This window comes from Pollachius pollachius (genome assembly GCF_949987615.1).
Source record: "Pollachius pollachius genome assembly, chromosome: 7".
NCBI classification, from domain to species: Eukaryota; Metazoa; Chordata; class Actinopteri; order Gadiformes; family Gadidae; genus Pollachius; species Pollachius pollachius.
Window position 1 is genome coordinate 8,565,378 of NC_136940.1, and position 142,397 is coordinate 8,707,774.

At 43.6% G+C, this 142,397-nt stretch overlaps 11 protein-coding genes across 14 annotated transcripts in view; 5 read left to right on the forward strand and 6 right to left on the reverse strand.

Moving 5' to 3' along the window:
* The first annotated feature begins 5,935 nt into the window (after positions 1-5,935).
* LOC307077690 (pre-B-cell leukemia transcription factor 1) lies at positions 5,936-62,485 on the forward strand. Of its 2 annotated transcripts, XM_079739137.1 has the most exons (9): positions 5,936-6,126; positions 7,323-7,396; positions 49,025-49,275; positions 52,099-52,289; positions 54,458-54,593; positions 55,489-55,648; positions 56,518-56,633; positions 57,503-57,592; positions 60,547-62,485. In XM_079739137.1, exons 1-9 carry the CDS (start codon positions 5,939-5,941, stop codon positions 60,637-60,639), a joined length of 1,299 nt encoding a protein of 432 aa, XP_079595263.1. In that variant the 5' UTR covers positions 5,936-5,938; the 3' UTR covers positions 60,640-62,485. The 2 variants fall into 2 exon arrangements, with proteins under 2 accessions (XP_079595263.1, XP_079595264.1); XM_079739138.1 differs by lacking the exon at positions 56,518-56,633.
* Positions 62,486-67,340: 4,855 nt separating this feature from the next.
* Positions 67,341-70,597, reverse strand: med8 (mediator complex subunit 8). Its single transcript, XM_079739403.1, has 7 exons — positions 70,513-70,597; positions 70,149-70,270; positions 69,918-70,062; positions 69,468-69,608; positions 68,753-68,840; positions 67,711-67,896; positions 67,341-67,543 (listed from the first exon to the last, which is right to left on the reverse strand). Exons 1-7 carry the CDS (start codon positions 70,516-70,518, stop codon positions 67,473-67,475), a joined length of 759 nt encoding a protein of 252 aa, XP_079595529.1. The 5' UTR covers positions 70,519-70,597; the 3' UTR covers positions 67,341-67,472.
* A 320-nt stretch (positions 70,598-70,917) lies between these two features.
* On the reverse strand, positions 70,918-78,592 carry aldh9a1a.1 (aldehyde dehydrogenase 9 family, member A1a, tandem duplicate 1). 3 transcript variants are annotated; one of them, XM_079740432.1, is made up of 12 exons: positions 78,537-78,592; positions 78,219-78,376; positions 77,672-77,817; positions 76,659-76,788; positions 76,198-76,332; positions 75,464-75,660; positions 74,715-74,855; positions 73,920-74,108; positions 73,406-73,493; positions 72,983-73,124; positions 71,712-71,824; positions 70,918-71,181 (listed from the first exon to the last, which is right to left on the reverse strand). In XM_079740432.1, exons 2-12 carry the CDS (start codon positions 78,355-78,357, stop codon positions 71,087-71,089), a joined length of 1,515 nt encoding a protein of 504 aa, XP_079596558.1. In that variant the 5' UTR covers positions 78,358-78,376; positions 78,537-78,592; the 3' UTR covers positions 70,918-71,086. The 3 variants fall into 3 exon arrangements, with proteins under 3 accessions (XP_079596558.1, XP_079596560.1, XP_079596559.1); XM_079740434.1 differs by having other exon boundaries at positions 78,219-78,348; positions 78,537-78,566; XM_079740433.1 differs by having other exon boundaries at positions 78,219-78,368; positions 78,537-78,552.
* Positions 78,593-82,289: 3,697 nt separating this feature from the next.
* Positions 82,290-87,682, reverse strand: tmco1 (transmembrane and coiled-coil domains 1). Its single transcript, XM_079740632.1, has 7 exons — positions 87,496-87,682; positions 86,848-86,925; positions 86,682-86,741; positions 86,430-86,476; positions 86,139-86,206; positions 85,674-85,818; positions 82,290-82,776 (listed from the first exon to the last, which is right to left on the reverse strand). Exons 1-7 carry the CDS (start codon positions 87,563-87,565, stop codon positions 82,678-82,680), a joined length of 567 nt encoding a protein of 188 aa, XP_079596758.1. The 5' UTR covers positions 87,566-87,682; the 3' UTR covers positions 82,290-82,677.
* A 456-nt stretch (positions 87,683-88,138) lies between these two features.
* On the forward strand, positions 88,139-93,727 carry uck2a (uridine-cytidine kinase 2a; the record flags this gene model as incomplete). Its single annotated transcript, XM_079739990.1, has 7 exons — positions 88,139-88,243; positions 89,653-89,812; positions 92,216-92,312; positions 92,684-92,826; positions 93,215-93,312; positions 93,399-93,447; positions 93,591-93,727. 7 exons carry the CDS (start codon positions 88,139-88,141, stop codon positions 93,725-93,727), a joined length of 789 nt encoding a protein of 262 aa, XP_079596116.1.
* A 1,086-nt stretch (positions 93,728-94,813) lies between these two features.
* Positions 94,814-96,800, reverse strand: aatf (apoptosis antagonizing transcription factor). Its single transcript, XM_079739245.1, has one exon. It carries the CDS (start codon positions 96,796-96,798, stop codon positions 95,065-95,067), a length of 1,734 nt encoding a protein of 577 aa, XP_079595371.1. The 5' UTR covers positions 96,799-96,800; the 3' UTR covers positions 94,814-95,064.
* Positions 96,801-96,892: 92 nt separating this feature from the next.
* magoh (mago homolog, exon junction complex subunit) lies at positions 96,893-98,387 on the forward strand. The gene is made up of 5 exons (XM_079740300.1): positions 96,893-97,078; positions 97,362-97,420; positions 97,580-97,690; positions 97,863-97,945; positions 98,132-98,387. Exons 1-5 carry the CDS (start codon positions 96,988-96,990, stop codon positions 98,229-98,231), a joined length of 444 nt encoding a protein of 147 aa, XP_079596426.1. The 5' UTR covers positions 96,893-96,987; the 3' UTR covers positions 98,232-98,387.
* Positions 98,388-98,451: 64 nt separating this feature from the next.
* On the reverse strand, positions 98,452-102,230 carry cpt2 (carnitine palmitoyltransferase 2). The gene is made up of 5 exons (XM_079740299.1): positions 101,774-102,230; positions 101,469-101,549; positions 101,273-101,379; positions 99,538-100,842; positions 98,452-99,250 (listed from the first exon to the last, which is right to left on the reverse strand). Exons 1-5 carry the CDS (start codon positions 101,941-101,943, stop codon positions 98,922-98,924), a joined length of 1,992 nt encoding a protein of 663 aa, XP_079596425.1. The 5' UTR covers positions 101,944-102,230; the 3' UTR covers positions 98,452-98,921.
* A 1,598-nt stretch (positions 102,231-103,828) lies between these two features.
* Positions 103,829-110,634, forward strand: scp2b (sterol carrier protein 2b). Its single transcript, XM_079740155.1, has 5 exons — positions 103,829-103,936; positions 104,511-104,607; positions 106,077-106,206; positions 107,078-107,157; positions 109,917-110,634. The coding sequence occupies exons 1-5, from the start codon at positions 103,914-103,916 to the stop codon at positions 110,010-110,012; spliced, it is 426 nt and encodes a 141-aa protein (XP_079596281.1). The 5' UTR covers positions 103,829-103,913; the 3' UTR covers positions 110,013-110,634.
* Positions 110,635-113,281: 2,647 nt separating this feature from the next.
* On the forward strand, positions 113,282-126,899 carry podn (podocan). The gene is made up of 11 exons (XM_079740505.1): positions 113,282-113,375; positions 116,837-117,148; positions 117,549-117,642; positions 118,908-118,972; positions 119,701-119,810; positions 120,220-120,376; positions 121,594-121,709; positions 122,328-122,541; positions 123,075-123,518; positions 124,235-124,383; positions 125,745-126,899. The coding sequence occupies exons 2-11, from the start codon at positions 116,876-116,878 to the stop codon at positions 125,911-125,913; spliced, it is 1,791 nt and encodes a 596-aa protein (XP_079596631.1). The 5' UTR covers positions 113,282-113,375; positions 116,837-116,875; the 3' UTR covers positions 125,914-126,899.
* A 1,544-nt stretch (positions 126,900-128,443) lies between these two features.
* The window catches only part of slc1a7b (solute carrier family 1 member 7b), a gene marked incomplete at both ends in the record, with an annotated part of 24,311 nt that continues 10,357 nt past the window's right edge, over positions 128,444-142,397 (reverse strand). Inside the window, 10 exons of the mRNA XM_079740428.1 lie at positions 128,444-128,722; positions 129,359-129,458; positions 129,651-129,785; positions 132,977-133,171; positions 136,680-136,913; positions 137,367-137,466; positions 138,397-138,628; positions 139,098-139,140; positions 140,224-140,439; positions 141,188-141,267. Coding sequence (XP_079596554.1) covers positions 128,444-128,722; positions 129,359-129,458; positions 129,651-129,785; positions 132,977-133,171; positions 136,680-136,913; positions 137,367-137,466; positions 138,397-138,628; positions 139,098-139,140; positions 140,224-140,439; positions 141,188-141,267 — 1,614 coding nt within the window. The remainder of the gene's footprint in view (positions 128,723-129,358; positions 129,459-129,650; positions 129,786-132,976; positions 133,172-136,679; positions 136,914-137,366; positions 137,467-138,396; positions 138,629-139,097; positions 139,141-140,223; positions 140,440-141,187; positions 141,268-142,397) is intronic.

Below are 142,397 nucleotides of genomic sequence, written 5' to 3' on the forward strand. Positions count from 1 at the left end.
ATCTATCTATCTATCTATCTATCTATCTATCCGTCCACCCATCCATCCCTCTGTCTGTCTCTGCATTTATGTATTTGAAGCTACATGTAGCTTTAAAATCCGCTAACGTAGCGTTTAACTCAGCCTGGTCATGAATAATAATGGATGGCTTTCAGATCTGGCCGATAATACCGCCAGGTGAGCGCCGTCGCTAAGCGATACATTCAATCTTTAATGAGCGGCATGCTGGGAAACGCAGTCAAAATTTATCATCTCCTTATAAACATTTATCTACACATGTGGGCATTGACAGCGCCATAAAAACATACACTAATGGGGTGGGCCCCGAAATAAAACAGAGCACTTAACCATATTCTTGATTCAGAGGAATACTTCAGTGGCTTGTGTCCTTAACTTCCTCTGTACAGCCACCCTGGTGAGGTCGAGGGAATGACAACTGAAGCTTCATCGCAGACACCCCTCTGAGGTGGAGAGGAGAGTGCCAGGGGAGGTGCAGTAGATACTGGATTCTATCCATGGCAGGTAGAATATGATAAAACAGCCAACAGCTGTTTGGGGAGGGGGGTGCAAACATACAATAAAGGCGGAAAAAAAGTGTGTTAAAGTGAAACCAAAACAATGGAAACAAGAAATAAGAAAAGGGCCACAGTGGAGGTAAAGTCAACACGGCAGCGGTCCCTCGTTTGTCTTTCTCACAGTTTTGTAAGCGGGGGTCCCTCGCCCGGGGAAAGGAAAGGGGCATGTGAGATGCTGGCGATACACCCCCTGTGAGCAATGGGCCTGTCTCGCTCCTGAAGCGCGGTTCCTCTTTGTTCTGTGATGTATCGATCCGCGCGGGCCCCCTTTAGGTCCTCAGACGCACCATGGATTTTGCCTTCGTGTTCGCCGGCGCGACGCGGCGAACGGTAAAAAGGAGCGCTCGTTCTACCGCCGCGCTTTGGAAGGAGGTGTCTCTCTCTCTCTCTCTCTCTCTCTCTCTCGCGCTTCTCGATTTTCCACTTATCCGTAATGACTGGGTGAGGAATTATCGTCATCCGGGGACGAGTCACATTCTGGTTGTGTGGTCGCTTGTTGAAGCCACATCTTAGGGTTCCTTAGAAGAACCCCTTTAAGAACAGACTAAAGGATGACTTCATTCATACCTCTCTCTCTCACTCTCTCTCTCTCTCTCCCTCTCTCTCTCACTCTCTCTCTCTCTCGTGCTCTCTCTCGCTCCTGTGTGTCAGGAATGTATCTTACTCCAATATGAAACTGCCCCGGGGGATTGATCGCAGTGGTCTTGCTATCTCGTGTATCACAGTTCTCATGTCACACCATACATCCTCACTTCAAACCAGGTCTCTACAGGCAGGCCCACCTGCCTGTAGAGACCTGGGAACACTTATGGGGCCACATGAATTCTCACTTGTTATCTTTATTGTAATGCAATTGTATGATGGCCACCGAAAATAAACGCTAAATTATGGAAATGTTGGGGTGTAGTACCTGTTTTTAATTCTGATTGGCTCGTTGTAAAATGCTCTTTAAACACACACACCTATGAAAACCGCATTTTCAGTATTAACGGGCTGCCTGGAGGAACTATATTTCTTTGCAAAAGGATGTTTATATATTTTCGTAATTCATTTTCGCTAATTACTATATTAACCGTTTTATACACCCGTATTCAAGTCATGCCTTACAACGGCCCTTAACTGCTTTGAAATCATTGCTTAAGTACACCCCAATACCCCATTGCATTGTTCAAACTAAGAACCTGCCATGTAACCCATATGCTGCTACACCTTTCTCCTGCAGTCATAGTCATTCCACCTGCATAAGGGTTCGGACCGGCAACCCCAGGAATGGAAGTCATGAAGGAAATTGATCAGCATTATGATGATTGCATTCTTAAAGGTGAAGGAGTAGGGTTTACTGCAGCACCTTATACCCGAATATACTCCCAGTTACTCCAAGAAGCTGACACTAGAATAATAATCTGTTTCTAATCGAAATAATCTTTCTAGTGTAAATACTGAAGTGTAGGAATCAGCTACTAGGGCAGACATTTGTCTCTGATGTAGAAACATATTCTTGAATATAATTCATAGTGTAGACAGTCAATCTCTAGGGAAAACACTTTTTCTAATGTCAGATCTATGTCTAGCATAGAATATTTTTCTAGTGTAAGCTGTGATCCGGTGTCAGTCCTGTCTCTAGCCTAAACATGGAACGCATTCTGCACCTCCGGTGTGGAGTCAGTACCTCCTGTGTAGAGAGTGGACGTGTGCATGGTGAATTCCCTCCCCTGAGCAGCGCCTCTCTAGAGGACAGTGTCTGGGGTCACCTGACCCTCATGAGGATGGGGCGGGGGGGGGGGGGCGGGATTCCGTTGTCTGAGGGACGTTTTAAATTGATTACACCGAAGCACATGATATAATGGCCTTCTGCGAGCTAAGCCTGTATCGACACTGTAAGCCCAGAGCTGGAAGATCACACTGCTACAAAATACTGTAGCTTAGGCAATCACAATTATACATGCATACAATGATACAATGATACAAACACATAATATAGCATAGGCAACCTTGGTCTATTCGAGTGAGACTTTCAGTCTGTCGGCCTGCCTGTCTAACTGTCTTTCTGTCTTCCAGTCCGTCCACCAGCATGCCTTTCTGTGTCTGTCTATCTGTCTGCTCATCTTTCCGTCTGTCAGTCCACCTGTCCATATTTCTGGAAGTCTACCTGCCCCTCTGTCTGTCAGTTTGTTTACAATCTAAGTAGAACAGGGATCCTCTGTGGAACTGCAGAGGTTTCCACGGTAGACTTGGTGGAGGCTGAGACATTTTCTGTAGCTAAGAGTCCTATGCACCAATCCCGGAGTCCTGAATACCTACAGATACTTTTGTACACCAACCGTTCTCATGTGCGATAAACTAAGCAGGCTCTAGGGGCCTTATTCACCTAGCAGCCATCTTGTTTTCCAAATGTTAGCGTTTAGAACCAAGAAGGAACCAAGATAGCATCTTGGTGAATAAGGCCCAGTAAACCCCTCTTGATGGCACTTCCTGTTCCGCCTGCAATTAGCGGCCAATCAAGCAACAGTCCGCAAGCTAGTGGTTGACAATTACTGCTATTCCTGCGACTCGCTTGCCTATTCATTCAGCCGGAAAGTAGCGGAGCACACACACTTAGCATTTGTAGCGCGCAAACATGGATGGGCAGATGTTGGGTATATAGTCGTATGGAAGACAGTGAAACAGAGAACCCCTCCCCCTCAGGTATCCACATTATTCCACAACAGAGCAGATGGCGGGGAAACTTACCGCACACTATTATACATCATACATATTCTGTTCTCCATTTACATAGCGAGCGCTACACGGAGCTCCTACGGGGGGAAGAGAGAGAGAGAGAGAGAGAGAGAGAGAGAGAGAGAGAGAGAAGAGAGAGAGAGAGAGAGAGAGAGAGAGAGAGAGAGAGAGAGAGAAGGAGAGAGAGAGAGCATGGTAGCTCAGAAGATAGCGCTGCTGAAGCTTCACCTGGGAACCATGGGGAACAGTCTCAGATGTCAGTGTCACTCCACCTCAAACTCAAATATGCTAATAGCCGCGCGGAGCTATTCCGCTGAGAGCCGTCCTGGTGTGCATTTTGGATTCCGAGGAATGGGAAAGGGAAGAATTTTGGTGATTTGTAGTACGTAGTTTTGTTGTCTTTCAGGAATAACTACATTATTATTTATGAGATGGCGGGAGATACTAATTATGACTGTTGTGTTGTTTTTCATTACGTGTGTTGGTCTTTAACAATTCAACTAGATGTTGTTGAAAATTGAGAGTGAGTAAATATGTAAATGATGATTCCGCGTGTGTAATGTAGGCCCTAACTATAGGCCCCATTATATTTGATGAAATACATTATTTCAAACTGCCTAAATTGGAGTTTAATTCGAATTGAAGAGATTTTGAAGTAACATTTATATTGTGGCAATGATAATCACCATGAACAAATGGCTGCTTTTAAAAAAATAGTGTTTTTCTTTCTCATAAAGTATCTTCCTAAAATGGGAAAGGATGTCGATTTTCATATTTTAGTTTCAAAACAAACTCTCAATCTTTTCACTCAAAATGAATCACAACATCTACTGTTTACAATGAGGTGTAACATCTGTTCATCCTCACCTTCATATGTTCTAAACCCGTTATTATATCACGGCTGTTTGCGGGCACAGTAGGCTAAGGCAGATAAACGATTTACGTACATTCCTGATTATGGCTACCACGCGTATACCGGCGTCCTGTCGATAACCCTTGCATATCCAGAGAGCCCCCACCCCCTCCTAGTTTCCGCGCGGTGGCCCTCAACGGCAGGAGGAAGGAGCGGCAGAGAGGCGGCAGCCAGTCGCCCTGCGCCTGAAGGGCTCTTTTCAGCCTGGCCACACACACACTGCGCCCCTGCCGCTTGGCTGCGCGACACGGGTCACCGCCTTCCATTAGGAGCCCCCCCCCCCCCCCCCCCCCCCCCGCTCCCTCCCTTGCCAAAGCCAGCCATGCAAAGCCCCTTCAACATACCTGGGGAGAGAAACGGAGTAGGCCTACATGCGTCTACACACGTGCGCATCCCGAAGAGGGGCAGAAGACATTGCGCGTCGAATGCGTAATTGGCAATCTCGCGCAAAATAGTCAATTTCAAGTCACCTTGAAAATTAAATTATGACCTATTACATTTTTAATTAGGCCTATCATATTAATTAAATGAATATTAATCCCAGTGGTGCAAAGGAAAAAAAATCCTGGCATCAATCTCGAGACGCATTTGCGAACTAATAATTTCCAAAGATGGGAGGGGAGCAATCAATATTTCTGATTGGTGGGGCTCGGATTAGTCTATTTCTTGGCAATAGCGGACGAAATGAAATGGTCTTCGCGAGATCCGGGGGAGATCGTCCCCGGGTCAGAGGGGAGGACTGAAGCAGAACTCCCGTGTCACGCGCGGTTATTTATTCGGACCGGAGGATCAATCCATCACGGCGGCGCGTCTCGGTGCCCCGCATTAAAGCTCCCCTACCGCAACATCCCCACCTTTCCAATCCGATGATGATGTGGTTTCACGAGACTAACCTCAAGGTGGGGCTAAATGCTCTATATTCCCAATCATGTCGCGAGGAGGAGGAGAGGAGGAGGAGGAGGAGGAGGTGGAGTCAACGCGCGCGCGCTGATAATACGAGATGCTCTCCAGAAGCCACTACTGTACATGACAAAAGCGGGAGGATGTCCAATTAACTGACACTTCCAATTCTCCCTCAAAACTTGTCGTCACGTCGCGCGCGCCGTGTCAACAGATATAAAAGGCTTCGGTTCCTCTGAGGTTCTCCCGCGGACCGACCACCGCGTGACACCGGAACGGCGCACCGACACCGACACCCCGGCAACGCAGCGGCGTAGACCCACTCAAGGCAGCACTTCAGATCACATTTCACATTCAGCTAAGACCAGCTGGGAGAGAGAGAGAGAGAGAGAGAGAGAGAGAGAGAGAGAGAGAGAGAGAGAGAGAGAGAGAGAGAGGGAGAGAGGGGGGGGGGCGATAGAGAGAGATATAGAAAGAGAGGGAGAGAGAGAGAGTGAGAGAGAGAGAGAGATAGAGCGCGAGAGAGAGAGTGAGAGAGAGAGAGAGAGAGAGAGAGAGAGAGAGAGAGAGAGAGAGAGAGAGAGGGAGAGAAACAGAGTGAGAGAGAGGGAGAGAGAGAGGGAGGGTGAAAGGGCAGACTGTAGTTTCTTCCTCTGATCCTGGCCGAGCAGAGAGTGGAAGTGAGCAGCAGTGGGAGTAGTCGGGTTGCAGCGCAAGACCGCTCCGCGTCGGAATTTTTTTCGAGAAAAAAAAAAAGGATTGCAACCAAAAAACCACACAGCCGCGCGCTAAAAGGCAAGGGAGAGAAGCGGAGAGGAAGAAGAGGAGAGCGATGGACGAGCAGCCGCGGTTGATGCATTCCCACGCCGGGATAGGGATGGCAGGGCACCCCGGCCTGCCGCAGCATTTGCAGGAGGGCAACGGAGGAGCGGACGGCGACGGGAGGAAACAAGACATTGGGGACATTTTACAGCAAATCATGACCATCACAGACCAGAGTCTGGACGAGGCGCAAGCCAGGTACACCGGCGAGAGAGGCGCGCGCGTCTTGTTGTGCTCCTTTATGCGTGACTCCTAACGCAATGTTGATCATAACGATACTAATGATACTTAGAATACTAAAACTACAATAATATAAATATGAAGAATATTAATTATTATAATAATACCTCAAATAGTAGAGCTACAAAATATAATAAATACAACAAAAAAAATAGAAAAAATATAAACAGTTAACATTGGTCATATTTTAAAAAGTAGGTGCTGACATTAAACATTCAGATTGACCAAATGTACTTGTCGTTTAAAAATGTAAAACTGGTTATTAAAGGTTGTAAGACAGCACTAAGTTATTCATATTTGACTTACTTACACCTTTGGATAATGAGACAACAAGGATTCATAAAACGATCCCCTTAATATTTAAAATATCTTTCTTCTAAATATCCTACTCTGAATGGTCTGCCATAGAAGATAGACCAGGCTCTCCGATTGTGTCTGTATTATATTTAATATATGATATATTAAAATAGATGAAATGTGGATTGTGTGCAATAAGAGCCCAGAACATCACCCGCTGCTCCCAGTAATATGAAGCGTCGGACGTGCTCTGTATATTATTATCTAATGTATTTCATATTTTATATTAAGCCTCGATACCGTGGAGGGAAAAACAACAGCAATGCAACTTTCTAGAGCTAAGGCTTCTCCTAATAAAACATATTTTCAATTAAGCCACGCAATATTTCATCTGTCAGCCTTTTTAAAAAGCTAAATACTTTTTTTTATAGCCACCGTATACAATATGATAAACATTGCAGAGGCAAAAGCCACAATAACGAACATGTCATTTTATATGTTATGTGACATTAATTGTTTACATTAGTGGTATTAAGTTTCAATCAAATGTCTCAGGTAAGGTTCTTAATTAAAGATATAGAAAGGAATATTGTTTCCATATTTAAATATATAACTTTTTCTGAAAGATCTTGCAACATTTCTCTTTACCTTTATTTCCTTCATTAGCTTTATTAACACTGGTTAAGCTAGATAATTTTCACAATATTTCACAAAATAGTATTTTTTAACCTATATCAGAGAACTTCAATATCAATAATTCAGCTTTGTCTTCATTATTCAGAATATTCATTAGATCCTCATCTTCATCGTATACACATGTATGGACCATGTTTATTAAGGGGGCTTTTATTTTGCAGGAAACACGCTCTGAATTGTCACAGAATGAAGCCAGCACTTTTCAATGTCTTGTGTGAAATCAAAGAAAAGACAGGTAAGCACATTTTACTTTTTGCTCAACTTCTTTTCTATGTGGCTCATTCGTCTACCTTGTGAAAGACTTGCAATGCTCAACTCTCTACCTCAACTGGGATTTGATCCCATCAACAACAGAAGATCACTCTCAATTCCTTAATAGGAAATGAAAAATCCATCCAAAAATATTTTGCCCATTTAAAACACTTTGAGTAAATATCTGATATCATGCTGTACATAAGTTTACACATGAATAACTAAAACAGTTACTTTTCAGTTCTGTTCGCTACAATTGTGTTTCTCACCAACCTAACCCAATTAGACAAATCTCTCCAGACAAGCGATTTCCTTTCATTGTAAGCCATGTTTGTTTGAAGTTCTCCACAATAGACACGCTTAGACAATTAGCACAGTTCATACCGTCTGTGTCAACTACAGGATTCAATTTTTTTTTTGGGATGGAAAGAGAGAGAGAGGAGAGAACAAGGCAGAGAGAAAGAGAGAGAGAGAAAGAGAGAGAGAGAGAGAGAGAGAGAGAGAGAGAGAGAGAATAGGCAACATTTTGCCACATGCATGGTGAGTCCCATGCACGTGTTTCCCCCTGTGAGATGACTGTCACGGCTAGTGAATACATCTCATTCTCTTCTCCGCTCTGTCTCTCTATTAAACTAGTAGTGGGAGAGAGAGAGAGAGACAGAGAGAGGGATAGAGAGAAAGAGAGAGAGAGAGAGAAGGTAAGGTAGAGAAAGAGAGACCGAGACAGAGAGGGAGAGAGAGAGACAGAGAAAGAGAGAGGGAGAGACGTACAGAGAAGGAAAGAGAGAGAGAGAGACAGAGAGTGTGATTCAGAGAGAGTAAGAGACCAAGAAAGAGAGAGAGGTGAGGTAGAGAAAGAGAGGCCAAGACAGAGAGGGAGAGAGAGAGACAGAGAGAGAGAGAAAGAGAGGGAGAGACGTACAGAGATGGAAAAAGAGAGACAGAGACAAAGAGAGACAGAGAGAGTGTGATTATAGAGAGTAAGAGTCCAAGACAGATAGAGAGAGAGAGAGAGAGAGAGAGAGTGAGTGAGAGAGAGAGAGAGAGAGAGAGAGAGAGAGGTGCAGGTAGAGAGAGAGAGATGGAGAGAGAAAGAGAGAGAGAGACCAGAATAATTGCAATAAGAAAAATGACACGACATTGGTGGTGAGAGTCATGTCTGCACATCGTTTGTCCTCGGGACGTCTTCCAAATGGCCCGACAGAAATCACTGCTCTCTGCGTGGACAGAGTGCATCAGGGTCTAGTGTAGACTTTTTAAGGGTCTAGTGTAGACTTTATAAGGGTCTAGTGTAGACTGGAGCAGGATCTGGAGGTAGAACACATAATGGTCTAGTGTAGACTTTATAAGGGTTAAGTGTAGACTTTATAAGGGTCTAGCGTAGACTGGAGCAGGATCTGGAGGTAGAACACATAATGGTCTAGTGTAGACCAGAGTGCAATGTAAACTGCATCAAGATCTAGTGTAGACCACATCAGGATCAGGGTCTAGTTTAGACCATATTGAGGTCTGGCATGGACCACATCAAGTCAGTGTAGACTGGAGCAGGATGTGATTTAGACCAGATCAGATCTAGTGTAGACCGGATCAAGGTCTGGTGTAGAGAGTTATACACTAGTCTAGTAGGCCACATCAGTGTAAACTGGATCCCCAATGTCCACAATGTACCTTTAGACAGTTTGGAGCGAGAGGCATAACCTGTTCCTGCCCCTTAATGGCATTCATCAAAAATAAGTCACTAAAAATAAAATATTGTTGAGTCTGTTTGGAAAGAGATATGGTTGTTGCTGATAGTCAAGCAGACACCCTCTCTCTTTTGGGTGCCGAGCCCAATGCTTCAGTTTATTCAGCCAGTGCTACCGGGAGCAGTGCCCGTGATGGCTGGTTCAACCACCCCTCCATTGCTCTCTTTGTCTCTCCAGTATATTTATCTCCTTTCTCTCTCTCTATCACTTTCCCTCTCCTACTGTCCTTTTCTCTGTCTCCCTCTTACATTTCCCCCCTCATTATCTCCATCTCTTTATATATATGTGTGTATATCTCTATCTATATCTTTTTATATTTATATATTTCTCATCTCACTCTCTCTTTCTCACTCGGTCACTCTCTCTCCTTCTCTCACACACTCTTTCTCTTTCTTTGTCTCTCTCTCTCTCTCTCGCGCTCTCTCTGTCTGTTGTCTCGGTTCGTCGGCGGGGGAGTGGACACAGTTATGCCGAGTGTTTAACTCCCTGGAGTTTCCACCCCCCTCCAGAGTTCATGTAAAGTTCGCTCCGTGTTCCTCCAGTACAAAGTGACCTCTTCCTGGCTGCTCCATAAATCCAGGCTGAGGCTTACCTCTGGCTCACCGTAGAGGCCGGGTCCTGTCCTCTGCTAACGTGCTTTATGTGCTCCAGGCGTCTAATCGCTGCCCGCATGGAAACTTAACGCTCATGTCTCCAATGTTACTGTAGTTTATGCTATACTTCATTAATATATATATATATGTGTACATATGTAACATATGTGCTCCAGGCGTCTAATCGCTGCCCACATGGAAACTTAACGCTCACGTCTCCAATGTAACTGTAGTTTATGCTATTCTTCATTAATATATATATATATGTGTACATATGTAACATATGTGCTCCAGGCGTCTAATCGCTGCCCGCATGGAAACTTAATACTCACGTCTCCAATGTTACTGTAGTTTATGCTATACTTCATTAATATATATATATATGTGTACATATGTAACTTTTTTTTTTTTTTTAAGGCAGGCCTAAATGGGGCTCTTGTGTCTAATCATTTAGTCTATTCCGTAAAGTCTGCTTGGAGAAAATAAAAACTATACTGAACCCTGCCTTATGTTAAATACAATAAGAAGGACAAGTATGCGAGAGTGTTTGTGTTTGACTTTGGTAAAGTTAAACCGTAAGTTTATCTTGGCTAGCTGTTGTTGCTCTTTGAGTCATCAATGACTTACATGTCAGTTAAAATCTAGCAGGTTAACGTTTCAGCGTTTGAGATTTTAGTGTGGAACTTTTCTCGGTGAAATTATCGGCCAGTTTCATAGACAGTGCCTTAGTGTTCCTGGCTCACTAGCGTTAAGCGCAGGGATTTGGTTACGTTTTTTTTCTTATTATTCAAGTTCTCTTCATTGTGAAACTTAGCCAATTGTATTCTTACTCCCTTATATTGGGAGTCCATACAGTTTTCCATTCACTTTGGTAATATTTTAACTAATATTATGAACTGATTTTAGTTCAAACCCTATTTTTTCCATTATTTTTTCCCTGACAAGTTCATGAAATTGTCAAAGCAAATTCGTAATAGATATATCCCAGCATCCAAAGGTAAAATCATAGTCTGTACTAGGCCTACGACTAATGAATGTTTTATCTCCTTGATTTCATTACCCTGTTCTTCTGAAAACATGAGAAAACAATTCCCCTACACTAAACTTCTAGCACTATTACAAAACATAAAAACGACTTCTCCTCATTTGAAGCCCCATCATTTCCCATCCTCCTGGTATAAATACACAGCTGTTCTTCCGCTCGCTTTCTCTCCCTTCTGACTAACTATATTTATACTTCCTGTTTATACTTCTTCTCATGTCACCTGAGATACCTGCGTACCTCCGAGATGCTAGCTCCAGCTAACAAGCTCTGCTTCACACACCTTCACCCCCCTCCCCCCACCAACTGTCAAGTCTACCCTGTTGCATCTTTTAAACGGCAAACTGTGCAAAACACACACACACACACACACACACACACACACACACACACACACACACACACACACACACACACACACACACACACACACACACACACACATGAAAACCCTCAAGTCTCTTTCTTCTGTAATGACTGTGCTCCTGCTTTGTGTTTTGTTGCGTTCTCCTGGAGGAACCGTATACCTGGCACTCCCCGACCCTGTGCCGCTGGATTGTGGGACAGAATAGCTCGGCTCGTGCCTGAACTCTTGACCTGTTACTGGGTGTTTGTTCTGCCGGAGATGGCCCGCAGAAATATTATTCCGTATAAACAAACACAATGGTGTTCTGGTGCCGGGCAGGAAGGGAGAAGGAAGGAACACTTTATTTTGAAACGCAGACGTGTTTTCTTCTTCTGTTTTTTTCCCTTGACAGACACTGGTTTCTTTCTGGTCGTCTTCTATTCACACATTATTAGTAAATACACATATGCTATTATTGTATTTTTCTCCTTGCAAGTTCCTGCATGTGTTTGTGTATTCATTAGTGTATTTAGTTTATATTAATCTATCTATCTATCTATCTATCCATCTATCTATCTATCTATCTATCTATCTATCTATCTATCTATCTATCTATCTATCTATCTATCTATCTATCTATCTATCTATCTATCTATCTATCCATCCATCCATCCATCCATCCATCCATCCATCCATCCATCCATCCATCCATCCATCCATCCATCCATCCATCCATCCATCCATCCATCCATCCATCCATCTATCTATCTATCTATCTATCTATCTATCTATCTATCTATCTATCTATCTATCTATCTTTCTGTCTGTCTGTCTGTCCATCTCTCTATCCATCAATACTTTAGGAGCGCATAAAGAGGCAATAAAGTACATTTTTAAATGGTGAAAAATCCTCTTGCCTTTCCCTCCAAATGTCAGACGTCCATGTCGACATAGGTCAGAGATGTCAGGGGCGATATTATTCATTACAATTCCCTCAAAGAATGCGATTATTTTCTCTTCCACGCGTTCATCAGTGTGTTTATGATTTATGAAAAAGGCCTCCTTAGAAAAGCAAATGTCTGACAAACTGATTTTGGAAAGCGAAGCCTCGGCGACCTCTGTAAACACGTCAGCGGTGTGATAAATCTGAGGGCCGGTGTTAAACAAAACCAGCGGCCGGGGCGCGCGCCTCTCTCTCGCCGTGCTGAGCCGACGCGCTGTTTAATATTTTCCCTCCCGCCTCGACCTCAACAAAAGGACCAGCGTTCTCGCGCCGCTGTTTGAACAGTGTTGGGTTTCGCGCCCAGGGGAGCCTCCGTGCTCTAACAAACGACGTGGCGAGTGATGTAATGTTATTCTGCGGAGGGTGAAAATAGGGTGCCTTGCAGAGGGCAACCCAAGTAATCTTTGACAGCAACCAAATGAGCCAGATATGTGGTTATGGAGGGAGCAAGGGGGCAAGGGAACAAGGAGTATGAGGTGGAGTGGAGTGAGTAGGTCACAGAGAGCAGCATATACAGATTAGAGAGTAGGAGTAGGAGAAGGCCGAGGGGAGTAGGGAGCAGTAGAGTAGAAAATAGGTTGTAGGGAGGTAGGGAGTAGGGAGGGAAGATTCAGAAGGTAGGTGTAGAGAGTAAGAGCAAGTAAGGCCCAGGCTTAAGGGAGAGGGACATAGAGAGTAGGCCATGGGGATTGGGGATTAGGACATAAGCAGCAGGAAGCAGGGAATAGAGTGTGTGGAAGGAAAACAACTGCGATGGTCACATGTCAGTGGGCGGAGGCGTGTTTAGCATTGCCGTAGATGTCTTGTAATCAGTTGACGTCAACCTCCAGCTAATCACGGGGAAAGAACACATCATGTGTTCTGATGACATAGACTCACTGGGTGTATTTTCTCTGTATTCAATTCTATGTTTTGCATATATCGTTTTGATGGGCTGAATTATGTAACTATTGTTGAGGTGTGTATTTTAAGTACAGAGGCACTGTGTATTTGTACCTGCAAAGGACACAGCCGGCTTCAGTAGGTTGGGACTTACCGAGTAATATAATATAATCATATTAAAAAAAACGAAGAGATTTTTAAATGCAGACAGAGGGATTTGTTGGAGTAAGTTATGATATAGAAGTAGACTTTCATCTGTCTGTGCAAAAAGAGCTAATCTGTCTGTGTGCGTCGAGTTGATTCTTCTAGGTGTGTGTGCGTGCTCACACAGAGTGTGAGAGTGTGTTTGTGTAGCAGTTGGTGTGTTCACACACATATGTCTGAGAGTGCTTGCGTGTGTGTGTGTGTGCGTCTGGTTCTGCGTGCGGATACACATATATATATATATGACTGTGTGTATCTGAGTGTGTGCGTATGTTTGCACACACACAGCCAGAGCTCTTGTCTCCTCTCTGCTGCGTCCTGGCTGCTGGATCAGCAGCCTTTAGCGTGGAGGAGCGTCGTGGTAGCCTAGCGAGCCCCGCTGGCCGTCACAGCTGGTTCCCAAAGTCCTCCACTCCCCTCCACCCTCTGCCTTTAATCACCCGCCCTGGGAAGCCCCGCTTCCAGACTCCCCTTCCTGGTTTGGGAGGACATAGGACTATAGGAACAGAGGAATTCAAGAATCAAACTGTTGAATAAACTCCTGTGTTTTTATGTTGAATCTGGTTCGTCGTACCAGGATGGGTAAAAAAACAATGACTTATGGTGCATTCTGCGCTAATGCTATTATAAGTATTGAAAACTGTGGCTACGCTAGGCGCTCACGCTAATTGTCAGGCGCCTAATTGATACATGTTAATCATATTAAGGGGCTTAATTAGAAGAATCTTAGTATGCCGTGATTTGGTAATTAACAATGACATCACATTTACAAGGAAAGAGATCTATTTCTGTATCCACGTTGGCTTCATCTTATTATGAAAATTAAAGTCCCGTTGTTCACGTGTTCATTGACATTAATTATTTCTCCATCTATTTACGTCATTTTTTTTGGCAGTTATCATTTCTCTAATTCTTATGTGTCGAAGCTAAGTTTGCATCAAATATTATAAAGTGTAGAACATTAGCTAACACTGAACCGTTTTATTTTGAAAGCTATGAGTATCTTAACAACATTTACAGCTGTGAATTTGAGCTAATATTCTACTGTAAAGTAGAATATTAGCTCACACTGAACCGCATGTGTCTTCTGTTTTGACTCTGGTATCTTGTACATCATTGGTGTGCCTTTAAAGGGTAGCCTTGCTCCCTCTGGGCTCGGTGCCGAGGCGTTTCCTTCCCCCTTGTCTCCTTAATATGTTACGAATTTAATCAAGTCCACAGATTTGTTATGCACGTTAAATTGAACACGCAATGGCACATTCAAATGTGGTTGCCATACCAACCCCCCCAGGAGTTCATTCTCCATAATGTAGTGTTTGGAATCTCATTTCCATCCCCCCCTCCCCTCCTCCTCCTTCACCCCTCTCCCCGCCCTCCCCCCCACTGGTACCACCCAGCTCACCCCTTGGCTCCTACTTTATGGAGAGAGAGAGAGAGAGATAGAGATAGAGAGAGGATGGGAGAATGGGAGAGTAAAGGGAGAGATACAGTGTGTGAAACAGAGGAAAGACTGAGAGACAAAGAGAGAGAAAGTATAGGAGAGAAAAAAAAAAAAGCAAGAGAAGAGGCGGGGAGGCAGGTAGATAGAGAGAGTGAGAAGAGATTAGGGAGGGAAAAGGTAGAGGGTGAGACAAGGGAGAAGGAGGGAAGAAAGAGTGAGGTAGAGAAATGGGGTCGAAAACAGAAGAGAGAAATATCGAGCGAAACAGGAAAGCGACAGAGCATGAGAGGAGAGCGTTAGAAAGAAAAAAGGGGATGAAAGAGAGAGAATAAAGCAGAAAGACACCTCTCTCCACATAGTGGAAATGACACAAATTAATATACACGACTTAAAGCAGACCAAGATTAATGTCTCTCCCTCGCTAGGGCTTAGTCCTACTGTCAGTTGCCTGGCGCTCGTTGGACAAAATCAACACTAATCAACATTTATTCCACTTCTGCCCAGGGCACTTTGGAGTCTAGCGGGACCAGAACCCATAGCCCCCTTCCCCCACCCCCCCTCCCCACACACACATACAAGCCGCCGCCAGCGATCCTCGGCTGCCTTCGTCTCGCTACGCTTTTCACCTCCCATCCAGGGACTCCATACATCACGCTACTCACCACCTCCTCCGCCCCCTCCTCTTCCTCACCCACCTACTCTTGCTCACCCACCTCTCCATTCTCCTTCTCAACCGCCATCTCCTCCTCTTCAGTGGTCGGCACCTCCTCCCGCAATCCCCTCCTCTTCCTCACTACCTCCTCATTCTCCTCCTCAACCACCTGCTCCCCCTCAACCACCTTATCCTCTTCATTCACCTCCTCCCCCTCACCTCCTCCTCACCCTCACCTCCTCCTCCCCTTTCTCCTCAACCCTTGACTTCTGTTCCTGACTGACTCCTTAGCCCACCTTCTCTTCCTCAACTCCTCCTCCTCAACCCTGCGTGACCCAAACCCTACTCTACCCCTGCTCACCCCACCATATCCTCCTTCACACTTTCAGACCTCATAAGCAGAATAGATCTTTTTCATGTGCAGCTTCTGTTTAACACAGAGAAAGCCACATTACAGTGTATTTATGGCATTATGTGTGTGTGTGTATGTGCTGCATGTCTCTCCATTCATTTCAATGATGTGTAAATACACAACATGTAAATTTCTCATTTCGTAGAACGTTAAAGTGCTGCTCACTTCCTATTTTCGTCGATTTTTAGACATCTTTTCTGTTGTTCTGCCATTATGCCGAACAGAGTGTCGGCCTGAAGCCGAGCCCAACGCACCATTAGCGTTGGATTTACATGACCGTAATGATAAGCTAATATAAGCTAATATATGCAGCACTGAGGCCTGCTAATGTTGTTGTTGTTTTGATGCTACCTTTGCTAAAGCACCCCTAGAGGGATTTTAACTAAGAGAAATTAATGCCGTTAAAATTCCCCACCGAAAAAAAAAAAAGTTAGCATTACAAATATCAGGGGGACAAACAGCGACAGAACCGTGTCTTTTTTACGCACACAACCGTTGCATAAAGTTTTTACACATTGAAGCGCTTTAAAAGGATTTCTGAACCAGTTTATTCCTGATATTTGTCATCTCAAGCAGCTGATGCTGGGATTTGTCTAACTTCCTGGGTTGTGATTTTATTTTTTACCACGGATTCAGACAAGGACACCAGCAGAGATATAATAAGTAGGAAGCCATGAAACAGGATGACGGTGTCTTAATTAAACATACCATCTACAGACCTTTGAAGCAGAACTATCGGCGCTGTTATGACTGCCTGTTCAGAATAATAACCATAAAAGTTTGTACTTTAAAACCGCATTACAGATTGGACTTTATTTCTCAGACTTGATTTGTTTAATGGTCACAGATATGGTTTGAATCATGGATTTTAAGTCAAAGCCTTGATGGAAAGCATTTGCAATCTGGTCCTGGCGGATACTTTGCTCCAGCAGGAAATGGCAGTGAAACAAGTCTACATTTCTCCACCGCCTTGAAAGCCACAAAGATTCCCTAGAAATATTAAGTGTTGAGGTGCATCAGTTTGGGCCGTGAATCTGATGCCTTCAGATCTGAACCTCAGACCCTGACAGACCCAGACCGTCATTCCTTTTAAAGAATTGGCTGCAATTTTGCGATAAAGGTTTTACGGCAGTGAGTTTCCTTTGTGAGGTTTGTTAAGGTAATGCTTGAGGTAAGATTAGGGAACTCACCACGCCTTTGGCAGGATTCCTTTATGAAACCACAGGTCTAGTTATGATCTAACTTTTTAATGTCCTACATCTCGTGGCATTACATTTTTATTAAAACTCGCTATGAACAGTGCTTTGGTTGTCTTGAAGCGTTATGTAATTGTAATGAATGATGAATTAATGGTTATTATGAATGGAAATAGCCCGTAGTACTGTGAAAGCCAGAGGAGATTGGTTCCTTGTCAACCAGTGGCACAAAAAAAAACAAAGTTAAAAGAGGCAGAAAGGAGTCAAACTAGGCATGGTGTGGCTATTGTAAACAATACTCTGTCTCTGTGTGGTAACAGGACATGGCAGTGGTCACTTGCGATAATGGAACAACAGCAAGCTGCTTTGTCAGCTCTGCATCTCAGGTGCCACCGCTCCCAAAATAAACTGTCATGTACCATGTCAGGGAACCAGAGACGACGCTGAAGGAGCATCTTGCACCCCCCTCCCCTCAGTGAACAGAAACAAATGTTGGACAGAGCAATGGATTGGGGGTTAAAAGTCCTGCCCGGTACAGACCACAGCTACCTGGTGTATGTGTGTGTGTGTGTGGGTGGGTGTGTGTGTGTGGGGGGGGGGCTTAGGGTTAGGTCCCAGGTCTGATTACTCAGGTCTTGTTGCAAAACGCAGGTGCAAGAAAATGTAAAGCAAGCTGGGCATTTTTGCCACATTATTTGAACACACCTGTTTGTTTTTTATGGCATTTAAATTTAATATTTGGTTGTTAATGTGTACTGTAGACAAATCTAAATTTAAATATTTCCATTTTCGTCGACAAACACATCTGTTTCAAAGTGGCCACCGTGTGTCCCGATAGTGCTGAACTAAGATTAACGTCCAATGTTGTGTTATGTTGGGATGATTGAAGTCACAGGCTGGACAGACTTAAATGAATGGGTGTGGAAACTCTCTGGTTAAGCTCTCTGAATTTGACAGTTTCAACAGCCATTTTTTACTTGACTGTGTGATACCTATTGCTCGGGTCTAGGTTACACCTGGCCTATATTCTAGGCTAATTTCATTGTCTTTTTAGCGATTTAAAGATTTATATTTCAGTCCCTAGTAGCCCTTTGGCTAAAGGTGGCTGTTCCAGGCACTGGCATGGAAATGAAGCTACAACCTATAGAAGGAATGGGCCAGTGGCTAATCATGCAAAAGATTTGCCTGATCGTGCCAATGATTTGATTTATTGTTTAAATAAAGATGAATAAGAAGACCCAACAGCAAGCCAATTAATAGAGATTCTTTGGCCAAGCTAGTTATTTCAGTCGTAGAGATTCCAGGTTGCAAAATGTAAGAAGTTCTCTTTCGTGGCTGTTTGTGCGACAGCTATGTTGGCCAATTAGCAAAACCCAAAGGTAAGTGCACGCAATAAGTAAATTCCCCTGGATGTTTGCAGAGGCACACAATATGCCATAACTTTCAAATTTTGGTTCCTGTAAGTTTACATTCACTGTGGCTTTAATGACGGAACATTATCGAATCATGCATAAGTAATTTTCTGTGGTGTAGGGGGGAGGTGATGGGGAGGGGGGAAGGTTGGTTGGGACGTTGTGCTATAGATAAGCTAAGCTAAACACTGTGATGAATGCCTTGCGCTAGCTACCTGGCCCGAGTGTTGTGAAGAGATGGTTGTCAGTGTTTCCTCCTCGACAACGCAGATGCGATAAGGAGGTTTCAGGAGGTTTGGAGGATAGAGTAACCTTGATAAAACGCTCATCTCAGTACCGTTGATCTGTGCCATCCATCTTCATCTGATATAAAATATGCAAATGGCGGCGTAGCCGGGGAGTGGAGTACAGCGCTGCTAAATGGGCCATTTCAAATGTTCCCCCGTACCACGCTGGCTCTCAAATTCACTGTCATCTGATTGTTTGCGCGATGAAGTCTTTCTGAAATACTCTCTTCTACAGTCACAACCGGCTTTATCTCTCCTTGTTCTACATATCGCTCACCCTATCTTTCACTTTCTTACCCCCTCTAATGTGTTCTCCTTTTCCCGCCTCTTTCCCTAGTCTTCTGCCTCCATCTTCCTCCTGTACTTTACAGGTTCACACTGATAGTGTTGGAATGCTGATTTATGAAATATTAAGAACTTGTGGACAGTCTTCCAGTGTAACCTTTATTGAGAGATTATGTTTATATCTGCAGCAATTTTCGGCCTTCTTCAACAAAACAAAACAAACTAAAGAAAGTTCAAAGATAATGGTTTTGACTTGGTGTATAAAAGTATGCAATGGAGTTAACAACTTCTTACTTTTTGCAATCATCCAAAGAGCAGGCAATATAGTGAGTGATCTTTCATAATTAGCTGCCATTAACCAAATTACTTGTTAAATAAAGATAAAGATTCCATTTATATTTTCAAGACCAAGATGATCAAATACATGGTTGTAATTAGACGTTGAGCAGGGACAAAAGACAGAGTCCTCAATATAAAAAAGAGGGTTTTGATTGACGGAGGAATTGTTTTCTGATTATAGCGTTGCCGAGACGCAAGGCATTTTCAGCTTTATCCGAACACGCTCAAATTGTTGACTTCACAGGGAGAGGAGTGGGCGGAGCCAGCTGCTCTCATGCCTTTTGTTTGTTGACCCCCTGTAAAGATGAAACTGTCAATCATCTGGAGTGAGTATCAGGCCCCCAATGAGCAGCCTCCATGCTCCCACACTGACTGGGACAATGACTTCTGTCGTTGTCACACATTTCTGTTGACTTTTGTTTTATACCATACAGAGGATTTAATATTTTAATTTCGAATGCTCCCAGAAAAGGAACGCATATGATGTATAAGTATGCAGGTTTTAATTGGCCACAATGAAAATGTGTTTGAAACCAATGATCTGCCCTTATAAATGGAAAAATAACGAAACAAAACTCATCGACCAAATATATGGAAGTATAGAAAAAATATATTCCATCATATATATAATTGTATTTCTAATGCAACTGCAACTTTTGCTGTTTGTTGTTTTGCATCGGGGGGAAATCGGCTTCCCATGGTAAACACATACAGACTGCAAAATATTGATGTTCAGGATTACCTTGTTGCTATAGGAAAGGAAAGCGGAGGTAAAATGAGTTAATGAGGTATGTCCTCCTCCGCTATCCTGCGAGGTGCGGCCTCGCTCTCTCTCCGCGCTAATGATGATGTGCGGCGCAGGTAGCTGTCAGCAGACATGATTAATTAAAAGGAGAACTGGGCCAATCTGTCACACTATTTTCATTGTGGTCATACGGGGCATCCGTGTTTGATGCTGCGGTTATTTTCAACCTCATGGCAGGCGAGCAGGAGGTGCCGGGCCGCGGCGCCGGTGCCCTTGTGCTAAAGTGCACATACAGGATAAAGTTGTACATGATGGCTGGGAGAGGCCTCGGCTACTCTGGGCGCTTCTGATTGGACAGCGGGTCTCCTTGGACCGAATAACAATTAGGCGGCATGGGGGCCCAGACACGCTGGAATGACCATACAACAGGCGTGGCCTCTTGTTAGTGTTGCACTCTGTGTTGGTGCTCCTGGTCTGGTGCTGCCTGGCTCTCGTTAGTAGTGGTCCCTTCGGTATCCATGGTGGTCACCGATCCCTGTACAGAGCCGGACACCCCATGGACCTCGGGTCCAACTGAAACAGAGAGGCTGATGTCAACATCAACCCTTCACTCGGAGAGTGTGTTCACCACGCATTGGGTTGCCCAAGAATGCTGGGAAAAGAAGGGGAGGGTCATCGCTGTCCCCTGGTTGCCATGGTGATGAAGGTTGGAGCTCCATTACTAGAGGATAGGCAGTATCTTTTTAGAAGAGTCTATGTTTTCTAATCATCACTCCTAAAGCCTTGTAGGTCTACTCACTGACGAGAGACTTGCCTGAATCAAACTGAACTGATGCTCAGTGCAGGATTGGGATAACAAGTAAAGCGAGGAAAAGACTTGGATGGTGGATTCACACACACAAAAAGACCTTGCTCTCTGAACCAGCGCTGTACGATAAACAACAGAGAGAGAGAGAAAGAGAGAGAGAGAGAGAAAATAAGCGAGTGGTAGAGTGAAAGAGATAGAGCGAGAAAGGGAGAGAGAGGGAGAGGTCCATCACTTAGGCGGCAATTTTGTCCGTATTTCCCTGCTGTTCTACCTGCCATCGCATGCCATTTTTATACAAAAAAGTGACATGAAATAGTGAAAGCCACATGACTAATGCACTCCTCTCTCTCCACTCCCAGTCTCTCTCTCTCTCCTCTCGCCTCCTTCTCTTTTCTCCTCCTTCCCTCTGCAGACTCAGAGGCTGCTCTCTCAGTTTAGCATGTGCATATTATTTCTGCAGTCGTCTGAATTGATCCATGGTGAAGCCAGACATAGATTGCTGTATATTTAATGTCTTTCAGCGGGCGCATTAAGGGTGCGCTTTGAGCAAAGGGACACGAGGAGACATTAATAATTTAATTGCAGCCGTGTATCTGAATGCGAGCAGCAGAGTGCCAAGTGATGGATATTTTTAATGATATGAAGAGCAAGGCCCAGGGAGGGATCAATGACAGTGTGCACACGCCTACACACACATGCACACACATGGATCCAGACACACGCCTCAGTCCCACATGCACACAGACACACACTTAAATCAAACATACACACATTCACACGTCACACATCTACACACTCACAGGCAGACACACACACACACACACACACACACACACACACACACACACACACACACACACACACACAACCCACATACCGCACACACCCACGCACACAATGAGTCTCAATGGTTGTCTAGGGGATCAGTGCTCTAACTACTGTGCTCTAAGATGCTTCTTTATTAATCCCAGAGAGGAAATTCAGATCATTGTATTGGTTTTCTAAATGCAGTGTTTGGTGCTCTACTTAGAGTACTAGTTAGAAGACTGGGTTGGTGCTCTACCTACAGTTCTCTTACAGTGTGTTGTAGTGCTCTTAATACAGTCATCTAACAGTGTGTTTGCAGTAACTACAGTGTGCTTCGTGCTCTCATTGTGTATTTGGTGCTCTAACTAGATTACTCTTAAAGGGTGTTGGTACTCTAACTAGAGTTCTCTAACAGTGTGTCTTAGTGCTCTAACTACAGTCCTCTACCAGTGAGCCGATGCTGTTGCCGGTGATCTGAGAGGGAATGAGAGGGAGGTCTGTGGCCCCAGCGACTCCCGCCACCCCGGTCTCCGGCGGTGTCACTCCTGACAGCACACTCATGTTTATTTCATCCTGCGTTGGGTCCTGTCTCCCTCTGCCCCTTTATCCTCCCACGTCATTAAGTCTCCAAGCCAGGACCCCGCAGCACGGCCTAATGAATTCCTCAGCGGATGCTTTCTTTTTCTCTCTCTCTCTCTCTCTCTCTCTCTCTCTCTTTTACTCTCTCCCTTTCTCTCTGTCTCTCCTCACCCCCTTAGTTACCCCAGCTTGAGGTGTCAAAATAAAAGCGCCTGTGTGAGAAAGGAAGCCAGAAACAGTTTGTTTATAGAATAGTTTATCCAAACAGAATATATCGTTTATAGCCTGTATTTTATTTGTATATATATTTGATGTCCCCCGTGCTGCGTACACTTACATCAGCAACAAATATGTTATTTTTGATAAATGGTGACTGTTGAATGGAAAAGTGAATTCCTACGGTCACAAATTGACAAATGACCAAATTACCTTTAATGGAAAACAGTCAAAGACAATAAATTAAATCACCTCCCATTAGCAGCGAAACTTTAACGATCGGGAGAGAGCTGTTTGTGATGTTTTAACCCTGGTTTGATTTCCGTTCCTCCACCCGTCTACAACCCACGGTAAACGTTGAGCGTGACATCACCCGCCGCCGCTGCCTCAAGCACACTGCGTGGTTGCCGGGGCGATGCTGGCTAATTGTTGTGTATTGAGTTGTCATGCCGATCGGTGTAACAATGGCAGGCGTGGGTATCGAGCTCCGAGACGAGGCGGACGTGTTCGTGTGCGCCGTCGCTGACGTGTCACCTTCACGGCAAAACACACACATCGTGGGTTGTGTGAAATAAATACTCCTTCACTCTAAAACAGTGCTGTGCTGAAGTATTGGCTTCATAAACTACACACACAAACACACACACACGCACACGAACACACACACACACACACACGCACACACACACACACGCACACACACACACGCACACGCACACACACACAAACACAGTGCTTGGTGAGCAGTGAGCACTGTAGTAGCAGAACACTCTTCACACGTTAGAGAGCGCAGTGTTTAGAAAAGCCAATCGGCGTAATGGCATTCCTGTGGCGTTGTCGCCTCCGAGAGTATATGAAGGCTAAGTGAGGCCGGCGGCGGTGATATACGACTACAACTCCCAGGAGACATCCCTTCCGAAATGACCACAGTGTGAGTGTTGCGGCGCGCTCCCCGTCCTGCCTCCCCCGAGCCAACCCCCTCCCTCCCACCCACCACACCACCCACCACACCACCCACCACACCACCCACCACACCACCCACCACACCACCCACCACACCACCCACCACACCACCCACCACACCACCCACCACACCACCCACCACACCACCCACCCCCCCTGTCCGCCTACACCCTGTTCCTCCGCCTGCGCCAGAAGATGGAGAATGTTGTCAATCAATTCATCAGTGCGACACGGGTGGCTGAGCCGGGAGGGAGGGAGGGAGGGGGGGGGGGAGGGCGGGGTAATGGCAGTCTAGAGGAGGAGCGCCGCAAGTCGTATTGCTCTCCCACCCCCCACCTCCTCGCTGCTCTGGAGGTGCTGCTGCTGCAGTGGCTTAATGGAGTCACTGTACGGTTGTTGTTGTTGTTGTTGTTGTTGTTGTTGTTGTGTTGTTATTGTGTTGAGGTTTTTGTTGTTGTTGTTGTGTTTTTGTCAAGGGTAAAATCAGGCTCAGGATGTTTAAAAACAACAACCTGTTTACCTGGGATACATGCCAGATGTCGTCTTGATTTAATTGGTGAATTAATTGGTGGATATTTATTGAATTTCCCGTCCGGGTTGAATCAAGTTCTGATCTTATCGCACCTGATCTTGCCTATATACACGGCGTGTTTTAAAGGTTTAATTAGTTTCATGTTTTCTCCAATTCAACTGTTGACCGTGAACCCCACAGAGGCTCTGGACCCACAGGTTGAGAACCCCCATGGGTGGACACCCACTGACCATGGTGCTCTCTCTCTCTTTCCATGGCTCTCTGTTGTCTCTCTGCCTCTCTCTCTCTCTCTCTGTCCCTCCCTGTCTTCCTTTTCTCCCTCAACCCAGTGTTCAGCGTCTGGACCCGGCGTCGCCGGTGGCCCACGGCTTGTTACGCTGAGAGAAGGCGCTGCCGCGGCAGCCTGTGTTAATTACAGTTATATAAATATGCGTCGACGGGTTGCATTCTCGCATTAGAGAGAGATTTGCGGAATCGGCGCTGTAATATATTTTAATTAAGAATTAATTAAAAAATAATGGGGGCTTTTATTTTGCCTGGCAGACTGTGGCGTGGTTCCGTGGTGTTGGCATCTGCTGTGAGCTCATCAGTGGAATATTGAGCACCGAGTTCTCTGCACAGGATCTCAGGGAGCATCTCAAGGTCTCTGGAAACGAAGGAAAAAAATGCCTTTCCATCCCCCCCCCCCCCCCCCCCCCCCCACTCCCACTCCCACTCTGCTCCTCCCTCTATCTCTCCTTGCTCCTTCTATCTCTCGCTGCCCTCCTTCAATCTCTCCCGCCCCTCCCTCTATCCCTCTTTCCCTCCTCCGTCTATCTCCCCCTTCCCTCCCATTTATCCATCGCTCCCTCTCTCCTTTCCCTCTATCTCTACCTCTCTCTTTCTATCTCTCTCCCGTCCGCTCTCTCTCCCTCCCCTCCCTCTTTCTCTCCCACCGCTCCCTCTTTCTATCTCCCTCTCTCTCTTTCCCTCTCTAAAAAGAGGAGAGAAGAGATACATTTACGGTTGGAAGGAGTGGCAATGTGTGGCTTAATTAAATTTTTTCCAACTCCCACAGCCTCCTCCCTTTCTTTCTTTCTTTCTTTCTTTCTTTCTTTCTTTCTTTCTTTCTTTCTCTTTCCGTTTCCATGTCTATGTCTCTCCTTTTCTTTTATCCCTCTCTCAGTGGCATTCTGTCTATTACTATTTCTCCCACATTCTCCTCCCTTCTCTTTCTCTGTCTCCCCATCTCTCCTCCATTTCCCTCTTTCTCTCCCCAATCCCTTCCCACTCCCTTACTCTCTCTCCCCATCAACTCGAACCCCTCTCTCTCTCCCCCCTCTCTCTCCATCAACTCCCACCCCTCATCCTCTCTCCCCCTCTCTCTCTTTCTCCCATCTCTCCCAATCTCTGTTCTCTCCTCCCCCCCACACTTTGCCACTCCCTCTCTCTATCCCTTCCTCTCTCATCCCATTTCTCCCTCCCTCCCTCACCCTCCTTCTCTTTCCCTTCCCCTCCTCTCTCTCTCTCTCTCTCTCTCTCGCTCTCTCTCTCTCTTGCGTGGTGGAGCAGAGCAGCAGCCGAGTGGCTTGGAGACACGGAACACTAGTTGTGCTGGCAATTATGTTAATGGGATGCTATTAGGCCATGATTCCGAATGAGCGATCGGGGAGAGCACACAGCCCCACCGGCAGAAAAGGAAAAGAAAAAAACGATAACCGAGCGTGCTCCTTGTTGATACCGTTCCAGCAGGCTCATTTGCATAATGAACCCTCCCCACTAACGAGGGGGTGTGGCCTCTTCGCTGAACTCCATAACGAGCTGAGCTGAGTCGCAGGCTGAGGCTCCTTCGGATTCCTCCGTGCAGAAAATAAAGAATGTGACAAATGACACATAAAAAAAGCAGTTCATGGACTTTTGGGGAGGGTTGGTATTGGACTGGTAGGAAGTGCTATAACGTTTCACTTACATTTCTTGAAACATTAAAACATTAACATTATACCATTTCTGCGAATGGAAAGCATGGACACGGGGCTTTTATCCCCTGCGTGTTAAATGTATATAAACAAAATAACCTTTATACAGGAAGTGAGCTCATAAAGTATTACCAATATAGTACTTCCACTTAAAGTTCCATTCTTTCAATAGTCTGTCTTGTCAGAAATCACACCAGATAGTGTCATAGTTTCATAACACAGAAACCTCCCACCACCACCGGTTCTGCCACCTGCAGGGGTTAGTAGTCAAAGCACCATGCCCGACACCTTCAAGAGTACAGAGCCCTCACACCACCACCTGGTCCACCATCAGAACACCAGAACCCAGACCTTCCGTAACACAGATGGAGTAGCGGGCGATGGATGGGATTGGAATGGATTGGAATGATATTGTTGTCTTTAAAGGCATCCGTTGTCGCCATGTGCTGATAATATCAATCACTAACGTCATCAGGATTTATCATTAATCAGAACCCCCACCCCCATCATCAATTACCCTCCAATCCTACTCTCCACTGTCTGTCCTGATGTGTGTTCTCGAGCCCTATCCGTGGATACGCAACGATTTGATCAGAACCATCACTCGGCCCTGGGGAAGATATTAAACGCCCAGCAGAATGCTCATCGGCTCCCCTCCTTTGCTCCCCCCCCTTTTCTCCCCTCTCTTCCTCAACCTTTCATTCCCGTTTAATGAGAGCCCTTCCTAATTATTCCAGTGGCTGGAGTGCTGGGGACACGCTGCCAGTATGCTCCCCTGAGCCGGGGACGTGACTCTGATGCTGATGAAGGCGCAGGATCAATAATTTAGGATCTAGCCTTAATGGCGGTGCGAGTAGGAGAGAGGAGACCAATGCATCAGAGTCAGAGGAAGACATTTTAAAAGCAAGAGCCAGGGAACCAGAGACCAAGGAGTCTGCTTGCCCGTAGTTCGATAAGAGACGAGTAAAATGTCCCACAACGTCCATAGATTATATCACGTTCGTGGTCCTGGTCGTTCTGGGGTTTGATGCTAGCTCGCCAACTTTGTGAATTGTGTAAATAAGTGTGCTACACTAGTCCTAATCTAGCACAATACTGGTGTTATACTTGCATATTGGACTAGCGCTACACTGGTGTTTTACCAGCGTGCTCTGCTAGTACTATACTTGTGTTATACTAGTGTGTTATCGTAGCGCTACTGGTATTATACTAGTTTGGTACTAACCTAGCATGCTAAGCTAGAACTACACTGGTATTATTAGCGTTCTATGCTAGTGCACTATGAAAATGCCAGAGTTTGAAAGCTAGCGAGACACAGGAACGTCTCGCTGTGTATTGCCTTGGAAGTCAATGTAGATATAATTGACTTTGAGTCATAAATATTGATGTTATTGTACCAGTTCTGTGTGTGTGTTTGTGTTTGAGAATAATGTCCCTGAATATGGGCCTGTTCTTCGCTCCTGGTTCAGGCGATGCATACCATAATCTTTAAGTGAGGAGCACAGCCAAGCTCCCCACTCCCCTCTCCCCTAAGCTCTAGGGAAGCATCCATGCATCTTTAAGGACTCCTGCTCATGAATCAGACTCCGGGAGAGGAGTAAGCCGCCCGCAGCCTCTGCCTCAATTATTAAACACCAGGAATACGATGCTCTGTTTTAACTTCAGAACCTCGGCGGAGCAGAGAACACCAGCAAGTAGGGATGGTGGGCTTGTCAAAGCTCACCCCCACCTCTGTGTTCCCAAAGGAGGGGCGGAATAAAACACAATAAAAACACAAAGGCCATTTTCAATAGTGGATTATTATAACAATTATTTTTCTTGCTTTGGCCCCAGAAAAAACTCCATTGGGTTTTGTGAATGCTTGTATGGATTTCATATTTCAGTCCTCCTCCCCTCTTTCAAACGTCTCAGTGTCGGATGAATTACAGTTTTCCATCATCTCGAACACTGTCACTGTGATCGGGGAAAAAACGAAACAATAGAGAAACGCTGTGTGCGTTTTAACAGGGGACATATTTGCTTACAATGTTCCCTGTGAGTGATGTGAGGAGAATGCGGTCTGAACTATAATAAAATCCAAATGGTGGGAGATTGAAACATTCGTTATTGACTTGGCCTGACAAATAATTTAATTAACAGAAGACATCATCGCAGTCACTCGGCAGAAGAAGAGAGCGAGTGATGAATCTGGTAAACACGCCGCACGACCCTGCATTGTTCCCGTCATCGCTTCTAATGCGCCGGGATTTGGTTAGAACTTGGCCTCAACCCTCGGGGCCGGAGTCCCACTTGATTTGATGTCATTGTTGATTTTTTCATTAAAGTGCCAAGGAATTCTTCCAAATTTGTTTGGCTGTAGGCAGCGGCGCTCATATTAACTTGATCCATTGTCTATCTGAATTGTGGCTGTCTCTAACTGCGATTAAATATTGATATCCGTGTAAACACACATGCCATATTGAGTAGCTTATTCAGAGTCACAGTGCCTCTCTGGAGACTCGAACGAGCCGCTATTAGCTTGAAAAATAGAGCCATTGTTTCTCGACTTGCCGCTGATTTATGGCGACAAAATAAAGTGTTCTGACACCTAACTCAAATGAATGCTTAACTCATTTCCAAGCTAGCTGTCAATAGAGTTTGAATAAATCCCGCTGTGAGTGCAAAGCTAGCATGTATGGTCTGTGGGTTCGAGCTACGTCTACGTGTAGCTCTTTGCTAACACAGATGGCTACGTCGGAGTTGTTTAATATTATTTTCCTCTGGTGTAAATATTCTCCTCCTGGAAGACACAGGGTTAGCGTAGATTTATTGATCCACAGACACATCTGGATAGATTCATTCATTCCTTGAAAAGTGAAATTGGTATTAGCAATAATTTTTTATCTACATTTTAATCAACATTTCAATCAAAATACTAGATATATAAAGAGTTTATACACTTTATTAAACTATGTTGACTTAGTATTTAAATCATTACAGAGTAACTGGTTTCTTGCTGAACAGCTGGGTTACATTACAAACGTGATTAAATTGTTAGATTAGCTTTATAACTCCTACAGAATATTCCTGCCTTCACTGCACAGACCCCATACAGAGCATATACTGCTGTATAGCAGATACCCCGTGGTCTCTTTCTCTCTTTCGGTCCTCCCTCCCTCCCTCCCTCTCTCACTCCCTCCCTCCCTCCCTTGCCTTGTCTACTCTATGAATTATGATCTACCAGCTGTTTTTCTTTTCATTTTTTTCCTACCCTCTTCTCTCTGTGTCTGATAACTGGGGTCAGCGTGACATCTGTGTGAAATAGAAACATTTAACATTTCTCTGGATGTCTGCAATCTAATGTATTATAAAGGAGGAAGGGGGAAGTGTGTGCGAGTGTGTGTGTGTGTGTGTGTGTGTGTGTGTGTGTGTGCGTGTGTGTGTGTGTCTGTGAATGTTTGCATTTGTGTGCGTGTGTGCATGTGCGTCCATGTGCAGCCGTGTGTTTTTGTGTGTACGTGAATGTGTGTGCATGTGTGTGTTTGTGTGTGTGTCTACATGTATACCATAAAGTGCGTCTGGCTGGCAGCACCCTTGGGAGCAGGGAGCTGTCCCTGTCTGAGGAATGGCTGAGCTAATGTAGGGGGGAGTTAATGGGTTTATGCAACATGGAGGGGAGGAGAGGGGAGACGATGGGAGACGAGAGGGGGAGGAGAGGGAAGGATGGGGGGGAGGAGGGCAGAGGGGAGTAGAAGAGAGGAGAGAGGAGGAGAGGAGAGGGGAGGAGAGGAGGTGCTGAGAAGATTGGGAATGAGTGGTGGAGGAGAGAGGAGACGACACTGTAGGGAGAAGAAGGGAGGAGGGAGTGGAGCAGAGGGGAGGAGAAGAGAGTAGAGGGCGGCGAGAGAAGAGGAGGTGCAGAAGGAGGAGAGGAGAGGAGGGAGGAGGTGGTGGGTGTCCAGGTAGACAGGCAGGCTCAAAAGTCGTCTCCCCACTGCCTGTCGCCGGCTCTAAGGTCCACTCCGAGGGCAGCTTCCTCCAGGCTATTTCAAGAGCTGGTGTTTTTTCTGGTGGCCGGGGGGTTGCACTTTGAACATAAGCAGGGCAGCCCATCCTCTGTAACCTCTGTCTCTAATACCTGTCTCCTATAACCCTATTCTATGAGTATTCTATTTAAACTCTATTCTATTTCTCCCAGGACACTCTACTTCCTTTATTCATTTATTCATCTGTTCTTTGTCTCTATCCTATGTCTCTATTATATGGGTATTCTGTTACTCTAGTGTATTTATCATATGACTCGATAATGTAAAATAATTGTTTGTTGATATTCTATTGTTATTGCTGTTGTTTGTATATATTCTCTGTCTCTAGTCTCTTATTATCTCCTATACCATTCATTTAACCAGGACACTTTCTGCTGTATTTTGTGTCTCTATTATCTGTCTCTCTCCTATAAGTCTATCCTCTATCCGTCTCTATGTGTTTTCATCTAACTGGGTGTTAAAATGTTGGATTCTCTACACACTATAGTGTTTTTCTGTGTTTGTTCTACGAGCGACTCGTAAATACCCATCACTCCATGTAGCACTCTCTGAGGTCACACGCCCCTCTAGAGGTCATAGACACCTAGCAAGCATCCCAACATTTCTGTTGTCTTGGGAACAAACATTTGTCCTTAAAAATGATCTATGCCAAAGTCACACATTACTGACATCACACACATGCACACACACGCACACACACACACACACACACACACACACACACACACACACACACTCACACACACTCACAAAATCACACAAAGACACACACTCACAGACACTCACACAAACACACACACTCACACCCAATGGTTTTCACAAGCTGATATAAAATAATGTGTGTTACCTTAAAACCATTTCTGGGGCAGCCAGATCACACCGTGAGATGAGTCTCTAAGGACCAATAAAAATGACAGTTAAGATGGCCAATTATTACCCTGTCGGCCATTTTGTACGTGTTTTATAGACGATTCTGTGATATAAAACTTTATTGGCTAAAATAACGAGGGACAAAGAGTTGTATGGTTTATGCTGGCTATAGTTACAGGTCCTCCACGACATTTAAACAGTTAATGGACAGGAGTCGGAAATCTGCGGGAAACTCTATAAAAATCAAGGATTTATTAGTCTCTGTGCCCTTTACTATGGCGGCAGCGCTGTAAAATATGACGTATAGACACAGCTGTCATCAGTCTGAGCTAATGCACTGCTACTGCTGCTAATCCACAGCTAACGCGGTGCGCTGCACAGAGGTGACCAGACAGTAACAAGGGGAACATGATATCTATCAATATCAATACCAAAGAAGAAGTGACATGTGAATCATGGGCTGTCAATCATAGCCTCTCTCTATTTAGACAGGGACATGTCGTTCTACCTTTCTCACGTACATGAAAAATGCCCATTGATAGACATGTATCTATTAATATATACTGTACATTTTTTACATTATATTATATTTTTTTGATTGCCATTTAGCTGAAGCTTTTCCCGCAAGTAACTTTTGTATATATTTATATTTATGTATATATTTTCTTTTTATATATATATACAGTATATATCAAATATATACAGTATAATCACTCCATTATTATTATTATCCTCCTCCTATTATATCATTCCATATCACATCCTGTTATGACTGCAGCTGATGATCCACAAGGGCAGCGGATCAGTGGATGTCTTTGCAGCCCCGTGTGGAGACGCAGCCTCTCTTTCCCCAGGCAGGTGAGCAGTTTCTGCTCCACGAGAGCAGAATGTAAAGGCAGGGTGCGCGGCAGGGTAGGGAAACCAAAGCAGGATGTCAATAAGACCTGAATGTTTTATGAAGGAGGAGGAGGAGGAGGAGGAGGACATTAGATCACTGCAGCTGACAGGAGGAGATGCTTGCACCTCCTCATAGGAAGAGACGCGGGCGGGCGAATGGTCTAAACATGTACAGGCTCCCCCTCAATCCTCATTAACCCGAACCACCGATACCTCCCATGATGCACTGCTGCCCCCGCCAACGCTGATTTTAACACAGAGAAGATTTTGCCTGCATTGTTTCTAGAAATATACTTAATTAAATTGCTGTCGGAGATCTGATATTGTATGTTTGATGTGTGTTCTCGAACAGTGATTAGTATGGCAGGGGTTTTGAATACTGGTTTGATTACTTTTGGAGTGTGTGACTCTTAAGGTACTAGATTGTCAATACCGCAATACACAACACGCATAGTTTTGTCTCAGACAGTACACACACACAAACACACACACACACACACAAACACACACACACACACACGCAGGCACACACTCATCACACTTGACACGTACTCAGTAAACTGATTCTTGAAGACAGTCAGAGATGTTTTAGTTGGAGAGAGAAAGAGAGGAATGGGGGAGGGACATAGATGGGGAGGTTTTTGTTTGAGAGAGAGAGAGAGGTAGATAAAGCAAGAGAGAGGTATAGTGAGCGAGAGAGGAAAAGAAAGGTAGAGAGAAGCAGATGTAGAGACAGAAAGAGAGAGAGAGATTGAATCAGAGCCGTGAGCTGCTTTTGTTTACAGGGGCCGGTCTGGGGGTGTTTGAGGTATTGATTGGAGACGGAGCGCTTCGCACAACTTCTGCCTACGAGCTCAGAGCTCAGACAGCCAGGGAGCTGGCCGTGTGGAGGAGAGGAGGAAAGACTTTCCTCTCTTCTCCTTTTCACATGAAATAGAGCGTGGGGAACTCACTGACTCTAATGATTCAAAATAATCTGACGTGTGATCGCATCACCAACAAAAACAAAGAAATACACCACGTGAGAGAGAGAGGTAGAGACTGAGAGACAACGGGAGAGAGAGAGAGAGAGAGAGAGAGAAAGATACAGAGATACAGAGAAAGAGGGGGGGTAATAATTCAAACAGGAAACATATATTCAACAGTTTTTGTACATTTGACGCACCCCCTCCTCTCTTCCTCTCTCCTCCACCACATCTCATACACCTCCTCTCCTCCATCTTTTTCTCATCTCTCCTTATCCCCTCTCCTCTCACCTCCTCCCCACTCCTCTCTTCTCCTCACCTCCACCTCCTCTCCTCCACCTCTTCTCCTCCTGCTCCTCCCCCCTATTCCTCACCTCCTCCCCTCTCCTTCACCTCCTCTCCTCTACTCCAGCTCCACCTCTCCCCTCTGCTTCTCCACCTCTCCCCTCTCCTTTACCTCCTCCCCTCTACTCCAGCTCCTCCTCTCCCCTCTTCTCCTCACCTACTCCCTTCTCCTGCACCTTGACACCCCCTCAATGAATGGGGAGACATCAGAGCTGCTCTTTTTGAATGCTGGATGTTGGCTGTCGGCTGCGTGTGTGTGTGTGTTGGTGAGAGTGTGTGTGTGTGTGTGTGTGTGTGTGTGTGTGTGTGTGTGTTTTTGTGTGTGTGTGTGTGTGTGTGTGTGTGTGTGTGTGTGTGTGTGTGTCCATCCACAATAAAAGGCTTCCTTTATGACCCGGTCCTCTCTCTCTGTAGGATGCTCTGGTGGCTATCATTGCAATTAAAAGCAAGTGTCCATCAGGGCGGTGTGGGCTCTGTGCAGCCCATATGTTTGGGTGCTGATAGAGGCTGGATTACTCTGTTCGGAGCACAGATAACAGGCTGTTTATAACCTTGGCAGGGCCGGGGGCCTAATCTGGCAGCAGCATATTTCCCCTCGCTGGCCGATAACGGGCTGTTAGCGACTTTATCAGCCGGCAGATAGAAGGCTGGCTAGGGAGACGGGCGCACAGTGCGGCCCAATCTGGCAACACACACATATACGCACACACAAACACATGCTGCGTGGTTGTGTGTGGGTTGGTGTATTTATAGAAGGCTTGTCACACCCACACGCGCGTGCATGCACACGCAGCATAAGCGCACACACATTTCCACGTATGCATGTAAGCACACATTCACACATGCAGACATAGTCAAACACATCCACAGACATGCACACAGATACACACACACACACACATATATATACACACATATGCATGTGTGTATGGATATATAGACACATACGAACATGCATTTGTGCAAATAATGCATGCACACATACACAAACACACTCACAAACATATGCATGCACCCACACATCCGCAGACATCTGCATCCACACACACAGACAAACGCACACATATACACACACATGCACCACCACATCTACAACCATTTGCACGCACACGCACACCCCCCGCCGCCCCACACACACACACACACACACACACACACACACACACACACACACACACAAACACACACACACACAGAGACACTCACACAAACACACACACTCACACCCAATTGTTTACACAAGCTGATATAAAATAATGTGTGTTACCTTAAAACCATTTCTGGGGCACATTAATTTACACTCACATAAATCCACATGTGCAAATCATGAATGCAAATACACACAAATTCCAACATGTACACACAAATGCATGCAGTAATGCAAGCGCACACACACTCACACAATTGCACCAGCACCAGCAAGAGAAATCAATTTCTACATCTGCCTCGCAAGGACCAGGAGACAAATTAAAAGAACAATGACCTCATTCATCATTATGGGATGCCAGGCCGCAGCACAAAGCAACAGAGACAAGACTAAGACTGCAGGAGACAGAAGCTATTCTCTGCTGCACCAACCACCTCATCCCAACACTTTACAAGACTCTGTAACCCATTATGTGCAGCCTAGAACCAATTAACCCACCGTGTAAAGGACACCGGGACCATTCAAATGCTTGTATGTCTGATCCATAACCTCCATAATATCCCTCAAATCGCTGACGTTTTCTCAATAGGTAGTAGCAGCAGTGACTTTTATGAATGTCTTTGAGAGTTTATTTCCAGTTCCTGTTCTTGGGGTGGGTGAAGAGCAGCTATTCTATCCCTCGTCATCTTAATGGGCCCGTCTCTGGCTCAATTAGAGAGTGTGCACTGTTCACTTAATTGCCATGCTATGAAAAATGCCACTTTTTTTGTTGTTGTCGCTTCAAGCCACTCTCAGGCTCCCTTCCTCTCAGACTCCCCGATGTGGCGGGTACCCTTTGTTCAGAAAAATTGCTTCCTCGCAATCAACAGATTGCTTGGCTGTACTTAGATGGTAAATACAGGTAGACCAGAGCATTAGCATAGCATTATTCAGACGCATGTCAACCTTGAGGCGTCTGGCGTCTAAACCTCCCTGTGAAGGGGAACTGGTGCTCCACGTTCCGAGCAACCGGCTGGGGTTCAGAGCGCTAAGAAGGACAGAAGGGAGCTGCCGTAATTGGTCAAAGGCTAGGAAGTTGAAGTGAACGCTTTTGCGGCTTTATTTATATATATGTTGTATTTGAAACAAAAAACGACATACTTGTTTGCAAAGAATTGCAGTTATAATGTAGTCATGCATGAGACACTTTAACTCAAAATGCACTGAATACACAGATATGTCATGAAGGAGCAGATATGGGGTAGACAGTGAATACAGAGACAGGAATTTAAGGAGAAGGTCAGTGAAGGTCAGTGAATACTTACAAGGAGCAGGTAGAGGTTAGACAGTGAATACAGAGCAGGTCAGGGTTAGAAAGTGAATACAGAGACAGGACAATAAGGAGCAGTAGGAGTATAGACAGTGAATACAGAGAGAGGTCATTAAGGAGTAGAAAGAGTTTTGTCAGTGAATACAGAGATGTGTCATTGAAGAGCCAGTAGGGGTTTAGACATCGTATTCCCTTTAGAAAACATAGAATGAAAAAGAGGGTCAGAAAATAGCTTCTCTGCAAGGTGACTTGGTGGCCGATCCTGTATTTACTGTCTCACCAGAATGCACATGCCAGGTCTGTGCACGTGCCAGGTCAGTGCATGTGCCACGTCCTTGCATAGGAGCTAGCTAGCCGGGAATGAGCATCAACTGGGTCAGATCAGTTCCCTTATCAAGACACAACGCTAATACAACCTTGTGCTGTGAATGGAACAGCCTACTCAATAAAGTTGGCCAAAAAAATTACAAAGAAAGAAATATTATGACCAAAACAAAGTATGAGGTCTAGTGAGGCACAGTATTGTGAAACTAAGTAGTTCATTGGATAAATGTAAATTAACCTCATTAACAATCATTCTCGTGAAGGTGTGAATTGAAGCCTGGCCATTTTTCTGTCTTCTTTCTGCAGGTTGGATGATGTTTTGTACAGTGGCTCAGCACAGTCACAAGACTCTTCTCGAGACTCTTCTCTCGTACCAAATATCTTTATCTATTTTTATGTATGTCACTCTAAAACTCTTTCTCCTTCTCTTTCTTTATTTATCTCTCACCCCTTTTCTTTCTTTATCCCCTCAATCTGTTTTTCTCTCTCTATCTCTCTTTCTCCTCTGTTTCCAAATTTCTCTACCTCCTTTTTTTGTTTATCTCTCTCTCTCAAACCCCAATCTCTCTTAATGTCTATCTTTAGCCTCTGTTTCTCTCTCTCTCTCTCTCTCTCTCTCTGGGTTTCACTATCTCTCTCCCTTGCCATATCTCCGTCTCTCTCTCTCTCTGACCTCTCCTATGGCTCCGCCCCCTTTTCCATCTTACCCGTCCGTTGATTGACAGCAGGGGTGATCCCTGACCCACATTTGCATGTGCTCTGTGACCCAGATAGAACCTCGCCATAATGAGCCACTCGGACGCGCTCCGATCTCCAGTCACTACTTGTGTCGGGTTTCTGACTCCCAGGGAAGCGGAGAGGGGTGTGGGCTGGGGGTGGTTTTGGAGGGTCAGTCATTCGGAGGAGGGGTGGTGTTTAGCTGTGTTACTGTTGTTTTTGTGTCCCCGGGGGGTTCTGGGGGCCCCGAGGGGGGGCCGGGCAGAGATCATTTCGTAGGAGCGTCCCCGCGGGCTCATGTGATCCGCCTAATCAAGGACCGGCGGGACTCGACCAATCCCAGGAGGGAATCAACAGCAACTGAATTATTAGAATCCCGATTGTAATCTTATTTATGGGCCGTAAATGGACCCTTTTTTCTCCTCTGTTCAGTGTATAAGCGTAGCTTATTTAGTTGATCGGAATATACAGAGAAGATACACCGACCGTGGGAGCACAGTGTTGTGTGTGGTAATTGGACCGGTAGAGCACAAGTGACTGTGACCACGTCTGTTTCTGCCTCCTCCCTCAGGAACAGGAGGAACTAAGTTAGCGTTAGCGCTAGCGATGGCAGCGCCTCGTACACAAATAGCAAAGGACATGTGTGGGACCACAGTGTGGAGTGGACACTATCTCCTGCTTTCAAGGCATGTCTCCTTCCTGTGTTAGCAGCTCACTGATGAACACAGTGATGGTGTTAGCCTGGTACAAGCCCCTTGCCGCTGGAGAAATGGCTTATTGAAGTGCATCGTTGAATGGTAAACTACATACAAACTGCTGCCGTTTCTCGGACATAATGAATGCCAGATCGCAGTGTTGGGCACAATACAGTTCAAGAGACAATGTATCATACACACCTAAGACAGCTTTGATAAGTTTAATGGGTGAAAGTGATGAGACTGCGAGGAACCAGACTGAAATGGAGATCTTTTATTTTGGAGGAATGAATGAGACAGGCTTGTTAATTTCCCCCCTTGGCAACACATTCCGAATGATGTGATGTCACAACAACAGAGGCTCCTCCCCTATCTATTGCCAGGGCTGGATACACCTTCCAACTGGCGTTTCGCTCCCTCTGAAATGAAAAGAATGGCGCAAAAATGCTATTATTATTTTCCCGGCTAAACAAGAGCATTCCCAGAGGGGTCATGTGATGTTTTAATGAGAGTCGAAGGGAGCGGCACCGGGGCTCCACTCTGACGACTCGGCGCTTCCTTAAACTGCCAAGTAAGAGGAGCCATTAATAATTCAGCTCATTAAAAGTGTGTAATTAATGTAGAGCCCAGGTTTCGGGGAGGGGTCGGCTCTCTCCAGGGCTAGAGACACACATCTCCGGGGGGGAGGTGGGGGCGGCTAGGGATGGTAGACCCCCACTGGTAGCAGAACCAGCCCTCACCCCCCCCCCACACACACACACACACACACACACCCCACCCCCCTCCACCTCTCCTGTGGGTAAAGATTGAGCGAGAGGCACTCAGTACTGGCTATGACATCATCAAGGAGTATCACCCAAATCAGCAGTTGGTACCCGGAGAGAGACGTCCATTCTTTTGGGGTGTGTGTTGATTGTGTGTCCTCATGAGGAGGATGTGTGTTTGTGTGGTTACGTGTGTTTGTGGTCATTTATTGGTAATTGGTTATCCGTTCTTTGTTTGTGTTTGAACCAACCTAGTTCAAACTGTACAGAGATAGATACACAAAGTATGTTTCCTGTTCTTTCCTCCTAAGTTAAATTTGTTACCTGCAAATTCGAAGATACTCAGCACGTGTTATCTTATGTCGTAGCATGAGTCTCAGCTTTAATACCCTGCATTAGTTTAGCATGTGGGTGCTAGCATCTCAGGTGTGCGCAGGTACGCCCACTGCCACTCAAGAAGTCAGAACGTAGCCGCCGTCACCACTCACAAGCTCCCAGCTGCTCCAGATGTGGCTTAATTTACTGCGACTTGGCTAATCATGGTGATTAAGGATTAATTACTGTTAATCACTTCTACACAAACTGGCTGGCAGTGGGAGGGCCGCGTGCTGAACGCCTCGCCCACGCACAGCCAGATGGATGGCGTGGAGCAGAACCACCGATCGGGGGCCGGTTCGTTAGGAACACGACTGTTTTGTAGCGTTTCTCGGGGAAAACAGAATCCCACCACTCAAACTTAAGGTAATCCCCCGATCCGATCTTTTGAGCTGGCAGAATTATTTGAACCGGAATAACAATATTTCATATTTAGAGATAAATATATATTGCATTTATAAATAAGCCTACTCAAAGACATGACTTAACAAGAAGGACAGAAAGTACAAAAATGCAAAAAAAACAAGCAACGCCAATAAAAAAGTTACATTTAACTTTTTACGCCACTTTAACCACGCTTGGTGAGTCCCAGCAATCCTACAGAGAAAAATCCATTTATGACGCGTAAATATTATGACTGCAAGGAAAATCGCAAAGAACAAGTGTCTAGTGTGCTCTGGGTGGGTCGGATGGAGTCGCCGGTGGTGCCCACAGCCAAAGAGACATTTAGTGTTGTTGTGTGACTCGGCTACTTAAGGAGATTGAGTGTGAAGAGGAGGAATGGGAGGAAGCACGACCACCACTGCTGAGTTCCACTAACGCGGTCTGACAGGGGAACCGCACAGACATCAGGGGGTCCTCCATTAGGCACGACAACAAAGACTCTGAGGAGCGCTGTGCACACATCCCCTCTGCACCCTGTTGGGCTCAGGGTGGCAGGGTGGTCATCTTCCCTGGCTGGCCTGGTTTCCGCCGCGCCACACGCTCCTCTGCCCTCCTGAAGGAATGGCTTTAATAAGGTGGAGCACATCCAGGCGAATGTAGATGACATGGCAGCCTCAGTCAACACACAAGCCCCCCGGGCGATGGATGGCCCCAGTCTGCTGGGTGCTACTGGACTACAGCCAGCTAGCCTTAGACCCTCTCTGCTGGGTGCTACTGAACTACAGCTAGCTAGCCTAAGCAACGGTCTGCTTGGTGCTACTAGACTACAGCTAGCTAGCCTTAGCACCGGTCTGCTTGGTGCTACTGGACTACAGCTAGCTAGCCTTAGCACCGGTCTGCTTGGTGCTACTGGAATACAGCTACCTAGCCTTAACACTGGTCTGCTTGGTGCTACTGGACTACAGCTAGCTAGCCTTAGCACCGGCCTAACCCTGGTGGTTGCTACTAGACTGTAGCAAGCGAGCTAGTTATTGCCCAAGTGTTCTGGAAGCGATTGGAACTAGCTATAGCTGGACCACAGCTAGCTAGCTATAGCCACTCAATTCTGCTTGATAGCCGACTAGCTAATTCAAAAGGGCCACAGAGGATGATTGTCCGGAGGCCCCTAGCGCCGCAACAGCCCTATATGCTGAGGGATGAGTAGAAGAAGTGTTGTAGCATAGCCGGAGATAGCCGTTGGGCACTTGTCTCAGACTGTGGTATGTAAAGTACCGCCTGGGCCTCGTTGCAACGCTGTCGCTCTCAATTGAGAGTTGACATTTATATTGGATTACACCCGTATATCTCAGGCCTATGTCTTACATCGCTACGCAGCGTCGCACTGACAACCGCGCTTTGGGGAATTATGAAGGGGGAGGAAGTGACCGAGAGCTGCAAAGCTTCTCCATGAAGCATAAAGAGCACCCACACGTTGATATGTTATACCATACTATGTAATACTGAATTACATTCTGAATTGGTGGTGCTTTCTTCGGAAACAATGTCAGTATGAAATGTGTGAGCATTTTCCGGGAAAACTGCAACGATGGTAAAAGAAAACGGTGGAATAACTGTCAAACCCAAAGTTTATAATCCTACAATCTCATAAAAAAATTAATAATAAAATAAGGAACAGAGTATGCATTTTAGCAGTTCTGTAAAATAAATAGTTGAAACAACCTATGGTATACGTCAAATACTGAGCATCCCTAAAAGAAACCTGAATCACCCATTTACATTCCTCCTACATTTCCTAATCCCAAAATATATTCCTGATTTACTCTGAAATACATTATAGCACATTCAGGAAGGGAGACACTCTGAATGGCATTTCACATTGTCGTGTGTGTGGGCGTATGCGTGTGTGTGTGTCCATGTGTGTGTGTGTGTGTGCGTGCGCTGCTCCCTGCTCTTTTAAGCTGCTGGTCTGAGAACACGAAGCCACTACAACATGTTTAATCCAAGAGCTGTCATCTCCAGACCAGTGGCCTGTCAGCGGCTCACGGGCCCGGGGTCTCATCCTCTTAATTGACTGGTTATCTGCTTATCAATTCAGTCCCCTCCCCTTATCTCCTCTCAAGATATATTATACATTCTCATATGGTTTATTGCATGGTATCGTTTTTTTATTTTTTATTTATATTTTTTACTCATCAATAGTTATGACAAAAAATACCAATTCAATTTATATTTGGTTTGATATAAAAATTTGATATAAAATAGAGATCCCTTTATAAATATTTACTTCTGTACGGGTATTGCAATGAAGGCAATACATTTGGGTTTGATTTGATATACAAATGCGACTAAAAGCTGATATCGGTCCACAGATACAATAAAATATACATTTCAATGAGGCCTGCAATGACCAATAAAGATAATAATTATCAATATTTTGATTATTGTAAATTAAAATGTTATGTATAACATTTGCATAAAATATAACATAAGCATAAAATAAGTACAGAATGATTTGCCAATGCTTTCTCAAATCCCAAATTATGCTCATCTTCATCTAATCAGTGAACTGTCTACAAAATGTTTGGTTGTTTTTGTGGTTGTCTAGAATTTACAGTCTTCAGGGGAGAGAGGGGGGGAGAGTGGGGGAGAGAGTGGGGGGGAGAGGAGGGGGAAGAACCAAACGAGGGAGGACTTAAGGCTAGCGGGATTTAACGGTTTGATGGCTGTCGTGGTTCTCCTGGTGTGCGTTGGTGCTCTTTCCATCCCAGTACACCCGCGACTGTATAATGAATTATGCCGATGTAAAATTAGCATGTAGCTGTCGCTTTAGCTCTGGTGCCGCGATCATGACAGGACCACCGTAGAGAGGGAGAGAGAGAGAGGGAGGGAGGGAGAGAGAGAGAGAGAGAGAGAGAGAGAGAGAGAGAGGGAGATCGAGAGACAGAGAGAGTTAGAGCGAGAGACAAAGAGAGAGATAGAGAGAGAGAGAGATAGGGAGGGCGAGAGACAGAGAGCTAGACAGAGTGAGAGAGAGAGAGAGAGAGAGAGAGAGGAGGGGGGTCTGTGTCTTTGGCGTGATTTATTAACTGCTAAAGCCACAATGAAGTGTGCCCACTCAAGCACCAATGCAAACAAATAGGACCAGTGCTGTCAATGTATATCCAAGCAGACAGGCCGACCACAACCTGACCGGAGCGGGTTAATTATGCAAGAGCATTTGGCGTCCGTCAGCCGCGGCACTCACTTCTGATAGTACGCATACCGGAGATTCATAACACATTGATATTGGCTGAATATCCTATGAGGAGACTGTAGAAATGTGTGTGCGTGCCATGCATTCGATACGCTTTATGCATCTTTTTTTTTAACAGCGGGAACATAGATCTCTGTTCTCAGTAGATTTTCTTGCAGGATGTAGTATTTGTAGTATAAAGTATTTGAGAATGTCTTTACGTAGGCCCAATATGTCTATGTGTGTGTGTTTGTATGTGTGCACATGCGTGGGTGCGTGTGTGGGTGTGTGCTTATATATTGGTTGATGTGTGTGTGTGTGTGTGTGTGTGTGTGTGTGTGTGTGCGCACGCTCGTATTTTTGTAAATGCTTGGGTGCGTGTGTTTTTGTCTGTGTGCTTGTATGTGGGCAGTTGGTGTGGGCTTATATGTGCAATTGTGTGAATGTGTGCGAAAGCGAGGGTATGTGTGATGTTTGTGTGTGTGTGTGTGTGTGTGTGTGTGTGTGGTTTGTGTACGTTATTGCACATGTCAGCAGAAATGATAATTGCTAGCTTTTACTCATATTAATTTGCGACTCTATAAAACGAACAAAACAAATAAATAAATAAATACATGTGGAATTGCCATCACAACCTGGCTTCAAGTCAGGGGCCTGAATAAAAATTTGATAGCAAATTATAAAGTGAATAAGAATGTCAATATTTGGTAGATGCCCTAATCCATAGCATCTTAAATAATGTGAGCACATACAGTTCTTAGCATGGCTGACCCCAGTGGGAATGGAACTCCTAACCCTTGCGTTAATGCATTGATCTACCAGTCAAATTAGGGTTAGGGCTGCAATAGGGTTACTTTTCAATGGGGGTTATGGCCTGTTAGGGTTAGTGTCAGGGTTAATTTTTTAGTGTAAGTGATGGCCTGTACTGTTGGGGTCAATGTCAGGGTTAGGGTTGGGGTTAGTTTTCAGTGGGGGTTGTGGCCTGCACTGTTTCTGAGTAGAATTCGGGACTTCAGTTTTCAGCTGCGGTCGCTGTCTCTGGTTTGGCTGTCACCAGCGTCGAAGGCCCCTGGTCCCTGACATCACATTTTGGGTCACATTACAACCCTCCCCCCAGCACAACCCCCCGCACATGATCAAATCCACGACATACTGAGACCCCCCACTGTGGAGGAGCCCCCAGTGTACGGAGCAAAATACCGGCCTCGTCTTTCAGACATCAAGGAGGACGTGGCGTTGGGGGCATGGGGATTGTTTGATCATATATCTGTCCAAATCTGACAGCCTGGACCAACATCTTTAATTAAAGATCAGGTCCACCCTTCCTCCTCCCCTCCCCACCTTCCTCACCCACCTCCTCCTCAAACATTAAAAGAGAAAAAGAAAATCCATGCATGGCCAAGACGTGTTGTCATGCCAACACTGCCGTCCAAATGCCACGGATATGTAGACTGGGATTACATGCGGTGATGGAGTCTGACAGCCCTGTATTTGCCTGCATTAATCTGATAGGATAGGGGGTTCTGGACGGCCCGGCTCACGGGATATAACTGGTTTAGAGTTTGTTTTGTTGTGTGAAAGTATGGCAGGGAATCCATCCGAAGCGGAAACTGTTAATCCTGCAAATCTTTGATGCGCTCCCAAATATAGTTGGTGACTCACAGGATATATTTAGAAATAGCTGTCTTTGTGATTGCTTTTAATTATTTATTATTGGGTTTTATGGTTTTGGTAAAGGACAATTTGAGAAGTTTGATGAATATTTACCGCAGCTTTTTAAATCGTAAACGATCCAATTCCACCTCAAGGCAACATTTAGTAACTAACAAGTCGCTGCTATGTTTTGTTGTTGGAGTGGAAAAATCCTATGAAAATATAGATTGTATAAACAGTTAAACGGGTTAAACCTTCATCTTTCCCAAACCCGATTGGCCTGGACTTTTATTAAATATCGATTCGATTTGTTAAAGGCCAGGAACTGTTCGGTTGGACGAATGTCATGTTTGATTCTACTTTACAGTTTGTTGTCGTTGGGTGACATTTTGTTTACATCGAGTACAAAGTACAAAGTACCACACAACAAATCGCTCAGTCACTCCGGATTCGATCAAGACAGTGACTGAGCGATTGTGAACACTTTGTTCTTTGTTTTCTTATATACACAGTCACACACAAAACCACACACACACACACACACCAATACACACACCACGACAAGAGTGTTTTGTTGATAAAGGAAGGCTATGAGACCTAGCTGTGTAGTAGACCTAGTGTATAGTGCACGAGAGAAGTGCACGGGTGCAGTGCATGACAGCAGTGCACGTACGGTATACAGCATTTTCTGACAGCAACACACTCTATTTGAAATACCACCTGGAGGAAGCCAGCATCCATTAAAGAGAGAGAGAGAGGGAAGGAGAGAGAGGGAAAGGAGAGAGAGGGAGAAGGAGAGGGAGATGGGAAGACAGATGAATAAAGAGGGAAGCAGAACAGAGAGAGAGGGGTAAAGAGAGGGAAGGAGAGTAGGACAATGAAGCAAGAGAGAATAGAAGGGATAGAGAGAGAGAGACGGAAGAAGAGGCAGATAGCAAGGAGAGGCAATGTGTGAAAAATGGAGGGACAGATAGAAAAAGATAGACAGAGAGGATAAAGAGAAAGCCGGAGAGATGAAGAGATGGTGCAATAGTGATACAGATAGAAAGAGAAAAATAGACAGAGGAGATGAAGAGAGAGAGAGAGAAAGAGAGAGGAGAGATATAGACAGACAGGGAATGAAGAGAATGCTAGAAAACGAGTGAGCCAGAGAGAAAAGAGTTGGAAGATAAGGAGAGAACTAGAGAGAGATAGACAGAGAGGAGAGACAGAGGAGATGCATAGAGACAGAGGAGAGATAGACAGGCAGAAAGGAAATTATTAGAAAGCTAGAAAAAGAAAGAAAGAATAAAGGTGGCAAAAGGGGAAATGAGGACAGAGCAAGATAGATAGACAGAGAGAGATAGAGAGGAGAGAGACAGAGAGGAGAGAGACAGAAAGAGAGGAGATGAAGAGAGAGACAGATATAGAGACAGAGAGAAGATGAAGAGGGAAACAGAAAGGAGACAGTCCGGGAGATGAAGAGATTAACAGAGATAGACAGACAGAGATGAAGAGAGACAGAAACCGAGGCTATGAAGAGAGACAGAGAGGAGATGAAGAGAGAGACAGAGAGTTAGGCAGAGGAAATTAAGAGCGAGACGGAGAGGAGAGACATACCGAGAGGAGATGAAGAGAGACGGAGAGGAGATGAAGAGAGAGACAGAGAGCAGAGGGGGGGGGGGGGGGGTAGTGAGCAGAGAGGGATGAAATCACACACACAGATAATTGTTTATCCCTGTGAGGAGCGAGTCTGACTGCGGGTGGCTAAATAAGTGAAGCCCCTCGGCCGGTCGGGGAGGGGAGACCGACAGACTCAGGGCTCCCCAACATTAGGATGAATCAATTACAGCGCCATTACCACCGCTAACGCGACCCTAGCTGAGTTCTCTAATTACAACCCTCCTCCCCTTCCTCCTCTTATTAATGTCATTTGTTTAAGATAATCCACTCGCTGGTTTTAATTATGTGCTTTAGGTCAACCGCGGGATAAACACACCACAGTGGGTTTCCAACAAGCCCTCCCGCTGAAACATCCCATTATTTGTTTGGTTTTTTTAGGCACCAGGCGTTGCGGGGAAGCGAACCGACTAAATTCGCAAACGAGAGCTCCACTTGACCGTGTCCAATCTGTCTTTTTATTCTTGGGGACTCGCGGTGTCTACTGTATACTCTTTCACTTTGTAATTGGTAAGGGACCGTCAGAGTAGTTTGATAAATGTTTACCACATCTTTTTAAGTGTCTTTAAGTACCTAAAAAAGTCCCACATAAATAATGTATTCTTATATATATTACCTCAAAGTAAAATTAACTAACTAACTTGCTGACAAGTTGGATCGTGTTTAGGGACAATAGGGAGTTCAACTCCCAGCAGAAAAGGTTGTGAGTTTGATCCCTGACCAGCCTCAGTCTATCTCTCTAAGCATTGTTGGGCCTGAACCCTTACCTGTCTCTATTGACAACAGACTGCATACATATCACAGTAAATACATCTTCTCCATAACAGAATCTACAGCCAGCTTGAATGGGACGAGTCTGCTTCCCCTGGCCTGTTGGTCGAGAAGCACAAGCGAAAGAAGTGTTAGAGTGTAGTCGATTTTACCAGCAGCGACCGTGTTTGGCTTGTTTTGGTGCTCAGGGGACAGTGTGTGAGACTATGTGTGTTGTGTGTGTGTGTAGTACTTGTGCGCGAACGTGGGTGTGCAGTGTGTGTGTGTGTGTGTGTACTATGTGGGTGTGTGCCTACGTGTATGTGTGTGGTGTGTGTGGGTACGTGTTTGCGAATGTGTGAGCACAGTGTGTGTTTGTGTTTGTGCGTGTTTGTGTATGTGTGTGCGTGTGGGTGTGTGTGACAGTGTGCTGTCACTGAGGGATGACAATACACCTCCAACATGGCGGCCTGCTTTGTTCCCTCCTGGTCTCCGCTGACAGATGCTCCCCAAGACAGCTGGATCAGCAACAAAAACAAAATGGTGCAGGGTTTTTTAAGGAGATGTAGGTTACACGCCGTAATGTGCGCCTAAATCTCTCTCGTCTCACTGGTTTGAGGGTTGAAGCGGAGAGACGGGTATAAGAAAGACTTATTTGGGTATTATGAGGATTCTACATTAGCCCTAAAAAAGTTTTATTTTTTTTGGACGTTCCAAACAAAATGTGGAATTGAACGCTGAAGGAGTAGGAGCTTGGATTAAGCCTACTAATGTGTTTAACTTCATCGCCTCTGTGGTTATTTTTTTCCTTTTGCCGAGTTTCTCCCCCGAAAGTTAGTTTGATGTTTTTTCTGTTTCATTTGATCTGCGCAGAGATCTTCCAAGAAGCGAGTCTCTGGCCCGGACATCTGTTCCCTTCAGATGAGCGATGTCCGAGCGCTTGGAGCCAAGTTAAATAAACACTTTGAGAACGTCAAGCCGGGACTTGGCAGCGGGCAATCTAATCGCTCTGCGGACGTCGGGAATTTTTATGTTCCGTTTTCATTTGACAGACCAGACGTTTTACGAGTCCGGGAGAAAAGAGGAAAAATAGGACGGAGCTCTCTGCCCGAAACATCTGAGGGCCACGGGTCCTCCCTGAACCCTGTGTGCTGGCCGTCCTGAAGTGCCGTTAGTCATTATGGAGTGGCAGCACAGCGGCCCCACCCTACTACCCACCACCCCCGACCCCCTAACACACCCCCCCTCCCGTTCCAAACCCCCATTCAACGGAGACCCCAACGATCATCTGGATGGATCGAGACGTGAACAGAACATGCATCGCCTCAGTCTCCTCCCACTCAAACTAAATGCCATAAACATATTACGTAACTTCCGTTTTTTGAACCACACACGAGCAGGCCACTGCTTGCTTTTACGAGTGTTCGCTCGCTTCTGAAGCTCAGGGTAAGCAGCTGAAAAGGACTCACCAGGAGGGAGGGAGCCATTTGAAGCCGGTGGGGTGATAACAGTGCACACTTATTTGAACACATACTTCAGCACGCTGCAGATGAGGCAGCGGGCGTAGAAGGCGACTGAGAAGAAGACAAGGCTATAGTGAACTCTAAAGGACAAACCCATGAGAGCCAATGTGGAAAAAATGGTTGGATGATAATTGCGTTTGATTGTAATAACCCATGCCGGGGTTAGAGTTAGTGTAATGGCTAAGGGTGATGGTTCATTTGGAAGAGATACACGGGAGTAGATACACAAGGAACCATATGTTCACTTCGAAAGACCTCATTTTGCAAAAGAAAAAAAATACCAGAAACACACATTTCTGCTTTGAATTAAAATACTGGTGGGCTTCCAGATCTGGTGAGTGGTTTGGACTAAAAGGTCTTGTATGTAATAACAAAGAGAGAGATGAAAAAACGGGGGTCGTGGTGGGGTAAGGGTTAGAGAAAAGGGATTTTCCCTTCAACTCAATCCATACATGAATAGAGTTGATGGCGTCTGCGTAATGAGACAGGATGTTTGTACAGGTCTGAATGCCCCCCCCACCACACACACACACACACACACACACACACACACTCAATCTACCTCCCGTCGTGAATTTGACCTGAACCCCTCACCTCTCACTCGCTGCATTTGCATTTGCGAACACTTTAGTGGACGCGTCCTTCCTCGTGGTCTTGCAGCCGGCTCCATTCTCATCACATTGACCGCCCCCCTCCCCCCTCCAAGCCCGGACAGCAGTCTAGGGTTAATGCACCAAGCGCTTCCATTGTCTCTGAATTAATCAGGTTCTCAACCTGCCTGTCCCTTCTCATTCCACGCCGCGGACACGCGTGACGAGTGGTTTTAAATGGCAGCCGAGGCAAATAAAACCGCCCCGAAAGTCGCAAAGTCATAAGCTAAACGACTGTGACGCTGTGAAGTAGTCCTACATGGCAGCGCCCGGGTGGTTTTGATGCACTTGTCTCCTCCGCGATCAATTTGGTGTTTCTTTTTCTTTTTTCCATTCGTGTAGAAGATAGTGATCGTAAATGAAATGGATAAGTCGTCTCCGTGATGAAGGGAAGGATCTAATCCTGTACATTTTAAGACCCATGAAAATGGAAGGTTGGACCTCGATTGGGATTCAGAATGGCAAGGGAGCCCTCTATTGGCGAGAAGAGGCAATGCATGGTTTTCATTCGCGTGTGTTCAGTTCTGTTGACACAAATCTTCTCGTCGGGCGAGCAGTAGGATATTGCTAAAATTGCATATTTAAATAAAAACTGAACAGCTATGGCTGATTCAAATATTATGAATTGATATGATCACAGAAATATGCAACACAAACATAAGACAACAAAAGGGAACCTGGAATGTTAACATACCTTTGACAGGAAGAAGTATTAATTATAGTGTTCTTGTGGTTTCCTGCTGTGGCAGCCAAGCACAGCGCAGCCGACTCACCCCCCCCCCCCCCCCCCCCCCCCCCCTTGACCCTGATCTTGACCTATGAACCTTTCTCCCCGATCATAACCGCTGACCTCTTCTTCTTCTCCCCCCCCCCCCCCCCGTAGTGCTGAGTATCCGTGGAGCGCAGGAGGAGGAGCCTCCAGATGCCCAGCTCATGCGATTGGACAACATGCTGCTGGCGGAGGGCGTGTCCGGCCCGGAGAAAGGGGGCGGGTCTGCGGCGGCGGCGGCGGCGGCGGCGGCGGCAGGGGGCGGCGGTGCTGGGGCGGATAACTCTGCAGAACACTCAGACTACCGCGCCAAGCTGTCCCAGATCAGACAGATCTACCACACAGAGCTGGAGAAATACGAGCAGGTACGCACGCTGAGAAGTACACACACACACACACACACACACACACACGCACACAGATATATACACACACAAATGCAGTGGATTATGTGAACTACACACAGAGTAGATGACATGTATTACATACATAATGGATTACGTGAACTACACACACACACACTCCATTACATGTACAAAATTACATCACAGTCTGTAACAGTAGAGTCCACATGATAATCTATTTTAGGTGGTTAACAGTATGGATCAATAGATTGTATAAAACCAAAAGATACTATAACAGTACATAACAGGACATTGGAGTATAGATCAGTAAAACTATATAAAATTAGAGAATATAACAATATCTATCCATATAACAATAACATCAGCTTAACAAGGGAGTCTTATACGGCATACAGGTGCCACACAATAGATAGAATATAGAAAGCTACACTATATAAAAGTTTATCAAACTAGAGATTGCAACAGAAATGTCGGTAACAAAAAAACACTAATACTTAACATGAACTAGAGATGGGTGATTTAAGTGAATATTTCAGATTGAAGAGGCAGCGATCCACGGAGTGGAGGCACATTTGGGAAATAATCATCAGCCTTCGAGCTAAGCACACGTTCTCTCAGTGACACCAATCTAATAATGTCAGGAAATTGGATCACTTTACTTTAATGAAACCTTTAATAATTTGACAACTCAGCATTTAAATGTAATTATGATATTACGATCGGGTAATGTAGGATCATATCTCGCCTAAGATCACAGCATCTATGTAATATCATTTTATTGCCCAGCTCTGACGTTTACCAAAGCATGCCCCGCATGGCGTAGCGATAATTGCAGTCCCATTCAGAAATTCACCTACCCAGAGAATGGCTTTAGGCCTATCGCCCAATCAGATTAATCTCCAACTATCACGACGCCACCATTGTATTATTGTTCTTATATGTGTTGATGTTATGAGTACAGTATTCACAGTTGTATTCTTTCAACTGTAAAAACAAACAAATAAGCAAATTAGAATCTACAGCACCAGTTCAGATCACAAGAGTGACATCATTTCAGTCTTTCTGCAATTCTACCAGAGGTGGAACTTCCTGGTCCAGAAAATAAAAGTCCTCTCTGGTATTTTGAGTCCACCACATAGGTTCGCTAATTAGCAGCTAATGAGTGAAATCCTCTGGCCCTATGCAGAGGTGCGTCAAAAACATGGAACAGGACTTTTATTTTGTGAACAGGGAATTTGTGCGTCTCTGGATTTCTACCTTATTTCTACATGTCTTTTATGCATGTTCTTTTTGCATTGGCAGTTATTCCCTACTCCCCCCATATATCCCCAACTATCTACCACATCAATAAATCAACCAGTAAGTGCAATTTAAATGCATACTGTTATGCCTGTTGACTAACCAATGTACACACAGTCCAAACATTAAATCGCAGTTGTGAACCCCATTCTCTGTAAAAAATTAAAAAATAAATAATCCCAGATATGTTCTGCTTATCTTTCAATCCTGCCTGGGCTGTTTACGACTGCACAGACAAGCGTTAGAGTCCCCAGATCAGGCCTTCCTCAGATGGATTAGCCGAAATGGTGTGAATGTATACACTGTACTCAGGCGTCTGGTTTTACAGTGTAGGGCGAGTGAAAGGCACACATAATGCACCATGTCTGTTTATACCAACTTCCTGTTGCCAAACAAATGTCATCAGAATATGACTTCTGTAAGGGTCTGTGTGCATTTTATTTAAAAAAAAAAAATGTCACTGAGACGGAGCAGTGAGTTAGAAGTTCCTGTTCCGACTTGATTTACATCAACCTGAGGTGTTCCAGAAGATTCCTTCTGGATCCTCCTCCAGTTTTCTTGGAATCTGGAAGGAATCTAAACTTAGTGTGGATGGATGGCAACCCAGTGTCGACTCGAAGTAATGTACCAGAATTATTGGTAGTATAGTAGTATAGTAGTTGGAACCCCTTCAGAGGTTGCCACTAGGAATCTAGGACATACTGATTTTTAAAATTGAATTATTAGGAGGAATTCACATTGGGACTTGATCCTCTGATTCACGACGTCTGTGACTTTAGAAATGCAGACAGACAGAAGGACAGGCATGCAGAAAGACAGAGAGACAGACAGAGACAGACAAACTCAGACGCAACATGACACGAACAAGTATAGCGGCAGAGATAGAGTCACATAGACGCTCAGGAAATACGACACTGAGAGAGAGCGGAAGAGATTTACGTCCCATGTCAAACAGGAGGAGGAGGAATAGGGTGGTGGTGGGGGGGGTCGTCTCTTGGGCTGACTTCCATGGTGGAGCGTGCACGTGTGAGAAGAGAGGAGCTGTCAGTGGCTCCTCTCCACACAGTGCCACATCACCACTCGTGTTAGATATGAAAAACATCAGAGTTTATATCCCCTACTGGCTGCTGCATAACACCACACAGACAAAGACACACACACAGACACATGCACACACACACACACACACACACACACACACACACACACACACACACACACACACACACACACACACACACACACACACACACCCAGCGCCCCAGTTCAAGTCCTCATTCTTCCTCTTTAACTACCACAAGCCCACCACAACAATTCACTCTTCAGTGTGCATGCAGATGTAGGTCATTAATAAAAAATAATGTTGAATGGCTAAAAAATGTGATGTATTCAGTGCAATTCTTTCTTGTTTTTTGTGTGTGTTCTGTGTGTGTTCTGTGTGTGTGCGTGTATGTTTGCCTATGTGTGTGTGTGTGTGTGTGTGTGTGTGTGTGTGCGCGTGTGTGTGTGTGTTTGTCGGAGCAGGCGTGCAACGAGTTCACGACGCACGTGATGAACCTGCTGCGGGAGCAGTCGCGCACGCGGCCCATCTCGCCCAAGGAGATCGAGCGCATGGTGGGCATCATCCACCGCAAGTTCAGCTCCATCCAGATGCAGCTCAAACAGAGCACGTGCGAAGCTGTCATGATCCTGCGCTCGCGCTTCCTGGACGCCAGGTGGGTGGTTGGCGGAAACACTGTTAGACGTTATCTGCTCGTCATTTAGCACAGGATTAGACGGGGAAAAGACGTCTGAGTATGAGACCCAATAATGCAGTTAAGCATCGCTAACCAGAAGCCCCCCCCCCTCTGAAAAATGTGATTAGCTGCCATAGTGCCAGTAAATGAACTCTGTGAAGTTATAGTATAGTAATGGTGTAGTTCCTGTGTGAACATTCACTGCACTGCTGTGCAAAGGCAAAGCGGTGTTGTGGTCTGTTCAGGTTTAGGTTCAGTTTTGGAATTGGGTCGCAGATGGTTTGGATTAGGTTTTTGGTTTAAGATTGTTAAATTCAGGAATTAGGCTAAAGGTTTAGAAAAGGTGTTAGGTTTCGGATGGTTAAGTTAAGGTATGAGGTAAGAGATGGAAATGGTTGATAACATTACATTTATAAAAACAAATGTAATGTGAAGTTTATGTGCAAGGTTACAGATGTTTAGTTCAGGTAAGGGTCTTGTGTGGTCAAGGCTTTGCTGGAAAGCTATGTGTGTCTACTACCTACATTTAAAATACCTTAATTTCAAAATGAATCACCGATGGAGAGCACTTATCCTGCTGTTAACACGTCATAGCCCGTATCGACCTCATAATGCACCCCTTATATAACACACAGAACTCTTTAACATACCGCACCATTCATCTTCCTGTGTGAAGCCAAGGACGCACATTTTGACCCAACTAGTACAGCGCGATGCTCCCATGCAAACCCATCCTCTCTCTCCCCCCCCCCCTCTCTCTCTCTCTCTCTCTCTCTCTCTCCCTCTCTCTCTCTCTCTCTCTCTCTCCCTCTCTCCCTCTCTCTCACTCTCTCCCTCTCTCTCTCTCTCTCTCTCTCCCTCTCTCTCTCTCTCCCTCTCTCTCTCTCTCTCTCTCTCCCTCTCTCCCTCTCTCCCTCTCTTTCTCCCTCTGCTTGCGAAGCTAAACGTCTGTCTTCCACTTTAATGTAATCACTTGTTCCCTGCGAATGCATGCTTCTGGATTTGCATACATTTCTCAGAGGATAAGTCGCAGCCAGAGACTCGAGTCGGTGGCAGAACATTTAAATGAGGCCGACTGTCTGTTACAAAGCCCCCCCTCTCCCTCCCTATCTATTCTCTTGCAAATGACTGTGCTGGTGCAGCGAGTGGAGGGGAGCTGGGAAGGAGAGAAGGGGAGAAGGAGAGAGGGGAGAGGGGAGAGGGGAGAGGGGAGAAGGGAGAGGGTTGGGTATTCTGACTGGATGAGAGGCAGCAGCAGGGCTGATTAATGTACGGTCGGCTCCAGGATCACGCTGTGAGCATTTACATATTCTCAGGCAAGCGCTCGGGAGAGGGAGAGGGAGAGAGTGGGACAGAGGGAGAGAGAGAGAGAGAGAGAGAGAGAGAGAGAGAGGGAGAGAGAGAGACAGAGAGATAGAGGGAGAGAGGGAGAGAGAGAGTGGGGAGACTTCTGGGAGATTTCTGCACAAATCTGCTCCGCGGTTTAGAAAGAGCAATGTCGCAGGGGTGTTTTTGACAGGGGTTTCCCTCCAGCTTATGTAAAGCCAGGGCTGAGATGTGGCCCTGTGTGTATGCACACACACATACACACACACACACACACACACACACGACCCGAGGGGCTGCAGGAGATGGAGGGGTCAGGGCTCTCGTGGGCAGCCACACATTCATCATTAATGTGTTTTTTGTGTATCTAAATACTGTTTTTGTTCGGTTTCTGTTGGGGCAGATTTTTGGACCTCTTTTGACAACTACAACTACTAATACTACTACTTATACTATAATGCTACTGCTTCTGCTGCTACTGCCGCTGGCTCTACTGCTGCTGCTACTGCTACTGCTACTACTAGTGCTATACTACGACTGCTACTGCTTCTACTGCTAACACTACCACTACTACTGCTATACTTCTACTGCTCTTAATGCTACAGCTACTACTACAACTACTACTACTACTACTACTACAATCAACTTACATTTGTTTGAAACTTTGTTCCACAGCGATTGCCACCCAAATATTACAGGATTAACTAATGCTTATATCTGTGATTTTTATTTGTTTAGTTGCAATTCCCTGTATTCTAATCAAAAGAAAAAAAAGGCCATTGAACTCCCACACTAAATGCTTAACTCTGTTCTCTTTGCAGGCGGAAAAGAAGAAACTTCAACAAGCAGGCGACGGAGATCTTGAACGAGTACTTCTACTCACATCTGAGCAACCCCTACCCCAGCGAGGAGGCCAAGGAGGAGCTAGCCAAGAAGTGCTCCATCACCGTCTCCCAGGTACGTGTCAAGAACAACGCCATGGGAACTGTCCCTCTACACATTGCAACACAGTGACGCAGTTTTACTTCAAGATGGATAGGTCGAGAGGGGCCTTGCCATCCCTGCTAAGGTAAACAGCAGGTTTCTGTTAGTGGTTGTGATGTTAGTGAGCAGTGGTTTATGTTAGCGTTGAACAAGTTAGTGAGCAGTGGTTTGTGTTACTTGTGGCGATGTTAGTGAGTAGTGGTTTGTGTTAGCGTTGACCATCTTAGTGAGCAGTGGTTGGCGTAAGCGGTGACTATGTTAGTGAACAGTGGTTTGTGTTAGTGGTGGCTATGTTTGTGAGCAATGGTTTGTGTTAGTGGTTGCTATGTTAGTAAACAGTGGTAGGTGTTAACGATGCTGATGTTAGCATGCATGAAAGGAAAATCCTTTGAGGATGCAATATTGCCATACATCTGGAGCGCAGCACAAGGTCCCGGGTGATTTGTAGGTCTGTCTGTTTATGGGTCGTAATAAAGGGACATGTTTACCTACTCTGAGCACGGGGAACCGGGAAGGAAGGATTGATTCGGTTTGTGCTTTAATGTTGTTTATCATTAGCGCAGAGATTACGCCCGTAGCTTCATCTAGCGGTCCATTAGTGGTAATGGGCGTTAGCGGATGTTGACTGATTGGTGCTAGCGTGAGCTCTGCTGATAGCCGCAGTCATAGGGACATGATGAGAGCGTTATTGCTAATCATTGCGTTGCGCCGCTAATGTGGATTCACAGCACCAGACTGTGTCAGCCCTTCTGTCTGTCAAGACCGTTATCTAAAGTCTGAGCTAATACCTTAAAACAAGGGCATGTGTGTGGATATTTCGAGTAGAAATTAAACAGTTTTCTGTTTATTCTATTGTCTATATACTCAGGTGTCCAACTGGTTCGGAAATAAAAGAATCCGGTACAAGAAAAACATTGGGAAGTTCCAGGAAGAGGCTAACATGTATGCAGCGAGGACTGCAGTGAACGCGGCCAACGTTTCTTCGCATGGGAGCCAAGCGAACTCCCCCGCTACTCCAAACTCTGCAGGTAAGACCGAGGACCTTTTACACTTAGAAACACCCGGACGTCTACCTGAAGCACTGTATCATTGCCATTAAAGGGGACCCAAACACTTACATTGGAACCGCAGGACAAGCTATCCGTACATTGAAACAAGGGTCTTGACATGCTACGCCACCTATGGTAACTGGCATCGACAGCCACCAATTTAAGACATTTATGGATAGGAGCCTGTGTTGGGTGTCATTCACCTGAAGCCATTTCAACTTCCTGCTCACTTTTACTGCAACTTTTCTTCCTTGTCCAAATTGTTCAAAGGAAACTATTTGCATATTTTGTTAACCCTCCACCAAGCCATAAAGATCTAGCATCACTTTCTGCTTCGGTTGACTGAAATCAAATCCTCTTATTTCAGCTGTTTCTCAACTTCTCATACTGTACCTTGTGAAGAAATATATTTGTGCCAAATTCTGCTAACATTACATCATCGTATTCTTGGAGCTGCAGATCTGTTTCCTTGTATGGTGATTGGTATTCTTAATGCGCTGGCTGGTCATCTATCGGCTCTGGGTGAACTGTAGACGGCTATAGGGATAGTCTGCATGGGGAGTTGAAACACATCACTAAATACATAGTGGAATGCGTAGAATGAACTCTACCAGTTTAGCTAGAATAGGATGTGTGTTTCAGGCAACGGTAAGAAAGAAAGGTAGCGTTTAGCGACGTGCTTCAAATAACTGTGTAGACTCTCTTGCTCTCTCTCTCACCTTGCAAGCCGCTAACCTGCTAGCTAACCTGCTAGCTGACCTCTGCATGTGGCTATGCTTTAAAACTGCTGCCTGCTTGCTCTCTTTCCTCCCTGTGACGCCCGTTGCTTCCTCCTCTTCTCCTTCCAGGTTCTGCCGGCTCTTTTAACATGTCAAACTCCGGGGACTTGTTCATGAGTGTGCAGTCCCTCAATGGGGACTCTGGGTACCAGGGAGCTCAGGTGGGAGCCAACGTTCAGTCACAGGTGAGGAGACCGGGATCACCAGAGCAGGAACAGGCTGGGTCTCACCTGGCTAGTGTGTGCTGCGTAACGCAACACACAGTGTCCTAGTTGTAGTTAAAAGAAACAAGGGGGGCAGACTTCTTGAAGCAAGAATGGCTGGGTTCAAACAGTGACTTCAATTAAAGAAACGCATGTTAGGGTACTTACTTAAGCATGCGATGGTACCTAACATCTTGAAGTACTTAGTACTCAACATGTTTGGGGATGTAGCATGTATAGTACTTGACATTTCAAAGTACTTGGCATGTTAGTGAACAGATCAATAACATAAAAAATGCTTTCCCCCCGCATGTCCAATATTCATTTAGTTCACTACTTCAAATAAATAAGCTCAGTCAAGTGAAGACATGTGTATGTATACTGTATGTATAATCAAAGTTACAGTCTCAAATGGCTTTGCAGTCCACATTATACAAATCCCTCTATCCCCTAAAAAAACTCCAACGGACAAGGAAATCTCCCAAAATCCAGAGAGAAGAAACCTTGAGAAGAAACACAGAAGAGTTCCTTCCTTCAAGGAATTGTTAGAAGTGCAATCAATGTTGAATGGGCAGACATATAAATGATAGCATAAACAAGCCACTAAACAAAGGCTAAGTAAGTTATTGGTGAACCGACTAAGCAAGCAACCAGAATCTATGGCCAAAGGATTTCTTTAGACAGCGAACATCTTGTGCTCTGACCTCTGCAGGGTTGTAGTACGTGATGTCATAAGTGAGGCGTAGCATTTCCTTGTATCCTCTTTTTCTTTGTCTTTCATTTTCGCTTTTCTCGCCTTGACCCTGTGTTGTTGTTGTTGTTGTTTTTTGTTGTTTGGGGGTGCGTTTCAGGTGGATACTCTTCGCCATGTTATCAACCAGACAGGCGGATACAGTGAGGGGCTGGCGGGAACCCAGATGTACAGTCCGCAGGGCATCAACGTAAGGACCCACACACACACAAACAAAACCAAAGCTCAAATCTTTGGGCTACAGCTACCAATTATTTCCAAGCCATGGGGCTCAGAGTGACACTCAGCGGGACACTTGTCTGCACTGCGTGGCCACCTAGTTGATTGCTTCCGTATCGGTCATGCCATTGGGCAACAAACGCACACACACACACACACACACACACACACACACACACACACACACACACACACACACACACACACACACACACCATGTGTGCACACAAATGCCTTTACACTCACCCACACACACACAGAGACAGACATACAGACACACACACACACACACACACACACACACACATGTATACACACATATACACACAAACACACACACACACACACACACATGTCTGTCGTGTTGCATCTTGTCTGGAGTAGCACCTGCAGCCATAAGGGGCCGCGGTGCAAACAGGTGACACTTCCTGTTTCCTGTTTTGAAAAGCCCTCCGACCACCTAACCTCCGTGGACACACACAAAAACACACACACCCCCCAGTGGCCCCAAGGTCACTGCACGAAGGCCCTAGACAAAAGACGAGCTTGTGGCTATGGGAAGCATAGTTTGTGTGTGTGTGTGTGTGTCTGTTTGTCTGAGCCAGCCAGTGTATGTTTGTGTGTGTATGCATATGTGTGTATGCATATGCGTGTGTGTGTGTGTATGCGTATCTACTTTAGGTGTATGCCTTCTGTATGTGTGTCTGAGTGTGTATACTATCTACTTTATGTGTGTTTGCGTATGTATCTACTGTAGGTTTATGTGTAGGTATCTACTGTAAATATGTATGTATTACTGTATGTGTGTGTGAGTGTGTGTGTGTGTGTACAGAGGGGGGTCAGGGGTGTGTTGGGGTGGGGGTGGGGGATGGGGGGGGGGGTCGTAGCTAGCGGCTGTTAGCAGCAGGACAATCGGCAGCGACAAGCCGCGCGGCGCGGGGGGAAATCGATCAGACAGACCCAGGGAGAGGCGGGTGCAGACGCGGGACAGCTATCCAATCGCATCCCTCCGATCACCCGCCCCTCGCTCTAATGGCCCTGACAGCGAGCCGGGGCGAGCGAGCACGGCAGCACAGTCCCTCTCTCTCTCTCCCGCGCGCCCTCGTCGCGGCTCAGCGGCCGTATGCTAATGAGACGGATTGTCTCCCAGGATAAAAAAAAAAAAGATAAAAAACATGGCGGAGTGTTGAAACGGCACTCGCTGGCAGCGTGAAGCACAGCCAGCTCGTCCGGGTAGGACTGCTGGGAGTGTTCAGGTCATGTTTCACACACACACTCATATACACACAGACACACACACACACACATATATAAAACACACACAAACACACACATACAAACATACACACACATTACACACACCACCGAGGCACGCTCTCTCCGCACGCCCATTCGACCACGACTCACAGCGACACAGTTCACTGTTTTATTCACTTTTTAACCTAAAAAGGTCCGGACTGGATAATGTAGGAGCTAGGTGGTGGACTCCAGAGGTCTGGTTAGAACGGATAATGTGAACTGTTTAAGGCTTTGCCTTTTATTAATAGTTATATTAAAATATATATTAATGCATATTATAAGTATTATTTATAATAATTCTTCTTATTAATGTTATTATTATTATAATTATTTTAAGAATACATTCCTTGTTTTTAGATCCGCCTGTCAATAATATTAATCAAAATGTTCATAATTCATCCTTGATTATTTGTTTTGATTCAGGTTTAAATATGTATGATTGTTCATAAGGATTGATAATTGCACAAAAGAGGGGAAATTATTAGAATAAATATTTCAGAAGAAACAGTACCAAATATTCTGTCTCAAATAAATTCCCTTACAATTGCTTTTAATTTAACATTCCTTAATAGGCTGTAAATTAACAGATTCCAGTGGTTTCAAAATGACATTGCAACTTCTGTAAAACCTTCCAGAACCTTTAGAATATCCAGTCTTCTGTTGACGATCGCACAATGGCTGTTTCCGAAACAGGCTTCACAATAAAATACCATCAAGTACATTCCTAAATTATGAAATCTACTGATGGTATAAAAAGTAGTTTTCCATTACTGGAAGAGGAATATAATATCTCCCAATGCATTATATTTTATTATATTATATCACAATGTTGTCTCATGTAGCTTCAGGAATATGATTTTGTAATAATGTTGATATATATATATATATATATTTCTTACAACCGTATATTAAGGTGGAATCCTATTCTACGTCATATAAATAAACCTTTGTGGAGCTATGGTATACTACAAATAGTAGTCTGTGACTGCAATTAAATTAATTTCAGCTTGATTTATTTGAGTGAATAATACTACTAATAATAACAATAATAATCTGTCTTTTTTATCTGCATTGTACTATACAATAATAAATGTGATATGACTCTTGGGATTACCTCCGATGCAGATCAGCCCTAAGGCCGGTATTAACTGCTGGGAAATCTCCAAGTCAACTGTCGTATCATGTAGCATGGCTAGCTAACGCGCTCTCTCACTCCCCCGGGACCTAATGGCTCCTGGATGTCGTTCTATCAATGATCTTTTATCGGAAGAGCTAGCCAGACAGGCAGCAAGTTCAAACTGGGTTGGAATGTACTTGAATACTTGTACTGTTATTAATTGTACATTTCAAACTATTTTTACGTTACAGGAGTAATTCTATATTGGGGAGGGGAAACTACTTAATTAGTTTCCTCCTCTGGACCTTCCCAAAATTGTTTAATGATTGTACTTGAACTATGGAAGTACGGTTTAATTGTACTATTATATCGGGGTATTATAAAGCACACATCTCTGAGGAGCTAGAGAGTGTAGGATACTTGAATATTAAAGTACAAAAAAAAAGTCTATGAACGTAGATGGCCAATAATTCCTGTTCCTGTCTCGTCCTGTGTGTTTCTCTCTTCAGGCGAATGGCGGATGGCAGGACGCGGCCACGCCCTCCTCTGTGACATCACCGACGGAAGGACCTGGAAGCGTTCACTCAGACACCTCCAACTGATCCCAGCCCTCCTCATCCCATCTTCTTAACCTCACCCTCTCCCCCCTCCCCCGAGTCCGGACTGATGAAGGTGGCGTATGTGAATTCACAGCAGCAAACCTCTGGGGGCTTGGAATCTTCTAGAACAATGTGGTCATGCCATTACAAACTAAATATTTTTTTTCTCGGCCGTCTCCTCCACGTTAAGGGTTTTGTACAGTTTCCTCATTGCCACGACGACCCCTCGACATCGCCATCTTTTTATTGGTCCAATCGCGTTACGTCTCGCCCTCTGAGAACCAATAGCAGTACACCGGCCCCAAACCCACCCTGGATCTCACACTACCTCGATTGGAAAAAAGCAGAACCAACACGCTTGATCATTTTAAATACTTCAAAATCAACTTTTCTTTTTTTTATTTAATATACTGAAATCAATAATACCTACACATAAGTTTAAGGGTGTATCTATAATTTTTCATTTAGTTTTTACACCACCATATGTTTGTCCGTCGTGCCAAAGTTGACCTGGAGGTGTTTTTTGATAAAGTTATGTTGTGTACTCTGGTTACTTGTACTTATTTAAGGTAACATTTTGTTTTAGCTGTGAAAACAGTAGTATCTTTATATCCAAACTTCAGCATTTATTTGATATATTTGTATTCCAAAAGATGTACAACGAGTGGTGGCATAAATCATTTTATATTTTATTTCTAGTGTACTTTATTATCGGCTTTATTATCCCAGTAAATATACAACTTTTTCTTTTGGTTCTGTAATTGTATTTTTTGCATCGCAAGCATAACAACTTTAGCGAGTTTAGAAAAAGGATTGACTCGATACACTCAACAAATGACCAAATTTAAACCCATCCTAAAGCACAATAAAGTGTGTATTGTTTCAACGTAACTGTGTTTGCTGAAAAGGAACAACTGAGTGGAATACTATCATCAAGAATATACATAATAGTACTCATATACGGAGCAATAATGTACATATACTACAGTACCAACTCTTTGTCCGTGTGCATTACTGCGATCAATACTTTAGCCAAATACTGCTGGTAACCAAATCCATATGTGGGCAAAATACTAGGTTGGGTTTTTCATTTGACCCATGTCAGGTTTTGGGAAACGGCGTCATAGGAGTCTAGCTCATAGCATGTCTTCTAAAAAATGTTTAATTTTGGTATTCTTTTGGTGCTGAAATTCAAACGGGGTTGTCCTTTATTTTGTTTTTTATAATAAGACATTCATGGAAAAACCTGTCAAAATGTAAATTTGAGATGTGTGAGCTTGGGCTGTGTGTACAGTATAGTATTCGGTATGACACATATACATCATCACAACTATGTGTCCTACAGATAGCCAACACATACCATACTTTGATACCAAAAAAAAAGAAATGACTTGGATTTGTACGACCTACACGTTGTCACGTCAGCTCACCAGACCTGTGGATTTGTGAAGGATTTAAGCGTTTATAAAGTACTAGAGAGTATCCACAGAAATTCTCTGTTTCCCTGCACTGAAGGCCAACAAGAAGTAGCAGGTCTGACAGGAAGTAGAGAGAGAGACTCTGATCGCACACAGACTCAGACGCTGTTTGGATATATTTTTATGCCTCTGAGTTGTAAATGACTTGTCATCTCTTTTTCTTCATTTCGCTCTTCTGTCGCTTGGTGACGGGACCGGGTTTTATTTTGTATGCCAACATATGTCGACTAGCCCTGGGAATGCGCTATATATATTTGTAGATATGCACCTTTACTCTTGATTTACATGACATTTTCAATTTGGACCGTATTCAGTTTTTTAAAACTATATAGCAGCCAAATGTTTTACCGACAAATAAACAGTAGTCCCTGTCTCTTGATCCTGTTTTTAACATGAACACACACACACACACACACACACACACACACACACACACACACACACACACACACACACACACACACACATACATACAGACACACACCCACACAGTCTTAATTGTTACTGTCCTAATAGTTACTGGTGTGCTCAAAAGGTTTAACATTGCCCTGTGAAATGTTTTGGTATGCTTCGTTTTAATTGAAATCCCCTCAAATAATTACAAAAAAACCCAGAAACGATTCAAAACTGATACAATCCAGAGGTCAGAATGTCAGACTAGCCTCACTATTTTTAATGATGGGTGAAAACGATTATGTTTTTTTCATGGACGCTGTTGGGCGATGAGGTGGGGATTATTGATTCTAAATCGACTGTATTCATTCTGATTATTCAGAATTCAATTATTGGTTTACCTACCTATTGATTAGTTCATGCACTATAGTAATGATTTGAACTCATCTGTCACATGATGAAATAATGAGACCTTTCCAAAATGGCTGACCTTTCACATCGCCTGTCAAATCAAATATGGAAGCTTCATGTAATGTCGCTTTTAGTTTTTCTAAATAAAAGTAAAATAGGACCTTTAAAAAAAGGAGAAAGTACAATTTGTAAAACATTAAATGTTTTATTTGTTGCATGTCTTTTGTTCTTCAATAAAATAACGTACTACGGTGTATTGAATGTTACTTACGTTTTTTATAAGGAAAAGAGTGAATTTTTTGGACCCTTTTTTTTCTTGGCGATTTGATCTTTTATCTCTACATCTGTACATAGGTATCACATACAGTTCTTGTCTTTTTGATTCCAACTTGTTTTTTCCTGTGGAGGAGAATTAGTTGAAAAGGTGTTTTAAGGTTAAAAGGTGTCTTCATTTCTACTGGCGATGAATATTCCAAATAAACCGTTTCTTTTGTTGCATATGTTGCCGTTTTTGTCTTTGTTTATGAGCTCTAGCTCATATTTGACCTTGAACTCATTTGTATAGTACATTTTACCTTAAACTGTTAAGAAACTACTTCTAAAATAACTTTTGAACGGTGCCCATATTCAAATAACTCATTCAAAGTTTTTCTATAAAAGTGGTGTGTTTCCTCCTCTGGGCCTGTGGGTTGTTGGGGTCAAGTTAAGGAAAAAGCTTACACATTGCTAGGCTACACATGGTAGCGCCTCATACCCCTGGAGAACATCGCACATCCTCACACTTTAACCCAACACCCCATAGCCTATAGTCCGGGCCCGCGTTCGCTCTGAGCTAATGTAGCGTTAGCAGCTTAAGTAGCGTCGGAGCTACTCGTAGGTGTGAAGGGGACATTTTCACAGTTTGTCATTTTTCACTTTTACTTTCGCTAACACGGTGAAGGCTCTGTGCTTCAGGCCGACAGAAATGCTTCTCCTCCCCCCACCCACGCTCTCAACACCCCCAATCCACCCCCCTCCCCCCCACCCTGCGTCACCACCCCTGCCTCCCTCGGAGGCATGGCTAATGTGTCGTGGTTTCCACAAAGAGGCGGAATGTACACTTATCTCTCTCCTCCAGATAAACGAGACGCGAAGTGTGATTCTACCCCCAGCCCCACCGCCAATTCTCCATCTCATCCGTTTTCTGCCCCTTACACTGAGACTGGGGGGACATAAGTAATAGTAGGCCTAGTAGTAATTGCAATATATTGAAGTCTTACAGCGGTGTTGTGGTGTGGATGGGAGAAGGTCTAGTATAAGTAGTAGTAGATATAGACTCATGTTGCAGTATTCAGCAGTAGTGCTAATAAACAGTAGGAGGAGAATTTAAATATATATTTCTTACTGCTATTATAAGTGTTCCTTCAAAAGTAAAGGTTACAATGACATTTCGTAACCTATAGTTTCAATCGATGCTAACATTTAAAATGTGAAAAGTCAATTATAGTAATAGCAATAAATACATTTGGAAAAGCAGATATGGTTTTACTATTCTGGGGTTGGATTCAATATTTTCTTTGGATTGTTTATTAATGTAAAACACGTATCCTTCGTTATTGAAACTAAAGCATCTGTGCTTCGGATAATTGTGACCGTTTAGCCAAATAGCAGTTGACAAATAGCTAAGACAGCAAATCGATCCCCCTACCGGTTAAGTAGCACATGGCACATGAGAATGTATAAAATCGTTATAAAATACATTATGAAAATGATCTAAATCCACCTCGGCAGATGAGTCTCAGGGAAAGTCACATTATATCAATGACAATAATAAGGATCACAACAAAGTATAGGTCTACATCACTTAGGAAGCAGGAGGCGCATCGGCCACCCCTGCCTGCCGGCGCAATTACGCACGTGGCACTGCATCTCACTGCATCCCAAACACGCCTGGAGGAGAGGATATAGCGACCCGAAGACGTCTTGTGAAGGTCTTGGGGGCACGAGATAATTAGTCCTCAAGTTCAACTCGCTGAAGAAACCACGGACCTCCTCCATGCTCAAGAACATGTAGTGCATTCTGATGCGCATTTGTTAGCAAGAAATTGTATGACGCCACTGGCTGACTATTTTGTGTTTGTTGTTAATGTCGCAGTTGATCAAAAATATAGTTTTTATAATTTGTATCGGTAAAAAAAAAGGTGGTGAAAAAAGTAAGTCCTTTTAATTCGACACTGTTGTGGGTGTGTAGGATACAGATTTCAAATTTGGAACTGGTTCAGATTGGCAAAGAGCTGCACGTCGTTGGAATGACTCGGTTGTCCGTCGCCTCACCACCACCCACCACAGATCTGCAATGAATTCCTCTAATCAAAAGTTCCACAAAGCTGACACCCTATACGCCATCGCTGCTTTTAATATTTATTTATTAAGGTCTAGGAAATTATGTTTGCCAAAAACATGTTGTCGAACATTGTGGGAGTTTGGGTTTAGTTCGTTCTTCTATGCGCGCCCGAAGCTCCTATTCGTCTTAAAAATTGGCCTCAATGTGCAATTTTATATGGAATACATCCACCTCGAAACTTAACATTTTTAAAATGACATGAAACAATGTCCAATAATGTCTTGATGTGTTGCCAGTGCCCTGCACGTCGCAGCTAGTGTGATTTATTCCCTATATGAAGATTTGACTGCTGGGTATTGCTGGCTTGTGTCCCCTGCTAAAGGCTCTTAATGTCATTTAGGAGGCAGCTGTCGGCTCGCGTTTCCCTGTTATCTAACCTGCAGCCTAACCGAGATGTCTGCCACATGCACCACATGCCCCGATCTCACACACACACACACACACACACACACACACACACACACACACACACACACACACGCACACACACACACACGCACGCACGCACGCACCATTACACATCCGTGGTGCTTATGAATGGAAATGTGCATTAAAACGGAAGGTGGCTTGGTAAATTATGTGTATAAATTGTTGCCTGAGTCCACAGGCTCTATACGACAGTGCAACAAGACTGACCCCTGATGGTGTGTCCGTTTAAGCTGCTGTAGACGTCCAGCTATTAAGATGTCATGTCAATAATAAATATCCGCAAAAGGTGAGGTGAACATTGAGGATAATAACTTCATTAGGCTGTATAGGCCTATATATTATATTTGATTGAAGAGTAAGCCTGCTTTTCTAAATAGATAGGCCTATATTAAATACCAAAACATATAAGAAATCCAGGCTAAAAGTGATTTGTTCCAGCCTATTAATTTTACGATTGGTCTCCTCTTTGTCCATACACACAATTTTGGGAAAAGTTTTCATGAACTCGTATTTCGTATTCGTTTTTAATTCGTTTTTTTTATACGCTGCACATCTCAGAGAATGAAGGTACAAACCACCCAAAAAAAAGTAATGCGTGCCATCCCATGATCGTCCAAAAACTCAACTAGGGGCCTACTCATTGTCAGGGGCTCTAAGGGAAGAATACGTCTATATTGTCCGTTACAGGACGGTTTCTAGTTAGAAATGTCATCGCTGCTGAATGCAGGGCGACCTCGCCCATCTTTGAGCCGTCTTAGCAGCGACGGCGACACGTCTGGCGCGGCCGGGGACAGAGGGCGTATGTAGGTCAGCCCCGGTCCCGCCGCGTCCCGTGAACGCACGGCGGTCGACGTCCTTTTGCCGTCACGGCGGCGGCTCAGCGGGACAGGGATTGGAGTGGACAGACGCGAGAGCAGGGAGAACCCCCCTACTCACACGTCAGCATCAAGTCCCCCCTCTTGTATATTAAACACTTTGACATTATCAGGCCAGCCACGGCGATGTCCACACACATTACCCTCACACCACCCCTCTTGTTACTCTCTGCATAAAGAGCAGGATATAGCGGAGTATACAGGACCAGTGACACATGGTCCTATCCGATAACAGTAAACACAACACAAGGAAACACGTGAGCCTAATGGACCACCTCCTATTAATATCATATTGGTTTTAGTAATACAATTGAATAATCAAATTCAATTGTCAAGAGTATTAATGCACAATAAATACGATTTACGTTTTGTTTAGAATACACATTAGTCCATTGGCATGGTTGCAATTTGCAAGCAAGGTCTTTTCAGCCTTTGAAAATAAGTATATTTTATGTCACCTGTTTGCAAGTGCAATGGCTTTTGAATATCACAACATACCGAAATGATTTGCGGTTACCTTTACCTTTAACTGTAAAGGTTGCAAAATCGAATGTCTTAAAACGTGGATTATGATTCCATTAAGATTGGAAAATCACTACAGAAAAGACACTACATACTGTCCAAGGATGCCAAGAGCAGCAATCAGTTGAAACGTGGGATTTTACCACCACCTAGTGGCCGATTAACCACAACACAAACGTGTGATTTTAAACGCAAGAACGATCGTTTGGGTGTAAATATTTATTATGTAACAGAAATATCAGGCATATAAAAAGAAACAATATTGATATTCCTTTTTGTGGTAGGGTACAGGAAGCAGAGTAACTATGAGTGACTAGTTGTAAGGAGTAGTTGAAAAATAGCTTCTCAGCGGTTGTATGGATGCATAGAGCCGGAGGCTGACTTGATGTTGGTCTTTATGCTGCTTGGCATCTTCCCTGTAAGTCATGGAAAAAAAACCTACATTGAGCTTTTTTATTCTACAAATAGTATAAAAAGAGATACAGTATATCACAGAGTATATTGGTATATCTATAGTCACAATTGGGGAGCTGAAATGTAAAACGCTGACAGTTCAGTATGTTAAACGTGACCACGACGATACCTGGTTGTCCTGACGCCCCACCGATGGTGACCTGCTGCAGGGTGGGGCCTCCACCCATCATGGGTCCCTGTCCAGGGGCTCCTGGGCCCGGGGGCCGGCACTTGGAGAGGCCCTTCCCGAACGCCACGGCCCCCACCAACGCCAGGGTGTCGGCAGGGTTGAAAGAGGGCTTGCTCTGCCGTATCGCTGAAAGAAGAGGTGGAGGAGTAAGGTCACGGTTATAATGGTCTTAAAAAGGCTGATGGGTGGGTTCTCTCAAGGTTCAAAGATGTGTGGAGGGCAGTGTAGTGGTGGCTAGGGTGTTCGACGCCAAGCTGAAAAGGTACTTGGTTCGATCCCCCAGGGTACACCAACTAACCTATAGGCGTACTTCAGCAAGACGCACCCTAAAATCTACCTCCTCCTCAATGTCTCTCTACCGTTTAACCCCTAACGGTTCATTAATGACCGGTCTCTGTGAAGTATAACCCTAACCCCTACCCCTAGTCTTACCCTAACCCCTACCGTCTCCTTAATCACATGTATCTGTACTGTCGAACCCCTACGTGCCTCTTAAAGGGGACATATCATACCACCAGGTGTGAGTGTGATTAGCCATTACAAGCCGTTTTCAAAATGTGCAGCATTGTGACATCACAGGTGGGCGTGTCCATCTAGATGTGTGACGGATAGATGGACACGCCAACCTGTGATGACACAATGCTGCACATTTTCAAACCTGCTTGTAATGGTTAATCACACTCACACCTGGTGGTATGATATGTCCCCTTTAAGGACATGCATCTGTACTGTTTATACCCTACCTGTTTATTCATGTCATGTATCTGTACTGTTTAACCCCCATCTGCTACAAATCCTTGTAAGTCACGTCTTCTCTCAGTGTACTGTACCATTGATATCTCAAAAGATACTGTAATAAGACATAAGAGATAAGACATAACAGAGGAACTATGAGCCATATTAAGCTGGAAGGGATCCGGTGTATGATTTAAACCATTCTTGTTCGTAAACAGACCACCAAAGATGGCAGCTCTGTGTTTACCTGAACTCTCGGGGTCGCGGTCTTCCCGCGGGTTGTTCAGCTTCTCCAGCAGATTGGAGCACAGCTTGTTGAGGGTCTGAATCTGTTTCTAATGAGCAGCACACAAAAACAAAGGTTAACACCAACCATCATATAACTGTTCAGAACAAATGATACACCAAACAGCTGCTGCAGTAGCTACGTCGATGCAACTTCAATGCCCTTTGCTAGCTTAGACGGTCCTGTGTCTGATAATTCTTTAGAATGTGAAGAAGATGTTTGGTACTAATTAAAGGGTAATTCCGGTGTAAAATGGATTTGGGATATATTTTGTATGAATATATATATATATTTTTTGTTTTTGTTTGTATTTCCATTTTACACCAGAATTACCCTTTAACATAGGCGTTAACGTCCTTAACAAGTCCATCTCCGATTTGCTTTAAGTGCTTTTTGTTTCACTGTCTGACATAAATGAACCAGAAAGTATGAAAGAAAGAGCCACCCTGAAACATTTTCTGGACAGGAATCCCAGGCATACAGCAAAAGCCTCTGTGGGCTATGCCGGCTACAAAGAGACCCAAGGTGTACCTAGTACCTATTCAATGCAGTGAAATTATAACTTGGGGTAGACAATAGGTTTATTTCAATATTTCCTTTTCATGGGATTAATAAACTACCATTTTATTTGACATTTGTTGAGCTCAAAACAAAGTCAGGACGCGTTGATCCTTACCTGGGCCGCCTCTGGGCCGAGCCGAGCCGCCTCAGCACTGAGCTGCTTCTCCATCTCCTCCACCTCCGGGTCCGGCTTCGTCCGCAAGTGGTCCGGGACGATCTCATGACTGAACACCGGCACCCGCTGCTCTGTTAGTTTCTGTGGGGACAGGCAACCATGAGGAAATTAAAGAGTAGAGGAGTTAGTGGTACTTTATTCATCCCAGGTTGTTTGTCACAGCAGAAAGGACAGAACAGGACTAGATAGATTCAACACTTTATTAATGCTTAGAAATTAAAGATGCAAGGCATGAATTAATTAAAACACTAACAATATTAATTTAAATAGCACCTTTCAAGAGCTATACAATGTACAGCCAAAAAAACAGCTGTGCATTAAGTAAAGCAAAAAACATTCTGTATGTGCAGTGCAATGCATGGATGAAAACAGTTTAGAGTATTTCCTTACAGCCAGCTCATCGTCCCGGTCAGGAGACAGCTCCAGCGGGATGATGACCTGGTTACGAAACGAGGGCGTCTTCTCGTTCCTGAGCAGCTTGTTGATGGTGTTCAGCTGCCCGGAGACTAAAGCGAAGTTGTCCAGGACAGACGGCCTGTGATACGGATTAGATTAGACGTTTGCTTGGTTTTATTGTAGGGGCAGCAAGCTAGAGAATGGACAGTATGAACGAGATTTTACCATGCCAGTCTCTCAAATTCGTTTTCCAACTTGTAGATGAAGTTGTGGAGAGCGTTTTTGAGATGTGCGACACGAGAAATCAGCAAATCCACGGACGCCTCCAGTTGCTTCTCCTCTCGCTGCTTTTGAATCAACATTCAAGACATATATGAACGGAAAAGTGCGAACAAATCTTGATATTAAATCGTTAAAAGCAACACAAACGAACTGCAATTTTGATCTGAATGGAAGGCGACGTTTATAAAGGAATTGGGGTTCGAGCATTCACAACAAATTCAAGGATTTTAAGCAAGTTTCAGAAATACAATTTACATGTTTCAATCAATATCAGATAGTTGATATCTTTATGAATTTGTTAACTTACCTGCATTTTTAAAAACGACAGCTAAACAAAATTTCAGCAGTCATATGAGACACGGATTTATAGCTGTGCTTCCTGTAAGTACCGGTCTACATCCGGTTGAGGATTTTCACACTAATGGTGTGTGCACCTGCTGTATAAATATTAGATATTTTAGTTTAACGCTATTTAACTTTACATCCGTTTTATGTTTTTTGGACATTTATGTGATTTTTCTATTTTCCATATATTTCTATATCTTAAGTAGATCTATTTACATCTGGATTAATCAAGAAATCGGAATCTGTCCAGATGTGACTTTGAAACATGCATAAATATTGGAATCTACGTGCAGTGTACCCTATCAATAAAATTGCTTCAAGTATTATGAATTGATTGTGTTCACCAATACAAAAAAGACAACAAAGAGTCAACAGATTTATCTTTATTCACATTGCTGCTGCAACTCTTTCGGTCAGCTCTTTTGTGACCAGCTCAAGGGACGCAGTATTTTCATAGGGCTAGCGGCGTGCGTTTGTCGAAATTATGCCATAAAGTGATACAGTGATGGAAAAACAGTAATTGAGAGAAGAAGTGTCTAAAACAGGCTGTCGACGTCGCCCATCTCCACTATCACAGTTTTCAGCTGGGAGTAGTAATCCACCGTCGCCTGGCCGTTCTCCCTGCCAAAGCCTGCCAGAACACCGCAGTATAAGTACTATGGAGTACTACAGTAGGATCAGTACTAAACAATGTGTCAAATACTACAATGAGATCAGTAATACACATTGTGAAGCACGACAGTAGGATCAGTAATATAATTAGACCAGTGAAGTACTACAGGAGGATCGGTACTACATATGGTCAAGTACTATCAGTAAAGTACTATGAGTTCAGTACTACAAATGGTACGCATACATTTATATTATACATTCATATATACATTGTGAGGTACTACAGTAGTATTTATACCAACCATGGTGAAGTCCTAGGAGTTGGATCAGTACATCACCTGGTAAAGTTACTTTACTGTACAGTTGCTAGGGTCTAGTATAATGCTATGTTAAAAGAACATCCTATTCACTGAAGCAAAACATGGTATTGAACAACAAGCTAATACTAGAGAATCAGACTGCGCTTTTATTTTGACGAACACCAACGTGTAACAAATACAAACAAAACTGTTTGACTGGCAGGGTTCCTACTGGAGGGGAGGGTCTCACCTGACATCTTGTACCCCCCAAAGGGCACCTCCACGGGGGAAATGCTGTAGGTGTTGATGTAGCAGGTTCCAGCCTCCAGGTTGGCAGCCACACGATGAGCGCGGGAGATGTCCCTGTTGGGTGCAAACAGACCCGGCCTCTCATGACTACACATCACAAATGGGTTGAGACAACAGCTTACAGAAGGAACATGATGTCACAGAGATGGATCTTAAGAGGCGGGTTAGACTCTGCCTAGCGGTCCATTCGGAGCTCTCCATTTGGATACACACCACACCAGAAATGTGTATGTATATCCAAATTGCATAGTCGAAAGAATGAATGCTATGCCAAACATACTTTAGGGATGATATCATTGTGTAATAGCACAGCATTACACAATGAAGAAGGAAAAAGCATGAGACATATAGTGACTCAGAAGTAGGGGTAAAATGGGAGCACCGCTCTTGTGCAACAAATCGAACGTTGCAACCGTTTCCACAGTTCTTTCGCCAATCGGTTAATCATCAACCTCCTGAGTCCTCCTGAAGGTCAGTGGGGCTGGCTGTATGTGAATATTAAAATATGATATTGTCAGGCGTTCAGGAGTTAACACCTGGCAGACTGAAAAACAGACAGAAAGACAGACAGACGAACAGATTGGGGAAAACGCTGGAGGGCTGCAAAGTGTTTTTTGCAGCCAAAGGAATGCAGTTATAGCCTCCGGTTAGCGCGAAGAAGACAAGCAGAGGATAAGGCCCAGTCCACATGGAGCCGAAACGGGGGAAAACGATCTGGTTTCGTTTTATGCGGTTCAGGAATATCTCCGTAAAGATGGAGTCATTGCGAAACAGCATAGATCTGTAGAAACAATGTAGTACACCTTCCAGGCCCATCAGGGGCGCTGCTTCTGCTACAGAAATCCAGAGAAGAAGAGGCGAGCATGCGCATAAAGGCTGCCCGTTGTTTACAAAGACGCCGCGGGCTTAAGAGTCATTGGCTAGAGGGTCGAGGGGTGGGGCGATGACGTCATGGTTTGCGGTTTCAGGCGTCCACACGAATCCTAACACGAAACCGCATAGGTCCGGATAGATTTGGAACCACCTCCGAGGGTGGTTTCAAATCTATGCGTTTTCGGGCAGCGGATTCGCCGGCTTCGTCTGGACGGAAGGCCGAACCGCACAAGACTTATGCGGTTTCGCCAAAAAAAACGGCTTTGTGTGGACGGGGCCTAAATCCATCGGTCTGTTGTCGGATTGAGTGTCTTTGAGCGGTCCAAATGACGGTCTGACCTGGTGAAGACTCCGGAGGCTAGGCCAAATGTTGTGTTGTTGGCCCTCTGCAGGACTTCCTCCTCAGTGTCGAAGGGCAGAACAGACATCACAGGGCCAAAGATCTCCTCCTTCACGCAGGTCATGTCGTCCCTGCAGTTATCTTCACGTTGGGGGAGAAGACGAAAAACTGTTTTACACTCCGCCCAAGTGTTGTTTCAGGGAAAATAACAAAACATATTCCAATAATAGTAATTCTATTTCGTCCTAGCAGTCATTTTGTCACTGAATGTTGGTAAGGAGCAGGTAGTGTTTAGGGCGTCTTGATCAAGCATGCCCACGGGTAGGCTGTAGACATTGGGATTTGTACCCCAAACCTTTCTGCTTGGAGTCGAACAACCTAACCACTAGTCTATCCACTAAATATTATGTTGAAGAACAGACCAAGAACACAGGGGGACATGAAGTAGCCGTTCTTCAGTTTGGGGTCACTGGGGGTAAACGGTTCTCCGCCACAAAGAACCCTCGCTCCCTGCAACAAAGTAGAAGAGATATCATTTATTGATTTATTAACAGCATCAAGAGGTGCTGTACTGGAATGAGCCAGTTCACAATCAGATCAGATAAGGATTGCACAAGTCTTGGGAGAGCACCAGTAAACATTGACTTCTGTGATTAATCCAACGATGAATCGCTCTGCCACAAAACTTTGTTGTCTAATTCCCTCCACATCTCTGACTAGCTTCTGTTGTTCTAAAATGCCTTGAAGGTAGTTTAGAAATGTGTTTGTATTGTATCAATGTATTCTACTGTATTGTATCAATATCTGTAATGATCCTAACGCATCTGATAATCTGAGTTTAACCAATCTAATAATCTCAACAGATCAATTAAAACACATCTGACAAACTGAGATCAACTGATGGATCTAAAACAACATCTCACAGTCTCATCACACCTCTTTCTTGGCCTGTGTGATGAAGCCCAGGACCTTGTCCAGCTGGGGCTTGCTGATAAGACCCCCCATGCGGGTCTCGGTCAGCAGGGGGTCTCCCACGACGATGGCCTTGGTCCTTTTCACCACCTCCTCCAGGAACTGGGGCATGATCTCCCGCTGAACAAACACCCGGGTTCCATTGGTGCAAACCTGTTTCACCAAGGATCAGATTGAAAAGTTGATTGACAGGTCCAAATCCTTTAAGGAGTGCTAGATGCATTTATCTACAAAGCACCCTAGTAGAACACAAAACAGATTGAGGGTGGGCGTTTACCCAGCAGAGCACCTTAGAAAAGGTCTGCTCTGAAGCATAGCCATGGGTCTGGCTGTATAGTTTGTCATTCTACTAGTGGCAGGCTGGGCTGACTAAACATTAACTTACTGCACTTTCTGCTAAACTCTATCACCAGATAAATGAACAATAGAATACCTCAGTCTGGTCACTAACATGCCATCTCGAAGGTCAAACATTAAGATTGAATTAGTTTAAGGCCCTAAGGAAGACTTTAATTGTTCCTTTAAAGCTAGTGTAGCATAAATACCTACGCATAAAACCTCTTCAAAACCAACACAACAAAACAGCACCAAATGGCTATCAGATCTCAAAAAACAGGAGAATAGTGAGATAATTCTCAATACTCGATCAGTAAAACTTCCTTTACCACACACTTCTAACCTCAAGCTACCTACAGTGTCTTCAGATTTATGTGAAGCCCAGTTCCTTCCAGGCCCCGAAACTACTGGACTACATCCTACCTGGCCCTGGGTCAGAAAGTTGGCCATCAGCGCCCCCCGGACAGCGTTCTCCAGCTCACAGTCCTTGAAGATCAGGAGTGGAGACTTTCCCCCCAACTCCAGGGTCACATGCTTCACCGTCTTGGCTGACATTTCCATGACCTGGGGAGATCCAACGACAAACACATCCACTGACTGTCACCAAGGTCCAGACTACTCTTCTGAATCAGTTACCTGAACACAGTTTCAAACTTCTTCCATTCCACAACATTTTGATACCAGCATCAAACCAAAAGGTTTTGATCCCTGGTTTGAAAAGATATGGGGTTAAGGCAGACCTCATTATTAAGATAGTAGGGCTGGGCGATTAATCAAATTTTGATCGCGATTTCGATTTTGGCGTCAAACAATCACAAAATTAACATAATCAAGTTTTTTTTTGTTTTTTTTAATGTTTTATAGAAAGGGCGGAACAGCTTGATACATATCTGTACATCATTTTAGATTGGAACATTTTCTTTTTGACCATTTTGTGTATTTTTTGAAGGCGAAATTTCAAAGTTCTCAGTTACAAAAAATAAATCTGAGAGACATGCTAAATAAATACATGTTTTCAAATTAAAAAAATAATCGTTTGAAAAATCGTGATTACGATTTTTCCCATAATCGAGCAGCCCTATAAGAAAGCAGACGAAATTTAACAAAGATTCCCCCAAGATTCTTACTGAACTTTCTGCTAAACTCTCTATAAAAGGTGCGCAGCTGCGTACCTTTTTGCCGGTAGGCACGCTGCCGGTGAAGGACACCTTGGCCACGTTGGGGTGGTGGCACAGCAGGCTGCCGGTCTCCGCTCCGCCCTGAACCACGTTCACCAGGCCCACGGGGACCCCTGCCTCGTGGAAGATCTCTGCTAGGATCACTCCCGTCACAGGGGTCATGGGGGAGGGCTTGAAGACCACGGCATTGCCTTTTGGTGGATGGTTGCGTGGGACGGGGGGATGCATAGTGAATGAGAAGGAGAAGATACAAGTCCATATACATCCCACTGCAATACAAACTCTACACCTTCTTCCACCCAGATAGTGACTTGTGTTGTGTCATGTCTATATGTATTGAGGTATAGATGGACTTTGACTGTCGTTGTCTTGTTTTCTAATGATTCTGGTTGTTCAAATGTGCGTGTTGAATCCGGTGAAGTGGTAGCACTGTGAGAGCGTCCTGATCTCTGAGATCCTATTCCGTTTCTCTGTGCAGATCAGTCTGGCTTTGAGCCTGTTGAAAGCCTCTTCCAAAAAATAACGAAATGATGGGACCAACCAGCACTAGCGGGGAAGTATGATAAAACAAAACAAAGCTCAGGGGAGAGCTTCTTTTCACGGAGCGACGAATTATGTCGAATCTCAAAACAAAGAAAGAGCAGGAAAAAACCTGACCAAATAGGACTCAAGCCTCAACACAAAAATAAGAAATAAATAAAATAACACACAAACAAACACAGACTGACCACAAGCGAGAGCTGGGGCACACTTCCAGGCAGCGATCATGAAGGGGTAGTTCCAGGCCAGGATCCCCGCGCACACACCCAAGGGCTCCCTCCTGGTGTAGGCAAACGCCCCCCCAGGGAGCTGGATGTGCTGGCCTACAAACACACACACACACACACACACACACACACACACACAAGTTATAGGAGGTGTCTTATTTTATACCATGTATAGCTGTAGTTACAGGTTCTACTAATAGGGTTAGGTTATAGTTCAAGATTTGGGTTATATTAGAATATGCTTCTAAGTTAGGGTAATTGGTATATATGGAGCTCTAGGATAGGTTCTGGGTGAAGATATAGTTCTAGGTTAGGATTCTGGTATATATATGTAGCTCTAGGTTAGGTTTGTGGTATAGATGCAGTTCTAGGTTAGGGAAATGGGATAGATGCAGTTCTAGGTGAGGGTTCTAGGTAGTCACCTGACAGCGTCGGGGCCAGCCCAGCGTAGTACTCGATGCACTGCCAGGCAGCGTCGATATCACACTCGGCTTCGGTGATGGTCTTGCCGTTGTTGATTACCTCCAGCTTCGCAATGTTGTCTCGTCTCTCCTGCCGGCGAAAGAAGAGAATGGAAGGTTACGGCAATACAGGCAGTGCAATTAAATGCGACCCATTTTCAAAAGATGGAGTTTAAGAGTTCATGATCCTATCTTGTGTTTATAAAGAAGACATGCCTTCACCGATGACCCACCCTTCCATCACACGTGGAAAACTGTGAAGAACTGTAGCTATTGGCACATGCCTCAACCCATTTGTGTAAATGTTTTGATGAGACTCAACACTTGATTGACTGCTGTAGCAAACTGTACCTATTGATGTGTATTTCTTGTATGATAAAGTCTTTAATTATTGTATGAGGCCATATCGTCCTACACATCGTCCTACAAGGAGGTACCCAGAGAAGCCACCTAGGTTGTGTACCTTGGTGGCTTTTCTGGGCACCTCCAAAGGCAAAGGACGGAGGGTGGTGATGATAAAGCCAGTTTATTTTATGTTTTGTAGGACGATACATTGCCTGTGGCTCCATGTTGCCGTGGAGGAGATCTCTCCTAGAGTTTGTGTGGTGATGGCTGCTTTAGCCCGGGTCCATTAATGGCTCAATGTGCACCATGTGTGCAGCGAGAGTCCCATCATTCAGACTCAGCCAGCGGAGGCTGCTTAAACCAGCCATCATCCACACACACCTCCACACAGGGCCTTATGGGAAACTATTATTGGTGTAGAGCATTTGTTATGGAAGTATGATTATAAAAGTCCTCTCCTATAGAAGTACTGAATGGCCCCTCACATGACAACATAATGAGGAAATAGCCCCCCCGGCAAATATCCTCTCGGCAGAAGTACTTCCTCCCCCTGCTCTTGTACTTTCTCCTATCCCTGCTCTTGTGACATCACGGGTCCTGCAGGGTCAGTTGAAAACAAAAAGCTTTACCCTGATGATGCGGGCGGCCTCCAGCATGACTCGGGACCTCTCAATGCCAGCCATCTTGCTCCACTTCAGATAGGCGGCCTGGGCGCTCTGCACGGCCTGGTCCACCTCCTCAGCCCCACACGGAACCATCTGGCACAACACCCGCCCTGCAATGGCACAGCAGGAAGATCAGAGACGTCTTTCGCAGCTATCAAGAGCAAAAAGGCTGAATCAACTCTCATTGTATAATTGATGAATTCATACATCAACTTTTAAATTCCATTTTTTAATCCATACAATGAATTAAAAACCTATGCTGTGTTGTGTCAGGTGAGACCTGACACAACAATTACGTGATATAAATCACGAAACTGGCAAAATATTAATAACACAAGGATTTATTAAAACTCACTAATCATCAAAACTTTGTTTTACTTTTTTGAAGTGCACCTTTTTGATTTCAGAGTGGCATATCCTTTTAAAATCTTATTTTTTTTCATGAGATCTCCCTGGGAAAATATTTCCAGATTCACTGAACTAAAAAGATTTGTAACCACTGCCCCCCTACCAGTTGCAGGTTCGAACACGGGTTCTGACATGGCACCATTTTTGCACTTGATCCGACGGCCACCCCAGTAGTTGAGGTCGTCTGTGACCACGACGGATCCGGTGGATGCACTGCGCATTGAGTCAACAAGCTGGGCCATTTTGTTTTGGGCTAAATAACTTCATCAAGGGGAGAGCAGAATAGATAACACAAGATACATACTTTTGCACAAATGGTTGCGCCAAACATAGGTATACAACGGAATTTAGCTGCAAATGTTATCATAGTGTCATAATATCAGACGACAGTGCAATTAAAAGTGTACAAATAAATACATACCAATTGTGCAACTTGACCTATCAGCCACAACCCGATCCGCTAAAAGAGGGACTGCAATGTTAAACTGCTTTATACAGACGCGCACCGACACTCCTACTATTAAGCCCCGCCCTTGCATCTGTCATAACCCTACGATTGAATCTACAGCAGGATTACTGTTTTCAATTTAGGAAAATTGGATTATTATCTCAATACAGCACACGCGGTACACAACCGTGGTGAAGATAGTTTAATATTGGATATTCGAACGATATTCGGATATTCATTTCCTATGGGAAAATTGTTTTTTGCTCAATAGATTCTGAGTTATGGGACCCAGACACCCCAGACCAATGCAGACCTGTCCTGCTTCGTCGTACTAACAAGACACACCTAATTTAAAAAAACATATTTTGCACCTCCTATTCTATTTGAATTTTTAAAAAATCCCATTCATTTATATGGAAAATGGCTTTTTGCTCAATAGCTTCCGAGTTGTGGGACCTAGACACCCCAGACCAATGCAGACCTTTCCTGCTATGTGGTATTAACAAGACACACCTCACTAAAAAAATCATATTTTGCACCTCCTATTTTATTAAAATATTTTAAGAATCCCATTCATTTCCTATGGAAAATGGCTTTTTGCTCAATAGCTTCGATGTTATGGGACCCTAATACCCCAGACCAATGCAGAACTATTCTGATATACTAATCAAACACACCTTAATATTAGTTTTCCCACTTCAATTTTATTCATTTTCTAAAGATAAATGCAGAGCCTTTCTGGTATATGTGTATTTGGTTAATTTATTCATTAATTGTACTCTTTTGCACCTACTATTTCATTTAAAATATTTAAATAGCACCCTTCTTCCAGATATCAGAAAACAGATTTTTGCTTTACCTTCCACCAGGGCACCAGCAGAAGCATTGGAATGGAACAGTATTGTTTCATTCAGCATTTTGTTGCTGTTTTTCATTGACCATTTCATAATGTGAACTTACCCAAAGAACATTTACACAAAAAAAAAGGGGCTACACAAGCCCGGAACTGTGCCTACGCTGGATTGAACAAAAAGCCATTTTCAATAGTAAATTAATGGTTTGTCTTTAAAGAGGCACTATGAAAACATTAAAGTAAAATAGGAGGTGCAAAACCAGTTGCCTTGCAGTGTCCCAACTCGGGACACTTGGGGGGAGAGAGGAGAGTGATGGGGTGTATTAAGTCAATGGTAGACTACAGACTTCATATAATATTGACATCCCATACACCATTGGAAAGCTGTGAGGCTCAGGATTCCAAAGGGACTCAGCATTCCATGTCAAACTGTTTGTGTGAGTTACAATGCCCCCCCCCCCCCCAACACTGTGCTCCTCCACCTACTAGTCCTCGTACCTTTAGGAACATGCTGACACAGAATGTAGGGTATTAAAATGTCAGTAAGAGTCCATATGAAACATTAACGACATATGAAGGAAGAAGGCAACAATTTGCAAATAGTATTATAACAAATAATATATAAATCTTTGTTTGAGATGGTTGGGTTATGAAAATCATAAAACAGACTATACAGAAATTACAGAAAAAATACATATTTGTATGGTTATATCTGTTTTCTATAGCAGAACCTTTGACATGCAATCAAAGCAGTTGTCAGGAATCCACAGATTACCATTCATTTAAGACTTAACTTGTGCTTGTGCTCAGGTTCTTATTTGATTACAGTATGGATTTTTTCTCTATCTTTTCTCTATCTTCAAAAATACAATAAGAAAAATGGACATACTTTTAAATTTACATGTGTCAACATTTCGTTTATCATTCCTTACGGATCTACTTTGACATAGTCATATGGGGCTAGGGCTCAGTTGTATTTCTAAGATCACAACTATTCTATAATACCCATATTACCAAAATGTTTGTAAATGCCAGGAAGAGAAGAACAACATGCATACCTCTGTCACTCTGTTACTGTACTAGTCACAGTTATTGTGTCTGTTATATGCTGATCTACAGAGTCTCAGCTTTCCAAAGAGCCCATGCACTTGATTATGAGTATGTGAGAGCAGTGCAATATAATAGAGAAGTCAAGTCAAGTCAAGTCAGGTTTATTTATACAGCATTTATTTAACGCAATTTTAAATTGACCCAAACATCACAAAATAAAAGAAAAAATATATAGAAGATAATAAAATACGTATAATTAAATAAAAGTGAAAATAAATGAATGAATAGAATAGATAAGAATTGATGTCAAAAAGTATTATGATGGACTGAATATGATTATTGACTCGGTGAAAATACTAATACTAGGCTGATGACACTGGTGATGCAGTTGATAAAATAAAGATCAAACAAAGACAATGTGAGGTGGGGGTGGGGTAGGGGGTGAATGAATAATGCTGATGAAGGAAATAGAATAAAATAAACAACCAAATGGAAATTATTGTTATGTTAAAGGCCAGGGGAAAAAGATAGGTCTTTAAATTAGACTTAAAACTACTGATAGTGGAGGAGGATTTTATATAGGGAAGTTATTCCAGAGGCGGGGGGCAGCAAAGATAGCCTAGTTGCTGAGAGGAAGATCCAAGAGGCCTATACACAGTAAGGACTTAGTAGGTCGCTTAAATAATGGGGTGCCAACCCATTAAGGGCTTTAAAAACAAAAGGCAAAACTTGAAAATCCATTCTAAATTTGTTTGACAGTAGGCGCATTGCAATTTTGGGAAAATGGCCTGCAAGACATATAGTGTGGTGTGTCTTATTAGTGCTGCTCAGCAGAGCAGATTGACATTGGTCTGGGGTGTCTGGGTCTCATAACTTGGAAGCTATTGAGCAATAAGCCATTTTCCAAAGTAAATGAATGGGATTTTTAAAAAATGTAAATAAAATAGGAGGTGCAAAATATGAATTTTTAGTGAGGTGTGTCTTGTTATTACCACATAGCTGGACAGGTCTGCATTGTCTGGGGTGTCTGGGTCCCATAACTCTGAAGCTATTGAGCAAAAAGCAATTTTCCATAGGAAATGATTATCCGAATATCTGTCGAATATCCAACATCAAACTAACTTCACCACGGTAAATACACAAGTGTCCAGAGGAGAAGGGTGGCGGTCGGACAGATTTGTGCCTGCATACTTATGGCTTCTGGACATCCGCTGCAATTTCCTGAGGGTGTTATTGAGTACCCAATATCGCTGCTGGACATGGCTTAATAGTTGGCTTCCTAACCTTATAGACACACTCCTCTATAAGAGGTAGAGGGTACAAGTATGTAGGGCAGTGGGGCTCTGAAAGTTTGCTGTGGTTTAATAACCAAAAGACACAGGTAAGTACAACTTGGGAACAAGGTTTTTCAGTGTTTCCCGGCATATACTGGACCTCAGACTCAGCCCAATTCTTCCCTTCCGGTGACACCCAGTGACCCCCACATTTATATGCTCAGCTAGTTCTAGACAGGGTTGTTATTCAGAGGATAATGGCAAGCCACGGCACATCTCACGCTCTACCAGAACAGTAATTGTCAATCTGGCACACTCACCCAGCTTACGGTGCACATATCAGATGAGGGAATTCCTTTAAACTATCTTAGTAAAATGTCCAGAAACTATATATACAAATATATAACGCATTAATTTACCAATGGCAAATGTGCTTTTCCTTGATACTGTTGTCTGAACGGAAGCAAAACATAAGTCAAGGTCTACCATCACAATAAATATTCATTAAACAAAAACAAATCAAATACGACTTAGATCAAAAAAGCATCATAAAGTGTATCAATAAAACTTTATTACCTTCTTATAAACAACAATTGACTGTAATACTGTTGTATGAAAATTATGATAATTCATCTTCAGAGCAGATAAACAAAACAGCATCAGCCATGTCACTTAAAAAAACAACATCTAAATCATTATTATTCAACATCTCTGTGGAAAGAAATCTAAAAAAATATTAAATAAAACAAGTTATTAGACCAAAAATATGACCATGACCAGCGACACCGGGTGAAGGTTAAATTCCACGCAGTGCATTATAACCCGGTTGGGAGATCCACCCGGCAGTTTGTCACCGCTGCGGCGGAGACAAAGACACGCATGTATTGAGGAGCGTGTGAAAACCGCCAGCTGTTGTTGTCGTTGTCGTTTTGGTTGTTTATGAGAACTTGGCCGCCTGTGGAGGAGGTCCCAGGAAGCCGCCAGCCTGCTTGGTGGCAGCTCTGGATGGAGCCAAGCCCAGCATCTTCTGAATGTTCTAGAAAAAAAATAAATAAAAGTATTTAGATACATGTAACACTCAATCTTGGGTTAGGGGTTGGTTTTTACAGAGACACAAGAGCTTATTAAAAGAGAGAAAAAGCTGATTCACTACTTTTGAACATAATGGGACAGAAAAAGCTTGACCGTGGGCAGACTGGAATGCATGGGGATGAACAGAGGGCTGGTTTTAATATCGAGCGATCAATAAGCAATCCATTTTCATGATAACAAAGACAAATGTATTTAAAAATGAATGAATCCATCAATTCAATTCAATTTTATTTGTATAGCCCTTAATCACCATTACAGGGTAATGTCCTCATTTCAGAGTACATTACCTTTTCATTCAGTAATTTGCAATTATATTGTAGTAGTAAGGGTGTAACGGTACACGTATTTGTACCGAACCGTCATGGTACAGGCACTTCGGAGAAGTTACAGAGGTGTACCACAGTACGCAAATGTGGCGTACATAGCGTAAATATGGCTAATGTAAAGGCTTGTTTTGCGATGCAGAATTTAAAACTTGAAGTCGGAGTTCCCCCCAGACCATTTAGCCAAAGTATACGACTCTGTAATCCGACTCCGTAACAAGGAGACCCCTCAGCAGCTCTTCGTTGGGATGTCGGATACGCGATGCAATTCGCCGATCTATCTTATATGTTGACTACAAACCATGTAAGCAGTGCTGTAAATAAACATCCAAAGCTTGGGATGTCGGATACGCGATGCAATTCGCCGATCTATCTTATATGTTGACTACAAACCATGTAAGCAGTGCTGTAAATAAACATCCAAAGCTTTTCAAATCTTTTTTGGTGTTTTATTGGTCCTTAAGGTGTAAAGTAAACAATGTACAATGTCAAACCGGAAAAGTCATTCCGGAATTTGTTAGAGGACCAATCACAGCCCTTGCCGTCTCCGTTGCGTCGACCAATAGGTCCATGCCGTCGACGGATAGTTAAAAAATATTGGATGCTCTCCGGCTATAGAGAGGGCTCTCCGTGTCTACGTACAGCACTTTAACATGCACACGCTAGGGATGGGCAACAATCGTCGAATAGTCGGAGTCACATAGAATATCGAAAAATGAATGTGACTATCGTTATTTATTACTAGGGCCCGACCGATTCATCGGCCTGCCGATTTAATCGGCCGATTATAGCCTTTTTGAAAATAATCAACATCTGCCAAAAGACGCCGATTACAACCGATTTTTTTATTTTTTTTTTAAAATGTTATTGCGCTTAGTATCCAGCAGCGTGCGCTCCTACTCCATTCTACTTAAGAAAGGCTCTCAGTCTCACCCACCGCACTTATTTTTGGACACAACACCCGAGCGCATGTAGCTTGAATGTGCTGAGCTCATTAGATAAACCGAGCAGAGTTTCCCCCCACGGTAAGTTTATAACTAGTTTGTGTAATGAACAATTGGTCCTTTTAAACGTGTAGGTCATGCTTAAAAAAAGGAAAAGTACACCTAACCCCCCACTACCCTTCAAATACAGTAAAGCTAACCTAGCCTTGCTAACTAGCAACTTTAGCCGGGGTAAAAAAGAGGAGATTGAATTTTACCGTACAACATGAAAACACGCTCGCTCAGGCAGCTGCGCGCTCACCTCACCAATGTACACAAGACGCGTTGTTTGAGCATGTTGTGCCAGACCATACTGCTCAGTGCGCACGTGTTAGTCACTGCTCACGAGCGCAGCACATTGGGAGGTACAGATGTCAGATAAGACTCATAGCAAGGTTTGGGACTACTTCACCAAGGGGCCTACTGGTGAAGCAGTTTGTAATGCTTTTTTTAATTTTTTTTTATAATCGGCCGATTAAATCGTTATCGTAATTTTTCTCTGAAAATAATCGGCATCGGCATCGGCACTCAAAAATCAATATCGGTCGGGCCCTATTTATTACACGGCTCTTCTCAATGCTGTTGAACGCTCCGTTGACTTGCATGGGCCTTTACAACTTCCGGTGGTGAATAGCGTCCTCGGTTGCTAAGCGACGTCAACGTCTTTGACAGACTATTTCTCTTCTGATCAACACTACGAATGCTGGTAAAAAATAAATTGTAAAAAGACACACAGTGTGAAGTAATTTTTTTGACGTGTCTAGTTCACCGTCATGCAGGCTGTGTTCAGTAAAATAAATAAATAAATAAATAAATAGCGATCCATTTTTGGCGCATGTAGGTCCATTTGCCTAAGCCCACGTTGAAATAATTTTGATGTTGAATGTTGATGGCGCAGTTGTTGAAATAAACAGATTGATTTCATACAAATCATAAAAGCCTCACCCTGTGTCATTGTGTGTGCGTGTATCCGAGGTGCGTGCGTGCGTGGGGGGTTCTTGATTGACCGATTTTCGAATATTATTTGACTACTTCTCAGCGAATATCGAATAGTATTTTTGCCAGAAATGCACATCCCTAGCACACGCATTTGAAAATGCACCATCAAGGTGTTACCATCACTGTTGCTGTGGAAAAAAAAACGAGCTGTGCAAACCCAGCTCACGACACTATTTCAACAACCCGTCTGGGAATTCAGAAATGCAAATGCCATAACCAAGATTATTGGTGTCTCCGTTGTTGACAAACAAGCAGTTTTTTTAAATTTTCCCCTTAACTATGAACCGTACCGTACCGTGACTTAAAAACCGAGGCACGTACCGAACCGTGACTTTTGTGTACCGTTACACCCCTATGTAATAGCCAAACAAATTACATTCTATCCACTCAGCAAGTTTCTAAATAAACAATTGGACAGAGTACAGAGCCTCAGGCCATCAATACACAATTGTTTCAAGTCCATATTAGAAATAAAATCCTAAAGGAGTCTTCTGTATTGAATATTGGTTTGAATTTAGGTTTTCCTTCCCGGTTACCTGTCTGATAGACATGGTGCAGAGGATGTAGAGGAAGATGAAGGAACAGTCGGTGAAGTCCTCCCCCAGAAGGTTGCGATGGGACAGGCCTTGGATGTAGGAGATGGGGGTGAAGGGCAGTTTGGCCACAACCCTTCCGTCAAAGCTAAACACAACAGAACAATAAGACATTGTTACAAACCAGATAGAAAGTACCAACCCGGAGGGAAAGTAGACAACTATCTCTAGAACTCCACGTCTATTACTTACTTTCCATGTTTACTTTTAAAATTCTTTATGATACATGTTAACATCTTTATATGTAACAAAAGCTTTGTAGGAGAACATAATGATCAAGTCATGTTACAGCTAAAAAATGAACAAAACACTATTTTCATTGATTATTCATTTTTTTCTTTAGAAAAAACAAAAAATATAGTTTTAACTAAATTATAATTCATATTTTTATAGGTGACCAAGACTCACATAGAGTTGAACATGCCCATCAATGCAGTGAAGCAGAAGCCGATGGCGAACATGGATTTCATGCGAACCTGGAAAAAATTCATTGATTTCGGTACAAAATGGTTAATCTCTGGGTGCACAAAAAGCCACCCTCAATACCCATGTTATCATATGGAGCCTATAGACCTTAACAATTCCACACAGAGGTGTAAGGCCTATGATACTAGATTGTACAGAATATACTATTGTTTCATATAAAAGAAATAAGCGTGTCAATTTCCAAACATATCATTATAAAAGATAATATCTTACCATGGACAAGTCTCTATTGTTGTTCTTCAGTTTCTCCTCTTGTCTCTCTGTATAATAAATTCAGCAAGACAAAGCTCTTGAAAATTTAATTTCAAGAAATATACACCCCCATCTTCACTTGTTTACAACACAAGATTGTTGAATGATAAACACATTAGCTAGTTGATGTTATGTGATAATATGTCAGCTGCTGTTTATAAAAGATTTAAAGAAAAATGTATTAGAAAGGATGATGAATATTATAATTCTTACCAATTTTTTTCTTCTGCTGACGTCCAGCAGACTCTGTGATGGTCTCCTTTTTCTTCTCAACTGAAGGACACATTTTACATCAATCCAAACATTAACAATGTTCTCAGGACAACACATTTGATTAATCAGCCATGTTTTACGATATAAAACCAAAACAGGCACTCACGTTTCTTGCTTTGCTTCTCGACCTCTGCCTTCAGCCGCTTGTACTTCTCAGTGCGATAAACCAAAACCCATGTAATACCTGAAGAAAGCAGGCAAGGAATATAGGATAGGTTATATTTTTCTGACATTTTTAAACAAAGTGTCTTCCAATACCCTGTTCACGTACTTAGTATGGGTTGCCGCAATAGGAATCGAACCCCTTAACACTGCAAGTGTCAATGCCTTGCTCAACCAGTTCGGTTACTCGTCTCGAAATACATGGATATCGTATTTAAATGTGATTAACACAATGCGATGATCTAGACTTGACCATGACACCACAACACAGCCATTCATCTGATTATTACGCACAATTTACATTATTCGTTTAATTTAAAACGTTTCAAAGCAAAAAAAATGAATAGATCTCTCCCAGCATAATTTTCTCCAGAGACGAGGTCAGTAAAAAGCATATATAATCGTGTTAGATCCTACTAGCCAGCAATGGTAGCTATTACAATAACCGTTAGCCATCAATGTCAACGAATGTATGAATAAAATCCAGGTAAATTCATTCAAATATCCAGATTATTTTTAAATCAATGCTTATCGTGTCAAACCATTAACCGGGGATTATAGGGTTGTGGGGGTCCACTTGTCCCTTCGTTACCTTCGGCAAGCAGTGCTGTGCAGACAGAGATGAACACGATGAGGATGGTGTCCGCGAACATTGTGCTCATGATTTTCCGTCCAATACACTGAATGAAACCACTGAGATATAAATCAAGAGATTATGTTAAATAGAAAAATCCTCGACACATTACACCGAGCACAGCAGTTTCGGTAAGCACAGTCAGCCTTCCTGAAAGGTCAAAGGGCCTTCTAATACTTCCGGTTCGATCTGGATCTGTTCCATCCGGTGACATAAAGTATAAATGTTGGACATATTCATCCTATTCATAATATGGTAATAATGACACAAAAATGATAGAAACAATTCAATAATAATGAATAATAATAATTAATGTTTAGAATATTGTATTGTCTATTTGAATATACTACGATCGTCTCTCTCTCTCTCTCACACACACACACACACACACGGCGTGTGTAAATCAAAGCTTTTTAAACATACTTCTGCCAGCAATCATCATCACCACCACCCAAAGCAGTCATAACATCACCACGATCATCATCAGTGTCGTCATCTTCATCATTATCCTCGTCATCATCATCATCCTCCTCAACAAGGAGCGAATCCAGCGGCCAGCACCTTCAGTAAGCTGTCAGTGGATGCGCGCTGTAGATGCAGCATGGCAGGGGACGACGAAACAAAGCCGGATGACCAAACCTCGAATGATCAGAACAATCGGCAACCTTTTCTAATCGGTGTCGCTGGAGGAACTGCCAGTGGCAAGGTTTGCATTATGCAACATTTACAGTCATGTTTTCTGTTTATTCCTTCCAACACTTAAAGATTAGAATATACTCATATAGCAGGGCTGTGTCTATCGCGTAGTAAAAATAGGATTGAACCATTGAAATGCATTATAGATGGTTTGGGTGGCCTGTGTTACATCACACTCATGTCGTCAGAGGGTTCATGATGACATAAAGCTTTTTGAACTGCTGATTCAGATGTGGTCGATTGCTTATGGATTTAGGCCAGGGGTAAAGACGCTGAGGATGAAATGTAATCCGATTCTTGACAACCACTACATTCAGGCTGCCTGACCTTTTAGTATGTCGTTTTGACATTGGTATCCGAATAATGTATGTCACTTTCTCAAAACATGATTCCGAAACGGTTTTGTTTAAAGATGAGTAATCATTGTCCTTACTTGATTAAGATAAATGGTGTCTGCTGTGCTATGCGACACTCGTATGTTAACCGTTCAGATGTATTGTCTTATAAATATAAAGGGAAGGTCTGTTTGGTGTCTACAGACTGGTCCACAATGCGGCCATTACGTGGTGCTGCTATGGACTTCTTGAAGATTCTATCATTCATTGTTAGGATTAGATTATAATACAAAATATAGTGCTATTATCAGCGATTTTCTCTCTAACTATATAATTTGCCCCATAAAAAAATAATAAAGAAGGACATTTAAAGACTCCAGAATCCACTTGTCTCCCATTTCTTATTCAAATTTTTGGGGAGTTAGAAATATTTTCCTAACATTTCTGCATAAAATAAAACTAGCAATCGCTGTCAATTGAGGGTAACATGTTGTCTTTTTTTTTTTAAATATATATCTTGTTTAAATTTGTCCTAATTGTATCAGTCTTGTTCAGTAGCAGGGAACTAAAGTGGGCTGCGTACCTCGTCGTGTTTTGAATTCAGATGGTACGCACCAGATGGGAAAGTGGGAGAGCATCTCTCTCGCGGTTTTGGACTTCCTGGTTCCCAACCGTTCATTAAGACACCTGTTATTTTTTTCATCGTTTACCCCTCCACTGTTGCAGTCTGTATGTTTTGTAGTGTATATGGATTTCCTTTGTGACATATCATTTATAGAATGAAAAACCTTTTCTGTCAAATCATTCCAAAGCATGGCATACTATAGCCTCAATCGTGGTATGCCCAAATTCCATTTTAAAAGAACAGATTGAAAGTCTAGTGACCTATTCCCTTTGAGCACTTGAACAATGGAAAGTAGTATACTTTGATTATGCAGGGGCTGCATTCATCCTTCTGCAACAACCCGTTCCTTAATGATATGCGTCTTCATTCACTATTCGTTGCTTTGAATATTAGCCCAATAGCCATTTATTCATCAATCACCACTTGAGCAATGCATGTTTGTTTTCCCCCTGGCTACAGTCGTCGGTGTGCAGTAAGATCATGGAGCTTCTTGGGCAGAACAAGATCGACCACCACCATAGGCAGGTGGTGATCCTCAGCCTGGACAGCTTCTACAGGGTGCTCACCCCTGAGCAGAAAGCCAGAGCTCTGAAGGGACAGTTCAACTTCGACCATCCAGGTATATGTATAGCCCTCGCTCCGGGGTCAGGGTTAGGGATACTCTTTGATTTGATGTTGGTCAGTTATGAAGGGGTCAATTCTTGGACATGAGTGTTTTGTAATATTGTGATGTACATGTTGTCCTGTCATTGATGACTGTTCAGATGTTTCTCCTTGAAAATGACTGAATGACTGTATAATGCCAAACCAGAAAATATCAATAACGTATTGATATTTTGCCTTGTCGAGTCCAGGAACAATGGGTCGAAAGGGGAAAGCAATGGTTAGCGCCTCTACTATACTGTTTGTTGTCCTGTGGTGTCTAGGCTGCATTAAGCTAGTTCGGCTTAACTCCTGTGATGACGGAGACCACTTTGGTTTAAACCACTTTTGGTTTAGTGCGGTATTCTGATCAAGCCCCAATCACAGCGAGTTCTACCAGCATCCAATGCGGAAGTGACAAACATTGCAGTAGCACCGGGTGGCCACTACGAGGTGGTACCAAACGTGAGCAATTCTTCGTTGACTCACTTGTTGAACAGGCCATTTTCACAGTCTTATTAAACCTATTTACAGCCTGGTCCAAAAAAACATTCTAGTCAGTATGTTTAGTTCATATCTCCATGACAACACTGAGGGGGTGAATTATTTTTTAGCAGGCTAGTTTTTATTTTATTGGATTTTAAAATGTATGAATAATTCGGGGCGCGGCCTCTTGAGTGACAGCTAGCCGCTGACTCTCACCTCTGCTCCGACGCTAGGATTAGCATGCTATCTCCGTCATATTGACCTCGACTGCGTTCATTCCTATTGTTCATTCCGGTGCCAAGATGCCTAGCTCTGCGGTCAACTGTACCAACCGATCGTTTAAAAACTAACGAGCAACGAGATAATTCGGTGTACGTCACCTAGATGGGCGTACCCCCCTTCCCCCGACGTCACATCAATGCCCAATGCAATTTTTTGGTTAGAGGAAATGAGGCGGAGGCAAACTATGACAAGATGGCGACGCTCATGAGAATAGACCTCTGAAGAATAAGTCCCGCCTCCGAGGCTCTTGGTTCCATGTTTAAATGTCTATTGAAAATAACGTGGGGGTTTTGAATGATCGTACGTGACAAACTGTAGGTAGCGAAGAAGTAAAAGCTGCTCAGGTTTTGAACTACACACTTTTTCCATCTAGATTCCACTTGGGTTTTGGATTGTCGGGGCCATTAAAGTAGTTAACTATTATGAAGAAGCATTATGCTAACGCGGATCTGCGCCGACTTAGGACGTCACGACTCTCCCAGTCAAGGTTGCATAGCAAAGGCAATGTTTCATAGGTTGTCTTCATCGAAATGGCACCAGAGCCCGCCTACGGAGGAGGTGGCACTGTCACACCAAAATTGTACCGGGGTCGAAAATTGTACCGGCTACTACGCGTTCAAAACATTACGTCATCGTTCGACGCGATTGTCCTCTGTCAGGCAGGTTTCAAAAAACATTCGCGCTCATGTTGCCAAAGACGAAATAACATAATACAGATAACACTTTTTTTTACTTTATATTTATATTGTATTGAATTTAGCTAGTAAACTGATTGTTTAAAGTGTATCATAGTCTAGCTAGCTTGTGTTAATACACTCAGTTTACTAGCTAAATGCGATTAAACAATTACATACAATACATATATAAAGTTAGCAACGCTAATAAATATCATTTGTAAAATAAATGTTATCTGTTTAATGTTATTTCGTCTTGTGTCGCTCAATGAATGAGCGCGAATGTTCATGAACCTTCCTACGTCATCGTTCGACGCGATGTACGTTGCGTTCGACGCGATAGGCGGTACAATTTTCGCCCCCGGTACAATTTTGGTGTGACAGCACCAACGCTGCTCATCCATTCACGCGTGAAATGACGATCATGTTAGGTTGTGAATGGTTGCAAGCATAACAAGTATGACTATGAAGTCTGCGCAGATCAGAAATAGCTCCTGGTTAGCATTAATAATAGTTAACTACTTTAACGGCCCCGACAATCCAAAACCCAATTGGAATCTAGATGGAAAAAGTGTGTAGTCCAAAACCTGAGCAGCTTTTACTTCTTCGACACATAAAGAGTTTGTCTCGTACAATCATTCAAAACATTCATGTTATTTTCCATAGACATTTAAACATGGAACCAAGAGCCTCGGAGGCTGGACTTATTCTTCAGAGGTCTATTGGATGCAGTTTGAAGGGACAGCATTACGTGCGTCTGCCGCGTCTAACGCCCCTAATGCGCCGCTTTAACGCGTGTAACGCGTCTAAACCAATGGTTCCCTATGCAAAAATGCCAATATTCGACGCCCCTAACGCAAGTAACGCGTTTGGTGTGGCCGTACCTTTAGGCTTGGTACTGCTTGTCATCGTTCTTCTTCACCCTCTGTCTTCCTCAGATGCGTTCGATAATGACCTCATCATCTCCACCTTGTGGGACATCTTGGAGGGCAAAATAGTGCAGCTTCCAGTGTACGATTTCGTCATCCATTCCAGGTGGGCTTTTCTTTAATTTCATCATGACGTGTTTTTTTGTGTTGGCACAGAATCCTTTTTTGTACATTATTTGGAGATTGGTCTTTCGTTCCGTCCAGTGGGTTCTAATAAAAAAATAAAAAATAACCAATAACAGAAATGTCATCCAGGCTCCCGGGGAGAAAGGTGCTTATCCCTAGACAATCCTTAATAATTGTGAGAAAAAAAAATGCAGTTTGCAGAAAGATTTATGCAAAAGATTTATGTGAAATGTATGAGTTACTGATATGTTCAGGCGTTTCCAAGACGAGAACAAAGAAAATGTCCCCTGCCTTGTAAAAATCTTTCATTCTGTGAAAAAGTAACAAATTGCTTATGCGTGTTGAGTGCAGGAAAGAGGAGACTGTGACGGTGTACCCAGCAGATGTGGTGCTTTGTGAGGGCATTCTAATGTTCTATGCTCAGGAGATCCGGGACATGTTCCAAATGAAGCTGTTCGTCGACACAGACGCTGATACCAGACTGTCACGCAGAGGTGAGCAACAAACCACCTCACGTTGTAGGGACAACAATCATTAAAGAAATATAGTTTTAGTCTACTTTTATGATTCTGCACAGTAGGTCCTGTCTCAACTGGTAGAACATGGCATTAAGTAGGATTCAAACTCCTACCTCTGGTACTAGTATTATTGGCTTGACCTATGTGAGTAATGTATTGTCTCATTGGATTAAACGTTCACTAAATCATATACCTGAAGTATGGCTATCGTATACCTTGTTCTGTAGGGCTACACTTGCCATATTGGTTTCAAATATTGTGCAGCCTCAGTTTCAAATAATAAAAATGTGTTGTAGGAATGTTGCAATAGTTGAATTTTACTACTCTAACATGTATTGTTCCACCTTTTCTTGTGGCCACCTAGTGCTTCGGGATATCTGTGAACGAGGACGGGACTTGGAGAGTGTGCTCAGCCAGTACATCATGTTCGTCAAACCTGCCTTTGAGGAGTTCTGCCTACCGGTGAATAGCCCGGCCTGTCAAGCCTAGTTTCACCTTTCTATGAATGTACTGAACAAATAACATTAACTTTCGTGTCCTCTGTCTAGACCAAGAAATACGCTGACGTCATCATACCCAGAGGCGCTGACAACCTCGGTTAGCTTAATTTCTTCGACTCACTGGAATGGAAATAACGATATGATTGAATATGGCCTAAAATAATCATACATGTTATAAAGGAATAAGTTGTCTTAAATCCAAATCGATTAATTCTGATGAATGTTCTTCTCATGATACAGTTGCCATAAACCTAATAGTTCAACACATCCAGGACATCCTCAATGGGGGTTTAAACAAGAAGAACAACGGCTGCCTGGAGGACTATGGATTGACTCAGAACCTGCAAAACACTGAGCCCAGCAGTCGCCCCCATTGACCACAATGCATTCTTCAACGGGAAGGGCTTGATGCAAAATAAAGAACCTCTTTTGCTATGGTCCCTTTCTTGCCTGACTAAGGAAGATGAAAAAGGGAACGCGCGTCTTATTTTGATATTATTTTCTAAACTACCTTATGTGACTGCCTTGAATGGTTGAGCCGAGTCTTAAAATAGTCTTGGTCTAAGACTGGGCTCAACCACTTTATAGTAATAGTCTTGCTCTCAAAGAAGCGTAACAAGTGTTGGCCAGTGATATACGATCCTAAAATTTCAAAGGAAAATGCAATGTAGTTTAGTGCCGTCTGAATTTCAGGGCCTTATGAGATGAAGATCTGCAAATAATTATCAATGCAAGCTTACCAAGCACAGGACAGCTCTTACATGTTTTTAAATTCAGTTGTGTCTATTTGTTATTTAACATCCTACAAAGAAATCACACTTCAAATTCATCCTGTTTAGTATGATAAAACACCAAAGAAAGAACATGAATCACCAATTTTGTCATGAATTTCAATACTTTGATTAACATTATTTATGGTGGTATTCCAAGATGTGCATCTGATGTGACAAAGGGCCGTTGCCTCTGGTCTAATAAAGTTACCTCCTTGTGTTATGTTTAACAGTATGGGATAAAGTCCTCAGGCTACAAATACATAAAGTAATGTTTAAATTAATGAGCGAATGTTTTTCTAACTGTTTAACTTGAACCATGTTATGCCGCATAAGCCAGATAAAGGATGCCTGTTTTGAGATGTTTTGCTTTCTGTACAGTTTTGTTCATTTCTCAGGTAATAAATCTATTTTTCGGTCTTGTGAATGGCCTCATGTCTCAATAGTACATGATTTGAATGTGAACCCCAAAGTAGACTCTTATACGTTGGTTTTGACCCCCTTTCCCTATTTTATACAGTTATATTTAGGGTAACTACATATTATAAACTATAGAATTTAAGATTTCTTAATTATCCCTACATTTATTTCCTATCAATTGTGTATATAATGGTTAAATATTTTGCAGTGATACACATGGCAACAGAAAGTCATTGTCATAATCCATAGAGACTTTATGGTAGAAAAACAAGAACACAGATATTGGGGTTTTAAAAGGCCACTATAAAGTTATACAGATATTTTGCTTATACACATTAAAGAAACGTTGCTAACCAAAGACACGGCTCATCTGCAAAGCAATGGACTTTATACACTCCCATTCCCTCATAATCAAATCCATACAAAACATTAATCTTCGGTCCCAAGAATATGAACCATAATAGTCCAGGTAGACGCCTCGAGCGGATGCCAGGGCACGAAGGCCTCATCGACAATGACCTCCTTCAAATGACGCCCACCTGGGACCCCTCCAGCGGTGAGTTTTTGCCAAACAGGCAGCGGAACAGCTCGGTCCTGGCCTCGTCGTTCATCGGGCTGTGGTCGACCGGGGCCATGAAGTTCACCAACTTGCTGTGGATGGTGAAGCGCACCTTTCGCCCCTTGCTGGCCTTGGTGTCCACGCGCTTCTTGATCTTGCTGCGCAGCTTCTGGATGGCTAGCCACTGCCGGCCCATGGCCACCTGATCGTTGGGGTCGGCGGCACTTGTCTTGCGCTCGATCAGCTCCCTGAGGAGCTGGTGGTAGAAGTCGTCGTCGTCAAAGATGTCCTCGTCCAGGTCCTTGAGGTGCCGGTTGGCCTTCATCATCTGCTCGTCCGCGGGCTCCTCTTCTTCTCTATCCTCAAGGGTTGCGGCCGGCTCTTCGGGGGGCGCGGCGGACGACGTGTCCTTCTTCCCAAGGACCCTGTACTCGGTGCGGCGGGTCTGGGTTCTCCTCAGCAGCCTCTCCTTGTCCAGGAGCACCTGCTCCACCTGGGTGACGATGTTGCGCTCGAAGGCGCCGAAGCCCTTGCTGCTCTTGCCCATGGTCAGCCTGGTCTTGTCGTGCCACTTCTGCAGCGTGCCGTTGCAGTAGGGCTGGAAGTCAGCGAAGCGTTTGGCCATGAAGGCCGGGTACTGTCCCACATCCAGCTTACGCTTCATGGCACCGGATCCAGCCGCCGGTTCCACCTCCATCACCTCGCTGAGCTCGTCGTCGCTATTGGCCAGGGCTCCATAGCTGTGCCCCAGGGAGATGGGCCTAGTGTCGGGGTTCTGGTGCAGCAGCTGGTCCTGCAGCTCCAGTAGAGACCGCTGGAGAGCCTTCAGGGCTTTGTGGCTGTTCTTCAGCGCCCCAGCAAACTCTGCACCACCCTGCTTTTTAAACTCTGGGAACGTCAGCGGTTGTGGAAGCTGATTGGCCGTGGCGAGAGCCTTCTGGATCTTGATTCGTCCTTCCAGCAGTTGGTCCCACAGAATGAGCTGACTCTTTACTGCTTTGCCCTTCTCCACTTCCTCGTCCACCTTCTCCTTAGAGAAGGTCTTGACTGTGCCCTGGTCTTCATCCTCGTCTTCAGTCCCCTCTTCAGAGTCATCATCATCATCTTCTTCCTCTCCATCATCATCATCATCATCGCTCCCATCGTCATCATCACTCGCTCCCAGATCGTCCATCCCTTCTGTTAACTTGTGCAAGTCAACACCCTCAGCACAAACGAAGTCTGGACGTTTCTTGTTAGACACAGGGGTTTTGACCGTACCATTTGGTTTCCCTATCAGCTGCTCTTCTTGCGTCTCCCTTTCACCCTCAGATGCAATATCATCACACTCGTCGGATTCGATCTCTTCGTCGTCGTCGTCATCATCATCATCGTCGTCGTCCTCCCCTTTCGTTTCGGACAGATCGTCTTCTTCCTCGTCACCATCTCCTTCTTCATCAGATTGACCCATCTCCTTAAGCAGTTGTTTACGAGATACTGCCTGTCCCACGTATCGGCGATCGGTCTCAGCCAGCAGAGACGTGTTGTGCTTTCGCAGATTGCTAAGGCCAAACCCATCTTCGTGATCTTCGTGATCGTCTTCGTCAAACCTGTCATCCACTTGTGCTTTCGTCTCGTCGTCCTGGTCGTTCTCGGGGTCTGCGAATTTTGGTAAAGGGTTTAACAATTCCTCAAGCTGCTGGGAAACCGAACCAGCCATCTTTCAACTTTGACCACACGTGTGTGTGCGCGAAACTGATGCCGACGTCATTACTGGGCGACGGACACCGCCGCTCCACTCTACGCATGCGCAGGAAGTGCAGCGCGGTGGTGAAGTAGGATTGTGCTAGCCCCTTGTGTTTCTTTCAATCGGAACGTTTACAAAATACAGATATACTGAAGACTTAAGATGTCCACGAGTGACTTCTATTTGAGATATTATGTCGGGCACAAGGGGAAATTTGGACACGAATTCTTAGAGTTTGAGTTCCGACCTGACGGTGAGTTGTGAGGCTCCGGTGTGTTACTGTAGGCCGCATTGGAACCCAATGGCTACCGCGCCAATGTTACATTTCTGTTCCAGCTTTGTTTAAAAATGCCAAATATGTCCTGCTCGGAACTCAAGACAAATGCATTTGATTGCTTTGCGAATCAAATATCGTTTTGCATGTCTCGCATGGTCTGTGTACTGATTGTTTCCCCTAACTAGTAGTTGTGTTTGCTGTTTGAATGGGTCGGTCATATTGTCGCAAACAAGTTTTAACGCCGAATTTTGTACTACAGGAAAACTGAGATATGCAAACAACAGCAACTACAAGAACGACGTCATGATCCGAAAAGAGGTATTGATTTTATTTTCATTAACTATTGTGATTTGTTTTGTGGATATTTGATAAGTTTCTCATGTTTGTGTGGCCTGTAAAACGATGCATTTACATCCGCAAAGACCCGTTTTTCTTAAAGCAATTCCACTGAACCTCATTCCCTGTTGACTGTTTTAGGCCTATGTACACAAGAGTGTGATGGAGGAACTCAAAAGGATCATCGACGACAGTGAAATAACCAAGGAAGACGACGCGCTTTGGCCACCACCTGATAGAGTCGGAAGACAGGTTCGATACTCAAAGCTTAGTACCTGTTGCAAATCATCATAAAATCACAAGTTTAGGTCCAAAATGAGTTATTTATATTCATTGATTGATGGTCCATCAATAACAAAACATGGCAGATGGCTGTTAAGTGAATTTCGGTCGATGAAGCTCAACTCTTTCTCCATTTCCACAGGAGTTGGAGATAGTCATTGGAGATGAACACATTTCCTTCACAACATCAAAAATCGGCTCCTTGATTGACGTAAACCAGTCTAAGTAAGTACACCTATCAAATGGTTAATCTGCCTAGGAAAACGTATATAGATGTACCATAAAATCGGGATGAAAAAGCAGATTTGAAGAACCTTGTTCGGAGGCCTGGTTGTAGTCTTCTGCTTTGGTGACGTATTGCCTGGTTGATGACCAACGTTTCTAAAACCTCCATCTTCCTATCTTGTGCAGAGATCCAGAGGGTCTCCGTGTCTTCTACTACCTGGTCCAGGACCTGAAATGTCTTGTCTTCAGTCTAATCGGCCTACACTTCAAAATCAAGCCCATCTAAAATGATTCCCATTTACTTTCGAATTTCTTTAATGTTAATCCTGTTGTACGTACAGCTTTTGTACATTTTTTTTTGTTGATGAAGCCTTTTATTTTGATTTCTCTGAACGACCTTTTGAACAACTGTCGTTGTTCCGGTTTATAGAAATGTCCTTTGTTGTCAAATACATTTGGTAAATAAACAAACTTTTACAAAATAAAATTACTTTATTTCTGCACATTTTAGAAAAGCACACAGCTTTTAAGGAAGTATGTACCTGTGACATGGTGAGCTTTATATGGAAATATAGCATAGAATCTGAATGGCGGTAACTCGCATTTGTTTCCCTAACTAAGGCTCAATACACTAGCCATACCATGTCAAACTAGTCAAGTATGGTCAATGTTAACAATATTTACGTTTCACTAAGGCTTTTATGGTTTCTAGTATTTCAATGCATGACTTGTCAGAAGCTAAAGTCATACGTTTACAGTAAGCCACTTATGAATATGCTATTAAGTTGTAAATTTAGTCAATTAATTTTACAGTAACTTAAAGTATATTTAAATAAATATTACCATAGCAGACCCAAAAAATTGAATCTCATACTTCAACCTGTTTAAAATCCCCCCCCCCCCCATTTTTCACAATCACTGCATCGTTTGTCCCCTTATTCTAAATCATCAAGAAGCTGATGCTAAAGCAGCCATTTTAGTTGATGGGCTTCCCCTCCAACACAGTGAAGATGTCCTCTAGAGACTTGTCGACACACCGCAGGAACTCATGGACGTCGCGGGATGGGTAGCTGGAAACGTTGCAGCCGATCCAGTCGTCATGGACACCATAGCCTACGCCGAAGCCGTCTGGGACGACCGGGGCGAAGCCGCCCAGGCTGACGGCCGGGCTGGTGAGGGTGCTGGTGGACAGGACGTTGTGGTTGATGGCCGCGTACGCCGGGTCCTTGTATAAGTCGTGGAGGGCCTGCCCTTTAGTGTTGGCCAGATAGCGCATAGCGAAGAGGTGGCGGTCGAAACCCTGACCTGGAGAAGGGGAAGGAACTGTAAGCTTGACTAGAAGACTAGAGTGAAGAAGATATCAAACCTCCATACCTAAAATTACAAAATAATTTGATTAAATCTTTAATTAGTTTCACCTTTACCCCTAACTAAAAAAAATATTGTTTAAGTAGTATAAACAACTAAAACCGATATTTTTGAAAAAAGATATTTTAAAGTGCCACTCATAAAATCAACTGTTTTACTATGGGTTGTATTTTATAATGATTCTATACATCACCCTCTGTTTTGAGATGTATAATATAACTCACCCATGGCGGCCTCCCTGGTGAGCTGCCCGTGGTATTTGGAGCACTCCTTCAGCATCTCCACCAGCTGATCCACGCTGTGCTCCCCTGGCCGCTGGACGAAGGCCTCGGCGCAGCGCTTGGTGTGTACCGTGGCCGGGCGGATGGTCTCGGTGCGTCCATGCTTGAAGGCGGCCGTGCTGCAGGACTCGTACGTTGCCACCGTGTGGCCATACTGCCGCAGGAAGCCCATCTGAAACGCCAGCTGGGCCACAGCATCAGGGCTCAGCTTCTGCTTCTTCAGCTGCTCTTTCCCGCCCTTTTTGAACTCCAAGGCGTCGATGGTGAGCTTGGACACGGCAGCGTCAAAGTTCTCCTTGGCGGTGTCGATGCCGGCGCGCAGCGCGTCATCGAGGTGGAAATGGAGCCTGCGCACGGCGGCCGCTGAGTCCGCGCCGGTGGGGGCGGAGCCCGGGTGTACCAGCGGCTTCTCCGTGGTGTCCTTGAAGATCTCGTTCTGGAAGCGCAGCACGGCCACGCCGTCGCCCCACGAATGCTCGAAGTTAATGGCGGTCTGGCCGTCCCGGGCCAGCACCACTGAGAAGGACTTGTCGTACCAGCGGTTGCAGCCATCGCCGTGCAACATGTTGTGGGAGGTGTGGATGTGGTCACGCATGTCCTCGTCGTCGAGACACAGGCAGAACAGCGCGCTGTCCACCTCATGCAGTGTCTCGCCGTTGCCCGCGGCGACTAGCTTGTCCCTCAGCCCCGCCCACACGTCCCGGTTCTCGCTGGTCAGCACCCCAAGAGGGTGGCCCGCGGCCGGACTCTCGTCCGCCAAGATGTAGTTCAGGTGGGACTGGATCTCGGCAGGCTTCACCATGTTGCCGTCGGGGTCGACCACATCGAACGAGTACATGTTGCCCTTCCGCATCACCAGCAGATGCCGCCCCTTTGCGTCTGTGAATAGCTCGTCCCGGCCCTGCTTAGGCACGCGGGTGGAGTTGAAGAGGCGGAAGTACTGGGACATGTCCAGGGGATAGGCGTTCACCATGTAGGCTCCGTACCAGGACAGTGAGGAAGGCACCCAGCGGATCAGCCTCTTGAAGCCGTCCGTGTCGCTCTTGGACGGGTTGAGGTGGAAAACCTCGGGGGCCAGGACCCCCGCCCGCAGGGTCTTCATGAAGCGCACGGCCGAGCACACCACGTTGGTGGCGCGGACCAGCTGGTCGTTGTACTCGGCTCGGGGGTCCGGGTTGAAGGACATGAAGGGGTTGAAGTTCAGCACCACAGACTCCCGGGCCGAGAGGTACATGTCGAACCATGGTGCTGGAGGATAGGATGGAAGTGGATGAGGCAGGGTAAGGATAAGGATTTATGCCCCTAAGCTACAAGGTTCTTGGATCATTCCCCAATGTCTGCTGTCTAAACACAGGCATCCCTCAGGAAAGATGCCCCTACCGGCTTATTAATGAAATGTGTCACTTTACTAAAGGACTTATACTGTGTCATAATTTAGCAGGCTTTAATCTTAAGTGACATAAAATGCATTTCAGATACATGTCATTATGTAGCATGTAATCTAAAGGTATCTTTGCTCAAGGAACAAAGTAATTGGATTGAACCCAGTAGCGTTAAGCTAACCGCAAAACTATTGTGGTTAGATAAAACTGTGGAAACATAGGGATACATTTATGTACATCCGTATAGTCAACAGAGAATCTGACTCCCAATGAAGGTCCCCTGCATTGCCTCTCACCTGAGATGTAGCTGGTGTGCTTGTTGCTCTTGTCCTGGGCCACGAGTTCTTCATGCAAGGTCTTCCCTGTCGTACTCTGAAAATCCTTGGCCAAGTTCTCAGTGGACCTGGAATCACATAGAAACCATATGAATAAATCATTTTAGGTTAAGTTACATTATTATTTCTTGAAACAAATATATTCCAGTGCATTCACCTGAATTGGTCATCGTCCAACAGTGGTTTCTGAGCCGCTAAATATCTTCTGATGGTATCTTCTAGTTTGGGAACAGGTAGCCTAAAAAAAAACATGATATGGAGTAAATCCCAAAAGTGCAACTGTTCTCATTGGGTGTAGCACCGCCATCTTGTGTTTACATCACGTCCAAGCACCAATCAGCTGTGCACTTTCACCTACATTCAATCATTCACGTCAGTCTATCCGGGTCCCCTTCTCTAGAGAATAGAGAACTTTCTGTGAAAAAAACGAGATTTAAAATGGGCTTTAAAATAGGTACTTACCTAGGCAGACTCTTTTGGTAATGCATTGAGGGTACAATGCTTTTGTGAAGGTACTCTGCAGAAGAGTCCTGTTTGAAGCGTCTCTGAGTCAAGGACGCGGCTCTAGGAGACATTAGCCTGCCCGTGTGTCTGACAGAGGCACTGAACTGCAGGGAAAGCAGGTTCGCCATGGCTTTGTCTGATAAGCACGTTTGTATCTTCGTTCAGCAAGGTACGCGGCTATGTCAATGTAGAATGACAGTAGCACTGCTGGCTACCTGTCTCCTGGCTGCCTTATGTCTATCGTGCGAATATGAAAGCGATGTTAACGTGATCAAATACGGTCTTCCAGTTCATTGACAGGGGAAGACACTTACCTATTATGTCATACACTCATTGAAAAATGTGTGTCTTGCAAATATACAAACAAGTGGTGTACACGCGGTCAATTTTACGTGAACCTCAATGCAACTAAGAATGAAATCCTAAACAGGAAGTGGACGGTAATGACTGAACACGTGACCATACGGTACGCCTTCTAGCAGGAACTGTGATCTATCGAGTGCCTCGCATCGCCTTCCTCCGCGTAGTTTTAACAGTTAAAACTGTTTAAAATAGCCCTAAGATATTAAAACCAGCAAATCACATGTATTAATAAATAATAAAATATAAAAAAACACATTATTATTGTTATTTGTTTTATCATTAGTAGGCCTAGTTGTAATCGTAGTAGTAGTAGAAGCAGCAATGTTTGTATGGATTATTTTTTAATGTGTTAATCCACTAAAATGATATTCTGTTTGGTTGTTGTCACGCTTCGCGATATCCCTTACTTTAGTCACGACCTGCGTGCGCAAAAAGCTGATCCTGCTGTTTTGGCTCTAAATCCTCATTAAATCGAGAGAAAAGCCACTGACTGGCGAGGTCACGGTTGAATGATGGATTTATGTTTTTTACATGGAGCAATTTGATTCAATATAATAGCAGGCCTATTCATCTATGAAGGTACTCACAATTAAAACATTCTCAAATATTAAACTAGATTATAAATAATAGGCATATGGAACGAATACAATATTGTATGTTAGAGATGTCAGAATGAAAGGTAACAATTAAAACAGCTTGCCAGGAGAGGGCGGTGTTGTGGTCCTAATTAGTGACAAGCGATTTATGTACATCACTTCAAGCGCATCCATTACCACTACCACAACCACCGCAACCATCCAATCTACCATCAGGACTGACCTTACCATAAACACCATCACCTTCATCACCTCCATCTTTGCCACTTTTTTTTTTAAATCATGGATTCATGACAGCAACACATCCCGAGCATATGATATGTCTCATTGCCCTGCTGCCATTCAGAGAGAGGGGAGAAAGGTTAAAGGGCAAACCAGGCGCGTTTGGAAACAGCTTCCTCCCCATGCATTTAACTCCTCCACCGTAAACGGATGACAGGTCAGCACCTCCATTAAAAGCGAGTGATTGGCCATTGTTTGCCTCCAATGAGAACAACAATGCTGCTACATGGCATTGTTCGCATTTGGTGCGTTTTTGTATGTGTTTTAGCGTCGAATAATAAACCAACAAAATCAGGGAAAAACTTTAATAATTAATAGGCTACTGCAACAATTTGCACCTGATTGTATTTGTATTATTGTATTAAATTATGTTGTGAATATTGGCTTTTATATCTAATACAAAAAATATATAATAATGTGAGCCGTTAGGCAACATAGCGTTCAATGACGTGCAGGAAAGGGAATAATACGATTTTCTGTCAAACGTTAATAAAATGAAATCAACGTATTACAAAATATTAAGACAACTGAATTGAAATATATCTTCTTCAACGACAAGTCTTGACAATAAAAACTAATAGACAGTTATTGAATACATGAATATCGTGGATTGCTTTAATTCTCTTTAAACATAATGAAACGTTAAAATACATTACAAGAACAAAATATATAATACTTTATCTGCAGTTAATACATCAGATCAGTGCATCTGCAATTGATACGTTTAGTCTGGAGATCAGTGGCGCTCTGGTGTCGATTGTTTTATAAAACAAGGAAGTCTGACACGCCATAGCCGCGACTACTCTGCAGACTGCTCCTTCATTTGATTCTTACAGACTGTTGGAAGTTCAGTGAAAATGCCACAAGTACACAGCCCTAGGTGAGTTTTGGTTCAAAATATGTAATCACATTTCTGATCGCCTGATCGACCTGTCCTTGGTTATGACGAGAAGGACGTCATCGGCTTCTTCACCCAGGCCCAGTTTAAATTCAGGATACACATTATATATATGTATACAAGTAGGCCTATACAGTACCTGTAAACCTAAAGTTTATCTACAGACTGTATGTAAAATGCATACTACGCGTGACAATTGAAAGGGTCATTCTCTTGTGCATGTAAATGTTTGTAGAATGTGTTATAATCAGTGGAGACGTCCACTGTCACAAGCGCCGGGCATTGACATTACAGGTCACTGGCAATACATCGATACCGATAATGCTAAATATAATAATGGTAACATTTTTGGAAGCAATGCAAGTACTGACTTGGGTATTGGTCTGTCAACAGATGAAAAGAACCAACATTTAGTTTGTTCAAACTAAAGGCCCATTTTTCTTTTTTCTTGAGAAGTCATTGACATTGTTACCCTGCTACACGTGTCTGTACCTTTGCCCCCCCCCCTGTACCAATGTCTTTGGACCTTGTGTTGTTGGGCTTGTCTCTGTAACAGACGGAATATCCACGCCGTGTTCACCAGCGCCAGTGATGGACTGGAGGGCTTCAAGTCGCATGCAGTGTTCCAGGAGGTCAACAAGAAGCTGCAGGAGGTGATGTTGTGCAGAGTTCATTACTGATAGGTTCCACCAGAGACATCACCCTGGCCTGCCTTTGGTTACCTGGGCTCAAAGACAGTGGTTGAAACTAAAAGGCTTAATTCCCATGGTTTGGGGATATTGTAATAACGGTGGTTTAAGTTTAGGATTAGTTTGCAATGTTTAAGTTTTAGGTCAGAGATTGATGATCTGCATCATCATGGTTGAGTTTAAGTAGTATATATGATAGGATAAGGATTATTTCTAAAGAGTGGTGAATTTTAAACACAGCAGTAGTGCAAGATTGATTGAGCTGTGCAAGTTGCAACAGGAGTCTGACTTTACTGAAATGTTGAATTTTTATATATTGTTTTCAACACACGATACTTAAAAGTCTTGTCTGGTATAGTTAAGATTCTCAGGGACTTTGTTTTATAATGCTAAACGAATAAAATGTTTAGGTTTGTCTTTCTTGAATAGGACTATCTCTAAGTTGCAGTGCTGATATAAATTATATCAATGATATAATAAGAATTTCTCTTGTGGAGAACGGACATCTTAACATTGCCCTTCAGATTGTGTTGACAATGCCAGCCAAGCATGTTGTTATAGATATTCTGCTGTTTCGATAACAGTCGCCAAGGTTTTGGCTTGAATGAAGAATGTTTAATAATTGAATAGTATAATAATAATGATGTGTTTTGTTTTGACCTGTTGAGATGTACTGGCATGAATTATATATTTTATGGGGTAATGTATTGGAGGATTGAAGGATTGCATCCAGTCTTAAATCTCAGGCACAATCAGAGGCAGCAGATAAATCTCAACACATTAGTATTGCAGAGATTTACTCAAAAACATGATTAAATCGAGTTTTGCCATTAAAGGACAATTACGGTATTTTGAACATTGAGCCCCCTTTCTGGTTTGTCTACGATAAAATAGAGTGGTTGACACCGACATTTTGACTATTGGTCCTTTCTTGGCTCATTTCGAATCACCCCTGCCTGCTTCACAATGGCTGGCTACGGGCATACACAAACCGGTCCTTAAAACAACCCTAAACGTTCGTTTTCAGAAATGTGCAACTCACCGATTTCTGTTGAAAGACTCATGCTCATTGACCGGAAACGGAAAGGGGGGCTAGTTGTAGTCTTTTCGCTCCGTTCTAGCCCTACTGTTGAGACGGAGAACAGAGCAAAAAGACTACAACCAGCCCCCCTTTCCGTTTCTGTCAATGAGCAATGAGTCTTCCAACCGAAATCAATGGATTTACAAATCAGTGCTTGGTTAAAACATTGCTCTGGGTAAATATTTGTATCAAATCATTTATAAAAATATGAGTATACTTTTGATAATGCAAAGTCGAAGACACTCTTGTATAATCATTATATGTCTATCAAAATTTCAGTTTAGTGTAAACAAGGTTTTAGTCAATTCATTAATTTTGTTTGTCTCCTCTCCCCCCTGTGTTGACCGGACAGGATGGAGCAAGTTTTGTCAAAAAGATCGGAGGTGTGTTTGCCTTTAAAGTAAAAGATGGGCCTGATGGGAAGGAGGGCACCTGGTATGTGGATGTGAAGAACGGAACCGGCTGTGTCCACAACGACACGGGTAAGAGAGATGGAATCCACCCCAGGACATGTGTCCAAATCCCTTCTGAATACTCGTTAGTAATTTAAGCAGATGCTGTAGTCTAAAGCGTCTGCCAGAGAATATTCACATTCGCGGGAGTCTGGGCTTGAATCAAACTCTGTATTTTTTGTGTGGGAGTCGAACACTTACACTCCACGTTTCATTTGAATTAATTAGCAACACGCGATTTTGTTGTGAGAATACCTTTCTTTGGTATCAGATTCTACTTATTCTATCTTGTCATATAGTGGTAACAGGTATGGGCTAAACAGTGACTATACACATAGATGTCATTAATAAACAGATAGGGGCTTAGGGGTCTTCCTCAGGGATAATCTGGCTGGGGAAACTGGGGGATTGATCCAGGTATATTTCTGATCAACACCATAGCCAATAGTTATTACTGCTTCATTGGCATTACTTTTATAATGTGCAATAATTGGTATTGTACATGACATTTATTTTTCGACTTATCATGATACTCAGATAAGCAGTATAAATGAATGATGTTGAGAAGATATGCCCTTAAAATGGTCAAATAAGAGGTCTGAAACGTTGGTGGGAAGCAAAGTTTTAGTCCAATACCATTCTCTAAATTTCCATAAAACTTGAAAGAAATGTCAGAAGCACTGTATCGATACCATGAGAAATTACCAATGATTATTGCCCAGCCCTAGAGGAAACTGTACTCAAGCCTGATGTTTAGTTTTGACATTTTATGCAGTACAAGACAGGTGATGACAGTGTTGTCAGCCTTTTTCTCTAAGCTTGACCCAGTTATATGGCTTTGCTGTTTCTTTGGCAAGAACCATCAGGGCTGGGTTGACCCTGTCTCTCTGTTGCCCTCCAGCTAAGAAGGCAGACTGCACCATTGCAATGTCTGATACCGACCTTCTGGCCCTGATGACGGGGAAGATGAACGCCCAGTCTGTGAGTTCTGTTCCTGAATATCTAACTAGTTTGATTTTAAGATGTATATCTGTATATCAGTAAAACATAATTTATTTCTTCTGAGCAAAAGTAAATGGGTCTGGTTTCTATTTTTCATGATTCATATGAGGATTGGATGGATTTATGAGGATTTAGGCAGAACACAATCGAAATATTAAAAATGTTTTTTATTGAAATTGTAAAACAGGGACACTGTAATGGCAAACCTATAACCTAGTACTAGGGAATAATTGCAATTAAAAAAGATTTTTTCTTTTGGAGTTGTGACCCGGTTTAGGTACTTCCAAAATAATGTCTACAACAGGATCGAAGTGATGAGGGTTTTTGATGGATTTAGGGATTATATTTAGTTAATTAGTCATTAGATGTATAACTATAGGTTATAGTGGTAGCAGTTGATGTTGATATCCTTCTCCGATATGTGGTTAAGTTTGAGTACACATACATAACGGGATAGTGTGTGTGGATTTGTGGAGCTCTGTGTTTTTCATCGAATGATGTTCGCGTCCGAGAGAGGGTTAAGCTTCTAGGACACTTACATTATGACACCCCGGTGTGTGTGTGTGTGTGTGAAGATATATGGAGTTCCTGGCCATCGTGGGGATAACACACCCCACTCACTCCCTACAAATCTTAAAAGACATGTTCTTCCTATTGCCGTTGTCCATACTGGGCTACTCTAGAACCATTGTGTTGCAACATGGTGGACTCCACTCCCTATGTAGATATTAAGGGCTAAAACTAAGGATTTTAGGAACCAAAACATTTTAATTTCATGAGATTATACAATAATCAAAATATACTTATGAATGTTATATTCTATTTCTGCCTAGTCTGTTGTGCTCTATGCTACTTAATTCTACACACTGGACCTTTTTAAGTGTTTTTGATGACGTAGCATAGCATTGCAGTGGTCAAAAAACATATAGACTTTCCGCCAATCTCAATCCACAACTTCCAATTGATCCCATCTACCATTGTGAGAGATATCTACCCTTGTGAGAGGTGTATGCTGCTCTTAAAAAAAAGATAGTACAATATGGCTAGAAGAGATTTGGGAATATTTTGACTCATGTTTTCTCCATACCGTGAGCTGCTGAGTCCGTTTATTCTGGAATCCGGCCCAAAAAAGAAAGAAAAAATATATTTGAGTCAAATTCTCCTGCGTGTGTCTCTGGTGCAGATGCATCTGAAGTCAGCTGATGCTTTCTCCTCTAGAGCTCCTTGTAAAGTCTCAAACCGGGCATGTATAACAGTTACAATTGCGGTACAATAAAATCCATTTATTTTCAAACCTTCTTTCTCACTCAAAAGTATTTGCATGTGGTCTCTTAAGCTTAATGTATTTGGTCATAAATGACTAATCTCATGACCACAAAATGTTGTTTGGGTGTGAAGGGTGACCTTGTGGATTTGGATTTGAACGTAAATATAACAGCGTTTGTGTGTCCGTTAGATAGTTGGATGTTTAAGCAAATGGGTTAGACGGGGAAAAAAGTGGACCTACAACTTTTCTTGTGGTCTCCTGGCCTTGTTTCATTTGAGTAAATAATTGTGCGGAAACCTTTAGTGATCACTCATTGCATGTGATCAAAGGCATGCCTGCTGTCAGAGCAAATGAACAATGTGTCAGGGGACAGTGTGTTTAAATCGGGCCACCCAGCTGTAAGGCCTAATGATCAATGTTGTGCAGACTGCCCACCCACTTCACAAACAGTGTATCACTGTCATGAAAACATCTTTGTTTTTGGTTGTGGTTCCACCGCTTCTTGCAGTATCTTTTTGAGTTCAGTCATTTCAGTCGTTTGTTCTTCTTTTGGTGAAACTATTTCATCCACTGTCTAGATAGCGGGAAACAACCGTCCGTTCAACATCAGTGTCAGCCATCTTTCTTGTTGTTGAAAATACCTCTATGGCACTCCTCTTCACAGTCATTGTTATTATCCCACCTCATATATGATCAACCGTGGTGATTGTTCGGTCTATTTCTTACCGGGCAGAAATCTTTCTGTATGAGATGGGAGCCAGACCTTATCTGCAGAGCAAATTAAACAATAGCTTGCGAGATTCATTTGGTTCCCAGGCTAACATTGTCTTAGATTGTCTTATGGTCATTCCAAACCACAGCTGACAACCCAGTATGGAGTCTAACCCTCAGCACCAGTAAACAAAAACACTCATTCTGTTTCTCACTTAATAAGTCAGAAGGGGAGGGTTCAGATCTCCAAGGTTTGTGGCTTATATTTCATTTTCCAACACTTTGGTGGAAAATGATGTATTTTGGTTTATGCTTGCCAAATTCCTTTAAGAGTAGGAGCGCCCTGTGTGTCTGGAGTTGATCTCTACTCTTAACTGTAAACCATCCTCACGGAGCTGGTTTATCCGAAAGTTTTCAGAGATCCAGTGATGCAGAATATATTAGCATGTTAGCGTACTAGCCATTGGCATGACAGCGACCTAGCCGTTGGCTTGTACATTATCAGCAATCAGTGTGCTAATGGTAATTATAAAGGGGTCTGAAGTCAGCATTTGAAGACTGAAAAAGTAAATACTGGATTGTAGATCAAATATATATCGATGTGTCAATCTTCTCAGTTTTTTTAATTTAATGAAAAAATGTAAATGCATGAATTATTTTACAGCACAAAATATATATTTGCAGGCCCTTAAGAAATACCTCCACAGGTGTGTGTGGGGAAACCCTGGGGTAGTTGAATGACTGTTTGTTCTTTTTGCAGGCATTCTTCCAGGGCAAGCTGAAGATCACTGGGAACATGGGCCTGGCCATGAAGCTCCAGTCCCTGCAGCTCAAACCGGGACAGGCCAAGCTGTAGAGTGGTGGAGTTCACCTCCAGTCTGCTCCACCAGGAGAGCCACCATGCACATCAAACATCCAGGAAACGTCACAACACTGCACTGGCTGTGGTCTTTCACTTCTTCTTAACAACAACACACACGGTTCCTCTGGTCCAGCAGGTCTCCTTGTTGAGTTCCTACCTGTCTTTAAGAATGTGGGAGATGTGGAGGGATGGATCCGAAGTCCTCCTGAGTCTTTATCCTACCTGGCCATTCCCACACATGACTAGATACTTATGTAGATGTTTCCAACATATGAGATACACTAAAAGTTTGGTTATTTCTTTAATTTCTCTCTAGGGCTTGAATCTGTGACTTGTTTGTAGATATGATCATGTCGTCTGAACATCATCGCTATGGTTGTGTGTGTTTCTGTTTTTGTGGGGTCAATTTTTCTGCAATCCTTTTAGAATTAATTTAATCTAAGTGCCTGTTCTCACACCTGTAGATTTTCTTGGGGTATATTTATTAATTTGATGATGATTTCAACTCTTTGTAACCTGTTAGAAAATACGGATTACCCCATTAATTCTGCTCTGTCTTTTTGCCTTTTAGGGATTTCTACTAAATACTTTGTTTAAATAAATACAATTTCTAATGGCAGAATTGTAATGAAGTTCTTTTGAAATGTGTGAAATTTGCTGTGAATTTAGATATTCTACATATTTTTTAACATTTCTTCTACTATGCCTAATTTGGGGCCAAACTCGAATGAATCTTCAGCCACTGAATCCAAGGCTTTTTGATAAAAAAAAACGTGCTTGTCCCCAACAAGCACGACTTTTCAAGAACTTTAACTTTTTTTTACCTCATCCCAAATCCTAATGGTCATCCTGGCCCCTTTTGATTGTTTCAAAAGGTTAGGGGTTCCTGTCTGTTGTTGGACTTTAGATTGGCCAACTGTAGCTATAAAGCGTTCTAAAAACATCCCGCTGATTCCAGCTGTCGACAGCGGTGATATGTATGAAGGTATTATTGGAGCAAAAGTCTTTAGCACCTGTAACTGCAGATGTTGTATGCATACACTAAAGTCACAGCAGCAGATTCAAGCAGTTGTATCGATGGACTTGTGCTCGCTCATTAAAATGCTCATTGAACATAGCGACCTATATAATTTCATTTGTGAGGAAATATTTCACAGATGTGCAACTTCTGATACATTAGTTTCCATTTGGGTTTACAAATGCACAACTTTTGTGCATGTTCTCAGATTATGAAACACGGGTGTGTGAATGTGTTTTGCACCAATTGCGCTTCAATGATTGTAGCAAAAGTGTCATTTGCATGACTCTTTGAAGTTGTGATGCACAGGATAGGATTTGTGCACCTGTAACACAGACTTGTGAACTCGTAGACCCTATTTAGTGTTTACAATGGTAGAAAAAATATTTACGACATCAGATGTACTGTTACACATTTGTGACTTTAGAGTACACATGCTAAATAAATATTTAGGACTTCAAATTTACTGTTACACATTTGTGACTTTAGTGTACGCATACAAAATCTGCAGTTACAGGTGCGAAGACTTTTGCTACAATAATACCTTCATAGATATGGTGTGACTCGCATCTCTGGCTCAGTGTGTCGGCTTTTCAGATGGCCTTCCAGAAGGAATCCAGCCCTGATGACAGGCTTCCAGACTGCCACGCAGTAGTTTTTGCAATCTTTTTTTTGTTCCGTTACTGGAAGAGAAAAAAGACTGAAAGAAACGCCAATTTGCTAACAAGCTCTGAGCTACTTTCCGGACCTGTAACTGGTTCTCATTTCTCTGGCCACTTGCACCATCTCATCACAATGGCTGAGGTTGTTAGTTGGTGTGTCTCTCTCTTTCTCTCTCTCCCTCTCTCACTGCCTCTTACGCTGAGAACATTCAAAACATGCAAAGCATACATAAATAGGATGAGCTATTAAAAAGATGAGAGCTCAAGTGTGAGAAAAGCTCCCCACTGCTTCAAAGACATCAAATTCTGAAACCCTAGACACCTTCCGTAGCAGACTGAGAACCTTGCCTGTTCAGACATCTTGGCCCCCTGAAAAAATACATTTCAAATAACCTATCTCATGTCTCTAAAATAGAGCACTTGAAGCAATTTGCTTATTTGATCAATTTAATGTACTTGCATGATTTATGGGTAGTATCTTCATGGTTGAATGCACATATTGTAAGTTGCTTTGAACTTAAACGTCAGCCTTATTAAATGTGGTATAATATCATTTTTAAATAGCGGCACAACAAAAAAGGAACACAGTGTGCAGAGAGTTATACAATTCCATCACAAGGTTAGGGGTGATACTGATAACAGAGATGAAAACATTAAGTAAGGTCTTCAAAAGCTTTGCTATAAACAAACTAATTTAATAAATAATAATTAGGTTATTATTATTCCAATTCACTATATATGTATTTATTTATGTATTATATCTAAGTTATAGTTTTTGTGGGGGGATGGCCTGTAACACAATAAGGTAATCTCCAGACCAGGAGTTCAGTGACATATTGTATTAACTCAGCACTGCATTCAAGGTGGGAGGTAGGCTTTGATAAAAAAACAAAATAAAATAATGTTGCAATGTGTGAGACATTAGGTCACATCCTGTTGCTCCTATTTTGCTGTCCCTCTCTCCTCTTCCTCCTCTTCCTCCTTGAAATATTTGTCTGGCCTTTTCCCCAAAATCTAACCAGTTGGCGCAGACTGATGCTAAACTATTTGCCATTTGGCATTAGCCAGGTCAAACCAGAACCAAACTGTGGTTTCAGTTGAAGGAAGAAATTCCCCTGACCATCAGAATAACATTGAACACAACATTCAAGTGTTGTAATTCAACAGCTCTATGGTTTCAAAGCATTTGAGAGGACAAACTGCAATCGGCTGAACCAATTGGTTGAGCTGGTAAAGCCAGGAGAGGATTCCAGAGGGAAAGTTCTGGACCCGTATTGAGTATAAATAAACCAATCACTACTACACCAAATTATTGCAGTTCCATACTCAGAGTGGAAAAACCAAACCCCAAGGGGGAAAAAAATAACACAGGGAAAAAAAGTTGAGAATTCAGGCCTTTGGCTTCCATTCAGGGCCAAGCTTTCTCTCTCTCTCTCTCTCTCTCTCTCTCTCTCTCTCTCTCTCTCTCTCTCTCTCTCTCTCTCTCTCTCTCTCTCTCTCTCTCTCTCTCTCTCTCTCTCTCTCTCTCTCCTCTCTCTTGCTTTCCTTTCTCTTTCCGAACCTCCCTCTCCCACTCCCACTGTCTTCCACATCTGGATGGTGTCTGTATCCTGCAATGGGACAGTCTACGTTGGGACAGTAGCCTCCACGATACCGGATCTCAGCAAAAACGTTACTGTAAGTCAACAAAATGCTAATAATACTAATTGAAGCAATAATATGAATACTTCTAACAATGATGCTGCTGTTTGACTTGGTGACTCAGTCTATAGTATGTAGGGAGTGAGCGTAAATATACCAGAAGTCCTCTGTGACATTCTTATGTGTAGAATGCGTTTGGCATGGTAGATTTCAGTGGGATGTTTTTGTGTGTGTGTGTGTGTGTGTGTGTGTGTGTGTGTGCGTGTGTGTGTGTGTGTGTGTGTGTGTGTTATGGTTAGTAAGGGTTCCAGCGTGACATAAAGAAATGGGTAAATTTGCAGAACAGACCTCTGTAAGTTATTACAGAGGCTTGCTGTGTGGCATCTCATGGAATTTATTGGGATACACTGAAACAATTGTTGTTTTTAAAAAGGATTGCATGCAATCACACACACACACACACACACAAACATGCACACACACACACACACACACACACACAGACACACACACGCACACACGCAAACATATACATACACTCCTGTGTATGTCGGTAAGAATTATCTTGCATTTGTATTGCATATTGTGTATGTGCTTGTGCATGCCTGCACCTGTGTTTGCCTATTTGAGTCTAGACACATATTCTGAACGGAAGCCTCATGGTCTTCTGTTTACCTGAAGGCTGTGACTCCTGGTTGATAAAACATATGTGGTATTTCTATAAGGTGGACATTGTTATACGAATACAAAGCAGTGTGGGACTGCCTTCTTAGCATGGATGGCCGTAGTGTGCATGAAGCACCTTACCCTGGCAGGTTTATCGCCTTGCTCTGCCAATGGGAATCTAAAATGACTGAAGTGAAGTGAAGTTGAGGTTTAGAGTTTAGAGTGACTCCGGGTGAAGTGACTCCCGGTTAGAGTGACTCCGGGTGAAGTGACTCCCGGTTAGAGTGACTCCGGGTGAAGTGACTCCTGGTTAGAGTGATTCATGGTTCATTTGACCCCTGGTGGAACTGACTTCTGGACTCCTGGACTGCTGGTTCATTTGACCCGTAGTTGATTGGTTGATTGATTGAAATTCTTTATTGACACATGTACAAAGGTAAGACTACAAATGTACATCAGATCAAAAGGATAACACAAAAAAGCCCATTGGCTTATTTCCATTGTGGTCCCTTGGTAGTGTAAGCAGGTATATAGGTGTATGTAAGTGTGTATGTTAAAGGTAATGTACATGACATAAAATATGACATTCCAATCATACATTCACAATTCTTATAAACATACATTTTCATCTACAAAAGAGACACCACAATAAATAACCCTATGTCTGTCTGCTGCTCGGTTGTTGAACTTATCCTAGGTTCAAGTGACTCCGTATTTTTTCATGGCTGCTTATAGGTGACCTCGGTGAGAGAGGAAGTCAACAGATGTCTTAGATGGCGGAGAGGCTTTTAGAGGTTTGCTGTGAGTGCTTACTGAGTGCCTGTGGGATATTTCCATCAATACTAAGAGCGATGTGGAGAGAGGGCAATTCTGGTTCCATGTTACAGTTTTTCTCGATTGTATACACATAAAAAATGGAACTATGCACACAATTCTGAAAACTTGAAGCTCATGTATCAATTACAAGATTCCAGACTGCTAAACTCTAAGCGCAATTCCACTGTTTTCACATTTTTGCTAAACTCTACGCACAAATCTCATCATTTAGCACACTTGGTTCACCTGGATCACACTGGCCTTCAAAACGCAACAACTAATTACCAATAAGTCTAACTCACTTCTCACCTGTTCAAACTCAACTGGCAAAACCCTTCAATCATGTGTCAGAGCATTAAAGAGGACTCGGTGAGCTCTACTGTGTTGTAGATATGGTCCTTTGGCCTGATCAGGATTGGAGGGGGAATACACACTGATTTACATGTAGATCTGTTTCACCTCATTTATATTCTTATTTTTATTTTTTGTTGGCCTACGAAAAGCTTTTTATGCAGCCAGTTCAGCTGAACATTTTACTGTATTACAGTACTTGTACTTGCAAGTACTGTAATACAGTACTTTTCTAACTGTAGTGTTTTTCATTTTACTTATCAGTGCAATTATAGTACTGTACTGTAATTTACCAAAATAGGTAACATTGGTGTATTGTCAGATCAATGTTGCAGCATCAACTATAGGTTTACAGTATGACTCTGGGAAGCTGGGATTGTGAGTTTAGCCCATTGGAGCTCATTGGATATACAAATATGCATTGTATCCTATTCTGATACGATTGTGTCAATGCAATATTTATATGATATATTCACAGTATTGTATTACAATATGGCAACAGTTTTTATACTATATGTACCACCTAATTGCAACTTTAAAAAAGAGGGCTACTTCTAAACAATTTTATACATTGGAATATGTAACATGGCCTCATAAAGGCAAAACATATGTAAATACAATTTTTATGGAAGTGTTATGAATTGATCACACCAGTGTTTAATTGATGCTCTCTTAATTTGATAGCTGTGTTTACTGGTTGGTGGAAAAAAAATCAGTTTTGAGAAGAATTTGTGTGTTTTGACAAAATGATTAACTCTTCTCAGGTTTGTTTTTAGAGTTTTGAGAAATTGAGCTATAGTTTCAGAAAACGTGTTTAAATGATTGAGAAAAACTGTAATCAGAAAACTGTTCTCACTTCCCCAATGGATCTTCATCCATTAATCAGAGGAAACATATTATTCAGGTTTTTATTTAACACTTAATGCTTAAATGCTTAAACACACACACACAAACACACACAAACACACACATGAACATACACATGCACACACAAATTCTGAGTGGCAAGAGGTAGTGCTGATGGTTGCTGATGGAACCATTCGCCACGACCCTCCGTTTACCCAAGAACCGGTACTCACTTCTCAGCTTCTGGATTATCTGGAAGAACTGTTAAAAGTAAAGTCACTGTGGGTAACATTTCAACTAGCCCGTAGCTTAAAATAACGTGGATATACTGTATCTCCCTCTCTCCCAAGGCTGTGATCGATAGCGCTTTAAATAATGCTATCAATTAAATCCCTTCCTATAACTGATGCACTCTACAAATAGAAAATGCTATTCGATTGTCTTGTTTGCATGAATCTTAGCATTGACACTTACAGAACCCCTCCCACTCACGCCACCCAGCAAGCCAGCCTACGCTTGTTTGTTTTACACAGTTGCAAAGCCAAGTAGGGTGGACTGAACACTTTCACTGAGTTATTGAGAGAGTCAAACAGTAAATATCTTGTGTTAAAGTACTTTAAATATCAGGAATAACTGTTTTAAAGCTTGACGGTTCCCATAAACCTATCAACAGTTTATTCAATTATGAACCATCTGTTCAAAGGAGCTGAAGGAACTGTAGAATAAACGGGGGTGTTGTTGTGTGTCTGCATGCATCTAGAGCAGAAATAAACCAAAATTATATGTTCAGTGTTTTATCTTCCATGTTCTCTTCTCAGCTTACTGTGCAGTAGTGTTAGATCTGAACCCACCAGGACATGTTGGGCGGGCCAAAAAGCTCACTCCTGCGAGCCCTGAGCGTTCTGCTCTTGGCCTGGGCCTTGGTTGGGGGCCAGGCCCTTCTGCCAGAGGAAGAGGAGGAGATGGAGGAGGTGTTTGAGGAGGAGGAAGAGGAGTCGGTTGCTGTGGAGACAGCGGTGGTCTGTCCGCCAGAGTGCAGCTGCAGGGATGGGGTTGTGGACTGCGCGGGGGTTGACCTCACCATGTTCCCCGAAGAGATACCTGTGAACACGCGGCAACTCTCCCTACAGGTCTCTCTCTCTCTCTCTCTCTCTCCCTACCTCTGTATGTGTGTGTGTGTGTGTGTGTGTGTGTGTGTGTGTGTTTGTGTTAACCTGTCTCTCTTTTTAAGTTTTTACCTGTCTGTCTGTGTCTCTCTCTCCCTCTGTCTTTTTATATACCTCTCTTGTCCTCTGTGTACCCCTCGTTCTGTGTCTGTCTATGTGTCTGTGTGTCATACTGCATCTCCCTGTCTCTCTCCATCTTCCTCTACAGATGCCTCCCTCTCTCCCTCTCTCCATCTCTCCTTCTCTCCCCGTCTCTCTCTCCCAGTGTGTGTCTCTCTCCTCCTCCTGCATATCCTAATGTAATGTTGTTGTCGCTGTTGTCATGTGGTGATGTGTTTGTTGTCTGTTGGCGTCCCGGGAACAGAACAACCAAATCGAGGTGGTGACGGTGGATCACCTGTCCAGTCTGCATCGTCTGGAGACCCTCAACCTGCAGAACAACTGGCTCAGCACAGAGGGTAACTACCCCATACCGTACCTACACAGGGTAACTACCCCATACCGTACCTACACAGGCTAACTACCCCATAGCATACCCACAAAGGGTCACTACCCCATACCGTACCCACACAGGGTAACTACCCCATACCGTACCCACAAGGGTCACTACCCCATACCGTACCTACACAGGGTAACTACCCCATACCGTACCCACACAGGGTAACTACCCCATACCGTACCCACAAGGGTCACTACCCCATACCGTACCTACACAGGGTAACTACCCCATACCGTACCCACATTTTATTGGCAAATGATAATATACAGAATTATAATGCCTCATCAATGTTATTTTCAAGAAATATCCAACCTTATTTCATAATAGTAGTAAATAAGGATGAAATATAGATCCAGACAATTAAGGGTTGTTAATCAAGGTCTAAATGTGAGATGAGAGTCCATCTAAACATTTGCTGTTTATTTCTGGTCAATAATTGCAATATTCCTTGCTGAAGGGTGTACACTATGCCTGTGGTGGTAAGTTATACTTTATTCAAACCTTTATTAAAACAACACAAATATAATATTAGATCTGAAGAGTTTGAGTATGTTGAGTGGCCAGAGCTGGAGAAGCATTTTCAAACACCCTCCACTTCCAACCACTATTCATTCACTGGTACTCACTTGTGTCTACTAATCTGTTTGTGTGTGTGTGTGTGTGTGTGTGTGTGTGTGTGTGTGTGTGTGTGTGTGTGTGTGTGTGTGTGTGTGTGTGTGTGTGTGTGTGTGTGTGTGTGTGTGTGTGTGTGTGTGTGTGCGTGCTTGGTGTGTGTATACATAGTGTGTAATCTTGAGTGTTGTCTATTTTTAAATATGTACATTTAAATATACACCCTCTTGGTTCTGTACAGTAACCAAACCCTGTGTCCCACATAACCCTTTTTTCCCAAGATCCCTCTTACTCCATCACCCATCAGCCCTTTCACCCTGAAGGGGCTGATGGGTAATGTAGTTTTCATGTAGCATAGAGCAAATTAAAAAACACATCATCAAAACTACATAATCAATCATTCCTTCCAAGGCGCCCTGAGGGGTTGGCTGGGGGATGTAGTTTACATATTGTATTGAACAAATATAAAACTACATCATCAAAACGATATCATCCGTCATCCCGTCCAAGGTAACTCTGAAGGGACTGAAGGATGATGTTGTTTCAATTTGCCAGGTACTAACCCCTGGGTCAGTCACAATGCAGCTATTCTCAGAAAGGTGTGTTCCTCAGGTCTGGAAGACGAAGGATTTGAAGTTCTGGAGCAGCTGGCATATTTATACTTGGCAAACAACCGCGTGAGTCATCCACCAGAACACTCGCTTCCCTCCCAGTATGTGAAGGAACATGGAGGAACACACACACACACACACACACACACACACACACACACACACACACACACACACACACACACACACACACACACACACTGTTTAACACATGTATGCGTTAAGTGATGTTATTAAATACCCTCCATTATCAACACTGGTTCCCTTGAATACATTTAATTAGGATTCAGAAGGTTCAGAATGAATAGGTGTGGTTTTAAGTGCTCACTGAGGAGCCGTTGTTATATCCCATGAATTACTTTATAGACGAGAGAAAGAGATAGCCACGGTAACACTCAAGTCAAGTGCACAGACTCATAGAAACAACAACAAAACAAAGCCATCGCAAAAGGACTCTTGAGTTAAGAGACCTTAGTTCCGGTTTGTGAGAGCGACCGGTCGGGATGAAGGGAGAGAGGTCACCGTCTGTCATTGCTAAAGTTTTCTCTGTAAACAATGTGCTCAGTGGAAAAGACTGACGTGCTCCGCTTCATGTCCAAGAGAAACAGAGCAGCGCTAGCCTGTTCTGCCAAAAACATGGAGACCAAGCCAAGAGACACGTTGTTAATGAAGGACTGCATACACGCTGTCCGTGTCTCACACACGCTCACTCCCTCCTGTCTGTCCCCTCTCTCCCTCCTCACACACCCCCTTTCTCTCCCTCGCCCGCCCTCCCTCTCCCTTGCTCTTGGCAGCTCACCTTGGCTCCTAGGCATCTGCCTCGTTCCCTGGTGAGCGCAGACTTTGCAGCCAATCAGCTCACTAAGATTTACCCATACACGTTTGGCGACAAACCCAGCCTCAAGTAAGAGAGGGTGTGTGTGTGTGTGTGTGTGTGTGTGTGTGTATGGCTGTCTGTCTGTGTGTGTGACCTGATCTCAATTACCGAAGAAGTATGTGTTAGAATATAATTTAGTGTTTCTTACATTTGTGTGAGTGTGTGTGCTCGCAATGACAGCAAAATGTATGCGTGTGTGTTTCAAACACATCTCACAATTATAGCAGCGGTCTATTTAGGCATGGTTTGTATGTGTGTGTGATTGTGTGTCTGTGTGTGTGTGTGTGTGTGTGTGTGTGTGTGTGTGTGTGTGTGTGTGTGTGTGTGTGCGCGCACGTGTCTTAATGGGTGCGTGTTCAGGCTATATATGTGTGTATATGGTGTGCGGCAGTGTGTGGATCCACATCCAGGAGCCCACTAACCACCTCCTCTCCAGGTCAGTGTATCTCCACAACAATAAGCTGTCGGACGCCGGCCTCCCTGACATCATGTTCAACGGCTCGGCCAGCCTGGAAATCCTCATCATGTCCAGCAACTTCCTTCACCTGGTGCCGAGCAACCTGCCCTCCTCCCTCCACCGCCTGCACCTCAAGGTGCCCACCCCTACCATGAAGATCTTTTACGGTCCTACCCCCTCTTATTATTTTATAAATAAGAAAAGAAAATAAATATTCAGTTTGAATCAATCATGTGTCTATGATGTTCAGCTCTTAGGTTAAAAAGAAATCAAAGCTTTTGGACGAAAAAATAGCAAAATATTGGAACAAATGAACCAAAACCATCAAACAAGAAATAGCAAAACATTTCTTGTTTGATGGTTTGGGTTAATCTGTTCCAATACATCCTTCTTCGTCTGCATGTCTTGATTGATGCTAGCACTTTGAGTCACATAAGGGGTCTCTTTCATTTTGAACTGGCGTTGTTTTTTGTTAATTCTGTTGCTGGTTAGATAATGTGAAAAGTAAATCCAGTTCTGTTTTAGGGATTTTTATGTTCATTCAAATATGTTAATAGAATTATTATTATAGTTATTTTAAAAGGGGTTGGTAGGTTCTGCTACTGGGAGGCCCTCTGGTAAATCAAGATCACTATGTAATATTAATTAATGTGTGTATGCAGCAAACATTTGGAATAGATCATTTCAATGTACTCCTTCATATTAAAGGTGTATAATTTAATTTTAAGGGAAATGACAGCTAGCAAATTTGAATAAAAATGCAACAAATGTATAGACAGAAACATAACCCATTAAAAAACAGATTGTTGTGGACTCAAAATGTTAACTGTACCGGTATTAGTCAATGCACATCAGATCATGAGGAAAATTCAATCTAAAGTAAAAATACAAAGTATTTCAGATTCCCTAGCTCTCATATTGACATAGTTCTCAACTAGCTGATACACTTTAACGGCATAATGAAATTCCCGAGATTCCGTTATGGCTTTTGGTTTTGGTGTGGGTCGATTTTGGGAAAACATTTTCAGTGGCTCCATCTGGCCAACCCTTTCAAAAGGGTCTGCGATCACACTGGCTCTAGGCTCCCCGTGAACACACTTCAGTTCAGTTTCAGTAAGCGGAGGATAGGAGGGTTGCATCAATGTTTCAGCCATGCGTCAGCCCGTTGACCGGCTAACCATATCAGCCAATCAGTAATAACCAATAACCAATAATATGCACGCAATAGCATGCACCAGCATGTGTTTAACCTAGAGAATAATCGAATGCAAACCAATGTACAAGTGCTCCTTGTTCCCTGGTCCATCTTCTCATGGTGCTAACGTGTGATTGTTGTGATGATGTGGTTGCCAGAGCAACAAGCTGGAGAAGATTCCTCCTGGAGCCTTTCACAATCTGACCAACCTCCGGGAGCTTTACCTGCAGGATAACCTGCTGAGCAATGACGGCATGGACAACCTCACCTTCAGGTGAACAAACACACACATGAACGCACTCCTACACACACTTAAATGTACACCTACACACACATGAACGCACACTTATACTTATTTTGTAATTAATTGTGGTGTGATTGGATTCTGGTTAAATCAATCATCTTTGAAGTTAATTTTAGACACACACAATCACATAGCTGCAATCTAATTATATTGCAACTCAAATTGCAACTCAAATTTACTTTAAACTATATCTCATGCAAGCAGTCATAGATGCCTTGCTCATTTGAAACCTCAGAAACTAACCTAGCCATGATGCGAATGGTTCACACACTGGTTCACACACACTGGTACACACACTGATTTGATGCCGGGCATCGAACCAGCATTCGCTTCAGTTTCCATCTGATGATTTTCGAGCATTAGTGCATATCAACTCAACACGTTGTCTCATTCAAGCTTACTCAAGAAAACTATGAAGACAATGTTTCTGTTTACTCACTTTTTCAAATAAAAAAAAAGGTTCTCTCGACTGTACAGCTGTCGTGTATTTAGCGTTTCTTCACCAAGACGTCACAAATAAATCCCATCCGTCAAAGCTCACCAGCAGTCTCCGTGCGATGGTGCCGGGTGGGTCTGTGTGTTTCCCAGCCAGCTGAGCAGTCTGGAGTGTCTGGACCTGTCCAACAACAACCTGAGCGTGGTGCCCTCGGGGCTCCCTCGCAGTCTGGTGCTGCTCCACCTGGAGAAGAACGCCATCCGTGAGATCCCCAAGGACGCGCTGGCCTCCGTCAAAAACCTGGAGTACCTGCTGCTTCACAACAACCAGCTGCGCTCCCGTTCCATTCACCCTATGGCCTTCCAGGTACCTCCGACACCGACACCGCCATCACCACAGTCACCAACACCACCACCACCACCATCACCATCACCACCACCACCACAACCACCACCATCACCACCACATGCGCAAACACAACCACCACCACCAATACCACCACCAGCACTACCATCAGCAGCACCAGCACCACCATCAGGGCCACCACCACCACGACCACCATCACCACCGTCACCACTACAACAAACACAAACACAAACACAACCACCACAACCACCACCACCACCACCATCACTGCATCTTTCACGCCCGCACATGTTTGACCAGGCATGTTTTAACAGCAAATTAATACAAAACTCCATCCTGACTGTTGGTTAGTCTGTTATTCGGATACATCAGAAGGGTTATCAGAAGTTTTTACTGCTGGGTAGTTGCCTTGAGTTCATGGTTCTTCTATGGGAATTGTCTTTGAGCATTGCTCCAACTTTGAAAGCATTACATTAAAATAGAGGTGTATGTACAGTACATGAAACCACTCGTTTGTTGGATCTTCTCTCCAGGGTCTGAAGAAGCTGCACACCCTGCACATGTACAACAACCTGCTGGAGCGCGTTCCCAGGGGCCTCCCACGGCGCGCAAAGAGCCTCATGATCCTGCACAACGCCATCTCCGAGATCGGCCGCAACGACCTGATTTTGCTCTACACGCTGATAGAGCTCAACCTCAGCTACAACCGGCTGACCAACAGCAAGCTGAACCGGGACGCCTTCCGTAAGCTGCGGCTGCTGGAGACGCTGGACCTGTCGGGCAACGCGCTCCAGGCGGTGCCACTGGGCCTGCCCCGCAGCCTGCAGGTGCTCCGGATCAAGGACAACAGGCTGAGCTCCGTGCCCGACGGGGCCCTGGCCGGCCTGGCCAAGCTGAAGGAGATCAACCTGAGCGACAACCAGCTGAAGCTCAACTCGGTCTACCAGGGAGCGTGGATGGAGCTCAGCTCGCTGACGGTGAGGATGGAGTGACATGGCATTGGATGATTTTTACTCTGGTGGTCTTTTGCTATTGAGATATTAGGTCAAAAGGGAATAATTGAAATATAACTTACAGGGAATGTTTGAACAGACTCTAGTGGTCGAGGTGGTTTGACAGCAAGCCGGTGGTTGGGTTGGGTGTCTGTATTGTCCTCAGTTCACGGGTTCTACCTGACTAGGTGTCCTTGAGTAAGATTACCCCTACCCCTAACTGCTTCTTCATGACTTATCTATTATCCAGGTAACCGCTTTGGATGAAAGTGTCTGCTCAATGACATTGGGCATCATTTAGCAGACACTGGGTTGCGAGGGCCTAGAGGCATTGGGATTAAACCCAGGGCATTTTGGTTGGCTGGGATTCAAACTCTGAGACTGTCCTTCTCCATATACATGCTAGAAGTCTTCAAGCTAGGTTATCGTCTTGGATAAGAGAGTACTGAGTCATATGCGTATTGTGAAAAAACCTGGAAAAACGCCACCAAACGCTTGAGGCACACCTGTGACCAATGGTGGTCAAATGATCGGCAGAAATTGTGATTTTAAACAACGCGTGTATGTCGGTAAAGAATGAGGACAGGGCGGTTCCGACACATTTCCAAGTACAACAAGACCATGCACATGAACAAGCTCTTGATGGGCTGGGTGCCAGAGACAGAGTCCTGCGTTGAGGGTGAGTGTCTTCATCGTTTCAGACGTTGGATCTGTCAGGGAACCTGCTGTCCCACATCCCGTCTGACCTGCCTGAGTCCCTGGAGTACCTCCACCTGGCCAGCAACCGCATCTCCACTGTCCCCCCCTCCGCCTTCCAGGGAACCCCCAACCTGAAGGGCATCTTCCTCCGGTAAGAACCAGGGAGGATGAACTCCCAATGCATCCACACGGAGAGACACACAGACACATGCAAACACACATGCACAGAAACACACACACACACACACACACACACACGCACATGCATACGTACACACATTTATGCAAGCAGACCGACACACACACGGATAGAAAACCAACGAATACAAACATAACAACGCAAACAAATCATTCACCATATTTTCAGAAAGTCTGACATTTGATGGTGTTGAAAAGTTTAACAAAGGTACAAACACATTTCCTTCACTGCTCCAGACTTAGTTATATGACATCAAACTCTTATAGAGGTTTTTTTTTTACACTGGACCTGTCCTTAAAAGGTCTACCAATTTAAGAAAACACTGAACGGTTTCATGAAGATCAGGGTGTTTATGGTGTCGGTGGGACAGTGAGACAGATCTCTCGGAGGACTCCATTTTGTGTGTTGGACGGTTTGTTTAGTCTGGCCCAGCTGCAGTCAGCCAATCAGCTGCAGCCAGCCAATCAGCAGCAGCCAGCCAATCAGCTGCCTCCTGTTCCTCATCTTCAACCGAACAGCTGCATTGTGTGCTCCGGGAGGCTGGGCTGGCTGGTGTTGATGATCTTCAGAGGATTATCTCTGAGGCTATGTCTCCTTTGTTCTCTAAAGTTGCTTTGCAGACATCTGCTAAAGTTTAGCAATTAATTTCGTTGCTTTCATATTTCTCTCTGATTTTATCAGTAATGGGACAGATGTACCGATGGTTGACTGTATTGTTTTGAGTGTTCTGTGAATTCCTCTGTCCTCCGTGAAACTTAATATAAAATAAATAAAATCATAACACAGACAATTCTCTCTCCCTCTCTCTCTTTCGCTCTCGCTCTCACTCTCTCTCTCTCATCTCAGTTCTTACACTCTCTGTATGATGTGGTTAAGGTAAATCCTTTGCTATGGTGTTTGTAAAAATGACGAAGTTTGTAAAAATGTACGAAGGTTTCAAAAGCTACTTCATTGTCAGTGTTGAATTTTTACAAGGAATTATCAGCAAAGTTTGATGTTTTAAACTATAAAGCTTTCATAATTGAAACAAAGGCTATGTTCACATGGGATAAAAAGTCTAGATTCTACAACTGTTGGTGAATTTTGATATTTACTATCTAGATTTCAAAACTCATCTGTTTACGCATAAAGGCGCACCCTGCTCTCCTTATCAGCCTGTTTACACCGAGGGGCGTTTCACCAGAGATATTCGCTTGGCATCCGCACACAAGTCCAGGTTATAGATTTGTACAAAATCAATGGTTTCATCCATTTCAGAGAATGGGCACAACACTATATCCCTCCCAGTTCTAACTCCTGCTCTCTCCCCCCAGGTCTAACCGTCTGTCGGTGGACTCTGTGAGCGAGAGCGCCTTGGCCTTCCTGACCCAGCTGCAAGTGCTGGACCTGGGTCGAGACAGCCCCGAATTCCCCCCCTTCAGACCCGGGGACGGGCTCCAGGAGAAGGAGGAAGGAATGGAGGAAGAGGAGGAGACCTTCTAGATCCTTGTTAACAAACAATATGTCTTTCTATCAAGTCATGATAGAAGGGGAAGAGAAGATGAGAAGTTAATGGAGATGGTGATGTTTCCTTGGACTTCCAATGCGTCTTATTCACCTTGCGGCCTCATTGGTTCTAAACTCTAAGTGGCTGGGGAACTGAAGCCTGACATTAGAAGAAGTCTACCCTTAGCTCGAAATGATTCCTAATTTCCCTCTGAATCTTAATTATCCTAATCATCTTTTCGTTTGAAAGTTCACTATTGTGAGAATCAAGCTTGCATCTCTCTTTTTCTTTCATATGATTTATCAGCTGGTATGAAATTATAATTTACCAAATCAAAAATGTCAACATAAACGTAAATATATATAAATACCCGCTAGTCAATTTATTTTCCCACCAAGCCAGTGTTTAGAACCAAAATGGCCATAAATGCCATACACAGGTGGCAGGTTATTCAGGTGCGTTGTTCTGAAGCGATCGACACATCCCTGGTGCCGGATACCGGATGAAACTGTTATTTCTGTTCCTGTGGTGACGTGCAGGGCTGCACCAAAGTGCCACTGCATTTATTTACTGCTTATTTTATCGTTGCAACGTTCATCTAATACATGATTCCATTTCATGTGATTTAACCAAAAGCAGTTATTTTACCAAGTACAATGTGAAGCTGTCCATATGATGTGGACCTTGTGAAAGGAATCTGGACTTCAAATTTGAATCTTTGGAAATGGGGAGATCGATACGAGAGGTTGAGAGCTCAACCTCCACATTCATACCTCTGTCCACTCCACACACACACAATGAGGAGAAGAAATCGATGAAACGTCATTATCCGGTATTGGCAGTTCAAGTAAGCTCCTGGTGGTTCCCATTGAGACATCTCTAAATGCGTTTTTGCCTTTACAATTTGCTGCTAATTCTGTGTGTTCCATCAGTTTGCTATGAAATAAAGATACCCAAGATATTTTTCTACGAGGTCTAGTGTTCCTGCTATTAGATGGATAGAATAGAGTTATGTTGTCAACATCAATTACAACTGTGCTCGCCTTCTTACGCCAAAAGCAATAAATTATTTCACTCGTAAAATTCTGTGTTGTGTCTCTATAAAAGGTACACAATTAGCCATATACATAAAAACCAAATAGCTCACTTTGAACTATTTTATTCTGTAAAAATGTTTCTGATACAAACAATTTATAGATTTATCCATCTGGCAGTTAATCCACAATTACTACAATGTTTTTTTGTTTACATTTTTACAAAGGTTATTTTTTAAATGGTTTTACATCTCAATAAGGGCTTATTCATGTTTTACTAGAAAACCATTCTTGTATTAACTCTTTTTTAACTTAGTAGTTAATAGTTGAACCTGGATTATATAGACACATTTCCCGTAAATATAAATAGATAATAATATTAGTACGGTAATTGTTACGAATGTAAGCCAATAGATAGTTAAAGACTCACTAGATACTAAGTTAAGAGTTACATGGTAGAAACATGGCCAAATATGGACAACACAAGACTGAGTTAAGTAAAAATAAATAAAAATTGTTCAAGTGAAAGAAAGGAAAATACCACTTACATGAAGTTGCTGCGTCAAAGATTTAAAAATAATTAAATCAGTTTCAGATACGACACTGCTCCTGTTCATTATCATTATCTTTACAACCATCATTATCATAATCATTAAAATCCTTATAACATCCTCTTGAACTATTAATACTATCAATTAATTGTAATGTTCATCATGGTTATCTTAATCAGCATAATCATCTTCCTCATCACCTCCACCACCATCTACTTCCATCAATTTACAATGTTCATCATGATTATCTTCATCTCCACAATAACCATCTCCTACTTTCATTTAATATTAATATTCATAGTGATCATCCTCATTGTTATCTTCATACTATCTCCATTCTGGCACCACCAGCGTGTTAAGGCGATATTGAACAAGATTAAACGCAACTTGATTGGCTCCGGATTCAGTGGTGTGAAAACATATCTCAAATTGACAATGGTACACAGTGAAATCATATAAAATTCATGACACAGTTGCGATTGATTGAAGCTTATAAAACTGTCCAGTAGAAACCAATCAAGCGATGCAGATATTTAGTTATGTACTAAATATCTGATTTCTCAAGGACTTTGCACAACACAGTTATTTTGTTCCCTAGGAGAGAGTGTTCTGACCTCTGACCTCTGGGTGCCAGTGGACCCCACGATGTGTGGACCAATCCAAAGAGGAATCTGAGGTCAGTGCTTTCTTGGAAACATTCAACTCCGATATAATGTCGGTTGGCCTTGCGGGCCAGGAGGCCTTGAGGACAAAAGAAAAATCCATTCCATTCACCGTTTTGAAGAATAAATACCGAGAAATCTGCGATGCCTTGTCCATTGGCAACTGGCACCCAGTAAAATAAACATTACGTTCCAAGCCCTCACATGAAGACCTCAAGGTTCCTTGCTTGTCCTGGAGTCCTCTCAGAGAGCGTTCTCTTTGACCACGCACACAATGCGTTATACGTTGGTCTCAATGCCGTTCATGTCGATGGCGCAGTGCTCCTTGTGGTGGTCCTTGTTTTTCCCATGTCTTGGCGGTAAGGGGGGTTTCCTCCTGTGGGGATGGACCGGCGCGGGGCGAACTCCCTCCTCCAGCTGCACCAGCCGAGCCACGTCCGGGGGCAGCAGCTCCGACTTGAGTCCCAGGGCAGAGGCGCGGTAGTTGCCATTGTTGTTCTGGCAGTTGATCTGTGGGGAGCCGCTCAACATGGGCTTGGTTTCGCACATCAATGGTACCTGCGCGAGCCAATCAGCACGCAGACAGACAGACAGACAGACAGACAGATGGACAGACAGATAGACAGGATGGAAGGAAGAATTGGATACATGATTTGCAAAACGCTCATCCACAATTAATTTTGAAATCAGTATTAAATGCTACTTCAGCTTGAAACCTCCTTATAACTTGAAAGTTAAATTACATTTAGTATATTCAGGTGCCATCTTTGACGTTTTTATCCGGAAGAAGATAGTGTTGGAAGCCATTTCCATCCATCTCCCAATCTCTCTCCCAATGCACTCAGGGAGAATCAAACCCCAACATCAGCGTTCGATGACTCCTTCTCCTGGTAAGACAGCTGCTGCTATTGCTTGCATTATATTTGTAATGGCTGATAGGGTTACCCAGTCACCGGCTGCACAATGCACTAATGCAATGCACCTGTCCTCCGCTAATTGAAACTGAATCGAACTGGGGAGCAAGCAGCTCTGCAGCTCCCGAATGAGATTTGCCTGTACTTTGAGAACCTTAATTCTGAATAGTTGTACTAATTTGCCTTAGTGGCTAACAATGTCATACAATCATGGGGTTCCTGGGTGGAACCCCCCCACTGTGTAGCAGTGTGCTGTCGGAAAACCTGGTGATAGACTTACCCCATCCCCCTCCTTGATGAAGTCCTTCCTGCAGATGTGTGCCATGATGCCTGTGGCCAGGGCATCCCCCATGACGTTCACCATGGTACGGAACCGGTCACTGGAGAGATTTCATTAAGAACTATTAACCAACTTATAAATGTTAATCCGCTATTAACAGATGAAAAACATCAGTACTTATGCCCAATTTTGAGCTACCTTTAGATACTTTAAGGTACTTTACTCTAATAATTCCACATTGTTTGATTCCAATGTGAGCTTTTAACCATGAGAATAGAAATGTTACACTCACAGCGCCCAATCAACAGCAATGATGAGGGTGATGTCGTCAGTTGGCAAGCCGACGGAGGTTAGCACTATCACCATTGTGACCAGCCCTGCTTGTGGAATGCCAGCTGCGCCGATGCTAGCTGCTGTGGCCGTGATGCTAGGGGGACGGGCAGAAACATGAGCCAAGGTGGACCAGAATGAAATCCTTCATAGAGAAAAATTCCCTGGATGGATTGACGCGTGGATGGCCACGTTTTATTCTTGAGAAAAACTAGTTCTAGTTAAGATATGTTTTTGGAGGTATTAACTGCATTAGACAAGTGACATAGTGCAAAGCATTGGCACTATCACTCCTCCAATCAGGCAATTTCCCAAAAGCCTTGAAAACTAAAGTTATTAAACCCCTTTTAAAAAATGCGGAGCCTAGATGCCTCCATTATTAACAACTACAGACCAATATCAAATCTACCATCCATAAGTAAAATCATTGAGAAAGTTGTCCTTGAGCAACTTAATCACTTCCTGGCATCAGCTGGTTGCAATTACACCTTCCAATCTGGATTTTGACCTAGACCACCCTTATTAAAGTTGTAAACGACATCTGTCTTAACACAGACTCTGGCAAAATCTCAATACTAATGCTACTATACCTCAGTGCTGCATTCAACATTTTGTAGACCATACAATACTTTTGGACAGATTATAAAAATGGGTGGGGCTTTCAGGCACAGTCTTAAATTTGTTTAGGTCCTACCTGCAAGAAAGGAGCTACTTTGTTTCCATTGGCAACTTTGTATCAGAACCAAATGTGGAGTTCCACAAGGTTCAATCTAAGGACCGTCTTTATTCAACATCTACAAGCTCCTACTAGGGCAAATCATGCAAAATAACAACATTGACCATCATTGCTCTGCCGATGACACGCAAATCAATGTAGTGCTATCACCAAATTACTATCAGCCCATAGATCTGCTGTGCCAGTGCATTGAGCAAGTCAAAGACAGAAGTCAAAGACAGACGTACAACCATTGAATGTTGTACGTCCTGGCACTTGTACATTGCACTTATTCAAGGTACTTAATTGTGTAGCATCTACAGTAGCTGCTATCGCTGCTTTACACAGGGAATGGGTTAGCCTAGCGATTGCAATGCTTGCACTTGGTTCTATGAACGTCTTTACTGTACCGACAGCGATATATTGTTTCACTTCTTATGACAAATGTACTTATTGTAACAAATGCACTTATTGTAAGTCGCTTTGGATAAAAGCGTCTGCTAAATGCCCTAAATCTAAATCTAAATCTAGATGTGCCAAAATTTCCTTCAACTATATTAGGACAAAACCGAGATAATTGTATTTGGTGCTAAAACAGAAAGGCTTAAAGTAAACAGTGTTTCCCCTAGATGTTTTGTAGCAGTGAGGCTGTGAGTTGGTAACCTAGCAACGCTTGGGGGGGTGCGGGGGCATGTAATGAAAAATAACTCTTTAAAACGTTACTTCTGGTGAGATTGTTTTGGGAAAAATGTACAGATTGAGCGTCCAAATATGAAATAACAAACAACAGAGTCGAGGTATCTGCTGAGACCAGATCATTGTGCAAGTGTACCTTGAACTTGGAAGAATTTATTTATTTTTCTGCACAATTTCTTTTTTGCACATTTCTTTTTCAATCCAGCATCAGCGGTGTGCTGCTACTGAATGCATATAGGGGAAACACTGAAATAAACCAACACCTTAATTCTCTGTGCCTGAAAACCTCACTCAAAGCCAGAAATCTAGTGGTTATCATGGATTCAGATTTTTATTTCGTTAACAACATCAAATCAGTTACAAAATCTGGCCTTTTATCACCTTAAAAACTAAGCAAGACTGAGAGGGCTCAAGTCCACCCAAGACATTCAAAAACGTGTACATGCCTTCATCACTAGTAAGGTCGATTACTGCAATGGTCTCCTCAAAGGTCTACCAAAGAAACCACTAAGGCAACTACAGGTTGTTCAGAACAAAGTTCTAACAAAGACCAAAAAATATGAACATATTCAACTAATTCTTGAATTGTTACATTTTCTCCCTGTTTGTCAGATAATTGATTTTAAAATCATGCTGCTGTCGTATAAATCCCAACATGGTTTAGGGCCAGAGAATATAACTGATATGCTTCTACTACATAAGCCTCTAGACCACTAAGAGATTCTGAGACCAATCTATTAATTATCCCGAGAGTAAACACGAAACATGGAAAAGCCGGATTTAGGTACTATGCAACAAATAGCTGAAATAAACTCCCTGAGGATTTAAGACTTGCCCAAACTCTGACCACTTTTAAAACAAGACTGAAGACTTTTATGTTTGCTTTAGATTTCTTCTAAATCTTAAATACATACATTTTTTTGGGCTTTGCCTTTGTTTTCTTTCGTTTAATTGTATTATTTTATTTTATGACAATGTTTCTATGTGAAGTACTTTGAATCTGCCTCGTGTATGAAAAGTGCTATATTAATAAAGTTGCCTTGCCTTGCCTGAATCATGGACACAGACAAACTGTAAGTATCGACGCAAACACACCGTAACCATGGACACAAACACGCGCAACCAGAACCAAAAATACACCTCAAGGTGAACACCACCATGGGTACAAACCCATCTTGAACATGGTCGCAAACACACCGTAACAATGGAAACAAATACACTGTAACCATTGGCACAAAAACACCTCTACCTGAAAACAAACACACATTACAATCGACACAAACACAGCATAACCATGGATGAACAAACACTGTCTGTCTGCTTCTCCAGCCCATCAGTCATTCAGTCAATCAGTCAGCCAGTCAGTTTAGCTACAGCTGTAATATGTATTATAAATCTATGTGTGCACATAAACCCCGCCCAGCGTAGGAAGTGTGCGGGAGCAGCATGCGGTCTGCTGATGGCGTGACTGAAAGACATGTTGTTGTTTTATTGAGGTCACAGAGCACTTTCAATAGAGAGATTAATGGACGGTCAGCCCCCTGTTTGGTCTGTTGTGGAGCACTGAAGGTCATAACCCAATACATGCAGCAGATGAACGTCCTTCCCCTGAGCTCTGGGACCATTCTCAGGGGTGCTGGTGGATGGGGGGCGAGGGGGGCGTGGTTCACAATTTATATAATTTCATCTGTTGAAAAATCTCATCTGCGACATAGTTCGGAGGCAAAAAAAAAGCCACCATAAATCCTCATCATATCTTTAGTCTGTTAATAGGCTTTGAGCTCAGATGGGACGGGCCTCACATCAGCCCACCCCCCCCCAACCCACCCAGAGCCCACCAACCACGGCTAGGGATGGGTAATCTACTCATGACCGACCTGATGGTGATGATCTGACCAAAGTCTAGTTCGTAGTTGTTGACCTGGGCGATGAAGATGGCCGCCACGGCCTCGTACAGCGCGGTGCCGTCCATGTTGATGGTGGCGCCCACGGGCAACACGAAGCGGATGATGCGCCGGTCGATGTGGTTGTTCTCCAACAGGCACTTGAAGGTGATAGGCAGCGTGGCGGAGCTGGGGATAGACACCAGTAGTTTATAGTGACACTGATGTGTTTATAGGAGCAGGCATTGATCATATTCCATTGGATTCTCACCATTCTCCCATTAGAGTAAATATGTCAAGTATCCAAAAGGAAGTCAGTATGTCAGTGTAAATCATTGTTTTCAAAATACAATAAAATAAATAAAAAACATGTTGACCAATCTGTATGTTTGATTCCAAAATCGACTCTGCTCTCTACTTTTGATTGTATGCTTCTGAAAATGCCTAAATTACTAAAAGACCAAAGGACTAAGGGCCCTATCTTGCACTCAGCGCAATTTACTTTCTACACGAGGCATGTATCGTTGCTAGTTTGCACCCGGCGCAAAGCTGATTTTCCCCTACAGCAAACTCACGCCTCTACACTTGCATTAGACCTTGTCTAAATGCCCTAGTGGATAGCACAGTTGGTGTTGCTATTTCGACGTGACTAGGCAGGTCGGAACTGCAACATAAGCTTACACACACGTAGGCTATACACAGCAAAAACATACAAACAATTAGCCTAATTGAAATATTATGATGTCAAGGATTGTTCATATGTGTGAAAGTGCAGAGAAATAGCATGTGGATTGTGGAAACATTTTTTTTCAAAAGGGGCTGCATGAATGCACAATGTAGTGGGCTATGCCATGCATTCAAATAATAATAATAACAACAATAAAACTTGTTCTATAACAAACAACCAAAACAAAATCTCGTTTTAGGGTAAATGATAACGTTGGTTAAATTATTTAGGAAAGAACAGCTGATACAGCGGTAATAAGTTCTACTTTTAAATCGATGCATCTGCAAACACCGTACTGCAAACACATATTTTTTTTACACAGACATCGTGTACAAGCCCATAACTTTTTAGGGTTGATGAGTATTTGACCACGAGTGAGTGTTTAAAGGTCCCATGGCACAAAAATCTCACTTTATGAGGTTTTCTAACATAAATATGAGTTCCCCTAGCCTGCCTATGGTCCCCCAGTGGCTAAAACTTGCGTTCGGTGTAAAACGAGCACTAGGTGTTTTGCTCGCCTTTGAAAAAACGGAGGCTCAAGCGCGCTGATTTGGAATGTGGTCCCATGTGTTGTCATAAAGGATCTAAGCTCCTCCCTATTCTCTGCCTTGCCCGCCCAGAGAATTTGACCCGCCAATGAGACACGACCGTGCGAGCGCCACGTGTGTGTGTGTGATTACACACACTGTAATACAAGTGTTTGCTGTTGGTTTTATGGCGCATAACACGTCGGTTCTTTGACGTCTCTTGTATTTCCAAAACAAGACTGAAGTTGGGGTTATCTCAGCCATGGTTGAGAAGGAATTGGGGGAAAGGAACTTTGGCTTTGACTCCCTGAAGTACATGAACTACGACATGCTGCCTGCCGCCGGTTGCCGCGAGGCACCACCGCCGCGAAGTACCACCGCCTGGCAGCAGGCAGCCGGCAGCCGGCAGCGGGCAGCGGGCAGCAGGCAGTGCGCGGTTGCAGTCTGCTTCAGATTGATGTGGAAGTGCAAGAACCAGAGACGGCGGAGAACCCGACAAACTTGTTTGTGATTCATAATATCGTCTGGAGGCGCATACAGCTTTTGGCCGTGATAATATGTTTTATATGATATAGATATCTATGGATTATATGATATTATTTAGATATAGAGCTCCGGGACTGTAACTTAAGTGTTGTACACTTCCTTGTTATTTGGATAACCGTTCTGCTGTTGGTGTTATGGCGCATAACACGTTGGACTCTCGTCTCTGGTATTTCCACAACGAGACTCTTAGTGGGGGTTATCTCAGCCATGGTTGAGAATGAATTGGGGGGAAAGGAACTTTGGCTTTGACTCCCTGAAGTACATGAACCACGACATGGAGGAGAAAGGGATTGTTGGCCGCGAATGCCTCCCCCTTGAGCCCCGCTTCCCGCTGCTGAGGGACCACCGCCTCGGCGCTGCAGGAGGTGGTGGTGCCTCAGCGCTGACCACTGCTGAGGCTCCGGCGGGAGACAATCGCGGTCAACAATTGCAGGCAACAATCCCTTTCTCCTCTATGTTGTGGTTCAGTCTACTGCAGATTGATGTGGACGTGGAAGAACCAGAGATGTCGGAGAACCCGACGCGGTCGTTTGAGATTCATAATATCGTCTGGAGGCTCATATATGTATATCATAATATGATATTATTTAGATATAGAGCTCCAGGACTCCCGTGTGTTCTAGAATATTTACAGAACACGGCTAAAGGCTATGTGCGCCTCACCATTGCGATACATCCACTGTAAACAGAGCGCATGGTTCCGTGGCTGCAAGCTGCTCAGGGCCACAACCCCACCCTCCTCCTTGACCCGCCTCGCTCCTCCTCATTTGCAGTAAAGCTACAGACACCGAAACGGTGCATTTGGGGAAAGCTCAATGTGCGACTGGCTCATAGTGGCTGTAATTTGCACCACGGCTGAATTTCAGCAACGTCTTTAAATACTGTGTTTGGGGCCTACTAATATCTATATTAAAGCATCCATAAAGTAGCATGCCATGGGACCTTTAAAAGATGCGGGTGTTCGCACCCATCTGTTTAAACACACGCAAACTAAACACGTAACGCATAATACAGTCCATGGCAATGTATATTAATGGGGGTACACATGCATATTTTGAACACAAGTTGATAACAATAATGTATACAATACTGGTAACAAACGATGTTTGTTAATGTATTGCCGCATATCAATAAATAGACCCACAGTTGCAGCCACAGGACCGCATATCCTAAATGTGTTAAGTTTCCTTTGCCAACATTTACATAACGGCTCAGTGTTTCTGAAGTTGTAGAAGAAAACGCTATTCCATGTGTGAATTAGGCCATATTATTTGGCCATAAACTGAGCCATTTGAAGTTTGAAATTCATGTGGTCATGCATCTGTCTCAGCGGAGACTACAAACGCGCTGTCAAAATATCAACTTGTCAGGTTGAAATGCACTGATGGCTCTTAAAGAGGATGGGAGATGACACTCTTATTGGTTTATTGCATATTACGCACAAAACACACAAACGGGTATTCAGACCAACCCATTTTAGATTTGCGTCGGGCGCAAGAGTAATTTATCTGCTGGTATAATAGCAACAGCACCAGAGATCCACCCACAAAGCTGCTTGCGTTTCACGCTTCTCACTTGCGTTTCAGACCGTTAAAATACGGTCCTAAATGTGAATGTTAAAGTAAATGTGAATTTGGGTGTGAATGTGAACCTGAATGTGGGTGTGAATGTGGATTTGGTTGTGAATGTGGATTTGGGTGTGAATGTGATTTGGGTGTGAATGTGGATGTGGATGTGAATGTGGATTTGGTTGTGAATGTGGATTTGGGTGTGAATGTGATTTGGGTGGGAATGTGGATGTGGATGTGAATGTGGATTTGGTTGTGAATGTGGATTTGGGTGTGAATGTGATTTGGGAGTGAATGTGGATGTGGATGTGGGTGTGAATGTGAATGACCTGGAGGAGGTGGCGAGGGCAATCAGCAGCGCCTGCAGGATTCCTCGTATGTAGACGATGGGGCTCTTCTTGGTGATGAAGAAGTACATGGCTGGCAGGATGAAGAGGCCGTGCAGGACCAGACCAAACACCACTGTAATTGCGTAGAAGCCCAGCTTCTTCCCCATTGCTGATGGATCACTCATCTCCAGGATCTTGCCCGCCACCAGGAACACGATGCCAAACGGGAAGTACCTGTTAAGCAGGAGGCGGAATTGCTTAATGAGTGATCAATCGGCAGTGTCACTCGTCAGTGACGAAAACAAACACGGCACACAACATATGAGTGGAATAAGTCTGTCATAGCTTTTACTTCCCGTAGTCTGTATGGTAAGTTAAAGTTTAACCCGAACGATTTCAGCCACGATCAGAAGGAATACCGATGAGGTGGTGCTGTTTCTAAGATTAAATGATTATATTTGGTCACTCTTCAAAGGGTCCCAATGATTGTAGTTGATTGATCAACTACAGTCCATCAGGGAGGGGATCTATTTATCCGACATGCCCACTTGTGATGTCATCTAACCAGTAGACAGAGTTTGAGATTGCTTGTTGATGACTTGGTGCTAGCCCTTTTCCAAAAGCAATCAAGCGAAGTCTTGAGAGATACTTCATTATACTGTAGAAGAGAGATGCTTGTTGCTTTACCAGATGACGATGGCGACAATTTTCAGGACAGCCTCATTCAAGCTCTGGCAGAAGTTAACCAGAGCAGTGCCGTTGGGGCCCATCCGCCCGAGCATGATACCTGGGCAAACACACACACACAAGGGGGGTCAGGACAGTGTCGTGTGCAGTGTAGCTCAGGGTGTTTGTCTGTCCACTAAAGGGGCCTGGGTTCCATCCCTGCAATGTCCACAACCTTTGGCAAGATGCCATGACCCCTGCCTTCCCCTTAACGACAGTAAACTTGTTGTACCGTAAATTGTTGCTAAATGGCTTGAAAAGCAATACTTCCAATTAGAAATCTATCATAAGCATCATAATCTAGGTACCACAATACATGGGAATGAGACAATGTAGATATGGTGGAAGGACGTCTTGTAATGGTGTTAGAAGGATGTTATTGTCATGGTTTTAGAAGGATGATATCATCATGGTGCTACAATGACGTCATCGTCACGGTGTCAGAAAGATGTTGTAGTCATGGTATTAGAAGGACATTATCATCATGGACAACGTCATCGTCATGGTGTTAGAAGGACTATATTGTCATGGACAACGTCATCGTCATGGTGTTAGAAGGACTATATTGTCATGGACAACGTCATCGTCATGGTGTTAGAAGGATGTTATCGTCATGGGCAACGTCATCGTCAAGGTGGAATGAGGACGTTATCGTCATGGCCAATGTCATCGTCACGTTGGATGAAAGACGTTGTCGTCATGGACAACATCATCAACATGGTGTTAGAAGGTCGTTGTTGTCAGAGACAACGTCATCGTCATGGTGTTAGAAGGATGTTATCGTTGGACAACGTCATCATCATAATGTTAGAAGGACTTCATCGTCATAGACTACATCATCGTCACGGTGGAATGAGGACGTTATTGTCATGGACAACGTCATCGTCATTGTGTTAGAAGGACGTTGCTGTCAGAGACCACGTCATCGTCATGGTGGATGAAGGACTTGACCCATGGTTGAATAAAGAGGTTATGGTGGTGGTTATCTCACCCATGGTGGATGAGAAGATGACTATCCCGAGGACGTTCATGCCATCGCTGTTCCCTGGCCGGGTGCGCACCAGCACGTCTGGGGGCGGGGTCAGGTCCAGAGCAAAGTTCTGGATGTCGGTTCCGTTGTCGTCCTGGATACCGTAGATGAGGGCCCGCCGCGTGCTAGACTCTGATAGGCTCTGGCTCACGGTGGGCTTCGGTTTCATAGTGATCTCGGTACTCGTTCGATACTGTTGTTGCCGGGGAAACAAACAAGCAAACATGAGGGGTTATTCAAACATGTGGGACGATTCGTTCAATTGTTCATGCTTCAACCTAGAACCCAAGTGTTATTGTTGCGTTTGGAGCTGAGTTTGGTGCGTACACTAACCCTAATCGGACAGACAGTGAACAAAAACAGAATACTCGGGTACATGCCTAATAATCGATTTTAGTATATGCTACACGTGAACCTCCTAAAATGGCGCAATTTGATTGGTTTGCTATCTCCGGATATTGGGCAATATCCCATGATTGAGATCTCAAACTCGGGATATTTTTTTCATCGCGTGACGGTTGTCTCGTCACGCTAATAAAAACTAATAAACCGCTAAACCGCAAACCGCAAATACAGCTAATAAAAACAAATAAATCCTTAAGTAATACATGTTATGGTGTTTTTATGCTTCCAAAGTTCCATGTGGAACGGGGGTCTCTCACCTGTTGAAACGTGGCCTGGACCAAGTTGGAGGGGAACATGTTGCTGTAGAGCACAACAAGGGAAAGATGAAGGTTAATTGTGCTGTGCTAAAAAAACACATGAGCCGGAGAATAACAGGCACGTGAAGATGTGAAGATTCTTGGACCACAAATGGTGCCTGATTGAGGCCAGAGGTGGATTTGCAGTACTTTGTGTACACTCACTCACAGGATGTTTCATAGTTGTGCTACAAGCAATGTATTTTGAAGGCTAATTCCCCATTGAGAAAAATAGGTATATATTTAAATCCATCTCCAATGAAAGCTTATTGAAGTGAGCAAGCTGGCGCCTGGATAGCCTTAAATATGATAAGCTCGTACAAATGACGTCGTTTACGAGAGACATGCCATTCCAGGAAAATCAAGCATCTTGATCAAAGATGTTTACAGAGCACAATGTGTCTGACAGCATGGCGTGAAACCCACTGAGGACGGAGACCTTCTGTCCACTGGAGCCCTGAACCCCCTAGGCCGCGAGTCCACTCATATCTAAGTAATCATTACTGTATTTAATCAGCTCTTTGCTTTCACAGGCTGTCATTTACTGGTAAACTGGGGATTGAAAACCCCAATGGTAATTGTGTATGATTAAATACGATTACAGACGTACTTCAAAGCTGTCAATAATAGATCATGATGAGAGAGGGAGAGAGAGAGAGAGAGAGAGAGAGAGAGAGAGAGGGACAGGACAGAATGAGAGAGAGATAAAAGAGAGAGATAGATAGAAGGAAATGTAGGAAGAGAGAGAGGGATCAAGAGAGATAGAGAGAGAAGGAGAGAAAGGGAGCGAGAACGTAGACAGATATACAGAGAGGGAATGAGGAAGAAGGAGAGAAAGGGAGTGAGTGAGAGAGAGATGGAACAACTGTCAGGTCAACATTAGTGAAGCATAAGTGAGAGTGAAGAATGTTATAATACATACTGAAACAAATGGACAGCCCATAACAAGGACCTCCCACAAAAGAGAGTTTGGCGTAAGGAAACACTTATTCAAACTACATCACCCAGGATGGTCGCATGGATGGCAGCGCAGATAGACAGATGAGGAAGGGAGAGAATGGGGAGAGAGACACTGAGTTTCTCTGACCGGATGAGGTCGAGCAAGGCGTCAGCAGAGCTCATGATGGGCTTGCTGCCCTCCTCCGAGTCCTCCTTCTGGGCGGCGCCCCCAGGGTGGATGATGGAAACCATGACGATGCCAACCACCACGGCCACGAAGGTGGTCCACAGGTAGTAAGACACGGTGATGAGACCCAGCCGGCTTGAGCACTTGGCGTCCAGTGCAGCCAAACCTGACATCAGACTGGGAGACGGAGAAATATACCTTTTTAAATCAAATTATTACATTTTGTGTCGCGCAATGTAAGGGCACCCAGGTGGTGAATGTAGCTGTATTAGGTGAAGGGGGTTAGCAGTTTGAGGTGAATGTAGCTGTATTTGATGATGGAGGTTTGCAGTTTGAGGTGAATGTAGCTGTATTTGATGATGGAGGTTTGCAATTTGGGGTGAATGGAGCTGTATTCAATGAAACTAACGACGGTCTATATATACAGTGCTTTTAATGTGATTGTAGTGGAGAGGCACAGCAAACTCCATTTAGAATCCAAAAAAAGGTCAGCTTGTCCCAAACTCTTCCGTAATCCGAATAACCCTAATCCCCTAACCCTTAACACTGGCCTAATAACCCACAAACCTTAACCCTTAACCAGCAACCCGATAACCCAAATCCATCTAACCCTTAACTCAGGCCTATTAACCCTAAACTCTTTTGCCCTAATCCAAATAACCCTAGCCCCCTAACCCTTAACACTGGCCTATTAACCCTTAACCCCTTACCCAAACCTATTATCCCTAAACCTCTTAACCTTAATCGAATGACTCTAAACCCCCAACCCATATCTCTTGCCTTTGAACCCTAAACCCCTAACCCCAATCCCCATAACAGTAACCCAAACCATAACCTATCATCAACTTATTAAAACGAACACTTCTCAACATATAACTTACGTCATATATGAAACCCCTGTGTCATGACATTTCCTCAAGCTTACCTGGAGACGACCAGCGGTAGAATCAACATCTTCAACATCCTCATCAGTAGCTCACCGGGGAACTGGAAGTACATCACTTCCTGTTTTGAACGGGAGAAGGAAGGATGAGTAATGTGGAAGGACTTATTTCCTAAGCGTTTCTCGTAAACCTCCTTGACACCTTGGGGCTCTCAACTGCCTGGTTGCCTGGATACACTGGGAAGCAGGCGCGTCGTTAGACCTGGGCATTCGAGGCTATAGCCCCTGATCTTTTGGGAATAGCCCCGGATCGCTGTGCCGTCAAAAAAAAACAAAAAAACATAATGATGAAAATAGCCCCGTATAGTATACTTCTTTGTGGTTGCATAACCAGCAGCCACAGATGCAACATTGTAGCCAGTGAAAACCGCAAAATTCTGACGTTCATATATGGGCAGATTTAGAATAATTTGTTGCAAAATGTTGCAAATTCAACGTCGGTATTCTTTCTTCTTTATGCATAGCGCATCTCGTCGATATTGCTGTTTCGTGCTGCTAACCTTTTAGTGAGATCTGAGGGTGTTGAGAAGGACAGTAATAAAATATCTTTAGTAAGATGGATATAAGAAGAGAGACCCGCAGTGAATTCAACCCGGTCCACTTGACATCGGGTAGGTGCATGACAGTGGTACCGTAAAACGTCAATAGCCCGGGATTTTATTTGTTTAAATCACTGAACTTTCGAACAAAACTCTTGTTCGGCAACGATGGGAAATACTATCAAATGCATTATTTAAACCAGTATGAATATTACCATACATGTTTACCAGGCAATCGAATAACGCCTGCACACACACGCACGCACGCACGCACACGCAGAGTGGTAATCGGGAGAGTTGGGAGAATTCCCTGTGGGCCGTTAACGTTTCGGGGGGCGCCGGGTCAACGTCGCAACCAATTCGGTTTTGTCTAGAGGGGAGTAACTGAGCGCCCCCTCCCAAAGTGATACAGCCCAGGTCGGCCTTGAACTGCAATTGTTCTGAAAGACAACAGCTAATGACAACATTGAACTCTCATGCAGGCTCGAACAGAGTGACACACAAACACAGACACACACACATTTAAGGAGTTTTTCACCCGCTCCGTATCCAGTTTGTTCCACGCTTAAAGCACCCAGGCTGCTAGTATGCTGCGAGATGGGGCTCTCAGTTTCCCCAGTTCAGTTTGTATTCCTTGTCAGCATCCCCTGCCA

Coding starts and splice junctions, on each gene's coding strand:
- cpt2 (XM_079740299.1), bottom strand. CDS start 101,943: ATGGCGAACCTGCTTTCCCTGCAGTTCAGTGCCTCTGTCAGACACACG. Junction 101,550..101,773: donor TACCAAAAGAGTCTGCCTAG/GTAAGTACCTAT, acceptor GTTTTTTTTTAG/GCTACCTGTTCCCAAACTAG. Junction 99,251..99,537: donor CACCAGGGAGGCCGCCATGG/GTGAGTTATATT, acceptor CCCCTTCTCCAG/GTCAGGGTTTCGACCGCCAC.
- scp2b (XM_079740155.1), top strand. CDS start 103,914: ATGCCACAAGTACACAGCCCTAG. Junction 106,207..107,077: donor CTGTGTCCACAACGACACGG/GTAAGAGAGATG, acceptor GTTGCCCTCCAG/CTAAGAAGGCAGACTGCACC. Junction 107,158..109,916: donor GGAAGATGAACGCCCAGTCT/GTGAGTTCTGTT, acceptor TTCTTTTTGCAG/GCATTCTTCCAGGGCAAGCT.
- aldh9a1a.1 (XM_079740432.1), bottom strand. CDS start 78,357: ATGGCCCAGCTTGTTGACTCAATGCGCAGTGCATCCACCGGATCCGTC. Junction 74,856..75,463: donor GCGTGCCTACCGGCAAAAAG/GTACGCAGCTGC, acceptor GGATCTCCCCAG/GTCATGGAAATGTCAGCCAA. Junction 73,494..73,919: donor TCACACAGGCCAAGAAAGAG/GTGTGATGAGAC, acceptor ACTTTGTTGCAG/GGAGCGAGGGTTCTTTGTGG.
- LOC307077690 (XM_079739137.1), top strand. CDS start 5,939: ATGGACGAGCAGCCGCGGTTGATGCATTCCCACGCCGGGATAGGGATG. Junction 6,127..7,322: donor CTGGACGAGGCGCAAGCCAG/GTACACCGGCGA, acceptor TTTATTTTGCAG/GAAACACGCTCTGAATTGTC. Junction 7,397..49,024: donor TGAAATCAAAGAAAAGACAG/GTAAGCACATTT, acceptor CCCCCCCCGTAG/TGCTGAGTATCCGTGGAGCG.
- med8 (XM_079739403.1), bottom strand. Junction 70,063..70,148: donor GAATTTGAGAGACTGGCATG/GTAAAATCTCGT, acceptor TCCGTATCACAG/GCCGTCTGTCCTGGACAACT. Junction 69,609..69,917: donor ACCGGGACGATGAGCTGGCT/GTAAGGAAATAC, acceptor CTGTCCCCACAG/AAACTAACAGAGCAGCGGGT.
- aatf (XM_079739245.1), bottom strand. CDS start 96,798: ATGGCTGGTTCGGTTTCCCAGCAGCTTGAGGAATTGTTAAACCCTTTA.
- podn (XM_079740505.1), top strand. CDS start 116,876: ATGTTGGGCGGGCCAAAAAGCTCACTCCTGCGAGCCCTGAGCGTTCTG. Junction 120,377..121,593: donor TCCACCGCCTGCACCTCAAG/GTGCCCACCCCT, acceptor TGTGGTTGCCAG/AGCAACAAGCTGGAGAAGAT. Junction 124,384..125,744: donor CTGAAGGGCATCTTCCTCCG/GTAAGAACCAGG, acceptor CTCTCCCCCCAG/GTCTAACCGTCTGTCGGTGG.
- magoh (XM_079740300.1), top strand. CDS start 96,988: ATGTCCACGAGTGACTTCTATTTGAGATATTATGTCGGGCACAAGGGG. Junction 97,079..97,361: donor GTTTGAGTTCCGACCTGACG/GTGAGTTGTGAG, acceptor TTTGTACTACAG/GAAAACTGAGATATGCAAAC. Junction 97,946..98,131: donor ATTGACGTAAACCAGTCTAA/GTAAGTACACCT, acceptor TATCTTGTGCAG/AGATCCAGAGGGTCTCCGTG.
- tmco1 (XM_079740632.1), bottom strand. CDS start 87,565: ATGAGCACAATGTTCGCGGACACCATCCTCATCGTGTTCATCTCTGTC. Junction 86,926..87,495: donor CACAGCACTGCTTGCCGAAG/GTAACGAAGGGA, acceptor TGCTTTCTTCAG/GTATTACATGGGTTTTGGTT. Junction 86,742..86,847: donor CGAGAAGCAAAGCAAGAAAC/GTGAGTGCCTGT, acceptor TGTGTCCTTCAG/TTGAGAAGAAAAAGGAGACC.